The following is a 138,549-nucleotide window of genomic DNA, read 5'->3' as shown; positions in this document are numbered from 1 at the left end:
GTTTTCTGCCTCATTGTGCAACTGAGGAAATATTTATTTTTCACATGAGGAAATGTGTAGTTTGTAGAGACGGCCGATTTAAGTTACTTCTGCAGCCCCCAAGGGGCTGTCTTCAGTCTGTCCCCTCCTCCCATAAAAGAAGTGGGGCGGGGGGAATGTGAGGAAACCAGGGTCCAGGGTCCTGCCTCACCCCTCACCCTGGCCTCACCTTGCCCAACCAGCCTTCCCTAAGGGCGAGCAAGGGACTGGACCCTCCCTGTCCCCAGGAACCCCCGTCCCACCCCTGAAATGGCTTGCAATAGCCAGAAATGTGTCAACTCATTTTTCTTTCAATGCCTTCATTTTCATTGAACAAACCTCTGCTTTTGAAGAATTGGGGGTTTCTGCTTTTTCTTTTTCTTGTCCCTGCCCCCCACCCCCCGCCACCGCCACCCTCCTCCAGCAAAGAAGAGAACCCATAAGTTTTAGGGATGTTTGTGCATATAGACTCTCATCGTACGTAACTTGTTTTGAAGAGAAGTGTTTCCGTTGTGGGTGTGTCTTGCTGTAAATATTTGTTCATATTTTTGTGAATTCAATACTATGTACCATTGTATTATAGTAACTTTTATAAAGCAAACCATAAATATACTGACTTTTCTTACAGATACGCCATCTCCCTTGCTCTCCTCTCTCTTTCTTCTCCTCCTTCTTTCTTTCTGTTGGGGACACACCCTGCTCGCTAAGGAGCGGGTGCTCCGCCAGTCAGGGGTAGGGGTGGAAGGAGCTAGGTGGGGTGTGATCCATTCAGACCATCTGCTTTTTTAAAAACATTTTTTTTTTTTTAATGGAAGTTTTTTGTTGTTGTTTTTTTTTTTTTAATTAATTAATTTATTTTTGGCTGTGTTGGGTCTTCGTTTCTGTGCGAGGGCTTTCTCCAGCTGTGGCGAGCGGGGGCCACTCTTCATCGCGGTGCACGGGCCTCTCGCTGTCGCGGCCTCTCCCGTTGCGGAGCACAGGCTCCAGACGCGCAGGCTCAGTAGTTGTGGCCCACGGGCCCAGCCGCTCCGCGGCATGTGGGATCTTCCCAGACCAGGGCTCGAACCCGTGTCCCCTGCATTGGCAGGCAGACTCTCAACCACTGCGCCACCAGGGAAGCCCCAAAAACATATATTTTTTTTTCTTCCACTTTTTTTGAGCTATAATTGACATACAGCACTGTAAGACCAGCTGCTCTTAAACTCTAAGCCTGTAGGTGGATTCTTTGAACTGGGACAAGTTATAGTCAGGCTAGACCTTCCACAGCTTTCAAGTTTTCCTTCTAGAACTCTTCTTAGAACCTTAGGTATCTAACACTGCTAATGGTCTACAATTAAAGGAAACAAGATCAAATATCCTATTTCTATGACTAGAAGATGTTGGAAAGGTGGTACCTCAGAAATGATTAACACTAAGGAGACATCACTCTGGTCTGTGAGGCAGGAGGGGGCTGATAAAACAGTCACCAGTTGAGAATTAAGTGTATGCAGTGTTGTGGGTATTCCACAGGTTCTGTGCCCCATAGGTCTCAACTCTGCCTGATCCAGTGGTGGGGTAACTGAGGGACCCACAGAGAGTTTGTTAGAAGATGTCCACTTATCTTTGAGAAGGACGGGCTCAGAACCTCAGCAAAAAGCAGCGTGACTGAAAAGAAGCTCACTTCTTACTAAGGAAGCGCAAATTATACCATGATACCACTTCCCCTGTCAAGTGGCAGATACCAATGTTGGTGAGTGCGGGGTGAGGCGCACTCACGCACCGTTAGTGGAAGCATTAGTTGCTGCAACCTTTAGGAGGAAAAATTAGATATTAATGATCAATATTTAAAATGCACATAAACTCTTGGCCCAAATGTTCCACTGTCAGGAATTGAACCTGAGAGCCACGAGCAGGCAAGGATACTGTACAAGGACGTTCTTTGCAGCCTTACCTGTGAGCAAAGAAATGAAGGTAAGGGAAGTGTCTCTCATTGGTGGGCTGTTTTCTTGGAATTGTCCATCCAGACAGGTGGACACCACTAGAGTTGGATTCGTGGGAACAGAAAAAGAGTTGACAGGCACGGCCAGAAAAGAGAAGGTAGGGGCAGCTGCTGGCCATTTGCTTATTCATTCAACCAATATTTATTGAGCACCTACTATGTGCCAGGTACTCCTCTAGGCACTGGGGCTACAGGAGTGGAGAAAACCACGCTTCCTGTCTTCAAGGTGATTGTGTCCTTGTGGGTGAGTCAGGCAAACATGAAGAATAAATGCTATGATAAGGAGAAAAATAGCTATGAGAAGGGGGTGTCAGTGGGAGAGAGGCGAAATTTTAAACAGGGTGGTCAGGGAAGCCCACTTACCTGACATGTGAAGAAAACTCAAAGGAGAAAAGGGAGTCAGCCCTGTGGAGACCCGGGTCAAAGGAGATAGGGAGTTAGCCTGTGGAGACCTGGGGGAAAGGTATTCCAGGCAGAAGGAACAGTGAGTGCAAAGGTCCTGTGGCAGAAGACTGCCTGGTGTATTTGAGGACCAGCAAGGAGGCCTCTGTAGCTGCAGCCGAGTGACGGGGAAGGGTGAGTAAAGGAAATGAGCTCTGAGAGGTAGACCTGGTGGGGGAGTGGGGGAGGCAGATGCTGCAGGGCCTTGCAGGGCAGCACAGGGACAACCCAGGGCGTCCAGCCCAAGGGTCACAAAAGAAACACACATGCAAATCTGAGTTTCCTTCAGGTTTCCTCTCCAACCTGCTGCCGTATTTTCCACCTCGATCAATGGCATTTCTATTCCACGCCTCCACCCACCGCTGCTGCCGCTGGTTACCTAAGCTCAAAGGCTGGAAATCCTGGGCTTCTCCTTTCCCTCAGCTACCAAGGCTGATGGTTCTCCTTCTACGGTATTCAAATGCATCCACCTCTCCCTCTGTCCCTCAGTCCCACAGGGAAAGTCCTCTCTTCACTGCTTCTGCTGTGGGGGCCAAAGCGAAGCCTCAACTCAAGACGTCTGCGTGCACAGAGCAGATGGGGCTGTGCTGGTGAGGGGCAGGTGCCAGGTAGACTTGGGCGAGAGCCCCTCATCCAGGCCCCTCTCCAGAAATAACAAGAGCAAACACATAGCGCTGACGCTGTGCCAGCAACAGTTTTAAACATCTTTGATATCAAACTCACCGTAGTGTAGGACTCCCCTGGCGGTCCAGTGGTTAAGACCCCGTGCTTCCACTGCAGGGAGCCCGGGGTTTGATACCTGATCAGGGAACTAAGATCCTGCATGCCGCTCAGCCACAAACAAACAAACAAAACAAACAAAAAACAACAACCAAAAAACAGCGCTAGGAGGTATTATCCCTATTTAACAGACAAGGGAAACCGAGGCACTGAGAGATCAAGTAGCTTACCCAAGACCACACACAGCTAGCAAGCGGCTGACGAGGTAGTGGGGCTCCCTAGTCTGTGCTCAGCTAATGAGGGTCGGCTCTGCCCATGCCCCATCTGAAGAGGCACCTACCGCCCTGCGCCAGCTGGTTGTCACTGCACAGGAAGGCAAGGCCAGAACTGCCTGGTTGTCCCAGGTGGAACCAGAACCGTAGAGTTTGTATGTGAAATATCCTGACCTTCGGAAAGGTTGAATCGAGTTTGTTAAAACCAGGCAGACGAAATAAAATACATCTGTGAGCCAGATCTGGCCCGTGAGCCACCAGTTTGCAACCCCATGTGTTACAGAATTTCCCTTCTTTGCATGAACCATGGGAAAATAGAGGGAGGGTATCCTTGACCAGCAGCACTGGCCTGGGACCTGCCGTTGTTCCTCTGGTTTCTCACTGCTGTTCTTTTCATTTCTGAATTCATGATTCTAGAAGCCCTGATTTCTATAACCTGAGGGGGGTGGAAAAATTCCTCCCAATTCCTCCATTATACCAACTCCGATTTTTTTTTCTTACACTGAGATCCACCTGCTCCTAGTTCTGAGTTGACTCCTCCCCAGGGAGGGCTGTCAAGAATCAGAAGTAGGGAATTCCCTGGCCCTCCGGTGGTTAGGGCTCCACGCTCTCACTGCCCAGGGCCGGGGTTCGATCCCCGATCAGGGAACTAAGATCGCACAAGCTGTGTGGTGCAGCCAAAAAAAAAAAAAAAAAAAGAAAAGCAAAGAAAGAAAAAAATCAGAAGCAGAAGAGATCCTATTTGCCCCCACCTCCTCTTCTCCGGTTTTGAAGAAAATTTTCCTTCTAAGTGTTTTAGGACCAGTAGCTCCTTTCCCAACTGTGTCATTCTTTTTTGCAAGGGCCATTCACACTTGAGTATGAACTAGCCTCTCTTCAAGTGGAGTCCACGCCTGGAGCAGGGTTGGGGGGAGTAGAGCTGCATGGGGGGTGTGAGGGAGTAGGCACTGGTGTCTGTCGTGCTGCGGGCAGAGGGCAGAAGCTGACGGGCGCAGATCCCTTCTACCAGCTCTCACGCCAGGAACCATGTGCCGTGGGTGCTGAGCGAGGATGATGCCCCAGAGTCCCTGGGCTAACACTCTCCTAAGTCCAGAAGTTTGGGTTCAGGGCAGCAAAGTTGGGTACAGCTCATCCTTGGAGATCATAACGCCATCGGACAGGATGCTGCCAAGCTTTGTCCCACCTTAGGGCCTTTACCCTTGCTGTACCCTCTTCCTGGGATGCTCTTTCCCCATATTTTCCCATGGCTGGCTCCCAAATGTCACCTCCCAGAGGGGCCTTCCCTCGATCGACATTAGTCCTTCCTCCCACCTTCACCTCTACACAAGCTCATCACCTGCTTTATTTTCTTAATAGCATTTACCACTCTACAAAACGCTATTGTCTGTCTTTCCCTTTAGCGTGTAGGCCCTCTGCACCTCTTGGTTCCAGAACTCCCCGCGACCTGCGCGGTGCTACTCAGCCCAGCGCTTGCCCCCGGCGCCTCCTCGGCTCCCGCAGCCTCTCAACCCCTAACGCGGATGTCTCCTACAGTGCTGCCGCCCTGAGCTCCCCCTGGCGGCCAAAGAACCTCACTGCTCCAGCCCGTCACAAACACGTGGACACCGCCTTGGACCCCAGTCCGCTTTATTCCGGAGGGCGGGAGACTGAACGGCCCAACCGAGGGAGCGAGTTAGGAGGTAGGCGGAGTCTTGTGGGGGGCGGGGAGGTCCCGGAGCCGGCTGGTGGGCGGGGTCTAAAGGGAGCGGCCAGTAAGGAGGGCTCGCTGTTCAGGGCCTGTGGAGTGGGCGTGTTCCAGGACGAGGGGGCGTGGCCCACCGTGCGCCGGCAGGTGGGCGGGGCCTCGGTGGGTCAGGCGTGCCCAGAGCGGCCTACATTCCGGGCGCAAGCCCGTTGGTCTCCATGTCAGTGAGGTTGCCCCGCAGGTCCTGCTCCTCCTCGAAGGCCTTGAACAGTGAGTTGAAGTTGCCGGCTCCAAAACCCTGGAGCGGGAGAAAGGAGGTGAGCTGCGGGCCCAGAAAGCCAACCGCTGGGGACAGGCGGTCCTTAGTGGTACCTGGTGGTTGTAGCGCTGAATGACTTCCAGGAAGAGCGTGGGCCGGTCCTGCATGGGCTTCGTGAAAATCTGCAGGAGGTAGCCTTTCTCGTCGTAGTCTACCAGGATTTTCAGCTCCTACGTGGGAGACAGGGGACTGGGTAAGGGGGAGGCTGGCTGGCCCCTCTAGCCTGGAATGGTGGGATATTTAGAAAGGCCGTGGGGGCTCCTGCACCCGCAAAGCCAAGAAAAGACCCTTTTCTGCAGCAGTTCCAGACACCTCCAAATAGATCCCCCAATTGTCCTATTACCACCTCCCCGCCTCAGCCCCTGTGTTAGCCACCCAAGGCCGGCCTGGACCACCCAAGTAGCACCCACACAGCTCTCCCTGCTTCTGCTCTTGCCTCCTTACAGACCATCTTCCCCACATTCAGGGATCTTTCAAAAATCAGATCATCTCACTCCCCTGTTTAAAACTCTCCAGTGGAAACCAGAACCCTCATATGTGGCTGGTGGGAAGGTAAAACGATGCAGCCGCTGTGGAAAACAGTCTGGCAGTTCCTCAAAAAAGTAAAAGAGTTACCATATGACCGACCCAGCAGTTTAACTCCTAGGTATCTACCCAAGAGAATTAAAACGTATGTCCACACACACACTTGTTACCCAGATGATCATAGCATTATTCATGATAGCCAAAAAGTGGAAACAAATGTCCATCATCTGATGAGTGGGTAAGCAAAATGTGGTCTATTCATCCAATGGAATATTATTCAGCTATAAAAAGGAACAAAGTACTAACACGTGCTACAATATGGATGAACCTTGAAAACATGATGCTGAGTGAAAGAAACCAGTCACAAAAGATTATATGATTCCATTTATATGACATGTTCAGAAAAAGCTCTGTAGAGACAGAAGACCAGTGTTTGCCTAGGGCTGAGGGTGAGGAGGTGGAATGGGGAGATTGGGAGGTGGTGGCTAAGAGGTTTGAGGTCTCCTTTTAGAGTGATGGAAATGTTCCAAAATTGATTTCAATGATGGCTGCATAATATAGTGAGGAGCCAAAAGCCACTGAATTGTGTATTTTAAAAAATGATGTATGTTATGTGCCTTAAATATCAATAAAGCTGTCAAAAACAAAACCAGAAAAACCTCCAATGGTTTCTGGCCACAGAAGAACAAAATCCGAACTCCTAAATAGCCTACCAGAGGAATCGGCTCCTGCCTACCTCTTTGACCTGGGCCACTCCTCAAACACTTCCTTTCATTCACTCTGGCCCTCTTTCTGTTTCTCAGATACTCAGAGCTTGCTCTTGCCTCAGGACCTTTGCACTTGCTGTTCCCGCTGCCAGGACTGCTCTTTCTCTAGGTCTTCACACAGCCAACTCCCTTTCATCATCTCGATTTCACTGAAATGTCACCTCCTCAGAGGGGCCTTCCCTGACTGCCTCCTATGTAGCAGCCCCAGATCACTCTCTGTCATAGCCTGTTTTAAGTTTCTGCACAGCACCAACTCTCTCTCTCGCTCTCTCTCTCTCTTTCTCTCTCTCTCTGATGGTGTTTGTGTTATTTATTTGTCATCTGTCTTCTCACTAGAATGCAAGTTCCATGACGGCAGGAACCTGGTCTGCTTTCCCGGCTGCATCCCAGTGCCTGATGCAAGGTTGAGACAACATTTGTGAGGCAAGATGGAACTCAGGGCTTGTTCTCCTCGACTGACCGAGGATCCTGTTCTAGGCCTTACCTCCAGAACATCAATATTCTCCTTCACCCGGATCTTGGCCGTTTTGAGCTTCTCCCGCAGTTGTTTGTAGTATGTGGACGGAACAGCCAAAAACTCCATGCCTCTCTCTCTCAAGTGGTGAATCTGTCTCAGAGCAGGGTCAAGGTCAGTCCTTCTCTCTCCATGCTCAACACTCCCAGCCAGGGGGAAGTGCTGGGCCGGGAGGAGGCAGGGTCCCTACTGCAGCTTCCCCAAACTGCCAGGATGCAGTGTGACCTCATCCCCTTCCTCTTCTGGGCCTTGTGGGTCCCGATGGAAGAACAGCAATCACTAACATTCATGGGACCTCACTACGTGCCTCTCTCGTGCACTTTCTATGTACTGTCTGATTATGTCGATGCAGTAATCTTTTGAGACATTTGGATGATTATTCTCCCCATTTCATAGCTGGGAAAACTGAGGCATTGAGAAATTAAGTATTGATATCTATTCTCAACATAGGAGCCAGAGGGATTTTATTAAAATACAAGTCAAATCATGTCACTCCTCTGCTTACCCAACGGTGGTGTCTCAGAGTCAAATTCAAAGTCCTCACCATCTGCCCCCACTCCTACCTTCTGACCGCATCTCCTACCCTTCTCTTCCTTGTTCATTCTGTTCCAGCTGTTCCTTTAACCTTCCTCTACCCTGGCTGTCCCTTCTTCCTGGGGCGCTTTCCCCAGATTTCCACTGCTTCCTCTCTGTCTTCTGCATTCTTAAATGTCTCCTTCTTAGCACCAGGACTTTGGTGACCGCCTAATTTAAATATACAAAGTCCTGGGACTTCCCTGGTGGTCCAGTGGGTAAGACTCTGCCCTCCCAGTGCAGGGGCCTGGGTTCGATCCCTGGTCAGGGAACTAGATCCCATGTGCCGCAACTAAGAAGCCCGCGTGCCACAACAAAGATCCCGTGTGCCGCAACTAAGACCTGGCACAGCCAAAATAAATAAATTAAGTAAATTTTAAAAAAAAGAAAAGAAAAAGAAAAACTTGAAATTAAAAAAAAAGTCCTTCACCCTCCCTCGCCCGTGGCCCTGCTTTATTTTCCTCTAGAGCACTCACTGCCATCTAACAGAGCTATTTTACTAATTTTATTTTGTGCCTCCATAAGGGTGGAAACTATTGTCTTGTTGGCTAATGTATCCCAAGTACCTGAAACAGTGCCTGGCACGTAGTAGGTGCTCAATAAACATCTATTGTGTGAATGAATGAATGAAGTTGCCATGGTCATGGTGAATTCTTGGTTGGGCCGGGACTGAATGGGACAGGTCAGGCTCTTGTCCACTTGGTCATACTGCCACATTAAGAACAGGTGGGACCCAGCCTCCCCAAGGGCTGGAGCCATAGACTCAGGACATTTAATTTGGATGAAAGGACCTAGTGGATCTTGTAGCTTAATATCCTCATTTTCAAGTTGATGCAACTGAAGCCCAGAGAGGGGGTTGAATCCCCTAAAGACTCACAGTAAGTTACTGGCAGAACCAGGTCTAGAGCCCAGGCTTCTTGTTACTCTGGCACTTGCTACTTCTGTAGCAGAGAGACCAGACTCTCTAGGGTGGGAATATTCCTGCACATGCACGAGCCAGTAAGGGAGCCCTGTCAGCCGTCTGGGCTGACGAAGGGGACCCAGGACTGCCACTCGTCACCCGCATCCCCAGACTCTGACTCCGTTTTGCAGAGTTTGGCTCTGGAGCTGAATGGGAGGTGAATTAGGACCAGGAACGGGCTTCTAACCGCTGTGATGATGTCTTCAGTCTTGAGAGCGATGTGCTGGACCCCAGCGCCCCCATTATAGTCCACATATTCCTGTGGGAGGGAAGCAAGGAAACCATTGTCAGTGGCCCCGTCACCCACACCCCTGCCCCTGCGAGAGCCCTCAAACCTCTTCCCTGCTTCCTTCTTCCCCAGCCAAGGTCCCTGGGGCCCGAGGGAGGCCCCACCTGGATCTGGGACTTCTTCCTGCCCGGCGCTGGCTCGTTAATGGGCATTTTGATGGACTCCTCGTAATTGGCCACCACGATGGACCGCAGAGAGCTGTACTCCGTGTGCACCTGCGTGTCATCCACGGACCAGAAACGGTGGAACTGCAGGTTCTTCAGGTACCTGTGGGGGGTGGCCGGAAGGGCACAATGGCTCTGATGTTGGCCTGGGACCTGCCCCCTGCCCCTACTCCACCTTCCAGAATTTGTTCCCTGAGCAGGCTCCAAAAAGGGTACCACCTTTCACATCACGCACATCATAGATTTGTACCTTTATTATGACAATTTTCCTTTGGGTGGAAGTAAAGCATCTGATAACAAGATCCATGTACATGGCACCACTCCAACAGATGGAGGTGCTTTTGAGAAAGGGTACTTGCTTCTAATTTGCACACACGTGCTCTTTGGGTAGTGACAGCCTTCCTCCAAGCCTCCCTGGACTGTGACACCCCCTGTGCTGATTCCCCAAGGTTCCTCAGAGGGAGGACCAGTGGGTCACTTTGGGCCTTAAATCCTCTGGTCTCCATGGTGACGGTTTTACAGGGAACAGATGAATCAGTGACCTCAGACTAACCTCCCCCCACCTCGTGCTCTATTTCCCGACAAGACCTGGGAGTGGGCCTGTCACACATGTGGGAAGGGCTTGGGCCAGGGACTCACCATTCTGAGGCAGACACCATCTCTTGATCAGGCTGGTTTCCCACAATGTGATCAATTATCTCGAGACTGCAGTTGGGCCTGGGAGAGGGAGGCAGTTAGGGGGTGAGGAGAAGGCTACTCCCTAAATCTCTTCCTTCCCCCGGCCCCTCAATAACAGTAACTGCTCATTATTCCATAGCACTTACTATAGACACTTTATTTGCATCAACTCACGCGCTATTACTAGCCCCATTTTACAGACGAAGAAACTGAGGCTTAGAAAAATAACTTGCCAAGGTTAAATAGCTAGTAAGTGACAGAGCTGGGATTTGAACCAAGGTAGTTGGGTTCCAGACCCTAGGCTCTTGGCCTCTATGCTGCCTCTTCAAGCCATCCTGGGGGATATTCAGGGGCTCCCCAGCAGGGACCAAGATGCTCTGTCCCCTCTGCATGGAAGAGAGGGCACCCCACCCTTGCCCCAAGGGGCACTCACAGCTTGGAAAGTAGGGGGTCGACGAATGCTGGGGCCTCGAATCCAGGCAGGAACCAGCCGGTGTAGTTCATCTTCTCCACCAGGGTGTGTGTAGTATCCCCATACTGTGGGTGGCGAACAGCCTGAGCTCCCATCCCTGCTGAGGCCAGGCTGCATTTCATGGTGCCAACACAGCCCTGGGTTCCAACCCAGACCCGGCCCTAACTCCAAGTGTGATTTTGGGCAAGTCACTTCCCCTTTCCAAAATGAATTGCAGTCTGACATTTGGGAATTTGACAGTCTGTCTGCCCCACAGGACCAGAAGCTCTGTGGAGGCGGGGATGCCGCTTTGCTCATGATGCTGTCCTGGTATATAGTAGGTGCTCAATTAAAATGTGTTGCCTGCATGAAGAATGATGAGGGTGTTGGATCTAATTATATGGAAGGGCCTTTTCAATCATTCTAACAATCTTTAAGTTGTATTAAATCTTGAGGAGGAAGGACCTATGATTGTATCAGGTGCTAAACAGACTTGGTAATCTTTGCTGCGTGTCTGTGATATGCCAAGCGCTGTTGTTCTAAGTGCTATACACGAATCATCTCATTTGATCCTTTAAATGACCGTGGGAGGAGTTATAGCTGAAGAAACAGGCACAGAACGGTTAATTAGCGTGTGGCAGATCACACAGGTGGACCACGCAGGTGGTAACTTGCTCATTTAAACGGAGTCGCAGAGAGGTGAAGTGATTTGCCCAAAGTCACACAGCTTGAATGGGGCGGGGCTTCCCTCCCACCTCCTTCCCCAGACCCACCCATCTCCTTCCTTGCATCCCCATGCTATCAGCCCTCACTGGGGAGGATGGGAAGCCCAGAGGCGTGACTGTTAGCCCTCCTCAGCCTCTGCACACCAGCCAAGAATACAGGAAATCAGGGTCCAGGGAGAATGTCTGCACTTTGAGGCACAAGTGTGGGATGGTGTAATGGAGTCGGGGGTTGGGGAGGGGGGTCCTGGCATCTAAGTGGGTGCTGACAGCAGGAGGGGTGGGGCACTGAGGTTAACTCACCGTCTGCAGCACGGCAAACTTCACCTTCCCAAACTTATCTTGCTCTACCCAGGGTTCCCGCACGATCTTGGCACCTCGTTCCCGGGCTTTCTGCAGAGGAGATGGGGTGGGGAGGTGGTCAGTGCTGGACGCTTTGGCTGCCCCTGCTGGATCCCCTCTGCGTGGTCCTGCCGCAGCCTCCTCCAGTTTTTCCAGCCCCAGGCAGGAACTCCAGTGAACTTTAGCTGTTGCCCTTGACACCCATGGCTCATGCCCATTTGGCAGATAGGGAAACTGAGGTCCAGGCCCAGAGCTGGGGCTATGGAAGACAAACCAGGTGGGGGTGGGGGTCTGTCCTGCCTGTCCTGTGCTAACTCACTCTGTGGCCCTTCCCCCTCTCTAGTCCTCAGTTTCTTCATCTGTAAAAAGGGTGGTTGGATAAGACAAATACAAGCTGACATTTATTGAGCACCTACTATGTGTCACACCCTCTGCCAAGTGCCTTACATGCATGAATCATGTATCTGATATTTAGCAAAACCTTATTACTGCATGTCTATGCTTATCACATGTCAGGCACTGTTGTAAGTACTAGCCTCTTTAATCTGCACAGCAACATTACATGAAAGGCACTATTATTGTCTCTATTTTATAGATGAGGACATTGAGGCACAGAGAATTTAAGTCACTCACCTGAAGTCACACAGCTAATAAGATTGAGACCCAGCAGTCTGCCTCTGGAATCTACATTCTGAACATCTAAACTGCCTCTTGAATACAGCGTTTGGTACAGTCATGCTCAAGAAATGATAATTGTGATCTCGTTTCCTCTTTGTAACAACTCAGTGAGGTAGGTGGTTATCCCCATTTTACAGATGCAGAAACTGAGGCTCAGACAGAGGTTGCATGGCTACTAAGGGGCAGAGTGTCACTGGAACTCAGGTGTGTGTCAACCCACATCTGGGCGCATCACTCCAGCGTGGCAGTGTCTTCCAGCCCTGACTGATGGGGGTCCCTGTCGCAGACAGAGGGCAGGCCGAGCCTCACTGCTTCGTCTCCGCGCCAGCCCAGGTGCGGCCTCACCTGCACGATGTAGTCACAATCCTCCACCTCGAAGGCAATGTCCTTCACTCCGTCGCCGTGTTTCACCAGGTGATCGCCCATCTCTGTGGCCGGCAGGGGAGGCGGGTGGCGCTGGAGTCGAGGCCCCTCCCCTGTACTCTCAGCCTTCTGGGCTTCATCTCCTTCTAGGCTGAGGCCCCCTCCCTGAACCCTGATCCACCCCTGTGTCCCTAACCCCACCCACAATACCACGTCTCCACTCCCTGGCACCCCGAACCCTCTGGGGCCCCCTCACCTTTGTTCCAGGGGTTGAGGGCAGAGGAGAAGATGAACACAATCTAAGACGTAGAGGAGAAGGGAGGCGTGGCTGGTGGCTCAGGCGAGCTTCTGGAGGTGCACCTCCAGCCCCGCTCCCTGCCCACCAGCGAGATACCCCTGGTGGGACATTAGGACAAGACCTCTCTTCCCAGCCAGGCAGGACTGTTGACCCTGGGTTCCTGTCCTTTCTCAGCCTTAGCTTCCCCTCTGGTCCTGAGAGATGGGGGCTTCTCCTGTGCCAGACCCTCCTGGGGCCTTGGGATGAGCTGCCAGTCAAGCCTCCCGGTGGGGAGAGCCCCAGGGATCCATGGACCAGGGCACTGCTCAGATTTCCAGGTCTGACGTCTGAGGCCTTTGCCAACTTTTCCCGAACATCTGTGAGACCAGCGTTGGGCCAGGCCGACAAGTAGACCAAACCAAGAAGGTCCCTGTTGCGTGTCGTACAAAGGTGCCAGTGGAGGGCCCAGCGGGGGCTGACCTCAGTGCACGCTCCGCTAACCACACCGGGCAGCCTGGAAGAGCACTGGGCCACCTGGAGGAAGGGCTTCCTGGCCTCCTGCACCCAGAGGTGCCAGAGCTGTCACGGAGCTCAGAGACCAGCAGGGAGAGAGATGGCCCTCCTGGATGGGTGGGGTCCTGAGTGTAGACTCACCTTCCCTTGCTTGATCACGTGGCTGACCATCTCCCGGGAACCCGTCTCCAGGCCCTTGTAGGCTAGGGGTTCAAAGCCCATCTTGCTGCAGTAGTACGACGCAGCCTGAATCACAGAGTTGCAGACGGGCCCGTGAGGGTCGAGGGGCCAGCCCCCAGTCCCCCCAGCCTATCTGCCCTGTTGCCCCAGGTGCCGAGATCCTCCTGGGAAGAAAGCCTGCTCCCTGGCCCACGCTGATCTCAGGTAAGTTTCCCACTGGGGTCCGCGGCCCTGATTGTGTAATTAGGATCCAAAGAGTGACTGTCCGTCCTGGGACTCTCCCAGCATTGGCCCTGATCCTCCCCTCCCAGGGCCCAATCACAGACCCAGCTGGAGACCTGCCCTTGTCCTGGAGGCCCCCTTGCCTGCCCTCTATCCACTCCCAACACCTTGCCCAGCTTTTACCTGCTTCGCGTTGCCAACCCAGAAGGTCACGGAGTGAAAGTGGAGGAATTGGCCTCTCTCAGGCTGCAGAAGAAGAGAAGGGGCAAGGCTGAGTCCCTAGAAGCGGGTCTAGAAAAGTGCAAGTGGAGAGGTGTCCCCTAGCCACCTCCCTTGTCCCACCCTCAATCCCAGAACTGAGGAGAAGCCAACCCACCCCACCCCGCTGCCCTGAAGGCTTGCCAAGCCTCGAAAGAGGTTTCTCATGTAGAAATTGAGCTCCTGTGGTCTCAGGATTGGTGAGCCCTCCTCTCCCCCAGGAGGCCTGCCCAAGTTTCACAGGGGGAAACAGCCTTATGCTACAGCGACACAGATTTAAGTTAGACCTTAGAAAGAACTTCCAGACAGGATTAAGAGATTGGCAGGAATTTAAGAAGAGGTAAAAGTTTTTCTTAGGAGGGCAAGGTTGAGTCCAGCTCAGTCTAGACGTGGCGGGGGAGGGCAGAGATGAACCTGAGTGTGCATCCAGAATGTCACATAACCATTGTAGCTATTATTCCTCTTCTGCTCTTTGCTAACATTCCAGTCTCCCGGGGCCCTGACCCAACATTTCCCCTCCTGCTTACCTTCTGTCCTTTGTTGCTGTAAGTTGTCTAAGGAGAAAGAAAAGGACAGTAAGACATGGAAACTTGGACACAAGGTGCTTCTGGAAATCTCACTGCAGATCCGTGCCGTTGGCAAAGGCTGCCGTGGCTCCAGGCAGGCTCTTACCATGACTGATCTTGGTCACACTTCCTGCTGGCAAGACTGGGATGAGAGGCCAGCAGAGTGCTGGACAGAAATATTTAACACCCAGCAAGTCCCGCCCCTGGCCTCCTGGCCTTCCTGGGGGTGGGAGCTGATCCTGGAAGCTCCTAGGCCTGGAAGCCTCTGATCCAGCCACGGCCTCATTGGACAGGGTGATGCTGTCAGGCCTACAAAGGGGGAGTGACTCACCCAAGGCCACCAGCCAGATGGGGGCAGAGCCGGGGCCAGAAGCCAAGGGTGCATTCTTTCCAGGACCCTGGGCTGGGACTGCGATCTTTGCCCTCCAGAATCCAAAGCTGAGATGCCAAGGCCAGCTTAGGTGCAGAGGTGGCTCCAGAATTCTTATTCAGGGAGAATTTGAGGGGGATTAGGGACTGGTCTTGAAGCCAGCCACTTGTTTTCATAGCAAGTGTATGGTTTATATTTAGGTAAAAAGGTTGTATTCGATAGTGGTTAGAGGCATGGGTATGGGGGTTTGAATCCTGGAGCTCTACATACTATGTGACTGGGGAAAGTTACCGAACTCCTCTAAGCCTCAGTCTCCCATCTGTAAAATGGGAGCAATAGTAGTGTGGCAGGGCATTAAATGAGATAAACTAAGTTTTTGGAATAGAATCTGGTACACAGTAAGATCTCTGTTAATGCTGGTTATGATTAGTTATGTTTCTTTGGGGCTTTGGTTGGGGGGGGCTGATGGAGAATAGGGGGGCCTTGGCATTGCCACAGCCTGGGTGTTGGGAAAGAGGTTGTGGCCCTACCCCTGGCCCAGAGTGGTGGGAAGGGGGAGCTTACGGCCCTGGGAGGAGGAAGGCCTGGGTTCCGCCCCAGCATCCCCCATACCCGAATCCTCAAGGCTCACTTTCCTGGAAGATGGAGTGGTGACTGCTGGCCAGCTGTGGCGTTTACCCGAGAGCTCCAGGACAGCCCCCTGCCTCTAGCTCCACGTCAGTCCCCAGAAACTCTGTTGCTGAGACATCTTCCTGGGGAACTGACTTCATCAACTATCCTCATTGCCTGGAAACTCTTCCCAGACCCTGATGCTGGCAGTCTCAGCCAGGGACTGTGCCAACCCCACCCCACCCTCTTGCGTTTTGGCTCCCCAAATGTCCTGCATTAGCCGTTTTTGTTGTTGTTGTCTTTTGAGAGTAATATTTATTTTGTCCTAATTATAAATAATTCATAGTGTTTTTTTCCAATTTATTTAAACTAAAAAAAAAGTTTATAGGACTTCCCTGGCAGTCCACTGGTTAAGACTCTGCGCTTCCACTGCAGGGGTCGCGGGTTCGATCCCTGGTCGGGGAACTAGATGCCACATGCATGCCACAACTGAGTCCATATACTGCAGCTAAGAAGCCCGCATGCCACAACTAAAGATCCCAGGTGCTGCAACTAAAGACCCTGCGTGCCGCACCTAAGACCTGGCGCAGCCTAAATAAATAAATAAATATTAAAAAAAATATTCCACTGTGTATATATATACACACCACATTTTCTTTATCCATTCAGCCATTGATGGGCGCTTAGGTTGCTTCTATATCTTGGCTATTGTAAATAATGCTGCAGTGAACATGGGGATGCAGATATCTTTTCGAGTCAGTGTTTTTGTTTCCTTGATATATAACCAGAAGTAGAATTGCTGGATCATAGTTCTACTTTTAATTTTTTGAGGAATCTCCGTATTGTTTTCCATAGTGGCTGCACCAATTTACATTCCCACCAGCAGTGCACAAGGGTTTCCTTTTCTCCACATCCTTGCCAATGCTTATGTCTTGTCTTTTTGATGATAGCCATTCTAACAGGTGTGAGGTGATAGCTTATTGGGGTTTTGATTTGCATTTTCCTGACGATTAGTGATGTTCTGCATCTTTACATGTACCTGTTTGCCATCTGTACGTATGTCTTCTTTGGAAGAATGTCTAGATCTTCTGCCCATTTTTCAATCCGATTATTTGTTTTTTTGCTAGTGAGTTATGAGTTCTTTACATTCAATATATTTTAGATGTTATCCCCTTATCAAATATATGATTTGCAAATATTTCTTCCCACTCAGTAGGTTGCCTTTTCATTTTGTTGATGGTTTCCTTCGCTGTGCAGAAACTTTTTAGTTTGATGCTAGTCCCACTTGTTTATTTTTGCTTTTGCTTTTGGTGTGAGAAGGCTTTTTTTTTTTTTTTAATACAGAAAAACAGATAATCATGGCAAGTTATGACCTCTAGGATCATTCAATCCAACATTCTCATTTCTCAGATGAGAAAAACTGACAAACAGCAAGAAGGTGCCTGACATTACTCCCCTCTTTTCTTCCTCCCCCTCCTCCCTCCCTGCCTCCCATGTCTTTCCCTCCCAACCAGGGAGTAGAGAGGGGCTTGTACCAGGGAGGAGCCCCCCTCCCCACCCTCCTCAGCAAAACCTGCTAGGTCCCCTGGGCCACTCTCAAGTTTCCACCTCCTCCAGGAAGCCCTCTCAGAACTCCCCAGCCCCAGGTCAGAGGTTCAGCTGCTTAGTTGCCATGGGTCAGCTTTAGTCAGCAACCCCCGAGGTGGGGCCCAGGACAATCAGAGAACTTTCCTAAGCCACCCAGTTAGCAAGTGGCAGGGTAGAACTGGAATGGGAATCAGGCTCTTCTAACTCCAGAGCCCACACTTTTCATCTCTGTCTTGCCTTCTAGACAAATGGGAGATACTGATCCCCCAACTAGACAGATGGGGAAACCAAGGCTCGGAGAGGGAACATACGTCCCTAGGGTTGTGGAGCTGGTAAGAACAGAGATCCAAGCTCCGGCCTGTTTGCTTCTGAAGCTGGATCCCCTTCCACCAGTCCAGACACCTCTTTCCTTTTCTCTGTTTTCTGGGCAAATCTGGAGGCAGGCGAGGTGGCCCCACCTCCTTATCCTGTCCCTGTTGGGCCAGCCTGCCCTCTGGGTCCACCTTGGTCTCCTGGGTCTAGGTTTCCAACTGAGAAAATGGGGGTGGAGGTGGCCCAGAGTGGCGCTCACAGGCCAGAAGTTTCCACGGTGGGGAGGTGTCTCAGCGCAGCCCTCCCGTCCCGGGAGAGGAGGAGGACCTCGTCCCCTTGCTCTCGGCAGCCGACTCAAACCCCTGCTCGCGGAACCTGGCCTGGCCTGTGTCCTCGGCACAAAGTCAGTGTCTGCTGAACCAAGGAAGCATGTCAGCAGCAGCAGCCTTGGATGCCAAAGGCAAGTGTCCGGCTCAGCTGGCCAGGGCTGTTGTCTTCGTCCCTCCTACCCTCTGGACTTTGCTCCCGGAAACACTGTGGGTCGCAGTCACACTCGGGATACACCCCTAGGTGCCTCCCCCATCTGTGGGCAGGGGTGGGGGAGGGGGGACCTGCAGGACCCAGTCTTTGGAGCCCCCGCGTCCCCTCCCAGATGCTCCCTCTCAGGCTGCGCCCAGTTGGAGAAGAGGTTAGCAGCGGATGGGTATGGCTGTCTTGGCTCTTTGTTCCCGAGTGGCCAGTTTATGCCCCTCCTGAGCTAGGAGCTGGGTTCCAGAGGCCTTGCTCAAGGAGCCCACTATTCAGATGGGCTCACTGACTCGCCCTCCACTGTGCCCTGGTGTGTAGAAAAGGGTGAACACAGCAGGCTTGAGGCTGCTATTTGTAGAAAGACCTGCTTGCAAGGTTGAGCCTTGGCTGGCATCGAGGAACTTGGGTTTCAGGAAGGTTCCCACCATCCCCAGAAATGATAAGAGTCACTCACTGGGCCTAAACTGTACAAACAATGTGGCTTACACCAAACACCTGCTTGTCTCCTGGGAGCCTGGGATTTTGGTACGTGCTGTGCAGTGGGTGCCTTGGTGACCAGCCTCCAATGAAAACCCTGGAGCTTTAGGCTCAGGCACACTTCCCTGGTAAACACTTTATAACCTCTTGCTGGAGGAAATAAGTGCATCCTGTGTGACCCCACTGGGAGAAGACCCTTAGCATCTTGCCCCTGGTTTCCTCTGGACCTTACCCACACTTCTTTTCCCTGGGCTGAGTTTGCTCCTTTTGCTGTAATCCAACTTAGCCGTGAGTATGACTGTGTGCTGGGTCCTGTGATCCCTCCTCATACATCATCAAACTTGGGGGTGGTATTGGGAACCCCTGACACAGTGGTGGCAGCAGTGAGATTCGCCTGATAGACCCTCGACTCACTGAAAGATGGTAGAAATACTGTTTTGGGAAAGGAAGGATGGATTTGCAAGGGATGTCCTTCCTAAGATGTGAATGTGAGATTCCTAGCTGTGTAAATACTGTCTATCTTCTTCCTCATGACCATGACCAAAGTGGCCTTGGCCCTGAGCTCCTTTCTGAAGACCTTGCTGAGCACTCAGTACCTGCCCAGGGGCCTTGGGGTGTCCTGCGTGGCCTCCTGGAAGGGTTGACCAGCCTTTTATGCCTGGGTGGCTGTGGAGTTGCCGGCAGTGTGAGATAGCAGCTTAACTACAGCCGAATCTGCTGTGAGAGGTAAAAATTACCTTTGGGATTTGACAGCAACAGATGGAGCCCCAAGAGAGCTGACTAGCTGCATCCCCGTGGTTTCTCTAGGCTGCACAGGCTAAAACGAGGGGGAAATGCCCAGTGTGGGTGTTGCCTTTGGTTTTTTGTTCTCTCCTCTAGACAGGAGGAAGAACAGCCCAAACATTCCCAAAGGTGAGCTTTAGGTGGCCCGCCAGATGTTGAAAGTTTGCATTAGTTTTTCCTCTAAGTGGGAAGAAAAAAGTTAAATCTGTTCCCAGAGCTGGAGAAAAGCTTTAGATAAACCAGAGGGGAAAAAAGGGCAGGGGGGGGATGCTCTACCTGCTGCTGCCATAGCCTCGCCCACCCCACCCCCTGCCCGCCTCCCGCCTCCCGCCTCTGTCGTGAATGTTGAATTTATTGCTAGGGGTTTAAATAGATTTGCAATGAAAATAAAGGGGGAGGAATTTTTTTAATGGCTTTGCGTTTTATAGCTATTACATATGGATGTACGATTGAAGCAGATATAAAATGTTACATGATTATAATTTCATAAGTACGAGAGGGATCATCATTAGGGAGAGCTGCAAGAAAAAAAAAAAAGCGTCACTGGGACAAAACTTTCTTGCATTTTGCCACATGGGCAGCTTGGAATTTGAGTTCTTTGAGTATCGGAAACAGAACAATTATTACTATGATTTTTGCCTATTGGATCCTTCTGAGAATAAAAAGGAGACAATGAAAAAGAGAGGCAATCTCTAAATGGAGATACACTTTTGAGGTTTGGAAACAGTCTTTAGTTGCTAATGAGCTCCTGTGAAATCACGTCTGACTTTAGAGACAGTTTGCCATGACTTGCCTATTTTTGAGGGACTCAGCTTGTGTTCTAGGACCAACACGACAAAAAGGGCATGGGAAGGCCTCGGTTGTCTCTTGAACTTGGGTCACAGCTCTCTGGTTTTGCTGCAGCAGAAGAGAAGCTGCTGTCTCCCACCCCCGCCAGCTTTATTGAAGAGTAATTGACAATGTACTGATAAGAGAAGCTCATCAGGTCTAAACTCGACAATAAGGCTTATGCAGATCACCTGCTTGCCTCTGGGAGTCTGGAATTTTGGTACATTGTACCAGGCAGAGGCTTCGCAGGATTTCCAAAGATGTCCATGGCAAAAAAAAAAAAAAAAAAAAAGGCATAAGATCTCGCGCTATAGCTACTACCCACGTGAATCCCCACCCTCATTTATAAGGCCGCTCATTTCTCTTGGTTCATCTACCATCATTGAAAATACTGTAAACAACTTAAATGTCCATCAACAGGGGGTTGGTTAAATACAAGGAAACATTAACTATAAAACGAATGAAGAAACTTTCTATCTAGTGATGGGGAAAAACCTCCAAGATACATTGTTAAGTTAAAAAAACAAAAACAAAAACAACGCACAGAACAGTGTTTATAACTTACCATTTGTAGAAAAAAAACAGTTTATGGATCTTTTAAAATTTTGTTCTATCAGTTTATTTGAATTTTCCACAGTGTAAAACATGTCATTGATTGTCAGCCACTGAATGGAATTTATTTATTTATTTTTAAGTTTTATAAGTTTAAGTATTTGTTGATTTTAAGTGTAGTTGGAGTATAGTTGATTTACAATGTTGTGTTAGTTTCAGGTGTACAGCAAAGTGAATCAGTCCCAAATGGAATTTAAATACAGAGAACCAGTTCAGCCTTGCCGTTTGGAATCTTCTTCTTTTGGGAGCACCCCAGGCTACATATAGTTTATTTCCTTCTCTTCATGTCTAATTTCACTTCTGGTTCGGCAGCAAAAGATATTTGCATGATTTACACGATTTCAAAAGTTTTAAAATGGCTTTTTGAGGGTCATAGTTATTGAAGTGTAATTTATATAGAGTGAAATTCGCCCTTTTCAGCGTACAGTTCTATGAGTTTTGAAAACATAGTCACGTGACTATCACCACTATCAAGATATAAAACAATTCCATTGCCCAAAAACATACCCACCCACCCATTCACCGCTGTGTACCTTTATAGTCAATCCCTCCCCCACCCCAATCCCTGACAACCATTGATCTATTTTCTGTCCACATAGTTTTGCCTTTTCCAACATGTCGTATAAATGAGTCAGACAGCAAGCAGCTTTGTGAGTTTGGCTTCTTTTAGTCAACGTCATGCATTTGAGGGTCCTCCATGTTGGTGCCTCAATGTGGACTGTGTTTCTTTTCAGTGCTGAGAAGAGTTTCATTGCATTGGTCTACCAGAGTTTGTTAACACTTCTTATTAACTCTTTAAAATCAGCTGATTGACAAATCGAACAAGACTTGAGTCTTGGTTACAAGACAATATAAAAATAGGGACTGGGCTTCCCTGGTGGTTGAGAATCTGCCTCAGTGCAGGGGACGTGGGTTCGAGCCCTGGTCCGGGAAGATCCCACATGCCATGGAGCAACTAAGCCCGTGCGCCACAACTACCGAGCCTGCACTCTAGAGCCCGTGCGCCACAACTACTGAAGCCCGCACGCCTAGAGCCCGTGCTGCTCAACAAGAGAAGCCACCGGAATGAGAAGCCCGTGCACCGCAGCAAAGAGTAGCCCCCGCTGGCCGAAACTAGAGAAAAGCCCGCGCACAGCAATGAAAACCCAACGCAGCCAATTTAAATTTACTTAAATAAATTTTAATAAATTTATTTTTTAAAAAACTTGCAACTTAAAAAAAATAAAGTAGGGGCTTAGAGACACTTTCCTTCATCTTACAAAGAGAAGAATTTATGCTATGCTCTCTAAACATGTTACCTCAAGAAACAGAAGTTTCAGAATTTTATTTATTTATTTATTTATTTATTTATTGGCTGCACCACGAGGCATGCGAGATCTTAGTTCCCTGACCAGGGATCGAACCTGTGACCCCTGCAGTGGAAGCGTGGAGTCTTAACCACTGGACCTCCAGGGAAGTCCCTAGAATTTTATTTAAAGCAATAAAGAAAAGCAATTGAAACCCAACTAAAATAAGTTGTATGGAAGCAGGGAGTGGAAAGGGGCAAAGCTGGTGTGAAAAAGTCCTTTTTCTTAAAAAAAAAAATGTCTTCATCCTTCATAATGAGATGTCAGTGAGTAGGTAAGTCCAGAAAACAAAACAAGAAACTCCCAAATGAGTATGGCCTCTAAGAAGAGGAGGGAGATGTATGGGAGCAGGGAGGGAGGCCATTTCTATTTCTTAAAGTCCTTTTATTTTTATTTTTAAAAAGTTATTTATTTATTTATTTAGGCTGCGCCCAGTCTTAGTTTCGGCATCCAGGATCTTCACTGCGGCATGCGGGATCTTTAGTTGTGGCGTGTGGGATCTTCCCCAACCAGGGATCGAACCTGGGCCCCTGCATTGGGAGCATGGAGTCTTACCCACTGGACCACCACGGAAGTCCCTTAAAGCCCTTTTAGAGGACAGTGACCACAAGGGTCACAATGAGGGTTTCTGGGGTGCTGGAAATACTGATTACAGAGTGTGTTCACTTTGTGAACATTCATTGAGATCTGTGTGCCTAAGATTTGTGTACTTTCAGGATGGATATTATCTTTCAATAAAGAAAACTATTAATTTAATTTATTGTGGTGCAATACACATAATGTAAAATTTACTATAAGTGACATTTAGTATATTCACGATATTCTGCAAGCATCTATACTACCTACTTCCAGAACATTCTCCTTATCCCCAAAAAGAAATCCTATACCCCTTAGCTGTCACTCTCCAGTTTCCCTGCCCTCTAACCCTAGACAACCACTAATCAGCTTTCCATCTGTATGAATTTGTCTATTCTGGACATTTTATATAAATCGACTCATGCAATATGTGGTCCTATGTGACTGACTTCTTTCACTCAGCACAATATTTTCGAAGTGCATCCATGTTGTAGCCTGTGCCAGTTCTTCATTTCTTTTTATGGCTGACTATTCCATTGTATGCATATACCACATTTTTATTTATCCATATTCATCAGTTGGTGAGTTGATTTCCACTTTTTGGCTATCATGAATAATGCTGCTAGGACTGTTCGCATACAAGTTTTTGTGTGGACATACGTTCTCATTTCTCTTGGGGATATACCTAGGAGTGGAACTGTTGGGTCATAGAGTAAGTCTGTTGAACATTTTGAGGAGCTGCCAGATTGTTTTCTACAGCGGCTGCACCATCTTACATTCCCACCAGCAATGCACGAGAGTTCCAATTTCTCCACATCCTCTGCTAACAGTTGTTGTCATCTACCTTTTTTATTCTAGCTGTTGCATCTCTTATTGAAGTGGTCTCCCCCACCCATTACCCCCGACACTGCACGTCTTGTGAGATCTTAGTTCCCCGACCAGGGATCAAATCCATGCCCCCTGCAGTGGAAGCGCAGAGTCCTAACCACTGGACCGCCAGGGAAGTCCCCTCATTGTGGTTTTGATTTGCATTTACCTAATGGCTAATGGTGTTGATTTTTATGTGCTTATTGTTAATTTGCATACCTACTTTGGAGGAATATCTACTCATATTCTTTGCCTACATTTTAATTGTATTATTTGTCTTTTTATTACTGAGTTGTAATGGTTCCTTATGTATTCCCTTTTCAGGAATCAAGTCCCTTGTCAAATATATGATTTGCAAATATTTTTTCCCATTCTGTGGGTTGTCTTTTCACTTTCTTGCTGGAATCATGGGCAGCACAAAATTTTTTAATTTTGGTGAAGTCTGACTTATCTATTTTTTCTTTTGTCACTTGTGCTTTTGGTGTTGTATCTAAGGAGGGGGGCTGACTTTTTAACTTAAAAGATTTTCAGCTGAAGGAGTGTGATCTGTCTCAAGTTATCACCTCTGGAAGCAGAGCACTTTAAAAAAGATAATAATAAGAACAACAAAAACTCAGATTTTCTGGTCGCTTTGTTTTATGTGCCAGGCACTGGGCTAAGCATGCTAAGGGCTATGTCCTTTATTTTTATTTTATTTATTTATTTTTTTTTTTATAAATAAATTTATTTTTGGCTGCGTTGGGTCTTCGTTGCTGAGCGTGGGCTTTCTTTAGTTGTGGCGAGCAGGGGCTACTCTTTGTTGTGGTGCGTTGGCTCAGTAGTTGTGGTGCACGGGCTTAGTTGCTCCACAGCATGTGGGAATCTTCCTGGACCAGGGCTCAAACCTGTGTCCCCTGCACTGGCAGGCAGATTCTTCTTTTTTTTTTTTTATAAATTTATTTATTTATATTTGGCTGCGTTGGGTCTTCGTTGCTGTGCGCGAGCTTTCTCTAGTTGTGGCGAGCGGGGGCTACTCTTTGTTGCGGTGTGTGGGCTTCTCATTGCGGTGGCTCCTCTTGTTGTGGAGCACGGGCTCTAGGTGCGCAGGCTTCAGAGTTGTGGCACACGGGCTCAGTAGTTGTGGCTCGCGGGCTCTAGAGCGCAGGCTCGGTAGTTGTGGCGCACGGACTTAGTTGCTCCGTGGCATGTGGGGTCTTCCCGGACCAGGGCTCAAACCCATGTCCCCTGCATTGGCAGGCAGATCCTTAACCACTGCACCACCAGGGAAGTCCCTATGCCCTTTAATTATTAAATCCTCTAACAACCCTGTGAGGTAGGGGCTATCATCTCCATTTTACAGATTGGAAAATGGAGGTTTACAGGCGTGTCCTTTAGAACACAACTAAAAAGTGACAGAACTGAGAATTGAACCCAAGCCTGACTCTCTCCAAAGTCTATATGCTAGCCACTTCCCGCCATGCTGTCGTTGTTTTTGGAAAGTGCTTTGGGAATGACCCCTGAGCCCATTTTCAAGCAGCAGGAGCAAACCAGCCACCTGGACCCTGGAGAAGCTTCCTCTTCCTTTGGCTTGTGGCTGACTGGGAAGGGTTGGCTTGGCGGGGGTGCAGGGAGGGGATGTGAGAGAGGTAGGAGCACTACAGGCCTGCAGAGGGGCTCTGTGGACAGGCTAGCGGGGAGCAAAGCCCTGGTGTAGGCAGAGGTGGGGACTCCTGCTGAGCAATCTTAGGCAAGTCACTTCACCTCTCTGAGCCTCAGTTTCCTCATCTGTAAAATGGGAATTATAGTAGTACCTCCCTCATAGGGTTGTTACGAGGATCATCTGAGCTAGTGTACGTAAAGTGCTTTGCTTGATGCCTGGAACACGATAGACTCAATTAACAGTTACTGATTATGCTGCTTATTATAAGGAATGTGGGAGGGTCTCAAATATCAGGTTAGGGGGCTTGGGCTTTATCTTTGAGAGAATGAGGAGCTTTTGAAGGTTTTATAGCAGAGTTGCAACATCATCAGGACTTTAAAGGCTTCTGCTCAAGGTCAGCATAGGGAAAAGCTGTGGATAGCTGCTGTGCTTGGACCAGAGTGGCCCAGTGGCCTATTTGTGATTCTGTATTATATTTGAGGAACATAAATAAACCAAAAGGCTTTCTTTACATTTGAAAATTGGACCCCCAAACAGTCAAACAGCCCTGTGCCCTGTTTCCTAGAGTCTACAACTCCAGACCCCCAAACAGACAGAACTAATGAGGATTCAGAGGCACAGCCCGTGGATAGAGCCTCCCCTTCCTCTGTCAGGCTCCACAGAGTCCCCAACAAGGGCTGAAATAACAGTTGGGGAGCAGAGGGTGTGAGGGCTGGCCGGGGTGCCCAGCTGTTATCAGGGCTAGTGCAGCGGGGCAGGGCCAGCTGGGTGGGGCTGGTCCTTATCTCTTGGGGCACAGAGCCCACGTGCCTGAGCTTTGGGGTGACAGGCAGCTGTATCACCAGGCATCAGTGGTGGCCTGGAGGGTCCAGAGAGTTGATGGCATGGGATACGGCATCCCTGGGCTCTGGAGACGATGTGATCTTGGGCCACTTCCAGCTCCTCTGTGAGTCTCAGTGTCCCAAACTGTGTAAGCAATGGGTGCCCAGGGTCTGATGTGCCCAGGACAGAAGGCTGTCCTCTGTGCTTGGCTTTGGGGCGTTGAGCAGTGTCCTGGATTTTGTTGGTTTTGCCTCTCCAGCATCCATTCTGAGTAACACAAAGAGACTAAGACTAAGAATAATAGTAACAACGACAACACTGTCTCTGAGCACTTATCCAATATCAGGAACCAAGGTGGAGGCGGTGGCGGTTGTCTGTTCAGCCACTGGCATTGATATTGTTTAGATTTGCTGGCACAAAATGATAAAGTCAACAGACTTTTAGCAGTTTTTATTATTATTTTAAAATTCTCTACGGACAGTGCAGCCCTGGGGTAGGCATGGAGATAGATATTCTGTTCCACCTCCCTTCAAGGAAGGACTTGCTGCCCAGGTGCGGGGGTGGGGATGGGGGGAGTAGCTGGCTATCAGCTCCTATGGGATCTCCCGCAGCTGCACAGACTCTGCCCGAGGTCGCCTCTTCCCAGGGCACCCCGCACCTGGTGGCTGAACAAGGCAGGGGTGGAAAGGTGGCCCTTTCAGCCCAGTGGGGGACAACTCTGACCCACAAGTCTGTTTCCAGAGCCCCTGGTTGGGGTTGGCCAAGGCCTGTTGGGCCTCCATCATTGACTACTCCTTCTCCCCAGTCTGGCTTCCCCCCTTCGTTTCACCGGTGTTGACACCTAAAAACATCTTGTACCCCAAGCTCTGTCTCAGCCTCTGCTTCTGGAGAACCCATTCCATGACCAGCCCTGCTACCTGCACCTGGGGTGGGCAGCACCCCCTGCCTCTCCCCGCTGGGTGTGCCACTCCCAAGCACTGTGCCTATTTTATCTTCTCAACTCACTATTATTTCTCCCATTTTACAGATGAGGAAACTGAGACTCAGGAAGATGAAGACTTGCCCAAATAATAAATTGTCGGAACTTGCCTGCTGGCTCAGTGGTTAAGATTTCGCCTCCCAATGCAGGGGACATGGGTTTGAGCCCTGGTCCGGGAACATCCCACATGCCGCGGAGCAACTAAGCCTGTGCGCCACAACTACTGAGCCTGCGCTCTAGAGCCCTCGAGCCACAACTACTGAGCCTGGGTGCTGCAACTACTGAAGTCCACATGCCTAGAGCCCGTGCTCTGCAACAAGAGAAGCCACCGCAGTGAAAAACCTGCCCACCACAGCGAAGAGTAGCCCCCGCTCGCCGCAACTAGAGAAAGCCCACGGGCAGCAATGAAGACCCAACACAGCCAAAAATAAATAAATGAATAATTTTTTAAAAAATAATAAATTGTCCACTGTGATTAGAAAGTGCTGAACAAGAACTTGGATCCAGACCACGTTTATATCACTATGTGTGCTGCTGCCCAAACATAAAACCAATCCCTTTATTCCAGGTCTCAAGGAGCTTAACATCCACTGGGGAAAACTATGCGAAGGCTCTGATCCGGACTTTATCATTTTTAAAGTCTAAAGCAGGTCCTGGCCAGCATTTTCCATAAAGAACTAGATAATAAATATTTCAGGCTTTGAGGGCCATATAGCCTCTGCTGAAACTACTCAGCTCTACAATTGTAGCATGAAAGCAGCCAGAGGCAGTATGTAAATGAATTGGCATGGTTGTGTGGAATAAAACTTTATTTACAAAAACTATTTGCAAAAACATTCTGTGAGGGGCTTCCCTGGTGGCGCAGTGGTTAAGAATCCGCCTGCCAATGCAGGGGACACGGGTTCGATCCCTGGTTTGGGAAGATCCCACATGCCGCGGAGTAACTAAGCTGATGCACCACAACTACTGAGCCTGCGCTATAGAGCCCTCGAGCCACAACTACCGAAGCCCATATGCCTAGAGCCCGTGCTCCGCAACAAAGAGGAACCACCGCAATGAAAAGCCCGCACACTGCAACGAAGACTCGCCCCCGCTCACCGCAGCTAGAGAAAGCCTGCACGCAGCAATGAAGACCCAACGCAGCCAAAAATAAATAAAAAATAAATAAATTAAACAAAAAACAGGCTGTGAGCAAAAAACCAAAAAAAGCAGACAAGCATCCATATTTGGACAGAGAGCCAATAGTTTGCTCACCCCTGCCCTAGACAATCAATAAAACAATTAAGCATTAGTTTGTAGCAGTTGCTGAATTCTGTGGTATAAGTACCCCTATGGCCAGTTTCAAACTACCAATGTAAGCTAGTTTGAACTTGGAGTTGAGAACAGTATAAGTAGTAACGTATCACACAGAAAAATAGACAAAAGCCTAGGTAGTACTAAAATGTAGTGAAATAATTAGGAAATGATGAGATTTGAGCATTTATTACCTTTGTTTTCATGATAGTTTATTTAGTTGTAAGTTTATATTAAATTTTTTTCTGCTTTTTAATGTAATTTTTAATATACATAATTTAATTTTAAGTAACCTGGTATTTAAAAAAATTTTTTCGCAAACTTCTTGAAGAATTCGCAGTGGGCTCTCCTGAGCCTGTAGGAACTGCTCTGCTCTGGTTGCCTGAGGTTTAGGGGGCAGGAGGCCCCCATGACTGGGGAAAGGGCAGAGTACATCAGTGGCCCTGGAGGAGGAGCAACTGCTATGACATCAGGGCCCAGGGCACATCAAAGGGTTTTCTCTTTCCTCTCTGGCCAAACAACTATCTCATCAGTTGCTCCATTATTTGCATAAGCCCAGGGTGAGGTTACTCAAGATCAGCCATTGATCCCTTTCGAACTGAACCTGCGTCCCCACCATCCAAAGTCCCTAAACTTTTGAACATCTGACACCCTTCAGTTCAGAACACTGACTTTCATTCTTCACAAGGGCAATAGGGAAGTTAGCTTTGGCCTCCAGTTTGCTGTGTTGCCTTCAACATATTGCTTAACCTCTCTGAACTCCCTTTTTCCATTTCTGAATATTAGGGAGCGCTCTTATGAGTCTTCAGTACCTACAGGGATAGGAGTGACTATGTGTCCAATGCTTTGCATTTAATATAACAGCCCTATGAAGTAGGTGTTATTATTATACCCATTTTACAGTTAAGGAAACTGAGGCTTGGAGAAGCTAAGTGGCTTATACTATAAGTGGTAGAGTTGGGATTCATTCCCTCTACTCCCAGTCCAAGTTTCTCATTTTTTTCTGGTGTGTCTCCCTGCGTCTGGAGATCTTCAAGATTTTTACAGATGAAAGGGTTCTGAGGGCTTCCCTGGTGGCACGGTGGTTAAGAATCTGCCTCCCAATGCAGGGGACACGGGTTTAAGCCTTGGTCTGGGAAGATCCCACATGCCACGGAGCAACTAAGCCCGTGCGCCACAACTACTGAGCCTGCGCTCTAGAGCCTGCCTGCCACAACTACTGAAGCCCCCATGCCTAGAGCCCGAGCTCCGGAACAAGAGAAGCCACCGCAATGAGAAGCCCACGCATAACAACAAAGAGTAGCCCCCGCTCACCACAACTAAAGAAAGCCCGCAAACAACCTAAATGTGCATCGACAGACAAATGGATAAAGAAGATATGGTACGGGCTTCCCTGGTGGCGCAGTGGTTGAGAATCTGCCTGCCAATGCAGGGCACACGGGTTCGAGCCCTGGTCTGGGAAGATCCCGCATGCCGCGGAGCAACTAGGCCCCTGAGCCACAGTTACTGAGCCTGTGCGTCTGGAGCCTGTGCTCCGCAACAAGAGAGGCCGTGATAGTGAGAAGCCCGTGCACCGCGATGAAGAGTGGCCTCCACTTGCCACAACTAGAGAAAGCCCTCGCACAGAAACAAAGACCCAACACAGCCATAAAATAAATAAATAAATAATTAAAATAATTATTTAATAATTATTAAAATAACTAATTAAATAATTTAAAAATTAAAATAATAATTTAAAAAATTAAAAAAAATAAAAGAAGATAATTAATAAAAATAATTAAAAAAAAAAAAGAAGCTATGGTACATACATACAATGGAATATTACTCAGCCATAAAAAGGAACAAAATTGGGTCATTTGTAGAGACGTGGATGGATCTAGAGACTGTCGTACAGAGTGAAGAAGTCAGAAAGAGAAAAACAAATATCGTATATTAATGCATATATGTGGAACCTAGAAAAATGGTACAGGTGAACCGGTTTGCAGGGCAGAAATAGAGACACAGATGTAGAGAACAAACGTATGGACACCAAGGGGGGAAAGCGGCGGGGGTGGTGGTGGGATGAATTGGGAGACTGGGATTGACATATATACACAAATATGTATAAAATAGATAACTGATAAGAACCTACTGTATAAAAAAATAAATAAAATTCAAAAAAAAAAAAAGCCCGCGTGCAGCAACGAAGAACCAATGCAGCCAAAAATAAGTAAATAAATTTATTTTAAAAAAAAGGGGGGGTGTGTGTCTGAGTAGTCATTAGTCCTGGGACTTGAAACCCAAATGCCCCAGAAGCCAGGAGAGTGACGTAGAAGAGAGAAGAGCTGGGTGGAATTGTGGAGTTGTATGCTCACGCCTTGTCAACAAGGGTGATGATTACTGAGCTTCAGCCAGTTATCCCCTGTGGGGATGCGGGCTAGTTTGGCCAGATTTTGTTCAAGAGAAGCTGGAAATTTGAATTTTTATGTGAAATCCATTGATTTAAAAATTATTCTGATTTTGGGAATTCCCTGGCTGTCCAGTGGTTAGGACACCGCACTCTCACTACCAAGGGCCTGGGTTCAGTCCTTGGTTGGGGAACTAAGATCCCACAAGCCGCGCGGTGTGGCCAAAAAAAAAAATTTGTCTTAATTCCATTAATAGGAAATAACCAGAATAGGTAAGTCCATAGAGACAGAATGCAGATTGGTGGGTCAGGGGCTGGGAGGAGGGAGGACTGGGGAGTCACTGCTAACGGGCATGGGGTTTTCCATTTGGGGTGGTGAGAATGTTTTGGAGCTAGATAGAGGTGGTGGTTACATGACGTTGTGAATGTACGAAATGAATTGTTCACTTAAAAACGGTTAATTTTATGTCATGTGGCTTTCATCTCAATAAAAAAAATTGTATTCTAACATTTTTTATGACTGTGTTATTTGATATTGATAGAAAGAATTTTTATCAAAGGTTAATAATACACATAGAAAAATGCAAAAAGTATATGGCTTTCTGAATTTTCACAAACTGACCACACCTGTTTAACCAGCTCAGATATATATTTTATTTTATATTTTGTAACAGAATTAATGCAAGTTGATACAGAAAAAAATACACATAATTAAAAGTGAAAAAAAAGAGAGAAAAAAGGAAAAAGAAAGTAAAGAACACTAACCCATTCATAATCCTTCAACCACAGAAAACCACCATGGACAATTTGGGCATATCCACCCAGACCGCCTTCTAAAAATGTATAAACACATGATACTTTTCTGTTACATTTCGTGTATACTTTGTAAACACTGTTCATGCTAATAAATACCTATGTTGATCATAAGTGTGCGTGTCTTTCTTTGAAAGGCCGTGTCGTGATGATTTTAACCAACCTCTAGAACCAAATGTTTAGGTTGTTGCCAAAATCTTGCCATTAGACACAGCATCTACAATGATCTGTCTCACTTGAAGTTACAGTTTTGTGCTCCTAAACAATTATTCCTGTGTTAAATTACTCTGAATTCATATTAGCAAATATCTTATTTTCTAAATTGCTTTCTCTCCTGCCCTTTCTACTCTGCCCAGGTACTAAATATTAACGATCTCACATGTATAATCCCCTACCTTGCTTCATGCTTAGGCAATCATATACAAGCATATTACAGGCACATATAAGGGGGAAATGACTTTGTTGTATGAAAACAGTATCATGCACTTTGTGGCTCTCTGCATCTTACTTTCCCAAATGTTTAAGCATTGGCACCTGTGCTGGATATTCTTTGTGCCCCTCCAAGGCTCTTCCCTCTCTGTCTTACTCTACGCCCTAAGCCCCTTTGCTCTCCGGCAACCAGAGGCTCCAGCAAATGAGAGGAGACCGGCAGTGGGGGGATGGGGGGTGGGGGAGCCCCCTCTGCCAGATGTTTTTTTAAAAATATTTATTTATTTATTCATTTGGCTGCTCCGGGTCTTAGATGCGGCATGTGGGATCTTTAGTTGCGGCATTTGGAATATAGTTCCCTGACCAGGGATTGAACCCGGGCCCCCTGTATTGGGAGCGTGGAGTCTTAGCCACTGGACCACCAGGGAAGTCCCCAGATTTTTTTTTAACATCAGCTGTGTTCCTCTACTGAAGACCACACTCCTATGGGTGGCTACGGCCCTCTCTGGGATCCCAAACTGCTCCCTCCCCTTGCCCCTTCAGATCTGGGAGTGATAGCCCACCCCACTGTTGCCAGTCCTAGCCAGTTTCATTATCCCTTATTTGCTCCCTTAAACTTGCTGGTGACTCTAACCTTTTCATTAAACATACCTTAAATACCCTTCTGAGTATGCCCGCTATTTCATGATGGGGCCCTGAACTGACTCAGCAACTAAAATTCTTAAAACTCTCAGTGAGCCAACTCACACAAACGTGACACCAGTTAAGACCCTGGAGGGAATTCCCTGGTGGTCCAGTGGTTAGGACTCCGCACTTTCACTGCCTTGGGCCCGGGTTCGATCCCTGGTCAGGGAACTAAGATCAAGCTTCGGAGAGTGGCCCCCCCCCCAAAAAAAAGACCTTGGAGTCCAGCCTCTTGATTTATAGATGCAGGTACTGAGGGTAATTGACTTCCCAGTTTGCCTGGCTCCCAGTAGGCCAGGGCAGAGGGAAAATATGGAAGATCTGCAGGGTCCTGGAGGCGGGGAGTATGATTGTGACCGCCCAGGTCTTGTGGGTACCTCTCGGGTCTACTTCCCAATTCCCTTTCTCCTGGCCTCCTTCTTGTTCTGAAATGAAAATGAGAAAGGTATGGATGTTTGGAAGAGGCAAACAATTTAAGTTCTCCTACATCTTGGCAGCTTTGTAAAACAAAGGCTATGTTGCCTGCCTGTGGCCACTGCAGGTAAGATGAACCAGAACACATGCACCGCGATGTTCACTGCAGCACTCTTTACAATAGCCAGGACATGGAAGCCACCTAAATGCCCATCGACAGAGGAATGGATAAAGAAGATGGGGCACATATATACAACGGACTACTACTCAGCCATAAAAAAGAACAAAAGATTACCATTTGCGGCAACATGGATGGACCTAGAGATTGCCATACTGAGTGAAGTACTCTGAAGACACAGAAAGACAAATATAATATGATATTGCTTATATGTGGAATCTAAAAAAAAAGGGTACAAATGAACTTGTTTATAAAACAGAAGTAGAGTCACAGATGTAGAAAACAAATTTATGGTTACCAGGGGATAAGGTGGGGAGGGATAAATTGGGAGATTGGGATTGACATATACACACTACTATACATAAAATAGATAACTAATAAGGACCTACTGTATAGCACAGGGAACTGTACTCAATACTCTGTAATGGCCTATATGGGAAAAGAATCTAAAAAAAAGGAGTGGATATACGTATATGTATAACTGATTCACTTTGCTGTACACCTGAAACTAACACAACATTGTAAATCATCTATGCTCCAATAAAAATTAAAAAAAAAAAAGATGAACCAGAACAATCAGAATAGGGAAGGAGCAGATTATTCCCTCCGTGTGTTCCCTTAGAATCCTTGATTAAACACTCAGTCAAACATCTGAAGCTAAGCCGCAGTTCACAGGCTCTGAGTCCTCAGTGCGTGGGACACACAGGTAAACATGCATTTAGGATACCAGATGGAAAGTGCAGTAAACAGTCCAGCTTTGGAGCAGGTTAGAGGATGATTCCCAGGAGAGGTGATTTGAGCTGGATGGATCTTATTATTTTATTTTTATTTATTTATTTATTTATTTATTTATTTATTTATTTATTTATTTATTTATTTATTTGGGTCTTCGTTGCTGTGCGCGGGCTTTCTCTAGTTGCAGCGAGTGGGGGCTACTCTTCGTTGCGGTGCGCAGTCTCCTCATTGCGGTGGCTTCTCTTGTTGTGGAGCATGGGCTCTAGGTGCTTGGGCTTCAGTAGTCGTGGCACGCGGGCTTCAGTAGTTGTGACGCGCAGGCTCTAGAGTGCAGGCTTAGTAGTTGTGGCTCGCTGGCTTAGTTGCTCCGCGGCATGTGGGATCTTCCTGGACCAGGGCTCGAACCTGTATCCCCTGCATTGTCAGGCGGATTCTTAACCACTGCGCCACCAGGGAAGTCCAGAGCTGGATGGATCTTAAAGGAGGAGCTGAAACCAGACTGGCCTGAGATGATGTCCTAGAGAAGGGATGAGCAGGTGCTAAGACCCGGTGCTGAGAGAGACTGAGCGATAAATGTGCCAGAAACTGCTGGCAATTTAGTGTGGCTGGATATGTTTGTGTGTGTGTGTGTGTGTGTGTTGGGGGCGGGTGTAGGGGTCAAAAGTCAAGCAGGGATCAGAAAGGTCTTGAAGGATAAGAGAAGGTGCTGGAAAGCCATTGAAAGCTTTTAAGCAGCGGAGTGACAATGTTATTCCTTGGGTAGGTTATTCTGGCTGCTGTGTGGAGAATGGATGGAAGCGGCAGCTGGAAGCTGAGACAAATTGAGAGGCCTCGGAAATCTGGGGTGGTGGGATGAGAGCAGAGGTGGAGGTGATGGAAAGGCTTTGAGAGCTATGAAAGCATATGAAGGGACAGGATCTAGGTCCATTATAATAATAACAACTTAATATAGTGACTTAAACAATAGCTCTGGTTTCCGACTGTATAGGAAAACAATTTTTTTTGGAAAAAAAAATTTCAAACCTCAGAATAGTTGCAAGATAGTTTCCATGAACAACTATATACCCTCACTGAGACTTACCTATTGTTACATTTTGCCTCTTTTTCTCTCTCTCATTTTATACATACATACATACATACATACACACATATGTGTGTGTATAGCTTTTTTTCCTGAACAACTTGCAAATTTGTTTCAGAAATCATGACACTGAACCTCTAAACACTTCAGCATTCATCTCCTTTTTTTTAAAATAAATTTATTTATTTATTTTTGGCTGTGTTGGGTCTTCGTTTCTGTGTGCGGGCTTTCTCTAGTTGCGGCGAGCGGGGGATACTCTTCATCGCGGTGCGTGGGCTTCTCATTGTCGTGGCTTCCCTTGTTGCAGAGCACAGGCTCTAGATGCGCAGGCTCAGTAGTTGTGGCTCACGGGCTTAGTTGCTCCGAGGCATGTGGGATCTTCCCAGACCAGGGCTCGAACCTGCGTCGCTTGCACCGGCAGGCAGGCTCCCAACCACTAAGCCACCAGGGAAGCCCAGCATTCATCTCCTTTGAATAAGATTTTCTAATATAATCACAATACCATTATCCTACTAAGGAAAATTAATATCCATACACTATAATGTGAAGTCCATATTCAAATTTCACCAATTGTCTTTTTTTTTTTTTTAATTTATTTGGCTGCACCAGGTCTTAGTTACAGCATGCGGGATTTCTTAGTTGTGGCATGCATGTGGGATCTAGTTCCCTGACCAGGGATGGAACCTGGGCCCCCCTGAATTGGGAGCATGGAGTCTTAGCCACTGGACCACGAGGGAAGTCCCCTAATAATGTCTTTTATAGCTGCTGTTTTTTATTTTTAAAATTCAAAGATTGTGTGTTGCAGCTAGTTATTGTGTCTCTCTCTTTTTTCTTTTCTTGCATCAATGTTAGAAATGTTTATTTAAGAGATAATTGAGGCAGGAGTTCCCTGGTGTTCTGGTGGTTCAGTGGTTAGGACTTGGAGCTTTCACTGCTGTGGCTGGCGTTCAGTTCCTGGCTGGGGAACTGAGATCTCGCAAGCCATGGTGCAGCTAGGAAAAAAAAGAAAGAGATAGTTGAACAAAATGTAGGGGGCCTAATGTAATCGGTTTTACTTTTTTCTGTATAAAGGTTATTTTAGCAACTTTTTATTTTGAAATAATTTCAAAGTTACATAAAAGTTGCAGTGATAGTACAAAGAATGTTCCTATATGTTTCACCCAGAGTCACCGATGATTTACACTTTGTCACTTTTACCTTTTCATTCTCTTGTCTACAAATCTATCTACATACATATATACAGATTTTTTTCTGAACCATTTGAAAGTAAGTTGCTTCTCCTGCCTCTAAATACTACAGGGTGCATTTTCTAAGGACATTGTCTTAAATAACCCAATACAAGTATCAAAATCAGGGAATTTAACATTGGTACTATATTAAAGTTTCCCCAATTGTCCCAAGGATGTTCTTTATAGTTGTTTTTTTTTTTTCTTTTTTTTTTTTGAGGGAACCAGGATCCAATCAAGGATCACATATTGCATTTAATTGTTGTGTCTCTTTAGTCCTTAATCTAGGTGATTGCCTAGCTTCTGTGTGGATATTTCACAATAATGACCTTTTTGAAGGGTTCAGGACAGTTGTTCTGAAGAATGTCCCTCAATTTGGGTTTGTCTGCTTGTTTTTCATGACTGGATTCAGGGCAAACATGTTTGACTACTACATAGGTGATGGTGTATCCTTTTCAGTGCAAAATATTAGGGGGGACATGTTAAGATGTTAAATGTCACCGTTTGGTTAAGCTGGGTTCAAATTTGGGCTGTTTATTTTGCTAGTTGGGCAAGTGGGTTATTGAGATGGTTTTCTCAGCTGTCAAATGAGGGTAATAATAATCCTCGTTTATGAGGTTGTTGAATTCATACACATAGGGCCCTTAGAACAGTGTGATGCATTGTAAGTATTTGATAAATTATTAGTATTACTATTATTGTCATCATCAATACTATTTTTACTAAAATTTATAGAGACCTTAATATGAGACAGGCACTGAGTTCAGTGCTCAATACTTTACCCCTCCAGCACCTAGGACAGTGTATGGTACAAAGGAGGCATTCAATAAATATTTGTTGGCAAAATGTTAGCACTATGAGATAGATTGCTATCAATACCCAACCAACTCACAGATGAGGAAACTGAGGCTCAGAGGAGTGAAGTAGTTTACCTAGGTCACTACTGGCAGTAAGAGGCAAGAGCCCAGATTTGAACCCAAGCTTGTAGGCTTTGTGAAACAGGGCATGAGGAATCTGACTATTTTGTAAACCCTCAAGCGCTGTGTAGATGCAGAGCTGAAATGGAGCGCCATGCACAGGGCGCTGGTACATACATGCAGTAGGCGCTCAATACATAGCTGAATGAATGAGAAAAGAAAATGAATTAACTAGGAAGAGTTCATCATGTCCCGGTCGGGGCCAGCGCTTGGGTGGGACCGGGAATCCTTCCGTCCTTAAACCTCCCCTCCATGAGTCACCACAGGACTGCGTGTTCTCGCAGTGTGTGGCTTCCGGTGACCACGCCCCACCGACAAACCCCGCCCCTCGCTTTTCCAGGCGCCCGCGAAAGGCCGCGGTGTTTTGGCCCGCGGGCGGAGCCGTAGGCACAGTCTCCTCGGGCGTCCGCGGTCGGGAAACCGGCCGTCCGGGCTCCCGGGCCGAGGTTCGTGATGTCGGAGAAGGAAACGAGGCAGAGCGGAGGCTCCCCGGAGGCCAGCGGGGTGACTGTCAGCGACATACAGGAACTGATACAGCGCAAGGAGGAGATCGAGGCGCAAATCAAAGCCAATTATGAAGTGCTGGAGAGCGTGAGTGTGGGCACGGGGCTCCCGGGCGGGCGTGGGAGGCGCCCCGAGGCCTTCTCGACCCGGCGCCCAGACCCGGGGCGGGGACTGAGAGACCCGGGCGGCCTCCGCTTGAGCTCTCTCAGCTGTGAATCTCTCCCTCCCTGGGAGGCCCAAGGCGCCGCAATTGCGGCCTCTGTGGGCAGCAGGCAGTGAGGCAAATAACGTGAATAACTAGGAACAATTAGAATTGATGTTCTAGCAAGTATTTGTGGAGTTCTTGTTGGGTGCTGGGCGCAGTTGTTAAGCGCTTGACATTGGTTAACTCGTTTAATCCTCCCAACAACCCTTTGAGGTGAGTTCTGTCATTTCCCCCATTTTAGGGATGGAAAACAGAGGCATTACTTAAACCTGCCTCAAGTCACAGGGCCAATAAATTTGCAGAGGCAGGGTGATAATCACCGCTATCATCAGCCCTTGTTGAACGGTTACCAGATGTCCTGTGCTTTACTAACCACTTTGCCTTAGAGCTCCTTAAGCTTTAGTGTGTATGCGAATCACCTGGGGAGCTTGTTAAAATTCAGATTCTGTTGGCGGACAGATGTGTGGGAGCAGCTACTGCATTTCTAGCAAATTCCCAGCGATGCTGATGGCACTGGCCTAAGAACCCAGCTTTGAGTGACAGGAAAGGCTCGTTATCCTTATGGTATAAGGAGGAAACTGAGGCCCAGAGTGGGGCAAATCCTTGCCTAGGGTCAGGTAGGTCGGAAGTGGCAGTGGTGGGTCTAGTTCTTAGGTCTCTCTGGCTCCAAAACGGATACAGTTTTTCTTAAGCCACCTAGTGTAAAACCACAAATCAATTTGCCGGGGAAGAGTAAATGAATTACATTCTATGTAGGGTGGATGGAATGCATTTTAGGTGATGGGAGTAAGATGAAGTATCATATGGAGGTCAGGGTACCATTTTACTGGGCGCTGACTATGTGCCTGAAGGGGGCCGGTTTATGTATGTGTTATATCGTGGACTCCTCTGAACTACTCTGTGAAGTTGGTTTGTTATCCTGAGGTTCAGAAAGGGGAAGTCACTTGTTCAGAGTCACAAAGTGGGATTCAGATCTTATGCCTGTTGAAGCCAGAATCTGTGTTTTCAAGTGTTGTGCCAGCAATTTCTCACACCTTAATTACTTTGCTACTGCAGGCAGGATATGCTCTATCTGTGTACCTCATGTACTGTTACTCCCTTGATATTTTTCTTTAAGTTGCCTCACTTTTTTACTTAGTTTTATTTTTAAAGGAAATCTTATAACTTCACAGCATATGAAAAAATGAGACTCTCTTTCCTTAAATATAAGATAAAAGTGTATATCAAGGTGATCCATCCAACTCTCTGTCACCTGATAAATGGATAACTGAAATGTGGTCTATCCATACAATGGGATATTAGCCAATAAAAAGGAATGAAGTGCTGGCACATGGCTACAAAAAGTGCATGAATCTTGAAAACATTATGCTAAGTGAAAGAAGTGCATCACAAAAAACCACACATTTTATAATTCCATTTATATAAAATATCCAGAATAGGTAAATCCGTAGACAGAAGGTAGATTAGTAGTTGCCAGGGGCTGAGGGGAGGGGGGAATGGGAGTGACTGCTAGTGGGTCTTGGGTTTCTTTTTGGAGGGTGATGGAAATGTTCTAAAATTGATTGTGGTGATGGTTTCATAACTGTGAATATTCTAAAAACCATTGAATTGTACACTTTAAATGGGTGGATTGTATGGTGTGTGAATTATATCTTGATAAAGCTGTTAAAAACAAAATGGAGAGGCCCAGAGATAACAAGTGATCTGGAGGCGATATAAAGACCAGCACCAAATGGAGACTTTCTCCCTGATTATTGAAGGGTTGAAGATAATTAGAAAGGGAATGGGTTATTTAATGCCCTGTGTGTGAGTTGCCAGTGGTGTGGGTCCCAACTTTGGAAAGCAGTGTCTGATGTGGTATTGACTTGGAGAGGCCAGTCAACTCTTAGTCATTGTGGGCAGGCAGGAGGCAGATACAGATATTTAGCCCCTGGCACATTTATACTGTATCTATAGAGAGTCCTGCACTAAGAGAGTATATGAGACCCCCTTCCCCGCGAACAGGAAACAGTAGGTGTAACCCAGAGGCTTTCAGAGAGAAAGGGACAGACATGAATGGAATCCTTCCCCCATGTACACTTTCAGAGAGAAAGGTACAGACACGAATGGAATCCCTCCCGCTAGCACGTGAGTACACTAGGCAGCTGGTCTCCGTGCTGATAATTACAGCCATCATTTATTACTTTCTATGTATATTAATTTCCTAGGGCCATCATAACGAATTACCACAGCTTGGTGGCTTAAAACAACAGAAACTTATTCTCTCATAGTTGTGGAGTCCAGAAGTGTGACATCAAGGTGTTGGCAGGTTTGATTTTTTCTGGGCGCTCTGAGGGAGAATCCGTTCCATGCCTTGCTCCTAGATTCTGGTGGCTGCTGGCCATCCTTGGCTTGTAGCTGCATCACTCCAGTCCCTGCCTCTGTCTTCACGTGGCCTTCTCTCTGTGTCTCTGTGTCCCAAATCTCCCCCTCTCTTTTATCAGGATACCCATCATTGGATTTAGGGCCCACCTTAAATCTAGGATGATCTCTTCTTGCTGATCCTTCACTTAATTATATCTGCAAAGATCCTTTTTCCAAATAAGGTCACATTCACAGGTTCTGGGGTTTAGGACTTGGACATATCTTTTGGGGGCCGCTGTTCACCACTGTGTGACTGTGCCTGGCACTGTGCTAAGCACCCTACATATGTCAGCTCGTTAATTCTCAGAACAGGTGGGAAGGGAGGTGAGTGCCGTTATTCCCATTTTATAATTGAAGAAGCTGAGGCCCAGAGAGGTGAACCTCTTAACCAAGGTCACCCAGATTGTGGCAGAATTGAGCTTGAAATCAAAGTCTGACTGAAAATCCCTGCTGTATGTCATGTAACATGTATCATTGCTTTTGTGCACCATGCTCTGACTTATGTAGGACAAGACTTTAAAACATTAAAACAAGGGAATTCCCTGGCGGTCCAGTGGTTAGGACTCCACGCTTTCACTGCCAAGGGCCCAGGTTCAATCCCTGATCAGGGAACTAAGATTCCACAAGGTGCGCAGCACAGCCGAAAAAACAAACAAACAAACATTAAAACAAATGTATTGTTTTCCATAGGGAATACATTGCCATGGTCAAAATTCAAAATCTACAGAAAGGATACATAATAGAAAGTCTCTCTCCCTCCGCTGTCCCCTAGCCACCCCATTCCTCTCCCTAGACGGCAGCTGGGGTTCCAGTTCAGTGTTCCTTCCAGGGATGAAAAGCCTGTTTGAAGTCCCCTTTACATCTCTTTTTATTTTCAGAAGAACCAAAGTCCTGCCTCAGCTGGGTGCTCTTTGGGGTTTTTCCTCCCCTCCAGCTTCCAAGGCCACCAGCCAGGTGTCAGCTGCCCGTAGGAAGGAGGGTTTGGAGGAGCGGAGGAAGAGGCCGGCCTTGGGGCTGATGCTCAAAGGAGTCCTTAGTTTTATCTGCGCTGCTCTAACTTCAAAAAAGGATAGTGGATTCACGCATTACTGGCGTTATTAAAAGTCAGTTAAAAAATGGTGCCCACCACAGAGGGCAGTCGTGAGAGGATGTGGGAAGGGACCTGGTCTGTGCCAAGTGATCAATATATGGCCGCTGTCGTTACTGTCACCTTTATTATGACTGCAGAGGAAGAGAGTCTGGGGAAAGAGGCCCGAGGACTTCATACCTGTGAGATCTTTTTGACCTCATTTCTTCCCTCCAGCAAAAAGGCATCGGGATGAACGAGCCACTGGTGGACTGCGAGGGCTACCCCCGGGCAGACGTGGACCTGTACCGAGTCCGAACTGCAAGGCACAACATCGTCTGTGAGTGACCCTCTCTGGGGACGTTCCCCCACCTTGCAGCAGGGGATGTTTAAGGCACACAGAGGAACCGCCAGTATTCTGTATCATCTGCTTCCCTCGCTTCTGCCTTGATGGGATCATCTCATTGTCTCCATCAAGGGACTGAGAACTAAGGGAATGGGTTAGATAGACTCTAGGGGGTCTGTCTTTATGGTTTCATTTTTCATTTTATTTTTAGGGACTTTGCTTCATTGCGGAAACTTTTACTGCAATAACAGCAGAAACCCAAGTCAGATATTGCTTATGGTCCCAATCAAATCAATTACGTCTTAGGAAATACGTTTAGCTATTAATGATAATGGCCTGACTATGGTCACTCAAACAGAAAATAGCTCAGTTCCTCAGTAAAGACATTCGGAGGTAGGCAGCGCAGGGCTGGTCATCAGAAACCCAGGCTCTGCCATCCTTAGGAAATTCATCCATCTTCGGGGTCACCATGTCCATGTTCCAGGCAGGAAGAAAGGGAAGGAAGAAGGTAGGAAGGGCACAAGCTCCTGTGCCAGCTGGCACCCCTCCTGTTAAAGATCTGTCCTGCAAGTCCCCCTCCCCCCGCCACTGCATCAATTTCTGCTTTCCTCTCATAGGCTCCTCTGCCTGCAAGAAATGTTCCCGACAATGGGCATGTTGCTATCCTAAATAAAATCTCTTATTTATGTGTGTGTATATGTATTGCATGTATGTATATACGTATGTATTTATTGTCAAGGAACAGAGAGAGTAGAGGTTGGGTAGTTTATTAGTCTTCTGTTTCTGCTGTAACAAATCATCACAGACTTAGTGGTTTAAAACGTCACAGGGGCTTCCCTGGTGGCGCAGTGGTTGAGAATCTGCCTGCTAATGCAGGGCACACGGGTTCGAGCCCTGGTCTGGGAAGATCCCACATGCCGCAGAGCGGCTAGGCCCGTGAGCCACGACTACTGAGCCTGCGCGTCTGGAGCCTGTGCTCCGCAACAAGAGAGGCCACGATAGTGAGAGGCCCGCGCACAGCAATGAAGAGCGGCCCCCACTTGCCGCAACTAGAGAAAGCCCTCGCACAGAAACGAAGACCCAACACAGACAAAAAAAATAAATATGAATAAAAATAAATTAAAAAAAAAAGTCACAAATTTATTATAGTTCTGGAAATGAGACATCCAAGTGGGTCTCACTGGGCTAAAATCAAGATGTCAGCAGGGCTGTGTTCCTTCTGGAGGCTCTAGGGAGAATCCATTTCCTTGTCTTTTCCAGCTTCTAGAAGCTGCCCACACTCCTTGACCCACAGCCCCTTCCATCTTCAAAGCCAGCAGTCACATCTCTCCAGCTTCTGGGTTTGGCATCACGTCTCTTTCTCTCCCTCTCCTGCCTCCCTCTTTCACTTACAAAGACCCTTGTGATTACATTGGGCCCACCACCTGGATAATCCAGGCCAGTCTCCCCATCTCAGGGCCCTTAACTTAATCACACCTGCAAAGCCCCCTTTGCCTTGTAAAGTAGCAAATTCACAGGTTCCAGGGATTTGGATGGGAACCTCTTTGGGGCCACTTTTCACGCTGCCACAGGTAGGCAACCAGCAGTCTCTACCACAAAGTCATATTAGAAGGGAATTTATCATCCACCTTTCTGCCTTAATGACTTCTGTTTTACCTGTGAATCTTGACTCTATATACAGCGTGCTTTGGTCTAAGGCCAGGTTTCTCAGTGAGAGTACAGGTAGCCCTGGGGTGAGACACAGCTGAAGATGCCAAAGTTTCCTCAAAGCCACACTACGATCATAGGACTTCTTAGAGCGTCACTTTTCCTTGAAGATGTTGGGAAAAGAAGCATGCCATTTTAATACTGAAACAAATAGGAAGATACAGAGTAGGGAAAAACCATGTTAAGACAGTCAGACTGGAGGGAAATTTGGGGCTTTTGGCTAAACCCTTGGACGCCCCAGGGAAGCAGTCCACTCGCTCCCCAGTTAGGAGGATTCTGGGAGAAATTTGAGAAGCCCTAGCCCACAGTGTGAGGGCGGGCACCGACTTATTTTTTTCCAAATGGTTGGCCTGATGTTGCAACACCATTTAGTCTGTTCTTTCTCCGTTAATTTGAAACACTAACAATATTGCGTATTAAATCTTTAGATGTGCTTATGTCTCTTTCTGGGCTTTTTGCTCTGTTCCGTTGATCTCTCTTTTTGGGTGCTAATATCATGCCATCTTAATGACTTTAATATACGTAAGAGTCTGTTTGAGCGATTCCTTATTGGTCTTCTTTTGAAAAACTATTCTCACAAGTTTATTTTATTTAAAAATAGACTTTTTAAAAAAAAATTTATTATTTATTTTTGTCTGCATTGGGTCTTTGTTGCTGCGTGTGGCTTTCTCTAGTTGCGCTGAGCGGGGGCTACTCTTTCGTTGTGGTGTGCAGGCTTCCCATTGCAGTGGCTTCTCTTGTTGCGGAGCTTGGGGTCTAGGCGTGCAGGCTTCAGTAGTTGTGGCTCTCGGGCTCCAGAGCACAGACTCAGTAGTTGTGGTGCACAGGCTTAGTTGCTCCACGGCATGTGGGATCTTCCCGGACCAGGGCTCAAACCCCTGTCCCCTGCATTGGCAGGCGGGTTCTTAACCACTGCGCCACCAGGGAAGCCCTAAAAAATAAACTTTATTTTTTAGAACAGTTTTAGATTTACAGAAAAATTGCGAAAATAACACAGAGAGGTCCCGTATACTCTGTACCTAGTTTTCCCTGTTACTAGCATCTTCCCTTAATATGTTGCATTTGTTATAATTGCAAGTTTGTTTTTTGAAATGTACTTTGGAAACATTTTGTTCAAGGAAAAAATTTTTTTGATTCTGATTAGAATTGCAGTATATGGTATATACAGTCATTCATTCCTTCACCCAGCAGCAGTAGCTTGAGACTTACTGTGTGCCAGGCCTCTCTGAAGGCTCTGGGGTCCTCGTGGAGCTTATCACCTGGGGGACCTTTTCTAGTCTGAGTGACCGTGTATTATACACTGACACCATTTTAAGTCTTCCTGCCCAGGTTTATGTCTTCATTTATTCAAGTCTGGGCTCCTTCTCGTGTCTGCCCCAGTGGGTTGAGTGCTGGAGGCTCGTAATGCCTGAGGGCCTCACCTGTGCTCCAAAGTGACAGGAGCAGAGGAACAAGGTCAGGTGGCCTTGCGTGCCCACAGTCCAAGGTGCCTGGAAAGTCTGAAAGTCTGTGGCCTAAGGATGCTAGACGTGGATTGGCAGGCAGTGCTGGTTTGTTCAGGCCTCTGGAGCTCTTCACAGGGAACTGGCTTTTTTTTTTTTTTTTTTAAGTTTTTTTTTTTTTGATGTGGACCATTTTTTAAAAGTCTTTATTTAATTTGTTACAATATTGCTTCTGTTTTATGTTTTGGTTTTTTGGCCACGAGGCATGTGGGATCTTAGCTCCCTGAGCAGGGATCGAACCTGCACCCCCTGCGTTGGAAGGTGAAGTCTTAACTACTGGACCGCCAGGGATGTCCTAGGGAACTGGCTTGAATGAGGTGCCGAATCCAGAGCCGTAGAGGAAGTTGTCTTTAGGTTAAAAAAAAAAGTTAACCCAAATCCCAGCCACTCTGACGGACTGGCCTGCAAAGATGACTTACTTGACCCACACAGTCGTTCCCAACACTTGAGTTAACCGTCAGTACTGAAAAAAATCAGAAGGTTTCATCCCTGAACTCCTAATTTCCAGCTTTTCTCCCTGTTGCCTCTCCCAGACTGAATATCACCAGTCATGTGTTGGTAGACTTGGCATCATTTTTTCTTCTAGAGGCATTAAGAGAAAAGCGAAATCCTTCTTAGCCCCAGCCTGCTCTACTTGTGTTTGCCCCTTGTGAGCGTTTGAGTTTGTGGCCGTGGATTCAGCTGGTCAGTTCCCTCCTACTGCTCGCCTTTCAGGTCTCAGCTGAAACAGTGCTGCTTTTGGGAGCCTTCCCTGATCTCCTAGTCATCGAAGTCATCAGGTGTCATTGTAATCACTTGTCCCACAGCTGCTTTCCTTGCAGGACCGTAAGCTTCATGAGGGCAGCCCCTCTGTCGTGTTCACAGATAGGTCCTCAGCTTCTAGCACAATGTCTGGCATATAGTAAGTGCTCGTTAAATAGTCAGTGAATGAACGTGTGGGTCTTGTGTCCTCAGCTGTCTTCTCGGCCCCTGACACGGTGCTCTCCTCCAGGCTTGCAGAACGATCACAAGGCGTTGATGAAGCAGGTGGAGGAGGCCCTGCACCAGCTGCATGCTCACGACAAGGAGAAGCAGGCCCGGGACCTGGCCGAGGCCCGCAGGGAGGCCATGAGCCATGGCCTGGGCCAGAGCCAGGACCTCAGCCCCGCTCAGGCCTTCGCCATAGTGAACAGCATCAGCCCCGGCTCGCCTGCCAGCATCGCAGTAAGCCAGGGCCTGGCCCGCTAAATCCACACCCCGAGGGCGCCTTGGGGCAGGGTTGGGGATGGGAGGCTGTGGACAGACAGACCCACGCTGTCACCAGTGCAGCAGACGCCGGTGAAGGCCCGCTGCAGCCCAGCAGGAGTCGGCCCCTGCTGCCCCCTCAACTAGCTGCAGAGAGACCCTGGGACACAGGGTGAAGGTGGTAGATGTCCCCGGAGAGGGAAAGAGGCTCTCTTCTTGGGGCCGATTTTAGCTGGGCGCTGAGTAATGGACATGAGAATGACAACAATAGCTGCCACTTGCTGAGCCCTCGCTTTGCACCACGTGTCCTGCCAAGTGAGTTATAGCTTACCTGGTGTGTTTAGAAAAGTTTTAACAGCTTTATTGGGATATAATTCACATACCATAACTTTAACCCGTTTAAGGTACATATATGATTCAGTAGCTTTTAGTGTATTAACAATCAATTTTAGAATATTTTCATTATCCCAAAAAGAAACCCAGTGTCAATTCGCCATTACGCCTCAACCCCCCCATCCCCCCAGGCCCTGGCAACCACCAGTCTGCTTTCTGTCTCTATGAATTTGCTTATTTTGGACATCTCATATATATGTAAATGGAATCATACAATATGTGGTCCTCTGTGACTGGCTTCTTCCTCTTAGTATCATGTTCTCAAGGTCCAGCCATGTTGGAGCATGTATCTCAACTTCATTCCTTTTTTAATTTTTTTTTAAATTTTATTTTTTATTTAAAAAAATTTTTTTATTGGAGTATAGTTGATTTACAATGTTGTGTTAGTTTCAGGTGTGCAGCAAAGGGAATCAGTTATACATATACACATGTACATATATCCACTCTTTTTTTCTTTTTTTTAAGATTCTTTTCCCATGTAGGCCATTACGGAGTATTGAGTACAGTTCCCTGTGCTATATAGAAGGTTATTATTAGTTATCTATTTTATATATAGTAGTGTGTATATGTCAGTCCCAATGTCCCAATTTATCCCTCCCTCAACTTCATTCCTTTTTACTGCTGAGTTTAATGTGCTGTCTGGATAGACCACGCTTTGTTTATCCATTCCTCAGTTTCCATTTTTTGGCCATTATGAATAATGCTACCGTGAACATGATGTACAAATTTTTATGTGTACCTGCATTTTGTTGTTGTTATTGTTCAGCCTTAGTCTAGTCTTTTTTTGAATTTTATTTTGTTTATTTATTATTTATACAGCAGGTTCTTCTTAGTTCTCCATTTTATACTTACTAGTGGATACATGTCAGTCCCAGTCTCCCAGTTCATCCCACCATCCCCCACCACTTTCCCCCCTTGGTGTATGTGCACCTGCATGTAATATTTAATCCCACAGCCGTTCTCTGGGGTAGGTACTAATCTACCCCATTTCACCCATGAGGAAAAGCCTCGAAGACCTGGAGTACCTCGTGCCAGGACGCACAGCTTCTAGAAGGTGGACCTGGGTCCTGCCAGTCGTCTTTAGTGATCACAAGACTGCAGGTTACACACAAGCTCTGTTTTATTCACCACTGTGTGCACAGCATCTGGCACAGGGCTGTCGTCAGCCTGTGACGAGTATTTGTTGAAGGCATGGGTGAATTTTGAGCTGTGTTCTTAGAGTGACAGGATCACTCTAGTCCTGGGTCAGTGTTGTGCCCGTGGCTGCTTGCCTGGGGGCCTTTAGGGCCAATGCATCTAAATTCTGACCCCTGAACAAAATAGGCCAGATGGGCCTGCGTCTTCTTGCCCCCAGACCTGGGTCAGGACCCCAGAGAGCTTTTCCCCATTTTCCTCCAGGCCTTTACAACTGCCAGCTTTTCTCAGACACTGGGCAGACCTGGCCACCTTTTATTAGATCTGCCCCTGGAGGAACCCCCAGAGGAGGTGGCCCAGTTATCCACCGCCCCTCCCTGCCCGAGGTGTCTAAATCCCAGCCTCTTTGCGTCGCGCCTGCCGTTCTCCCCTGTAGAAAACACGCTTATTAAATTGGGAACGCATGGGAGGGTAAAGAACACCAGAAGAACATTTAACCTCTAGCCTGATCTTCTGTTTGCCCTTCTCTCTTTAGGGTCTGCAAGTGGATGACGAGATAGTGGAGTTTGGCTCTGTGAACACCCAAAACTTCCAGTCGCTGCAGAACATTGGCAGTGTGGTCCAGCACAGTGAGGGGGTGAGTTGGAGGTATTATGTGGCATCTGACCAGTAACCCTGGAATTGCCGGGGCCAGGAAATGTGGCCGGGGCCTTTGACGGCTGCCCTCAGAGTGCTGTTTCTCAGGCACAGTCCCTGCTCGGGGCCTTCACATTTGCTGTTCCCTCTGCCTAGAATGCTAATCTTCTTCCCTTACCCCCCACCTTCCTTCCTTCCCTCCCTCCTCTTGTACAAATGCCACCTTCTCAGTGAGGCCTTTCCAGCCACCCTGTCTAAAATACCCCTCTCCTGCTTCCTATCCCCGTTTTCATTTAACAAGGTTTCTTAGAGATCTTTTCATCTCGGCGCACACCTCACTCTTTTTCACTGCTGCATAGCACTCCATGGTATGAATGGATAGAAGTTTGTCCACCCACTGCCTTATCAGTGGACGTCTTGTTCATTTCCAGTTTTATGCCAGTGTGAATAGTCGTGCATACTTGTTCACAACTGTGCACACCTAGAAATAGGATTACAAGCTCTCAGCAAATGCACACTTAAGATTTTAATAGGTAATTTGAAAAAGTTTTACGAATTTGTACCCTGACCAACAGTATGTGAGTCCAGTCGTCCCTCAGTATCTACGGGGCATTGGTTTCAGGACCAGTGCAGATACCAGAATCTGTAGATGCTCAAGTCCCGTGGTTGGCCCTCTGTATCCACGGATTGTGCAGTACTGTATTTATTGAAAAAAATTCACATGTAAGCGAACCTAAGCAGTTCAAACCCGTGTTGTTCAAGGGTCAACTGTGTATCATATCATTAGCAGTACTCTATTATTGATCTTTTAATAACTTTGCTAAAATGCCATCTTGTTTTAATTTGTATTTTCCTGATTACCAGTGAGATTGAGTACCATTTCTATGAATTGTCTGTTAGTCTTTTTTCCCACCTATTTTCTATTGGGTTATTTGTCCTTTTTAAAAATTGATTTGTAGGAACTCTTTCTATATTCTATATATTAAATCTTTGCCTGTTTACACATTGCATATGTCTCTCCTGATTAGCTCCTTTTCTTTTAACTTTCTTTATGGTAACTTTGATTACTTGAAAGTTTTTTTTTTTAATTCACTTAGATATCCATTTTGTTAAACTTATCAATATTACAGGGCTCTTTGCTGCCAAAACCATACCTGAGGATTAAAATAAAGAAATACAGTACAGTGCATAATAGTGTAGTACTGTTCAAACAGCAGTATATTAGAACTTGATTTGTGGGCCTTTTGATAATTTCATTCCTTAAAGATATAATAAAAGTTGAAATTCAAAATAGGCTGCAGCCTTCTAGTTTCTGGCAGAATATGCCGTTAAAAAACACTTCCACGTAACCATCTCATCCTGTTTCTCAGTAATGTAACCCCAACAAAACTTTTCTTGGCAAAGATCAATACTTTGCAGGAGAAATATGGGGCTCAAAGTCCAGAGAAGTTACTAAAGTTTTTGGTTCCCAAATGAAATCTTCAGTTCAACCGACAATTCTTGGTTTGTCTTGCACCCACTCAGCCCCCGCTTGGCCACACTGCTCATCCACGTGTAACTCATCAGAAGGCAGGCATCGGGCCAAGAAACAGCTGGCCAGTGTTGGCGCCCTGCTAGAGGTCGGGCCCTCATTTCTGCACTGATTGACACCTTCATCAAGTCTGTACTTACGTGGAAGTTTAGAATTTAGATTTTGTCAAATTCATCAGGTTTTTGCTTTATGGCTTTGGCATTTTGTGTCTTCTTAAAGAAATTCTTCTAGTACTTTTATTGTTTTGTCTTTAGCTTTTCTTTAATCCATCTGGAATGTATCTTTTATTATTATTATTATTATTATTTATTTATTATTTTATTTTTGGCTACACAGTGCAGCTTGCAGGATCTTGGTTCCCTGACCAGGGATCAAACCTGGGCCCCCTACAGTGGAAGCTCGGAGTCCTAACAACTGGACTGCCAGAGAATTCCCTATTATTGTTTTTTATAACAGTTTAATTGATGTACAATTCACATAACTTATAGGTCATCCATTTAAAGTGCATAATCCAGTCGTTTTTAGTCTATTTATAGAGTTGTGCAACCATCACCACAATCAATTTTAGAACATTTTCATTACCTCAAAAAGCCTTGTACCTATTAGCAGTCACTCCCTATTCCCCCCATATATACCAACCCCTGGCAACCACTAAACTACTTTCTGCCTCTATGGACTTGCTTATTCTGGACATTTCATATAAATGGGATCATACAATATGTGATATTTTATGACTGCTTTCACTTAGCATAGTGTTTTCAGGGTTCATCCACGTTGTAGCATGTGTCAGGAACTCATTCCTTTTTTTTTTTTTTAATAAATTTATTTATGTATTTATTTTTGGCTGCATTGTGTCTTCCTTGCTGCACGCAGGCTTTCTCTAGTTGCGGTGAGCGAGGGCTACTCTTCGTTGCGGTGTGCGGGCTTCTTATTGCGGTGGCTTCTCTTGTTGCAGAGCATGGGCTCTAGGCGTGAAGGCTAAAGTAGTTGTGGCATGCAGGCTCAGTAGTTGTGGCTCGCGGGCTGTAGAATGCAGGCTCAGTAGTTGGGGCGCACAGGCTTAGTTGCTCTGCGGCATGTGGGATCTTCCCAGACCAGGGCTCGAACCCGTGTCCCCTGCGTTGGCAGGCAGATTCTCAACCACTGCGCCACCAGGGAAGCCTGTTATATAATTCTTATGTGTGTGATTCTTTATTCTGTTTCTTTGGTCTGTTTGTTCAGAGCCTTTCTGGGTTCCCTGGAACAAATCCATTTGTTTCTGCTCTGCTTCCCTTTAACCCCTGGCCATAAAGGGTGTATTATTTGTCTATTGGTGAGTGAGAAATCACCCCAGAGCTTTAGCAGCTTGAAGCATCAAGCATTTATTATCTCATACAGTTTGGGGGGTCAGGCAGTGTCCAGGAGCCGTGTAGCTGGGTGGTTTTGGCTCGGGATCTCTCATGAGGTTGTGGTCAAGATATAAGCAAAGGCCGCAGTCATCTGAGGGCTTGACTGAGGTTAGAGAATCTGTTTCCAAGATCCCTCACTCACATGGCTGTCGGCAGGAGGCTTCAGTTCCTCATCACAAGGGCCTCTCCACAGTGCTGCTTGAGTGCCCTCACAGCGTGGTGGCTGACCTCCCCAAGAATGGGCGGTCCAGGTGAGAGCAGAGAGGAGTCAGCAGCACCTGCTCTGACTCAGTCTCTGAGGATTCACACTCTCACTGCCACTTTATTCGTTAGAAGCGACGAAGTCCAGCCTACACTCAAAGGGAGGGGAATTAGGCTTTAGCTCTAGAAGGAAGGAATTTCAAAGAATTTATCCTTGTGGCATGGTACCTTTGTTACCTCTTTACTGTCCCATCATCATTTTAGTGAGATTTCTAGAGATGATGCAGATGTAGGTTCATTCTGTTATGTTTACCCAAAGTCTCTTTTTCACTCCTTCCTCCCCACCCCACCCCCAGCTTGCTAGTGTGTCATAGTTTACTCACATCTCTTGGGTACCTTGCTGCACATACTTTTAAACTTTGTAGTTGTCTGGGCTCATTGTTACTGGTTTGTTTTGTAAATATGTCTTTTTTTTTTTTTCCTGGTAGAGGTAATACATACACATGGTAAAAACAGAACCAAAGAACATGTAATGAAAAACCTCCCTCTCCTCCAGGTGCATTTCCTGTCCTCCAAAGGCAGCCACTTTCCAACTGTGTGTCCTTCATACATCACACAGAGCTACTGGTTGCTTTCATTAAGGTCTAATTGACCCACAGCAACATTCCCCCTTTTCAGTGTCCAGTACTGTGAACTTTGTCAACTGTATGTAGTTATGTAAATGTCACCACACGAAGATACAGAGCAGTTCTACAGCCCAAAATGACCTCATGCTTTTGTAGTTAAGCCCTCCCTGCACCCCCATCCCCCGGAAATCACTGATCTGTGCTCCATCCCTGTAGCTTTACCTTTTCCAGGATGTCATATAAGTGAAACTGCAAACTATAAAGCCCTTTAAGTCTGGCTACTTTCACCCAGCGTCATGAATCTGCGGTTCTTCCACGTTGTCACGTGCATCTGTAGTTCATCCCTTTTCACTGCTGAGTAATGCTCCACTGTGTAATGAGCCCCAGACTCTTCATCCATTTCCCAGTGTGGGGCATTTAGGTTGTTTTCCAGTTTTTGGTGATTACTCATAATAGCTACTGGTTTTTAATTTGTCTTTTCCAGTTAAATATATTCTTAGGCTCTTTATAGGCCTATAAATCCTTTTTTTAAAAAAATTGAGGTATAACTGACAAATAACACAATATTAGTTTCAGGTGTACAACATAGTAATTCAATATTTGCATATATTGGGAAACGATTGCCACAGTAAGGCTAGTTAACATCTGTCACTGTACATAGTTACACATTTTTTTCTTGTGAGGAAGACTTTGAAGATTTACTCTCTAGCCACTGTCAGATATGCATAGAGTATTACTGTATACCCGAATGCACAGCGTGGTGACTATAGTTAATAATACTGTATAAGACCTTCTTTACAAAAGTAGTCATTGAATGTTTTCTAACAACAGAACCTTTTCTTCAAGTGAAATTTCCTGGGGAATTCCAACATATCAAACAGATAAAAGCTGAGCTGCTGGGATAGGCTAGAGGGGGTGGGGGGACCTCACGCCCTCAGGGCCTGGGGTTCTCCTGGAACCAGAGCCCAGCTTGAGAATCAAGGATCTGGGTTTCCATGGTCTCTGCTCTGTGAATTAAAAAAAAGTTTTTTAAAACCCAGCAGCATTCTATTGTTAGACTTTTAGGTACTTTCCAATTTTATGGGAACCTGAAAATTAACACTCTTGTAGACAAAGCTCTGTTTCTTTAGATAATTTTCTAAAGGTGAGTTTCTGGAATGCATATATTTTCAAAGGAAAATAACCTTGAATTAAAATAATTTTTCTTTATTATAAAAATAATGTGTATTTTATTCAGCCATAAAAAGGATTGGTGTACCGATATGCTATAACATTAATGAACCTTCAAAGGATTTCTGGTAAGTGAAAGAAGCCAAACAGAAAGGGCCACATATTTTATTTATTTATTTATTTAAATTTATTTATTTTATTTATTTATTTTTGGCTGCGTTGGGTCTTCATTGCCGCACGCGGGCTTTCTCTAGTTGTGGCGAGCAGGGGCTACTCTTCGTTGCGGTGCACGGGCTTCTCATTGCGGTGGCTCCTCTTGTTGCGGAGCACGTATGGGCTTCAGTAGTGTGGCATGCGGGCTCAGTAGTTGTGGCTCACGGGCTCTAGAGCGCAGGCTCAGTAATTGTGGCGCACGGGCTTAGTTGCTCCACGGCATGTGAGATCTTCACTGACCAGGGATCGAACCCGTGTCCCCTGCATTGGCAGGTGGATTCTTAACCACTGTGCCACCAGGGAAGTCCCAGAAAGGGCCACATATTTTAGAATTCCGAAATGTCCAGAATAGGCAAATGCACAGAGACAGAAAGCAGATAGGTGGTTGCCAGGGGCTGGGGGAGGAGGGAATGGGGAGTGATTGCTAATGGGTATGGGGTTTCTTTTTGGGTGATGGAAATGCTCTGAAATTAGTTAGTGGTGATGGTTGGACAAGTCTCTGAATTATATACTTTAAAATGGTGAATTTATTGTATATGAATTATATTTCAGTAATAAAAATAATGTGTTTTTATTGTGAAAAAAATATTACACAATGTGAACATATTTCAAGTAAGGATAAAAGTCCTGGATTTCTCCTTGCCTTGTAGTACCTTCCCTGCTCTGAGTCCTGGGCAAGGTGCAGGCGCTACAACAGGGAACAAAACAGGTCAACCGAGGGTCCGTGGGAACATTTTGGTTGGGGAGATGAGCATTAATCAAATAATCACAGATATGTAATTGTACACTCCAACGAGTGCTATGAAGGGACAGTTCAAGGGGGCTAGGAGAGCAAATAGTGGGGTTCTGATGTAGTTTGGGGTTGAAGGAGAGTGTTCCTGAAGACGTGGCCTGTAAGTGTATTGAAGTTTATCAAGACCGGCAGGGAGAGGAGCCCACCAGCAGGGTCAAGGCCCTGAGGTGAGAGGATCAGAGAAGGCTGATTGGAACCCAGAGCAAGGAAGAGAGGGAGAGGGGAGGAGGCAGGGCCCTTCTTCATTGTTCCTGAGCAGCAGTAGAGAGCCGTGCACTCTTCCAAGCTGGAGAATAACAGCTGTAAGCAGCTTCGTGCCTTGAAAAGATTTCTCCAGAGGCCAGGTAGAGAGCTGATTGGAGGGCTGACAGAGTTTTAGCAGCCAGGTCAAGAGATGGTGGTGTCTTTGACGAATGGGCTGGAGGTGCAAGTGGGCAAATCAGAAAGACATTTAGGATGTGCCATAGGTAGAAACCTTCTGGATTTCTAGCTCTCCCAGGGCCATCATTTCCAGAACTGGAAGCACATCAGTGAAGCTCTCACACGTTTTCTGGGTGTGGGTGTGTATGTCTACAGTGATTGCTTTTTGAAAAAGAAGTCATAAACAAGGCCTACTCTATGTACTGTTCTGGATGTTTCCCCCTTTGAAAACCTCGGTACACATGTACCATATTCCCTGGCTTGGTTTCTCATCGTTCGTTTAACCAGCCCCCCATCCTGGACATTTAAGCCGTTGCCAATATTTGGTCACCACAAATAGTGGTGTCATGAATATTCTTGTCTTGTGTGAGGGTTTCTGTCAGAGAGATTTCTAGAAGTGGAATTACTGGGTTAAAGGCAATGCACATTTACCGATTTGATAGGTGTCATCAAGGTGTCCTCCCAGAAGCTTGCGTTAGTTCATGTTCTCTCCAGTAGTGTATGTGAGTGCTTATTTCTTGACCCCTCCCCAACTGTGTTATTGTCAGTCTTTTATTCTGTGACAATTGAGGTGAAAAATGGCGTCTTTTTTTGTTTTTCTTCATGCTTTATTTTTTCTGATTCAGAGATCCCATTGATAGATCTGCCTTAATATTTTAAAATTATGGTAAAATATACATAACATAGAATTTACCATTTTTAAGTGGCATTAAGTACATTCACATTGTTCGGCAACCATCTCCACCACCGTCTCTAGAACTTTTTCATCTTCCCAAACTGAAACTCTACCCATTAAACACTAACTAGTCATTCCCATCTCCCCAAGGTTCTGGCAACCACTGATCTACTTTCTGTCTCTATGAATGTGACTGCTCTGTATACAGCCCTCTAAGTGGAATCATACTATATTTGTCCTTTTGTGACTCATGTGTTTCACTTAGCATAACGTCTTTGTGGTCCATCCAGGTTGTTACATGTGTCAGAATTTCCTTTTTAAGGCTGAATAATAGGGCCTTCCCTGGTGGCGCAGTGGTTGGGCATCCGCCTGCCAATGCAGGGGACACGGGTTCGAGCCCTGGTCCAGGAGGATCCCACATGCCGCGGAGCAACTAAGCCCGTGTGCCATGACTACTGAGCCCGCGGGCCACAACTACTGAAGCCCGCATGCCTAGAGCCCGTGCTCCACAACAAGAGAAGCCACTGCAATGAGAAGCCCGCGCACCGCAACAAAGAGCAGCCCCCGCGCACCGCAACTGGAGAAAACCCGCGTGCAGCAACGAAGACTCAATGCAGCCAAAAATAAATAAATTTATATTAAAAAAAAAAAAAGGCTGAATAATATTCTGCTGTGTGTATATACTACATTTTGTTTATCCTGTAATCCATTGATGGCCACTTGGGTTGCTTCTACCTTTTGGCTATAATGCTATTCACCATTTTGGCGAATAATGCTACTATGAAATGGTTATACAAATATCTGTTCGAGTCCCTGCTTTCAGTTCTTTGGGTATATACCAATATGTTTAACTGCAGGTTGATATGGTTATTCTATTTTCAATTTTTTAAAATATTTATGTATTTATTTTGGCTGTGCTGGGTCTTTGTTGCCGTGCGCGGGCTTTCTCTAGTTGCAGCACCCGGGCTTCTCATTGCGGTGGCTTCTCTTGTTGCGGAGCACAGGCTCTAGGCGCGCGGGCTTCAGTAGTTGTGGCTCGTGGGCTCTAGAGCGTTGGCTCAGTAGTTGTGGCACATGGGCTTAGTTGCTCCACGGCATGTGGGATCTTCCTGGACCAGGGCTTGGGAATGGCAGGCGGATTCTTAACCACTGTGCCACCAGGGAAGCCCTATTTTCAGTTTTTTAAGGAATAGTCATGCTGTTTTCCATAGTGGCTGCACCATTTCACACTCCCACCAGCGGTGTACAAGGGTTACGATTTCTCCACATCCTCACTAACTCTTGTTATTTTGTTTTTGTTTTTTGTTTTTTTTTGATAATAGCCATCCTAATGGGTATAAGGTGATATCTCATTGTGGTTTTAATTTGCATTTCTCTAATGATGAGTGATGTAGGCCATCTATTCATGTGCTTATTGGCCATTTGTATATCTTTTTTGGAGAAATGTTTAAGTTCTTTGCTCATTTTTTAATTGGGTTGTTTGTTGTTGCTGTTGAATTCTTTATATATTCTGGATATTAATCCCTTATCAGATATATGATTTGCAGATATTTTCTCCCATTCTGTGGGTTGCTTTTTCACTATGTTGACAGTGTCCTTTGATGTACAGAAGTTTTTAAATTTGATGAATCTTGTTTTAATTTGTAATTTTCTTTGGTGTGTATTGTGCCTGCTTTAATTTTTTTGTTAAGGTAATACATACGCATAGTAAAGAAGAAATAATGGTACAGAAAGATATAAAAGTAAATGTCTTCTTCTCTTACTCCAAAATGCTAGTGCTTCTTTCTGGAAGTAACCACTGTTAACAGTTTATCTTCCAGAAAACTTTGTATGCACCAAGCAACACATATGTCTATTTATTTTATATTAATTAATTAATTAACATTATTATTTTTGGCTGCGTTGGGTCTTTGTTGCTTCGCGCAGGCTTCCTCTAGTTGCGGTGAATGGGGGCTACTCTTTGTTGCAGTGCGCGGGCTTCTCATTGAGTTGGCTTCTCTTGTTGTGGAGCATGGGCTCTAGGTGTGCGGGCTTCAGTAGTTGTAGCACGCGGGCTCAGTAGCTCCGCGGCATGTGGGATGTTCCCGGACCAGGGCTCGAACCCATGTCCCCTGCATTGGCGGGAGGATTCTTAACCACTGTGCCAGCAGGGTAGTCCTATGTCTATTTATTTATTTATTGAATTTTTAGAGCTTTTATTTTTTTATTATTATTTATTTTTAAATTATTATTTTTAAATTGAAGTATACTTGTTTTACAACACATATGACCTTTTAGGACATATATTCAAATGGATTCATACTTTGCTGGTTTTGTTTTGTTTTTACTAAACAAACTGCTATTCACTATACTGTATTTGAACAATACCTTATTGAGGGATATTTTGGGTGTTTTCAGTGTTTGAAATTTATAAACAGTCCTGGGATAAATGCTTTGTTCATATATCATCTTGTACTTTTGCAGAATATATCTTATATGCACCTTTTAAAGATGCTTTGTTGTTGCTGGGGGCAGTTGTGTTCTTCCAGGAAGACGGAACCAAATCTGTAGCCCCACTGCCTGCCCCCAGAGTGCCGCGTCCTCCACATTCTCAGCAGTTGTAGGAATTACGCCTAAAATAAGCATCCTTACTACCAGTCTGGTGGGTGGGACTTCCTTGGAGGTCCAGTGGTTAAGACTCCACGCCTCCACTGCAGGGGGTGTGGGTTTGATCCCTGGTGGGGGAACTAAGATCCCACATGCCGCGCGGCCAAAAAAAAAAAGGACAGTATCTCAGCATTCTAGCCTGAATCTCTTTGAGTACTAAGGAGGTTGAACATAAAATGAGCTCATTTTCCTTTCAGAAGCCCCTGAATGTGACAGTGATCCGCAGAGGGGAGAAATACCAGCTTAGACTCGTGCCAACACGCTGGGCGGGAAAAGGACTGCTGGGGTAAAGTATCCGTGTCCGTTCATTCACACTGCAGCGCGCACTGAATGTTTGCTAGACACAAAGCTGCGGGCAGGAGGTGGGGTCGTTGGGAAATGAAGGGAATTTCCAGACTGCCTGTAGCAACTCATGATAAATCCTTGTGGCGGGAATGAGATTCCAGGTATGGAGGTGGAGGGAGCCCTGGGCGCTCTGGTTCTTTTATTAACTGGACGTTTGCTTTGAAAGAATGAAAGCATGTAGGTGAAAAGCTCAGGACGGCTCACCTCTGATCTTCTTGAATGGAGCCACCAAACTTACACTGTTCCTTTTTTTTTCCTTCCAGCTGCAACATTATTCCTTTGCAAAGATGATTGTCCCTGGGGAACAGAAACAGGAAAGCATATTCCCTTGACCCAGACTTGGGTCTAGTGGGCATTTCCTCCTTCTCTCCCTGAAGCTCAAGGATCTGGAAGAGGCTGGGAGCCTGAACTTCTAGGTGGTGGAAATGCTGTGGCCTCCCAGTGTGATCTCTTGGGATTCACACATTGTAAAAAACTTGATTTGTGTTCAGCATCTTTTGCAAATTAGGCCATGGTCCTAAATGGGAATCCTCTGGATTGTGAGCAGGTGGGCGGGAGTTATTCTGGTAGGTGCTGATGTGACTTTATTCTTCTAGAAATTTTGTTTTTTCCCCCCAAATAAACAGTTTTACAGTGTTGATATGACCATGTTATCACCTCAACTGAATTTCCTGTGAACTTCTCAAACCAAAGCTCAGATGGGAGTTAGATCAGCCTCACAGAAAGTTGGGCAGAACAAACTAACAATTGTACTGAAGTCAAGATTTGACCAACAACATCTCTGGGCCATCATCCTTTAGTGAATGGGGGTTCCAGACGCTCAGGCTGCACCTGCGTTTGCACTGCAGCAGTGCTGCTCTGGATGCAGGATAATTGAATCACCTGGCCCTGCCCTCGGATCAGCACTTTTGTAGACTGCTAAGGTGTGTTGACATTGCTGATGGGAACCAGCAGTGTGTGCAGAGCTGTCTTCTTGCAAATGCTGATTCCTCCTTCCTTCCTTTTATTTTCTCTCTTTAACATGGCAAAGTGAGTTTCAGTGATTCCTAGTGCCTCCGTGTTTTACTTTTTTTCTCTCTTCACTGTATCACAGTGTTTTATTTCCACAGTTCTTGCAGACCACTTTCTGTTTCACAGGGCATCTGGCACATTCTACTGAGGCATGCTTGGGTTCCTCAGGACTGGATTTGCTTGGCTTAGATACAGATACCAGCTCGCCCTGACGGGAGGCAGTACTGGGTGTGTTTCCAGCCATGGGTGCTCATGCTTGACTGGAAAGCCTTCCTGTTGAGTGTCTGCCCCCAAACACCATGTACTCTAGCCGAATATCCACGTGGATTTCCCCCCTTGTAGCCACAGATGTGCTGTGTTTACCAGTGTTTGCTGTTTAAATTGTTTTTCTAATTCCACGTGTTTTCCAATCTTTTATAAGCCCTAGGCTATAATAAACACAGCTTGTCCCATCCAGCAGTCCCTTTTATTTTCCTGAGATGTATGCAAATGCATCAACCAGCATTGGGGTATGAGTGTGGGGTGGGGATGGAGAGACTCATTCACATCCTCCTAAAATGATAGCAGCAGAGAGTCTTCTGCATCAGTGCCTTTGGCCGGTTTTCTGCAAGTCCCCCCTTCAGAAACCTCAAGATGGCCACGCAGGTGGGCTGTCTTTTGTGAGATTGTAATGGAGAGACACTTTGAGGTGGAATCATCCTAATAGACTTAACAAACTGGTTTGGCAGAAACGTTATGTGATAAGATAACGTAACCTATGAAACATTTAATCCCAGCTGGCTAAAATTTTCTGCACAACATGCAGTGCCCGGGCGAGGAGGTGGGGAGGAGCTGTGTGCTGCACCAATGAGGCCGGGAAATTTAGTTTGCTTTTGACAGAATTTTATCAAACCGTTCGTACTTCTTCACATAACTTTGTCAAGTCTTCAGAAAGTCAGAGTTGCTAGGATTGGCCGCTGCAGCTTCTCAGGGGATGGCACCAGGGGAAAACATGGGGGAGAGTGGGAGGGGAGGAGAGGAGAGGTGAGAGGAAAGCCGATTTCACCTCCCGAGTCGCGGCGGCAGGGGGCGAGCTCGACCAGCTCCCTGCTCCCCGCTCTCGCTCCCGCCGCTTTCTGGGCACGTGACCGCCGTCCGGCCTTCTCGCTTTACGGCCCCGTCGCCTGCAGCGGCAGCGATTACCATGGAGACGGGGCTTGGGTGGCGACCGTAACTAGGGAGCCCTTGGAGGAGAAAGCGGCGGCAGCTGGAGGCCGGGAGGTGGACGAGGGGTTCACGCGGCGGGAAGACCCCGGTCTTTGAGGACCAGGGTGGGCGCGCTCTGTGAGTCAGGGGCGGGGGCCCCGGCAAGGAGGGGCCTGGTTCCTCTTGGGGGGCGCTCACCCCACCTGGGCTCGGCCTGGGGCAGCTCCAGGGAGACCTGAGCTGCAGGAAGGGGCCGCGCCTGGGCTTTGTGCCCCCACGGACGCACACACCTGCTCCCCGCACCCCCCATGAAGAATTTGGCAAAGTTTGGCAGTCGGAAGAGGCTCTGTACTAAGGGCCCTAGACTTTAAGTCTTAGCAATAATTTTTCAGATGGTGGAACTGAACATTGAGAGGTCTGCTTCTTACTCGCTGTATGATCTTGAATAAGTCACTTCACCTCTCAGAGCTTCAGACTCTTAAGTTTGCTGTAAGGAATGAACGAGAGAATATGTTAGGCTTTTTAACTTTCTAGACTGCTACCATTTCTCAAGCACTCTGTGCTGCAACTCGAGCATTTTACGTAGGTCATTTCATCTAATCTTCACAACACCCCCAGAATTTAGGGTTATCATTTTAACTTTGCCTGTGAGCAGATTTAGACTCCGAGGGGTAAAGTGACTTGCCCAAGGTCACAGAGCAACTGAGTGGTGGAACTGGGATTCAATGCCAGGAGAGGCTGACTGGAAAGCCAATACTTAACCGCTAAGGTACCTGCTTCTTCCCTTATTCGTATTATTAGAATTGTTGCTAATACCTGGGTTATCATTTTGCTGCCTGTGGGAATATGAATATACATAAACTGAGTTAGAGGGCTCTAAAATTATTCTCAGAAAGATGAGGCCCGGGATCAATATTTTTAAAGATTTGAGACAGGCTTTCCCAGCAGTATGGCATTCTTTTTATTCCCATGGAAAGGAGCAGAGCTGGTATTGCACATTTCATTGATAGGTTTGTGGACCAGGAAATCAAAATGGAAAACAGAGGGCCCTGCTGATTATTATGCTCAAAATTTCTCTAGAGACATCTCCAAAGAGAAGAATGTCAGATGCAGAGGAAAACCCACTGGAAGAGACAGAAGAATATGGAGAAATAGAAATGGAAGAAGGAGAAGATGAAGAAGAAGAAGAAAAATATCCAAATGATGAAGGGCTAGAAAATATGCAACAGGAATTAAAAGAAGATAACACATTAGCATGGAGAGGGTCTCAGGAGGAGGGGGAAGAGGAGGGGGAGGAAGGGGAGGAGGAAGAGGAAGAAGGGGAAGGGGAGAAGAGAGTGGGGGAGCAAGAGGAGGAAGAGGAAAGGGAGGGAGAGGAAGAGGGGGAAGAATTTGGGAAGGAGGAGGAGGCTGTCAGAGAAGAAGTGGAGGAGGAGGTTGCAGGAGCACAGGAAGAAACCACAGTGAAGCCCCAAGAAATCACCAAGTCCATGATCAGTTTGGAGAGACTTACACCAACTGATTCCCAATCAGTCTTGTCAGGAACACTCCCAGTAAGTAGGAATTTTCATTCATTCAGTCATTCGTGTGTTCATTCATTCATTCCTAATCATTAATTGAATGCTTGTTACCCACTTACCTGCCAGGCTCTGCGGATATAAAACCAAGTAAGACACAGTCCATTCTCTTAAGGAGCTCTAGGGTATGTAGGGAGGCAAACATTGTAAAACTAAGTGCAGTGATTGAGAGGTACCTAGGAGATATGTATCTATATAAAGGCCGACTTGACCCAGCTTAAAGGATGATCAGGGAAAGCTTCCTGGAGGAGGTGTGTACCAGAGCTGACTTAAAGGACAGGGGTTAGCTGGAGTGTGCTTGTCTAAACAGCCTGTAGAAATCACCTCTGGTCCAAGGAGAAGTGACTCTCTGTGGCTCTGTGGTGGTTTTGGAGGCCACCAGTGCCGCTTAGAAGAATAATTTTGCTGTTGTGGGTCTACTAGTAGGCAAAGGATAAACCTGACACACCCACGATTCATGTTATTTGAGTACAGAATGTCCCAGGCTCTTTTTAAAAAGTGCTTCATAATTCCGATGTGAGGCTAACACTAAGACTGGCTGATTAGGAAGAGAAAGGAAACTAAATGAGGGCACGTAGCAGCGTGTACTGTATTTGAAATCACAATCTCCTTTATATTTCTTTTTTAAGAAAACCTATAGTGGTAGAGAGTCAAAGCATTCATTACAATCAGAGCTTTTGGAAACACTCGAACTTCCAAGAAGCATGGTCTCACAATTAGAGTTTCTTGATTTGGATCTAACCATTTCTGCGGAACAACAGCTTAGTTCCCCTGAAAAGCAGCCTTCAGGCGACCTTGCAGAGAGAACCGACCAGAGGCCCCAAGATGAATTGGGACAAGAAAGGAGAGACTTGGAACCAGAAAGGGGAGACTTGGAGCCAGAAAAGAGAGAAGGGAGAAAAGAAAAAAGAGTATTATACGTAAATGAGAAAAAAGAAAAAGAATTCCAGCCCAAAGCAAGGATCCCTAAGGTGTCACTGGTCTCCACTGCCACTGAGGACATTTTGTTCCAAAAGGATGACGGTGCCAACGTGTATCCCTTGGTAAGTGCAACATGCTTTTAAAGTTCCCCCAGTGTTTTGAGAGTATTGTGAAATAGGGGAATTTTATGCATATGGAAAATAATACCACCAGAAAGCTCCTTTTTAAGCTAATCACAGACCTGTGTCATTTTAAAGTTCAGTTTGGAGCTGTGGGTGGACATGTGTGACAGCATGTGGACACGAACGCTGCATCTGGGTTCAGCAGCGTTGCTCTGCAGGCAGGAAATTCCGCACGTGGTTTGTCCATTGTATAGGACGCTGTTTTCTTGGGGGAGACTCCAAATCGACCTCTCCCCTCTCCCCTCTCTCTTCTCGCTCCATCTCTCTCTCTCCCTCCCTTTCCCTCTCTCTCTCCCACATCATAATACTCCTCCTCCATACCACCAGTTCCTTCCCTTTCCCTCCTCTCCTCGCCTCTTCTGCTGTAACTGGCTTGATCCCTTTACCAGCTCCTAAAACCACCACAGGTTCCTAAAACTATCCATCCCAAGATAGATCAGTAAGTCAAAGGTCTGGAAAAAGTGAAAGCCACCGGGAAAAGCACCAGGCGGTCCCAAGGAGTCTGCCTTTGCTGCCGCTGACAGTGTTCCAGGGAGGCGCCATCTGCGAGGGTAAAAATATTATCATTTGCCAAGAGAAGGAAGAGGAGGTTTTTTTTTTTTTTTCCTTCTCCTTCTTTCTTCCTCCATCTGCTACTTTCTGAAAATTGTTTCCTAGGATTCATCTTTTTTCTCCCCCCACTGTAGATTCATGCCTTTGGAAGATTCGTAAGTGATGGACTGTGTGTACTTAATGCAGTTCCTAACACAGAGTGAGCACTTGACAAGTGTTAACAACTAGGTGATGGTGGTGACGGTTGTGCTGGTGGTGGTGACGGAAGGGTGCCGAGGGGGAAGTGCAGAGAACTGACAGCCTCCTTTCTGTAGATTTGGCCGACTTTGAGCAATGGAGTTAAAGGTTCAAGCTTGCAATTGCTCAGTCTGAAAGAAAGAATAATTGAGTTTATTTATTTATTTATTTGGCCGCACTGAGCGGCATGTTGGATCTTAGTTCCCCAATCAGAAATTGAACCCTCGCCCCCTGCAGTGGAAGCTCGGAGTCCTAATCACTGGACCGCCAGGGAAGTCCCAAGAATAATTGAGTTTTAGAGCCCATGAAGACATTTGTCTTGTTTAGCCAACTAACCAGAAATCAGGTAACGTCCCTAATAAGAGCAAGCGATCTTTTTATCCAGGCCCCAGCTACCTGGACTTGACAAAAGCCACTGCACAGGTCTGGGCCCCCTGTTAGCCTTGGGCTCACTGCAGAACCAAACTTTCCTAGGCCTTCTCTCTTTGCAGGTTTGCTTAGCTCTTTGGGTGCGCCATCTTTCTTTTTCCTTTCCTTTCGCCTTTATTGTTTCTTCTTTTTGTTAAAATGAATAAGTGCTCTTTATAAAAAAAAATAGACAAAGGCAAAGATTCCTCTTCTCGAACACACTCCCATCCCAATCCCGTTTTCCTGAGGTGGCTACTTTTGCAGTTTGGTATAACTATCTCTCCAGACCTTTTTTGGTACACATATAAACATGTATCTGCGTGCGCACACACACACGATTTGTGTTTTTAGATGTTTGTTTGTTTGTTTGTTTTTTATCCAGTGAGATATTCTGCATTTCTGCATAAATGTTTTTGCACTTAATATGTCTTAGAGGATTTTTTATATCAGTGCATGTATATCCACTTCCTCATTTTTTTTTTTTTTTTTTAAAACACTGATTATTATTATTATTTTTTATTATTACTATTTTTGGCTGTGTTGGGTCTTCGTTTCTGTGCGAGGGCTCTCTCCAGCTGCGGCAAGCGGGGGCCACTCTTCATCGCGGTGCGCGGGCCTGTCACCATGCGGCCTCTCTTGTTGCGGAGCACAGGCTCCAGACGCGCAGGCTCAGCAACTGTGGCTCACGGGCCCAGTCGCTCCGCGGCACGTGGGATCCTCCCAGACCAGGGCTCGAACCCATGTCCCCTGCACTGGCAGGCAGACTCTCAACCACTGCGCCACCAGGGAAGCCCTCCACTTCCTCATTTTAAATTCGGCTGTTTCCTTATTTTTAAATAATGTGAGTTGTTTTTTTGTTTGTTTTTTTAATTTTATTTATTTATTTATTTATTTATTTATTTATTTATTTATTTATTTATTTATTTATTTATTTATTTATTTATTTATTTATTTATTTATTTATGCCTGTGTTGGGTCTTCGTTTCTGTGCGAGGGCTTTCTCTAGTCGTGGCAAGCGGGGGCCACTCTTCATCGCGGTGCGCGGGCCTTTCACCGTCGCGGCCTCTCTTGTTGCGGAGCACAGGCTCCAGACGCGCAGGCTCAGTAGTTGTGGCTCACGGGCCTAGTTGCTCCGCGGCATGTGGGATCTTCCCAGACCAGGGCTCGAACCCGTGTGCCCTGCATTGGCAGGCAGACTCCCAACCACTGCGCCACCAGGGAAGCCCCTGTTTCCTTATTGATGGCCATTTATGCTGTTTCTGATTTCTTGCTCTCACCAAAGGTGCTTCAGTGCGTGTGTGCCTCTCCATCTCTGTGCTCGCAGCATATCCTCCTTCTCCTTTGGGCTCCCCCGGCTTATCCCAAAGGCCTGTAATAACTCGCAGCGCTCATGGTAAATAGACCTAACCGTGAATACCATCTCCGGCCGAGTAACAAGGTATCATGTGTTTATGAGAAGGAATCATATAACTATCAAATACAGTGAAATCTGATTTTGACAATAAAGTTTTGTTTTCCAGATGACCATGTTTTAGAAGAAGATTGATGTGAGAGGCGGCTGTCTCCATCATCATTCGCCATGAGTGTTAAAACTAGTGCAAAATGCGATGAGTGTTAGTACTTACTGTGTGATTTCGGTTAACGTGAGGGCTGCTCAAGCAAGGAAGTTCTGTTACTACTGAGTGAGGTCAGCCTAGTTTTGACCTTGCAAGAGTTGTTTTACCTGGAGACAGGAGTCTAGTTAAGAGTGTTTTCTTTTTGTAACTAATTTGTTAAATCTCAAAATAAATTTCCAGGACGACTATCAGGCCTTTTAGAATTAGCAGGTTTCCAAAAGAACCATCTCACTTGAAGAAATTGGCTCTTAAGAACCAGCCAGATATGAAATAGTTCCGTTCCTAGAAGTTGCAGCTTGAGGCAATTATGATTCCGTAATTCTACCACTCACGCCCACGCAATAAAAGACCTAAATGTAAATATAAGTTACAGCGAATGAGCAGATAGAATCAGGAGAGAACGGGGAATGAAGCGTGTAGGAGAGAAATCGGCCACGGTCGCCCACTCTGTCTTGGGAGAAATATACGGTACATCAATTTAACCTTAAGTATCATTCAAAGATCAGAAAGGAAACTCACCAGATTTCATTTCTTTATTTATTTTTCTTTTGGCCGTGAGGCATGCAGTATCTTAGTTCCCTGACCAGGGATGGAACCCGCACCCCCTGCAGTGGCAGCTTGGGGTCTTAACCACTGGAGTGCCAGGGAAATCCCATCACCAGATTTCATTTCTATGCTCCAATATAACCCACTGATTTTTGGTAACTAATCACTTAGCCATCACTTTAAACACTCTACCACATCAGCCTTGGTTAATTTTTTAAATAGACTTTATTATTTGGGGGCAGTTTTAGGTTTATAGAAAAATTGAATGAAAAGCACAGAGAATTCCCACATACTCCCTTGTGCCTCCTTCCCCCCTCGTCTCCTCTATTACTACCATCTTGCATTAGTGCAGTGCATTTGTCGCAATTGATGAGCCAATACGGATGAATTAGAATTACCTTAAGTCCATAGTTTACCTTAGGGTTCACTCTGTGTTGTACATTCTCTGGGCTTTGACAAATGCATAATGACATGTATCTACCATTGTTGTTTGATACAGAGTAGTTTCACTGCCCTAAAAATGTCCTGTGCCCTACCTGTTCATCTCTCCCTCCCCCTCATCCCCCCAACCCAAACCCCTGACAACCATTGATTTTTATTGTCTCCATAGTTTTGCCTTTTCCACAGTGTCATGTGGTTGGAATCATACAGTTTGTAGCCTTTTCAGGCTGGCTTCTTTCACTTAGCAACATGCATTTAAGGTTCCTCCACATCTTTTCATGGCTTGCAAGCTCATTTCTTTTTATTGCTGAATAATATTCCGTTGTATGAACGTACCACAGTTTATCCGTAATTTTTGTAAGAGGCGTTGAATACAAAAATATACATAAACAAACTACTATTGAATTGGAAGCAGTAGTCAGATTTATAATACCTATTATTTTTCATTTCATGAAATTTTTATTTTGGACTTGTTCCTGGCAGTGTGGAATTTTTAATCCTCCTAAGGGAGTTTTGTCTCTTTTATACTTTATCCTTCCAGGGAAAATCGTGTATAAGGAACAGATACCCAGGCTGAATAATTGCCTTTCTTATGAAGTTACTTAGTGACTTTATTATAACTTGTCCATTCTACGTACTCTCATTCAGTAAATTGAATTTCACAACGTTAAGTGCTCACTGTGTGTCTGGTACTGAGCTGGGTCTAGGTCCTGGGGAGAAGATGAATAGGAAGTTGTTTCTATTTACTGTTGAAGACTTTCTTTTTTTAAAGGAAACGTCTTTATTGAAATATAACATATAAACAGAAAGAGCACACGCAAGTGTAGAACTCGTTGAATTCTTACACAGTAAACACGCCTGTGTAAGCACCACGTAGCTTTTCTTTTCTTTTTAAATCGAGGTAGAATTCACATCCATAAAATCCACCCTCTTAACTTTTTCTTAAAAGATTGTGGTAAAAGGCACATATAACATAAAATTTACCACCTTAACCATTTTTAGGTGTAAAAGCTCAGTGGTATTGAATACATTCACATGGTTGCGCAGCCACTATCATCACCCATCCCCATAACTCTCTTCATCTTGTGAAACACACACTGTACCCACAAACACCGGCTCCCCATCCCCACCCCGGTCCCTGGCTACTGCCCTTCTACTTCCTGTCTCTATGAATTTGACTACTCTATGGACCTCATATAAGTGGAACCATTCAGTTCATATTTGTCTTTTTGTGACTGATGTATTTTACTTATATAATGTCCTCAAGGGTCATCCGTGTCGGAGCATGTGTCAGAATCTCCATCCCTTTGGAGGCTGCATAATACTCACCTTTTGTTTATCCATTCATCTGTCGATGGACACTGGCTTGTTTTCCACCTTTTGGCTACTGTGAAACATGCTGCTATGAACATGGGTGTACACATATCTCTTTGAGACCCTGTTTCCTGTTCTTTTGGGTAGATACCCGGAGTGTAATGGCTGGGTTATATGGTAATTGTATTTTCAGTTTTTTGCGGAACCTCCATACTGTTTTCCACAGCAGCCGCACCATTTCACACTCCCACCAGTAATGCCCAAGGGTCCCAGTTTCTCCACATCCTTGTAAAGTTCACCCTTTAAAATTAAAAAAAGTTTTTAAAATTTATTTTTGTTGAAATATAGTTGATTTACAATGTTGTGTTAGTTTCAGGTGTACAGCAAAGTGATTCATATGTATGTGTGTGTGTATATATATATATATTTTTTTTTTTTTTCTTTTTCAGATTCTTTTCCCTTATAGGTTATTACAAGATATTGAGTATAGTTCCCTGTGCTATACAGTAGGTCCTTGTTGGTTATCTATTTTATATATAGTAGTGTGTATCTGTTAATCCCAAGCTCCTAATTCATCCCTCCCACCCCCCCTTCCCCACTTTCGTAACCATAAGTTTGTTTTCTATGTCTGAAAATTTACCCTTTTAAAGTGTACAGTTGATTGGTTTTTTGTTTGTTTGTTTGTTTTTAAAATTTATTTATTTATTTTATTTTATTTTTGGCTGTGTTGGGTCTTCGTTTCTGTGCGAGGGCTTTCTCTAGTTGCGGCAAGCGGGGGCCACTCTTCATCGCGGTGCGCGGGCCTCTCACTATCGCGGCCTCTCTTGTTGCTGAGCACAGGCTCCAGACGCGCAGGCTCAGTAGTTGTGGCTCACGGGCCTAGTTGCTCCGCGGCATGTGGGATCTTCCCAGACCAGGGCTCGAACCCGTGTCCCCTGCATTGGCAGGCAGATTCTCAACCACTGCGCCACCAGGGAAGCCCCAGTTGATTGGTTTTTAGCCTGTTCCCTAGGTTATGCAACCATTGCCAGTATCTAATTTCAGAACATTTCCGTCCCTCCAAAAAGAAACCCATACGCAGTAAGCAGTCGCTCCCCATTCCCCCTCCCCTCACCCCCTGGCAACCACTGATCTGCTTCCTGTCTCTATGGATCTGCCTATTCTGGACATTTTATGTAGATGGGGTCACACAGTATGTGGTCCTTTGCATTTGGCTCCTAGCATCACGTTTCAGGGGTCGTCCGTCCGCGGTGTAGCGTGCTCTTGAGGACTTCTCAAGGTGATGTCTCTTCATTGGCTGATGATGTGAATCCTTCTGCTCCAGGATTCAGGCCGGGAGTACCCCGCGTCACAGCTCTGGGTTCGTGCACCGTGGTGTCTTCCCGCTTTTGCCTTTGTCTTCCAGACCATGACCTGGTCGTTCGGATGGAACAGTTCCCTTCCTGTTTACTACATTCAAGACGAAAACCAGAGAGTTCTTCTGTATGCCAGTGCTCACACTGCGGTCATCTACAATGTCTTCAAGAATAACCAGCACCATCTTCAGGTTTGCAGGTTTTCTTACTTCAAGTGAAAGAGGTTGTCTTTAACCTGAATATAGCACTTTGGTTGTTATTGTTGTTGCTTTTTAATTAATTAATTGATTGATTTTTGGCTGTGTTGGGTCTTTGTTGCTGTGTGCAGGCTTTCTCTAGTTGCGGCGAGCAGGGGCTACTTTTTGTTGTGGTGCGCAGGCTTCTCGTTGCGGTGGCTTCTCTTGTTGCGGAGCATGGGCTCTAGGTGCACGGGCTGCAGTAGTTGTGGCATGCGGGCTCAGTAGTTGTGGCTCACGGGCTCTAGAGCGCAGGCTCAGCAGTTGTGGCGCATGGGCTTAGTTGCTCCGTGGCATGTGGGATCTTCCCGGACCAGGGCTCGAACCAGTGTCCCCTGCATTGGCAGGCGGATTCTTAACCACTGTGCCACCAGGGAAGTCCAGCACTTTGTTTTTTATTTCAGGGGTCAACTTCATTCCATCTCATTCACGTTTTCCTTCCTCTCTTCTGAACCATAGCAAATTCTGTTTTTAGGAACACATTTTATTGTTCGTTTTCTCTCTGATTCTAATCAGAATCAATTGACAAATAGCAGTTGACTTTAATTTTATAGTAACTAGAATCTAAAGCATCTGTATTTTTTACATTTCTGTGAAAATGTGGTCAGGAGAGACCATGTTGTCTCCACAGGACTATGGTGAGATGCAAAGGGCAGGGATTCGGACCTAATAAACACTCAGACTCCTTTCCAGGGCTCAGAGGGCTTTGATCCTCCTACTCATGCTGAGAAGTGAGTGTTAATATTCCCATTTCACAGGAGAGGAAACTGAGGTTCAGAGGGATTTAGCTGACTTGCCCAAGGCTGTGCTAGCAGATGTTGAAGCCAGGTCTTACATCCAGGTCTCCTGACTTGAAAGTATTAAGTAGGTCAGTCTTTCCTCCTGTCTCCTCCCTCCAGCACTTGGCTTTATTTACACCCTGCTCCGTGCCTCCCCGAATGCCCCACATGCCTGCCTTCCCCTCACCGCTCTGCCTCCTCTGTTCCGGATGTTTTTGACCTCTTTCGTTTTCATCATTTACCTGTCCAAATGTCACGTTTTCCTGGTGTCCGACTTTCTACTAGTTAACCCGGTAAACAGTTCCATGTTACCCTTTTCAGTTGACATATAAGGACCTTCCTTAGTCAATGCCTAGATCAGAAACTTCACAAAGTATTTTCCAAGAGCTCAGCCAGTACTCAGCATCGTGCCAGGGATCCAAGACACGTGGGTGTAACTTAAGGAATTTGCTTTCTAGAAGTCCTGAAATACACACACAGTCAGCAAGCAGCCCTTCTCAGAGCTGAGTTGAACGTGTAGCACTGAGCACAGAGGTGGCAGCAGGGGGAGAAAGCACAGTGTGGTGGGCAGGCTCAGAGTCGGGGGCGGGCGGGGCAGAGGGGCTGAGAAGCAGGGAGCAGCCAGGCGGGCGTCCAGCCTCCGCAGGGTTGGATGGCTGGGGGTGGCCTTGGCCATTCGTTCGTTCATTCATACATCCCACATGTATTTATCATAACCACTGTGTTTCAGGTGAAGGGTCTGTAGTCATGACCAAAATAGATCTAGTCCCCCCTCATGGAGAGACAGTCGTTAAACAAGTGAACACATAAGCATATACCTAAAGATTTTAACAGTTGCTCGAAAGGAAATGTGAAAATGCTCTAAGAGGGAAGAATCAGGGTGAGAGGAGACTTCCTCTGGATTGAGTGGGCAGGGAATAAAAAAGTGCCGTTTGGGCTTCCCTGGTGGCGCAGTGGTTGAGAATCTGCCTGCCAGTGCGGGGGACACGGGTTCGAGCCCTGGTCTGGGAAGATCCCACATGCCGCGGAGCAACTAGGCCCGTGAGCCACAACTACTGAGCCTGCGTGTCTGGAGCTTGTGCTCCACAACAAGAGAGGCCGCGACAGTGAGAGGCCCGCGCACCGCGATGAAGAGTGGCCCCCACTTGCCGCAACAGGAGAAAGCCCTCGCACAGAAACGAAGACCCAACACAGCCAAAAATAAGTAAATAAATAACTTAATTAATTAAAAAAAAAAAAAAAAAGTGCTGTTTGTGCTAAGACCTGAAGGCTGAGCATGAACCAACCCAGGGCCATTTTGCAGGGAAGAGCATCCCAGACAGACAGAGAGAGCTCTGAGTTTTCAGGCGTCGTGTGTGAGGCCCAGAGAGGAGGCCAGAGTGAGTGAGGGGTGACATGGAAGGAGGGAAACAGGGGCTGTTTCCCGGCTGCCATCTTGTTTGTGTTTCCAGAAGATTCCTCTGTTGTGTGGGGAAGACTGTAGGAGGATACGAATGAAAGCAGAGGCCTGTGTGGAGGCTTTGGTTCCAGAGCTGCTCAGTGGCCTGAGTGAGCAGTTCTGGGGTAGATGAGGCTGGTAGGGAGGTTTGGGGGAGCTGGAGGTGGGGGGACCTGGACATTTATTCTCCACGTGGGTTCAGAGTCGGGTATACGCCTCGACCCCTAGGAAGCCACTGTTCTTGCAGGGAGCGCAGCTTACCCTGCGAGTGTTTTGAGGGGAAGTTTGAAAACCTCTGGCTGTAGAGAAACACCAGGGAAGGCGGGTGGGAGTAGGATTTTCAGCCAGCGGCATCTGGAAAGGGAGCTCAGGTGTGCCTCCGGGGCCCTGCCTTTCCTGCTGGTGCCAGGGCTGGGCACCCCCCCCCCAACCCCTGTCTCAGAGCGACTTCTCTCCACGTCTGCAGGCCCACCCCAACGTCATCTCGTGCCTCTGCATCAGCGAAGACAGGCGCTGGGTCGCCACGGCCGACAAAGGGCCCGACTGCCTGATAATCATATGGGACTGCTTCTCGGGGTAGGCATGTCGCAGCCGCTTCCCCCCGCGTTTTTGTGCAGCGTCTGCCACCGTGACCCGCAAAAAAAGGAGTCATGCCGGTCCGGGGGTACAGAAGCCGGTGCTGGGAGGCAGGGCGAGGGGCGAGGTTCTCAGGGAGGTTGTCTTATTGCCTCAAGGCCTGTTGGGATGACATTACTTTGGTGAATTTCCCATGGGTGATTCTTGGCTCTTTAAGTCCAGAAACTTGGTTTGTCGGTGGCCCCCAGGCAGACTGGGTTGAGGGAGGCCAACTCACGCTCACCCAGCTGGGAGACCCAGAGAAATCATGTGACTTTCACCATCTGCCAAAAAAAAAAAAAAGACTAATCGTACTTACTGTCTTCATTTCCCTGGGCTGCTGTAAGAAATTACCCCAATCTGGGTGGCTTAAAATCACAGAAATTTATTTTCTCACTGTTCATGAGGCCAAATGTCTGAAACCGGGGAGTCTGCAGGGAGCTCCTGGGGCCCTGAGAGAGAATCTGTCCCATGCTCCCCTCTTGCTTCGGGTGGTTCCTGGCATCCTTGGTGGTCCTTGACCTGTAGACACGTCGCTCCAGCCTCTGCTTCCATCTTCATGTGGCGTCTCCCGCTCTGCGTCTCTCTGCAAGGTCTTCTCTTTTATAAGGACTCCAGTCATTGGGTTTAGGGTCCACCCTAACCAGTATGACCTCATCTTAACTAATTACATCCGCAGAGACTCTCTTTCCGTATAAGCTCGCATTCTGAGGTTCTGGGTGGAATGAATTTCGAGGGGGCGCTCTTTGATCTACTCTACTTACCCTACGGGATTGTGAGGAAGATCCAGAGCACAGCACCCGGCCCAGGATAGATGCTCACAGATGTGTGTCCTTTTGTAATTCCTGGTCCTAGAGGCAGAGAGCAGTGCTAGATTCACTGACAAGATTGTAAGGCCTTGGTTGGGTGTGTAGGGGGGTGGGAGGGGGTGAGGTGGGGGGTGGACGAGTCCAGGTGGAGAAGAAGGTTAGGAGGAAGGTATGTTGAATGTCCTATGACACAGGAGCTGCTCTCCCCCGGGTGACCGCTGGCCTCCCTGGGGCCGTATTACCTCATCATTTCCCTTGGCCCCTCTGACAGCGTGTCCCCCTGGCCCTCGTCCTGCTCGCTGTCTGTTCCCTCTCAGACTCTTTTCGTCCTCCTCTGGCCCTTCCTTAGCTGTGGCCTGAGGGCGTGAGGCTGCTGTGGTGATGCCCTCCAGCCAGGCAGGAGCAGAGCCAGGGTTTGAAACCGCGCCATCTTACTCTCAACAGCCGTCTCAGTGTTTCCTGTGTGCTGATGGGGGAGCTGCTGGAGGACACTCCACCTGCACGTCTCACGGGCATCTCCTGCTAAAACGTCCGAAAGTCCTGCGCCTCCACCTCCAAATAACTTCTGAACCCACATCCACCGCCTCTGCCCGCCCTCTCCTGCGTGGGCCCTTGCAGTAGCCTCCTGACCGATCTCCCCCACTGCAGTTTCACTCGTCAACCCAGCCTCCGTGACACTGAACCGCTTTTAAATGTATATACAATTCACTGGCATTAATTACATTCACAGTGTTGTGCAGCCATCGCCACTCTTTCCAGAACACTCGCAGCACCCAACCAGAAAATCTGAACTAAGGAATTCCTCATTCTCCCTCCCCGCAACCTCTAATCTACTTTCTGTCTCTAAAGATTTGCCTATTCTGGACATCTCATGTCCGTGGAATCATACAATAAGTGGCTTTTGTGTCTGGCTTCTTTTACTTAGCATAATATTTTCAAAATTCTTCCATGTTGTAGCATGAATCAGTACTCCATTCCTTTTTATAGCTGTTTAAGATTCCATTGCATGGCTATACCACATTTTGTTTATCCATTCATCTGCTGATTTTTTAAAAATCACTTTAATACATTTTAATTGGAAGCTAAAGTCTCCTTTGGCCACCATTTCCAATCCTAGTCCTCTAGGTAGTCGATTTGGGGTGTTTCCTTCCAGAACATTTGCTGTTGTTTTAAATGCACATGTGTAAGGGGACTTCCCTGGCGGTCCAGTGGTTAAGACTCTGTGCTTCCACTGCAGGGGCCACGGGTTCGATCCCTGGTCAGGGAACTATGATCCTGCCTGCCTCGAGGCCAAAAAAAAATACACATGTGTGGCCATCATCATCTATCATCATGTGGTTTTTCTCTACAACATTTTGAGCGTGATCTTTTCCCATGTGCAAAATCCTAATGGGCTCCCCTGCTGCCTGTTGCCAGCTCAGCCCTTGTTACAGGGAGTACACGCACACATCCTAGCCACGCAAACACTTCCCCCACGAAATCAAATTCCCGTCTGCTCGCCTAGTGGTCATCTCTAGCGATTACATGCTTTTCAGCTGCAAGAAATGGTACATCCACCTGACACACACGAGGGAAAGTCATCTCCTGCATCAGGAAGTCCTGAGGCAGGAAGGATGGGCCCCTCTGGTGCCTCTCTTCTCTCAAGCCTTTGCTGACAGCTCCCCTGCCCCAGGCAGAGCTGGCCTCCATTCAAACAGTGTTTATCCTTTGCTTTTTTCTTGTTTATAGAGCTGTCTCCCCCACTAGACCGGGGGTGACTCTGGCAGTCATTTTTTAAAATTACAAAGTGAAGTGTATCTGTGGTTAACAATTAAAATGATATGTCGATATGAGTTTTATGATATTGCAAATGATGACTCTGGGAACCCAGAAAGGATTATCTAGTTTTAGAATTAATATTCACCTTATTAAAGTGATAAATGGTACTTCTTCCTTGAGATATTAATTCAACTTAAATCTTACTGTGTAAATCTAGCGTATTTTTGCAATTGCCTATAAGGGGGCTTTGATTAATGTTTAGTCTCACAAATTTTATTAACTCCTTTTAAACATTTTAAACTGCATTTAGAAATTGAATATATTCAGTTTCATCTTTAAGTTCTTTAGTAGTCTGATTAACAAATAAATCCTTCACCAGTACTTAAGTAATTCTTGTAAATCTAATAAATTAGACATAAATATGGCAAGTCCTAAGTTCTCTTAAGTGTTCTAGTATTGTTTGTAAACCTAATACAATTTGAATTTAAAATCACAAGTCTAAATCAACTACAGACTTTCAATTAGAATCACAAATTAATCTGTTAGAGACTCTAATATGTTAAATTCTCTTAAACATGACCCATTCTTAAAAAAAGGAACAAATTCTCTTGTCACAAATATGTTAAGAGTACAGGTCCAACTGACTTCATCTTCTCTGCATTTAATTCTAAATATCCCCGGGGATGAGATACACGTTCCCACGAAGAACGTCATTATGTCATTCCCAACAACTTTAGGACTGCCTTCCCAAGGGAATTTTTGGGGTCACGTCTCAGTGGGATAAAATTTCTCAAGTGACAGAGAGCCAGACAGGTCCTCAGCTAGGGCACAGACTTGGTTCCAGCCAATTGGGACACCGATGTGACATACTGAGGCCTGTGCATATTCTCTGTAACAAGGTCTCCATAATGAAAAACCAACGGGGGGTCTGCATAGCCCGCGTTCCGGGATTAAGTCTTCCTACCACCCACTCTTCCAGTGGAAGTCAGGGACCCCCACCACATCACAGCTTACTTCCATCATTGCTTCAGCTGTTTCTTGCATTTCTTTGGCTCTCTCAGATATTCAGATATCATCTAATTAAATTCTGCGTGTGTTAAGGCTTTGTCTGCATCTTACAGTTCTAAAGTCTTGCCAGTGACACAATACAGATGTGTAGGGAAAAAAAAAAAAAAAGAAAGTCCCCCTTCACCCAAACCTATATCCAGAGTCACCATGTAGTTTGGAGTTCATTCCTCCAGACTTTTTTCTATACATATAAATACACACACACACACACACACACACACACACACACACACACTCTCTCTCTCTCTCTCTCTCTCTCTCTCTCAGGATGATGCTACGTCTACTGTTTTGCTATTTGCTTTTTTCCACAAAATTTTGGTCACTTTCCCAAATCTACCTCATTCTTTTTGAAGGTGGCATACTTTTTCATTATATGGTTTACCATGATATTTTTAAAACAAATCCCATATTAATGGATATTTGTGTTGTTTCCAGATTTTTGCTATTAAAGCAGTGCCACAATAAGCATGAATTGGCATTTATCTCTGTTTACTTTTGCTATTATTTCTCTAGGAAAAAAAAATTTGTAGAAGTGGAATTGGCGGGTCTTAGGGTGTGTGCATTGAGGATTTTGACAGATGCAGGGAAGTTGCTGTCGAGAAAGCCTGTGCTTGTTTACACTCCCCCTTCTGGAGGAGGACGCCGGCTTTCCTGAAAGCTAGGATAGTGTCCTAGACATCTTGTTTCGTGTTCTCATCCTTCACGCCTGGCACAGAATCAGCACTCGATAATGAAGGAGAGACTAGAACTCCGGGAGAGAACAAATAGCACGTTTACATGCTGCCCTGAGTTTTTGTTTTAAATTTGAGGTAAAATTCACATAACATAAAAGTAACCATTTTAAAGTGAACAACTCAGTGGCATTTAGTATATTCACAGTGTGGTGCAACTGCCGCCTCTATCTGGTTCCAAAACATTTTCTTCGCTGCAGAAGCAAACCCTGAAACCATTAGCCTTCACATCCCGCTCCCCTACCCTCTGGAAAACACGCATCTGCTTTCCGCCTCTATGGATTTGCCTATCTTGGAGGTTTGATACGAATGGAATCATACAATATGTATCCTTTGGTGTCTGGCTTCTTTCACTCAGCACCATGGTTTCAAGGTTCATCCGTGTTGTCGCCTGTGTCAGTGCTTCACTCCTTTTTTATGGCGGAGCAACTTTCCATCATGTGGGTGGACCACGTTTGTTTCTCTGTAGCTGTTCTGTTCCTGACCTGGGTGTCCCCCGTCCTGTTTTGCAGCATTCCTGTGCACACGATATTCGACAGCTGCCCAGAAGGTGACGGCATCAGGGCCATGGCCATCACCCGCGATGCCAAGTACCTGGCGACCATCTCAGACGCTGAGATCCAGGTACAGGGCCTGTCACGGCAGCTTCAGCGGCTGGCCCGCCCGTCACAAGTGTCCCCGCGAGCAGCTCTGCTCAGGCCGTGTGGCGTCTGTGGTTCTCTGGGTGGAGGGGGGTGACCGGTCAGGGGCTCCCTGCCTGCGGCTTAGCTCACTGTGCTTTGCTTAGTTAGCGGAAGTCACTGGCTTACCACAAGGGGTGTAGGTTCCTCCAGTAGCCTTCAGGAACCTTCTCACTCTCCTCTGTCTGCCATCACTTACAGAAAGTTTGCATCTGGAGGTGGACTTTAGCGGTGGAAACACCGGCCTGCACTCTTAACCTTCCCAAAGAGTATGGTTTTCAGGTGAGTTCATTTCGAGCCTGTAAAGATCCACCTAAAGGTACACTGAAGCCAGTTCAAAACTACTTTTTGTTTTACTGGAGTTTTGTTATGGTGCACTAGAGCTTTTTAAAAACTCCTGTCCATGATCTCATTTTATTTTTGATGATAATAGCTAAGTTTTTTGATCACTTCTTATGTGCCAGATTCTGCTAAGTTCTTTGCATACAGTATCTCATGTAATCCACGCAAACATGCTGAGAAGATGTTACTGTGGGATTCACATTACTACTATTAACTATCAAATAATTGGTCTGAAGTCACCCAGCTAGCAGCCTTTCTTATTCTAGAAGCATGTTCTGAACTGCTCTTCATATAGGGGAGTTATTATTCTCGATTTGCGTGAGGTGACTTGCCGAGGGCACCCAGACCATTGACTGTGCTGCTCTGCATCGTCTCATTCATGCTCGCAGCCGTCATTCACCTGCATTTATTGAGTACCTACTGTGTACCAGACACTGTGGTAAGGATGTACGTGGCTTGTGTGAACCAGAACCCAAGCAGGGGGTCTGGGTGACTGGCCTCAGCGAGGCACACATCATCATAAGCTTTACGTCCCTCTTCTCTCCTGCTCTCCCTCCGCCAACATTCCTTGTGCTCCCTCAAAAAAATTTCCTTCCTTTTTTTTTTTTTTTGGCCACACCGCATGGCTTGCGGGACCTTAGTTCCCCGACCAGGGATCAAACCTGCACCCTTGGCAGTGAAAGCGCGGAGTCCTAACCACTGGACCGCCAGGGAAGTGCCCCCCCCAAATTTCCTTACTTCTCAAAGCTACCAGCCATACCTGGGTATTTAGGATGGGTTTTTCTGTTGCTACCAAAAATGCGTTGGGGATGTTGATAGAGGTTGCATTGAATCTATAGATTGCTTTGGGTAGTCTTGTCATCTATTTTTTTTTTTTTTATTTATTTATTTATTTATTTATTTATTTTTGGCTGTGTTGGGTCTTTGTTTCTGTGCGAGGGCTTTCTCCAGTTGCAGCAAGCGGGGGCCACTCTTCATCGTGGTGCGTGGGCCTCTCACTATCGCGGCCTCTCTTGTTGCGGAGCACAGGCTCCAGACGCGCAGGCTCAGTAATTGTGGCTCACGGGCCTAGTTGCTCCGCGGCATGTGGGATCTTCCCAGACCAGGGCTCGAACCCGTGTCCCCTGCATTGGCAGGCGGATTCTCAACCACTGCACCACCAGGGAAGCCCAGTCTTGTCATCTTAACAACGTTCTCTTCCAGTCCACGAGCATGGATGTCTTTCTGTTTATTTTTTTTTAATAGATTTATTTTACTTATTTATTTATTTATTTATGGCCGCGTTGGGTCTTCGTTGCTGCACGCGGGCTTTCTCTAGTTGTGGTGAGCGGTGGCTACTCTTCATTGCAGTGCGTGGGCTTCTCATTGCGGCGGCTTCTCTTGTTGCGGAGCACCGGCTCTAGGAACGCGGGCTTCAGTAGTTGTGGCACGTGGGCTCAGTAGTTGTGGCACACGGGCTCAGTAGTTGTGGCTCACGGGCTCTAGAGCGCAGGCTCAGTAGTTGTGGCGCACGGGCTTAGTTGCTCCGTGGCATGTGGGGTCTTCCCGGACCAGGGCTTGAACCCGTGTCCCCTGCATTGGCAGGCGGATTTTTGACAACTGCTCCACCAGGGAAGCCCCTGTCTTTCTGTTTATTTACATCTTCTTTAATTTCTTTCAGCAGCGTTTTGTAGTTTTCAGCGTACAAATCTTTCACCTCCTCAGCTAAATTTATTCCTAAGTATTTTTTTTGATGCTATTATTAAGTGGAATTGTTTTCTTAATTCTCTTCTCAGAATGTTCACTGTTAGTGTATAGAATGTCAGTTGATTTCTATATTGCAGCTTTGCTAAATACACATGGCTATTGAAATTTCGAGAATTCCCTGGCGGTCCAGTGGTTGGGACTCCGCATTTACAGTGCAGGGAGCTCAGGTTCAATACCTGGTCAGGGAACTAAGATCCCCACAAGCCACATGGTGTGACCCAAACAAACAAAAACGTAAATTGATTAAAATTAAAGTACAAATTCATTTCCTCGGTTTCACGAGCCACATTTCAGCTACTCATTATCCATGTGTGGCTGGTGGCTACCATTGTTGACAGCACAGGTGATAGAACATCTCCACCCCAACGGGAAGTGCTGCTGGACAGCACCACACAAGCCCCCCCAGCTCTGGGTGAGCCCCACCCTCAGCCTCCTCTGGACCCGGACCCCAGCGGGCTGAATGTAGCTGGGGAGAAGCACCCAACCCAGCGGATTCATCTTACTTGGAATTCAGTCACGAATTTCAGGACGGCTCTGGGCCTGGCTTGGCCGCTCTGGTCAGCTGTCCTTTTCATTTCTAGAGACGACAGTTCCACACCTGCTCCTCCCACCTGCCCCCGCCCTGCTTCCCATGCTCAGCGGATGACCGCCCCCAACCCCGTGTTTCATTGAGAAAATGGAAGCCATCAGATACAAACACGGGCCTGTTCTCCCTCCCCAGCCTGCAACACACCTTCAACCCCGCCATCTTCTCTTTTCCCCTCTGACTGCAGCGAAGGGCCAGCGCACTAGATCCCCCCGCTGGCTGCCTCAGGGCCCTTCTCCTGCAGCTGTCAACTCTCCCTCTACTGCGAATAAACATGCTTTCGGACCACCGGTCCTGAGAGAACTCCTCCGACCCCACGTCTCCTTCCAGCTACGCCCTCTGTGCCTCTTCCCCGGGAAACGTCTCAGAAGCGCTGTCCACGCTTGCTTTCTCTACTTCCTCGTCTCACTTACTTTTTTTTTTGCAAGAAATAGTTGACCTCTTTACATTTTATTGCTAAATCAGGCATACATGCAAAATGTGTACATTTTAAGGAAGAAAATAAAATGTACCTGTGTGCTCACCACTGGATCATGAAATAGAACGTTACCTAAACCCTAGAAACCCCTGTGTGCCCCTCCCCGGTCTCATCCCAAGCTTTGCTCCCCGGAGTTAACCATTATCCCAAATTTTGTGTTATACCTGCCTGTGCTTTTCTTTATACTTTTCCCCAGTGATGTATGTATCCTTCAATACGGTCTTCTTTCATTTTGCCTGTTTTTGACCTTTCTGTGTTTGGAATCAGACTAATCGCTTCATATGCTCAGTGTTGTTTCTGAGATTCACTCATGTTGATTCTTGAGCTGTAACTCCTATTCACTTTCACTGCTGTACAGTTTTTTGTTCTTTGAGTGTCACACAACTTATTTATCCATCCTCTGTTGATGGACATTTCTGTTCTTTTCATCTGTCCTCCACCCACCCACAGCTCTACCAGAACTATGCTTATCACGGTCACTGGTGTTCCCAAATCAAACGGACGTTGTTGAACCCTCATCACACCCTCCCCAGTGGGCTCACAAGACACTTTTCCTGCTGTCTCCCCGGCCGTTCTTCCTCAGGTTCCTTTGTGGCTTCTTCTCCTCTCATTTTACACCTTCTAAATCTTGGCGTTCCTCAGGGTTTGGTTCTGGGAGCTCTTCTTTTGCCTCCTCCTCTTCTTGCCACGCTTGCTTCTTGGGTATCTCATCCCAATGGCTGTAAGTACCGTTTATTTCCAAGGTCGATGCTGGACTCCTTCCTCGCCGCCCCGTCTGCACTGCCACCATCTAGTCCAGACCACAGTCACCTCCGCCTGCATGACCTCCGCGTCCTCCCAGCTGATCTCTGCTGCACCCCGCTGCACCCTTGCCAATCTCCCCACAGCAGTCAGAGTGATATTTTTGAAATAAGCAAAACAGATTATATCACTCCCTGACTCAGAATCCTTCAATGCCTTCCCTTGTCCTTAGAATAAAACCCAGACTCCTCACTATGGCCTTCAAGGTATGATCTCTTCCCTCTATCCATCTCCCAACATCGACTCTCCTGTTTATTAATGTTACTTTGCATATTTTAATGAGTTTTATGAAATAGACTCTTTGTGGAGGGCTCTGGTTTCTTTCACCCAACTTAATTTTTTTTTAAAGATGTATTATTTATTTTATTTATTTTTTAAAATTTTATTTATTTTTATTTTTGGCTGTGTTAGGTCTTTGTTGCTGCGCGTGGGCTTTCTCTACTTGCGGAGAGCGGGGGCTACTCTTCGTTGCGGTGCACGGCCTTCTCATTGCGGTGGCTTCTCTTGTTGCGGAGCACGGGCTCTAGGCGCGCAGGCTTCAGTAGTTGTGGCTCATGGACTCTAGAGTGAAGTCTCAGTAGTTGTGACGCACGGGCTTAGTTGCTCTGCGGCATGTGGGATCTTCCTGGACCAAGGCTCGAACCCGTGCCCTCTGCATTGGCAGGCAATCCTTAACCACTGCGCCACCAGGGAACCCCTATTTTTATTTATTTTTGGCTGCGTTGGGTCTTACTTGCAGCATGCCGGATCTTCGTTGAGGGACGCAGGATCTTTCGTTGTGGCCCGCGGGCTTGTCTCTAGTTGTGGTGTGCGGCTTTTCTCTTCTCTAGTTGTGGCGTGCAGGCTCCAGGGCATGTGGGCTCTGTTGTTTGCGGCAGGTGGGCTCTAGTTGAGGCATGAGAGCTCAGTAGTTGCGGCACGCGGGCTTAGTTGCCCCACGGCATGTGGGATCTTAGTTCCCTGACCAGGGATTGAACCCGTGTCCCCTGCATTGCAAGGCAGATTCTTTGCCACTGGACCACCAGGGAAGTCCCCCAACTTAATTTTTGAAGTTCATCCATGTTGTTGCATGTATCAAAAGTTTGTTCCTTTTTATTGCTGAATAGTAGTGCATTGAATGGATATGGCACAATTTATCCCTTCACCGAATAGATAACTGAAGGACATTCGAGATTTTTCCTGTTTGTGGCTATTGAAAATAGAGCTGAATGAACGTTTATGTACAGGTCTTTGTAGGGGTATATGCTCTTATCTCTCTTGGTCATTATCTTTGTTTTTGAAGGATATTTTTCCCTACGTAGAGAATTCTAGGTTGGTGGTTATCTTCTTTTAGTACCTTGAAGATATAGGTATCATTCCATTGTCTTCAGACTCACATCATTTCTATTGAGAAGTCAACTGTCAATCTTACTGCTACCTTTTTGAAAGTTATGTCTCCCCTCCCAACCCCACCTTCCCCAGCCATTGTCTCTCTCTCTCTCTTTTCTTTGGGGGGGGGGCTGTGCCTCATGGCTTGTGGGATCTTAGTTCCCTGAACAGGATTGAACCTGGGCCTCGGCAGTGAAAGCACTGAGTCCTAACCACCAGGGAATCCCTAGCTATTGTTTCTTTAAACATTATTTCTGCCACATTCTTTCTTTCCTCTCCTTCTGGGACTCCAATTACATGTAAGTTAGACCTTTTCAGCTTGTCCCATAGGTCTTTTATTCTTTTTTCTATTCTTTTGTGTCTTTATGCTTCAGTCTGGATATTTTCTCCTATAATTTATCTTCCTTTTCTATTAACTATTTCTTTGGCTATATTTAATTTTCTGTTAAACCATATTTTGTGTTTTTTATTTTTTATTTATTTTTTTAAAAAAATTATTTATTTATCTATTTATGGCTGTGTTGGGTCTTAGTTTCTGTGCGAGGGCTTTCTCCAGTTGCGGCAAGCGGGGGCCACTCTTCATCGCGGTGCGCGGGCCTCTCACTATCGCGGCCTCTCCCGTTGCGGAGCACAGGCTCCAGACGCGCAGGCTCAGCAGTTGTGGCTCACGGGCCTAGTTGCTCCGCGGCATGTGGGATCTTCCCAGACCAGGGCCCGAACCCGTGTCCCCTGCATTGGCAGGCAGATTCTCAACCACTGAGCCACCAGGGAAGCCCACTTATTTTTAAAAAATTAATTAATTTATTTTTATTATTATTTTTGGGCTGCCATGGGACTTCGTTGCTGCGTGCAGGCTTTCTCTAGTTGCAGTGAGTGGATGCTAGTCTTCATTGTGGTGTGTGGGCTTCTCATTGCTGTGGCTTCTCTTGTTGCGGAGCATGGGCTCTAGGCGCGCGGACTTCAGTAGTTGTGGCACACGGGCTCAGTAGCTGTGGCTCGTGGGCTCTAGAGCGCAGGCTCAGTAGTTGTGGTGCATGGGCTTAGTTGCTCCACGGCATGTGGGATCTTCCCGGACCAGGGCTTGAACCCGTGTCCCCTGCATTGGCAGGCAGATTCTTAACCACTGTGCCACCAGGGAAGTCCCGTGTTTCTTATTTTTTATTTTTATTTTTATTTTTCTCCCACCCTATGCTTTAGTCACTTTTTTTTTAATACACCTGTATTGGAGTATAATTGCTTTACAATGTTGTGTTAGTGTCCCCCATCCCCTCCCTGTTGAGCCTCCCTCCCACCCTCCCTATCCCACCCCTCTAGGTCGTCGCAAAGCACTGAGCTGATCTCCCTGTGCTATGTGGCTGCTTCCCACTAGCTATCTATTTTACATTTGGTAGTGTATATACGTCCATGCTACTCTCTCACTACGTCCCAGCCTCCCCTTCCCCCTCTGTGTTGTCAAGTCCGTTGTCTACGTCTGTGTCTTTATTCCTGTGTTGCCACTAGGTCCATCAGTACCATTTTTCTAGATTCCATATATATGTGTTAGCATATGGTATTTGTTTTTCTCTTTCTGACTTACTTCACTCTGTATGACAGACTCTAGGTCCATCCACCTCACTAAAAATAACTCAATTTCCATTTTGTGTTTTTTAAACCATTTCTTTTTTCAGATCTAGAAGTTCCATTTGATTTTTTTTTAAAATAGAGTTATCTGATTGCTGATCATCAGGGAAATGCAAATTAATACCACAGTGAGATATCACCTCACACCTGTCAGAATGACCACAATATAACAAATATTGGAGAGGATGTGGAGAAAAGGGAACCCTCGTGCACTGTTGGTGGGAATGTAAATTGGTGCAGCCATTGTGGAAAACAATATGGAGGTTTCCCAAAAAACTAAAAATAGAACTTCCATATGACCCAGCATTTCCACTCCTGGATATATATCTGAAAAAAACCAAAAACACTAATTCAAAAAGATACATGCACCCCAGTGTTCGTAGCAGCATTATTTACAATTACCAAGATATGGAAGCAACCTAAGTGTTCGTCAACAGATGAATGGATAAAGAAGATGTGGTACATATATATAATGGAATACTACTCAGCCATAAAAAATACCTGGATCTCCTGGGGGTCTCTTTCTGTAGATTACTTTTCTCCCTTGTTTTCCAGTTATTTGGACATGTCTTTTTCCTATGCCTGGTTATTTTTCATTGAATGCTAGATGTTGTGCTTTAAAAAGAATAGGAATAATTTGAGGCTCAGGTTGATAATAACTTCCTCCAAGGAAGACTTACTTTTGCTTCTTAGAGGCCTTTGGCAAAGTGGTCACCTCGATCTAATCAGAGATTGAGGTGATTTGAGGCTGATTTTCAGCCTTTGTGAGGCCTCATCCATGCACTTGCTTTCACCAGTTCTTCACCCCACCCAGGCCTTTGTGTTGTCCTGAAATTGATCATCTGGCATTGGCATTGGTAGTTTACATTCTTGAAATGAGGCAGCAATCAGCAGGCAAGGAATAAGAGATGGGGTGGGAGAGGCAGGAATGGAACTTAAAAAGCATTTCTCGGAAAGCAAATACCATATGCTAACACATATATATGGAATTAAAAAAAATGGTTCTGATGAACCTAGGGGCAGGACAGGAATAAAGATGCAGATGTAGAGAATGGACTTGAGGACATGGGGAGTGGGAAGGGTAAGCTGGGCCGAAGTGAGAGAGTGGCATGGACATATATACACTACCAAATGTAAAATAGATAGCTAGTGGGAAGCAGCTGCATAGCACAGGGAGATCAGCTCGGTGCTTTGTGACCACCTAGAGGGGTGGGATAGGGAGGGTGGGAGGGAGACGCAAGAGGGAGGGGATATGGGGATATACGTATATGTATAGCTGATTCACTTTGTTATACAGCAGAAACTAACAAACATTGTAAAGCAATTATACTCCAATAAAGATAAAAAAATCAAAGAAAAAAAAAAAAGTATTTCTTGGGACTTACCTGGCAGTCCAGTGGTTAAGACTTCACCTTCCAATGCAGGGGGTGCGGGTTTGATCCCTGGTTGGGGAGCTAAGATCCCTCATGCCTTAGCGCCAAAAAACCAGAACGTAAAACAGAAGCAATATTGTAAGAAATTCAATTAAGACTTTAAAAATGGTCCACATCCAAAAAAATCTTTGAAAAACAAACAAAAAAAGCATTTCTCCAACCCATCTCTTATCCGTCTCCTGCAGCCCTCCATGTCAGGCTGCAGCTGCCCGCCTCCCATGCGTATATCATTTCAAGACTTACGCCTTGTCTCCCCAGGGATTTCTCACTTGTTGTTACTTAGTTTCTGCATTTCAGGTTTCCTTCACTTCTATAGTGTCTGCAGGGTTGATTTTTGGGGAGGGAGCCAGGCAACCCATGCTACACACCATCTTGGCAGGAATCAGAACCCCCTTCCAATATTTTGCATTCGTTCCAAGTTACCTTGTGGCCCTGTTAAATTTAGAAATGAATACACAGCAGTCTTTGTCCAAAAGGACACAGAATAAAGGTTATTGGTGAATACTAGTTTACTTTTGCTTGCTCCAATTTATAGATGATGAATTATAATAAATAAGACTAAATAAGAAAGGAAACACGTTTGAGACCATTAATTTTAACATTCAGTATTTAAATTATATTCCTATTGCTTACAAAATGCCATGTCTTTTTTTCTTGTTTTTTTGTTTTGTTTGTTTTTGTTATTTTGGCCATGCCACGAGGCATGTGGGATCTTACTTCCCTGACCAGGGACCGAACCCATGCTCCCTGCAGTGGAAGCGTGGAGTCTTAACCACTGGACCACCAGGGAAATCCCCCATGTCTTTTCTGTTTTATATTCCTACTCAGTTATTTATTTTAATTAAAAATATTATTTAACTTTAACATTCAGCTTAACCAGAGAGAAACAGAAAATGTATTATAATGTAACATATTTTCATACTTTATATTTCAGAGCTACCTTACTTTTAATCCAACAAATAATAAAGAATTGGTGAGCAATAGTAAAACACAAGCAATATACTATATGTGGGTAAGTAGAAATATTTTCTTCATTTGTTTTAAATGTATAAACAAGTATGTGTTTATTCTTTGAGTACAGATCTTTTGGTAATGTAACAATATAGTATCTACTTAGAAAACAATAAACATATATTAAAATGTTTTGATTTAATTATAGCATTTATTTTAGTCCCATTGGAAATTAGCATATTAAATCAGAACCAGATAATTTAAATTTCATTTAATTTTTTAAAGTAATGTGGCAAATATTTATTTGAATATATTTAAGGTCTAAAATATATTCAAGATCAAGGGTTTTTCAAGATCTTGGACTTTATTCCCTTTCAAAAAGGAATTAGCAAACAGATTGGTCATATATATACTGACACAGGGCAAAATCATGAGATTAAAAAAACATCAAAAGTTAAACATAAAATTACCATATGACCCACCAGTTTCTAGGTGTATACCCCAAAGAATTGAAAACAGGCGTTCAAACAAATGCTTATGCACAAATGTTCCTAGCAGGAGCATTATTCACAATAATCAAAAGGTAGAAACAAATCAAATGCCCATCAACTAATGAATGGATAAACCAAATGTGGTCTATCCATATATGGAATATTATTGAGCCATTAAAAGCAATGAAGTACAGACGCCTGCCACACCATGGATGAACCTTTAGAACATTATGCTGAACGAAAGAAACCAGACACAAAAAGCCACATACTCTATGATTCCATTGATATGAACTGTCCAGAATAGGTAAATTCATAGAGACGGAAATCAGAATGGTGGTTGTCAGGGGCTGGGGGGGATGGGAAGTGACTGCTTAATGGATAGAGGGCTTCCTTTTGGGGTGACGAAAGTGTCCTGGAACTAGAGGGAATGATGGTTGCACAGTATTGTTAATGTACTAAATGGCACTAAATTTTACACTTTAAAATGGTTAATGGTTAATTTTATATTAAGTGAATTTTCCTCAATAAGAAAAATGCTAAACAAAAACACATTGAATTGCTGATTTTCAGTGATATTCATTCCTTCAGGTATTAATTATAGCTTCAAAGCCTTATAAATGTAGAATTCAGATTTGCATTAACTACCACTTAGTCACAATCATTTGTGGCATTTTTTATGTATTTACTTTTCTTTCAGAATGTTTCTAGATGTCCCTAGAGACAGCAGGTTATCCTACCTGTAGAAATTGCAAAGCTCTGACCCTGTTCAGATGCATTTGTTTTGATTTTTGCTGTTATGTAGCTCTTCTTTTGGAAACCAAGTCTTTTTTTAGTAGTGATTTTTTTTTTCTGTGCTTATCAGTATGAAGAGGGAGATATACTTGTTCACAGTGCCCCACTTTTAACAGAAAAAGTGAGTATGCCTGTTGTGCTTTTTTTTACGTCTGACTTTGTGGAGAATAAATATGTGTGTGTCAGCTTAGTCATTTTGGACTACTCTTTGTATGTCTTTATATTGCAAAATAATTTGAAATTTTTACTTAGGTCCTTTACCATACTGAATGGCCAGTTAAAAATAATGGAAGGATTGTTCAAAATAATATGGAATAAAAATAAATGGCAGGGACTTCCCTGGTGGTCCAGTGGTTAAGACTCCGCACTCCCAATTCAGGGGGCCTGGGTTCGATCCCTGGTCAGGGAACTAGATCCTGCATGCCGCAACTGAGTCCGCATGCCGCAACTGAAGATCCTACACGCGGCAACAAAGATCCCTCGGGCCGCAACTAAGAACCAGCACAGGGCTTCCCTGGTGGCGCAGTGGTTGAGAATCTGCCTGCCAGTGCAGGGGACACGGGTTCGAGCCCTGGTCTGGGAAGATCCCACATGCCGCGGAGCAACTGGGCCCGTGAGCCACAACTACTGAGCCTGCGCGTCTGGAGCCCGTGCTCCGCAACAAGAGAGGCCGCGATAATGAGAGGCCCGCGCACCGCGATGAAGAGTGGCCCCCACTTGCCGCAACTAGAGAAAGCCCTCGCACAGAAACGAAGACCCGACACAGCCATAAATAAATAAAAATAAATAAATAAAAAAAATTTAAAAGAACCAGCACAGCCAGATAAGTATTTAAAAAAACAATAAATAAATAAATAAATGGCAAAGAACGTTTACTACCATGAGAAAATACCCAAGAAAGTGATGATTTTTATAATGTATGTGTGCACATGACAAAAGATGAAAGTTAATTTGGGGTGAAATAAGTAAAGTAGTTGAACATGAGTGGATCCCTTTAAGCTGCTCAGTTTTCAGAGCAATAAAAATGATACTGGGTGCACTTCCCTGGCGGTCCAGTGGTTAAGACTCGGTGCTCCCAATGCAGGCAGCGCCGGGTTCCATCCCTGGTGGGGGAACTAAGATCCTGAAAGACGCAGGGCCAAAAATAAGACAATAGATGGATGGATAGACAGATAGATAGATAGGACCATTTTTTAAAAATGATGTTGGGTATTTAGATGTTTAAGAGCCAGTAGAAAGGTGGTGAGCCAGGTGCTGGCGGGAACGTTTTATCATTCCTGCTTTCCTTGAGTGATTGCACCTGAGGTGGACCTCGAGTCCTGTCTCCTGCAGCAGTTTCTGCTTTTGATACTCACATAACCTACTCTCACTGTGCACCTGACAGTGATTTTTCTGCTTCCCTTCTTCACTTTTGGTTTGACCAATAAAACTTTATTTTTCAAGAGGGCATGCCAAAAGACGATGGACACAAGGCAAGATTATTCTGTCTGCAAACTTTGCTTTTCATACATCAAAGTATCAAAAAAAAAAAAAATACAGTCAGTTCTCATTATTTGCAGCAGTTACGTTCTGTAAGGTCTCTGTAGACCTGAATTAGCGGATGCTGAATCATTGCTCCTAGGAGAGATACAGGAATAGGCTCCTGCCAGTCTAGGGTCACAGTACTTTCTCCGACTGACAGATGCGTGACCTTGTTTGATGTATGTTTCTGTTTAAAGACACCATATTTAATATATAATGTTGGTTCCTTAATGTTGGACTCACTAGATAGAACTCCTTCCGGAATGAGGCTTATCTAACACAGGTGTATTCTCTGTAAGGCACGTCCCAGCCTTCTTGGGCTTAGGAGCACTAGACAGCATTTCAGTACCATATTCAGGAGCCAATTTAAATACCAAAATCACCAACAAAAAGCACCAAAAAAAATTTCGAACATCACATTAAACAGGCTAGGAAAAGGACACTTGTCTCTCGTTTGAGAGGTGAAACAAGAAGGCACGGAGTTGCCTGGTTTGACCTCAGCTGGGAATGTCACGTTTTTCACCACTCGGCCCATGCACACATCTGCAAATGATTGTGAAAGTGCCACGAGGATTGATTTGGGGGTTACAAATAAATATCAGAAAGTAAGTAAATTCACAAATACCGAATCCACGAAGAATGAGGATCGGCTGCAGTTTGAAATGATAAAAATGCCTCGTGTTGAAACAGGGCTGTTCTTAGAAAGAACGTGACGTCCTTGCTTGACCAACTGTGCTTCCCCTGACCCTCCTGTGTTCAAGTCAAAGAGGTCCACCTTAGGATCTTCTCTGCCTCAGTAGAGAGTCAGGCAGCAGACTTACTGTATCGTATGACGGATCGCCGAGTTTCCTTCATGTATTCACTCAGTAAACATTCGCTGAGGGTTCACTCCCTGCTCTGGGTTCTTTCTATGCTTCATCTCTAAGCCACTCTCTAAGAAAGATGGCCTAGTGCCTTATCCTACGTAGCACACATTTAATAAGAAGTCTTGGGGCATTTCTATGTACAGCACTTAAGTTTCCGCTGATGGGAAAATAATTTATGATCAAAAATAAACTGAGAGAATTGTTTTATAATATTTTACAGCTGGAGCATGCTTTGTCCACCAGAGACATTAGTTTCTTTATCAGTCTCTGAAACCTCAGTAAGAGAAGTTGAACAGATATAAACGATGATTAATCACTCCTTCATTTGCTTTAAGCAAACAGTTTAATTAAGCCAGTACATAACCCTTCACTTGCTCTTAGCAAACCTTCAGAGGTACAGAACTGCCTGGATCATGGCAATCCATGGGGGAGGGTGTTTTTAAATGATTTTTTTTTTTTTTACTTTATTTTTTTCCTACTATATTTAGGTAAAACATTATAAAACGTCGTGTTGATAAATGTTTTGCTTTATATTTACTCCCAAAGGTAACTCATAACCTGTCTCTTGAAATGCAGACATTCAACAAGCTCGTGGGAAAATTTAGCCAGTCAGTCTTTCATCTGAATTTAACCCAAATACTGTCGGCGACACTGGAAGGGAAGCTGGTTGTCTGGGACATTTACCGCCCACCGCCATCTGCCTCCACCTCTTCGGGCTTTCCCCACATCACACCTTGTAAACTGGTTCATTTGCAGAAGGAGGGTATCACTGTGCTTACTACAGTTGACAGGTACTTAATTAATTAAAAAGTAGCTATAGATGATTATAAAATTATTTTAAAACCCTTTTGGAGGTATACACGTATGTTGTACATGCATAGATCGTTTCTTGGGAGAGCCAATTAACTGGGAACATTGGCTGCCTCTGAGGAAAAGAACTGAGATCTAGGATCAAGGATGGGGGTGGATTTACTTCTTTTTATAGTCTCATTTGTACTGATTGGTTTGCTTTTTTTAAAAAAAAATCATGGGCATGTATTCCTTCTTTTTTAAAGTAATTTAATATTTTATTTATTTATTTTATTTTTGGCTGCGTTGGGTCTTCGTTGCTGCGCAGGCTTTCTCTAGTTGCGGCGAGCGGGGGCTACTCTTCATTGCGGTGCACGGGCTTCTCATTGCGGTGGCTTCTCTTGTTGCAGAGCATGGGCTCCAGAGCACGTGGCCTTCAGTAGTTGTGGCACGCGGGCTTCAGTAGTTGTGGCTCGCGGGCTGTAGAGCACAGGCTCAGTAGTTGTGGTGCACGGGCTTAGTTGCTCTGCGGCATGTGGGATCTTCCCGGACCAGGGCTCGAACCCGTGTCCCCTGCACTGGCAGTTGGCTTCTTAACTGCTGCACCACCAGGGAAGTCCCAGGCATGTATTACTTTTAACAGTCCTTTTGTGTTGGTGAAACAAAAAGTAACTAATTTTTTTTTCCTCTGCCCCAATTAGACTTATTTTGCCCATACTTTAAATTTAAGAAGAGGACATAAATAGCTATATATTTCTTTCTGATTACAGAATAACATTTACCCATCGTGAAAAGATGAACTACAACATAACTTTATAAAGTTCCCTAACGCTTTGATTTTGAGAGACTGCGGGAGCACATAGATGATCTAAGCCTTATGCCTTAGCCTCAGACATAAAGGGGTTCACATTGCCAGATGCATCCCTTCCTTGCCAAGTGACCTTGGACAAGGGGCTTAAATGTGCTGAGCCTCCATTCTTCCATCTGTAAAGTAGGCATAACAATACTGTCTCGCCAGAGTGATTTTGTGAGGATGGCTTGCGGAATCTTAGTTCCCTGACCAGGGATTGAACCCTGGCCCAGGCAGTGAAAGCTCTCAGTCCTAACCACTGGACCGCCGGGGAATTCCCAAGCCTTGTAAAACTCTTAGCATGCCATCTGGTACAGGGGAGCTCTAGGTACAACAGCCATTATCAGTGCTGGAGACGATTGCCTCGTGACAAGAACCCTGCCCGCATGGCTGGAGTCACTGTGCCATCTGCTTCCCAGAAGCCCATTGCTTTCTTGACCCTTTCTTTTAATACAGAGGAACAGTGAGGTCCTGGCGTGGCTTTACAAAGACAAATGCAAATCGTCATCTTCACTCACTTGATGCGAAAAGACAGTAGTAGAATTGCAGCTGATGATGCAATCAACTTTTAATTGTTGGGGGTTAGGACCCAGGGAAGACCAGGCCTGGGTTTCCTTTTCTCCATGTTAAATAAAACCCAGCCAGGACCCCAGAGCCCTTGCAGGAAAAGGTCTCAGAAAACACTTGGCTTGTTTTGCCGTTTCTGTCCAGCAGAGGGCTGTGAATGACATTCTAGCCAATTACTCGGCCCACCTGCCTTGCTTATTAATCAGAAACCTCATTTAATCACTTTGCCTATATAAGAGAAAACTCATCCCACACCTCCCCCCGCCCCCCGTGATTAGAATTATGTCAGAGGCTTTAGAAAAAACAAGCCCATTTGGGATGGCTCTGAGGACTGGAAATAAAAGCTGTTTTGTCACGCAGCACTGCCTTTGGCTGTGGTGACTGGACAGGGTTTTACCATCGATCGCTCTCACAGCAGTGTCTTCCTGTATCCCGTTGCCAGCCTGCGTGATTTCAGAGGAATGGTTGATGGACTCTGTTGTCATCTGTAGTCTTACGGCAGAGGGTGTAAATCACTGCCCACTGCCATGGCGTGGGGCTGATCTTGGGCGGCAGGGAAGAGGAGAGCAGAGAGCATGGACTTTGCATAAGATACACCTGGATCCCGGCATAGTCTAGCCACGTGGCCCTGATAGGGTTGCCAGGTTTATGTACGTCCCAAATGTTGCATGGGGCAACTGCATTTGGGACCATGCAATATATGGGATGTACTTATTCTAAAAATTTACTCATTGTTCATCTGAAATTCAAATTTAACTGGGTATCCTGAATTTTTATTTGCTAAATCTGGCAATCCGAGGCCTTGAGCCTTAGTTTCCTAGATGTGAACTGGGATGACAGTAAAATCAGCCACATAGGGCAATAGTTTTTTAAAAAATAAATTTATTTATTTATTTGTTTTTATTTTTGGCTGTGTTGGGTCTTCGCTGCTGCGTGCGGGCTTTCTCTAGCTGCGGCGAGTGGGGGCTACTCTTCATTGTGGTGCGCAGACCTCTCACTGCAGTGGCTTCTCTTGTTGTGGAGCACAGGCTCCAGGCACGCGGGCTTTAGTAGTTGTGGCTCGCGGACTCAGTAGTTGTGGCTTGCGGCCTCTCTAGAGCGCAGGCTCAGTAGTTGTGGCACATGGGCCTAGTTTCTCAGCGGCATGTGGGATCTTCCCAGACCAGGGCTTGAACCCGTGTCCCCTGCATTGGTAGGCGGATTCTTAACCACTGCACCACCAGGGAAGCCCAGGGCAGTACTAAGTGAAAGTTTTTACAATGCCCGGAGTCCAGGGGCTGACATATAATTAGGTGTTCAATAGATGGTACTCATTACCATTATTTAACAAGCCGATGTTATTCTCCATTTCAGCTATATTGTCACAGGTGACATTCGGGGTAACATCAAGTTCTACGATCACAGCCTGTCCATTGTGAACTGGTACAGCCACTTCAAACTGAGCTCCATAAGAAGCCTGTCCTTCTCAAAGACCCCGGCAACTCCTCCGACCGAAAATACAAACTATCCTCCAGACTGCACTTTAAAAGGTGACCTTTTTATTGTTAGGTGAGTTGTTAATGAATCTCATCATTTGCATGGTCAAAAAGTGATATCTTCTTTTAGTTTGTGTACAGTGGGGTCTTCTTCCTGTTCCTGGGATGTGAACTCGAGGGAGCTGGCCTCCCTAGTCAGTCCTTTATCTGGCTTGCAGATGGATCTCCTTGGCTGATTACAATCACTATTTAATCGATTTTTTAAGTGAAACATCATTCTCCTGTTAAGAACGTCTAGTGATGGGAAGCCGGAAAGGGCTCTAATCTCTGTTGCCTCTGGAGTCCTTCGCTGTAGGTTGGTCTCCTTTCTCGAAGCTGAGTTTGTCCTAGCACTACAGTTAAAGGGATTTGATAGTTAATAGCCATAACATTTCAAGACAGAATTATCTGTGAGTCTGCTTAATTACCCTTGTGGTATTTGCAGGCACATCTGTATGTGTGCACCAAACTCCATATTTGCATACACAAATGAATATTTGCATGTGCAGATTAGCTAATTGTACAACTGACTGTCCATCTGCATACTTAATGACTCAATTTACATGTAGAAATGTGGGCTTTTTCACTTGCAAATGGAGGCTGTTGGGTATTGGTGGTATATTTTTGGAGATGTTGGGTTAATAATGTCACTAAATTACAGACGACAGAGGCGTTTCATGTGCAATTAGAAGCAGAATAGCTGGCGTGCCCCATTCCCTGCAAACACTGATGCTGTTGGGTCTCTCCTTGGCAAACAGGAATTTTATCATTGGAACGTCGGATGCGTCAGTGTACCACTTAACAGCAGATGGGACCAAACTTGAGAAGTTATTTGTAGAGCCCAAGGATGCCATTTGTGCCATCTCCTGCCACCCGTACCAACCCCTCATTGCCATCGGGAGTTTCTGTGGGATGATCAAAGTGTGGGATTATGAACAGAAAAAATACCTCTTCAGCAGGATCTTTGAGAAGGGGCTTGGAGTCCAGAGTCTGACCTACAACCCCGAAGGTATTTTCATTTTGTCAGCCTGTCTAAGGTTCTAAACTGAAAACAGACCCAAATGGCTAATCCCTTGGCTGTCACAGCTCCAGGAAGGTTACCTTGACCCTCTCCCCACACCAGGCCAGATGGGACGCCTCCTCCCCCTGGACCCTGCAGAGCTCCGTACCGCCTGGTCTCATCCCACGATGCCATGCCTTCCAGTTTACTTCTCCTTCTCAGGACCTTGTCTGTCGTGTTCGCTGCTGTCTCCTCGGCACCTAGAACAAGGCCTGGCGTGGAGTCGATGTTTCTTGAGTGAATGAAGTCCTTTTCGATCATTGTTCTCTGGCTTGTGATTTCAGGAGCTCTCCTCGGAGCTGGCTTCACAGAAGGGACTGTTTACATTCTTGATGCAATGTCCTTAGAAAGTGAAATCCCAGAACCTTTCAAATATTCCAGAACCAGTGTGACTCACGTCAGCTTCTCCCATGACTCCCAGTATATGGCGACCGCTGTGAGTATTTTCACTCAGTGCCATCCAGGGGCTCAGCAACCTTATTTAAAGCCGCAAGGGGGAGGGGCTGGGAGGTGGGGGGGCTGGGGAGTAGCTGCTAGAGGGTACAGGTTTCTTTTGGGGGTGATGAAAGTGTTCTAAAACTGTGATGATGGATGCACAACTCTGTGAATATACTAAAGCCCATTGAACTGTACACTTCCAGTGGGTGAATTGTGTAGGAGGTGAATTATATCTCAATAAAGCTGTTACGAAAGGAGAAAGGGGTGGGGGAAGTGGGGGTACTTCTGCCTGAAAACAAGACCAGGGCCTCAGAACTTCCAGACTTGGATTCTGCTACTCTGACAGCTCGTTTTGGTTTGTTAGTTTTTCGGAACCCTTTCTCTGCATCCAGGGTTTTATCTTTCCCTTTGATTTTTCACGAGATGACATTCTCATTTAAGCAGAGTCTTCCACCGAGCATTTTGGATTCTGGTCCTTCCCTCTGTGAATAGGGCTCTTAATCTCAGTAAAGATTTTTCTGGGACCCCCCCCCAACCTCTCCCTTCATTCCAGTTCTCTTGGGGGATGGGGTGGGCTGCAGGGAAGCAGCCGGCTTCACTTGAACCTCTGTCCCTTACACGCTTCCCAGCAATACACTGACTCAGGCGCCCCAGGTTCCTTCAGGCTGCTCCCGCCCACTCCCCGACCCATGTCACTCTCAGCCATCATGTATATATTTTTTAATCGTACCTTTTAAAATTTTGTGTAGCCGGATAAAGAGAAGGGAGGACAAAGGCAGAAAGAGTCAGGGTTTCAGTTTCCAACAGAGAATGAGGTGGGGACCAGCAAGGAGAGTAAGACCATAGTGTCAGACAAATACCGTCTCTCCCTGCCCCCACCTACCTACTTTGAACCTTGATTTTCTCATCTGCAAAACGGGCATGATTTTACTACTTGCTCCAATAGACTAAGGTTTTCTTTTTGCATAAAATTTCTAAAAGCAAAGTTAGTATGAAAAACATAGTGATGATTCTTAAGTTACAAAATCTAAAAAGGAGCAACTTCTGCTCTTTTGCTCATACTCAGGATGTAAGTTTCACCGTGGCCGTTTACGTGGTGAGGGTCAAAAATGGACGAAGGGTCTGGGAGTATTTGGCAAGACTTCGTTCTCATCGCAAGAGCATTCGAAGTGTCCTGTTCGGGGTTCATCTGGACAGCGATGAGCCGAGACTGCTGAGCCTCGGGAGAGACAGACTCTTGGTGAGCTGTTTCATTTTCCTTTGCCTGGTCACCAGGGACATGTCTCGTTCTCGTTACCTCCCTGGCATCTGGCACAGAACCAGACCCACAGTATGGGTGCGTGTGTTTGTTTGAGAAAATGAATGTACGACAAAGCAGCGAAAACCTTTCCGAGTTGGCTCTTGGCCTTCACACGGCTCTGACACCACACAGAGACTCGTGTCCTGAGTGAGAAGGCTCCTGGGAAGTGGCATGTTGACGGTGGCGGGGGGAGCGTGCTCCCCACAGCACGGACAGCTCAGCCACCCTCGCCTCTCAGTGTGCGTCTGGAAGCCAACACTTACACTTTCTGTGTGTCTAGGGGACAGGGCCAGGCTTTTACCTCAATGTGACAACTCAGAGAATATCAGAGGGAAAGGTAGAGACAGTGGCAAAAGCAGTATTACATGATCGAGCCAAAAGGATTCAAAATCAATCAATCTATCTGTGCATCCATCTTAACTTCCTTCCCTCCCCCCCTTACTTCCTTTATTCTATCCATCCTTCCTTCTGTCCACCCATGCTGGTCTGGCCACCAAAGCCTACATATGTGTGAAATTCAGCAGGCTGCTAATTTATGACTGTCAAGTGCTGAGATTTAGATATGAATTAGCTCCTACCCTCAAAAAGTTCCCAAAATAATGGTAAGTGAAGCAGTACAACGTAACTGTAAGAGTTCAGGTTTTGGAGTTAGTTGGACCTAGATTTGAATTCTCACCCTCCCACTTCTTAGCTGTGTGACCTTGGGAAAACCACTGAACCTCTCTGAACATCTGTTTTCTCATCTGCAAAATGGGCACAACAGTACTGCTTTGCTGGGGAGTCGTGAGTACTAAATGGCATCATCTTGCTCATAATGGATACTCCGTATTGGTAGCTTATTAGGTGTAGAAGTTTAGGCAGTTCTCCTCCTAGAAGACCTGATGCTGTCTCTCCCCAGAAAAGGACTGTTGACTGACTTCATTCACCTCAGTCCTCATGTGTGTTCATCTGGGCTTCTCTGTAGATCGAGTATAATCTACTCAAGAGCTACAAAGACCACCTGGAAGTCCTGGACATTCACCGAACCGACCAGGGCAACTACCCCACCTGTATGGTCTGGTACCCGCCACTTACCAAGGAGCTCTTCCTGCTCATTTGCAACAGTGGCTACAAAGTGAAGCTTTTTAATTCAACCACAAAAATGTGCAGGTAAGCATGGGAGCTTCCCGCTAATGGCACGTAGATCCGTTTCTCAGCGCCCGGCTTATTTCAAGTCCCACCTTAAGGACCTGCAAGCAGCTTGGCTACCATCACAACCCTCCTCACTTTGCAGAGGAGGAAACTGAGGCACAGATAAGGGAGGTCGTTCTCACCAAAGGTCACATGGTTAGGAAGTGCCAGAGTCAGGATTCAAACCCAGAGCCCTCGTTTCTGAGCCCAGCACTGCACGGGGATAAGGCACCCAGAGCTCAGTGCCTGAGGCTCAACGAAGGAACTGGACCCTGGGATCCCGGAGAAGTTGCTGATGTGCGATGAAATCTTCTGTTCTTCCCTCGTGGATAAAAACAGATAGTTTCAGAATGGACTTGAAGACACGGGGAGGGGGAAGGGTAAGCTGGGACGAAGTGAGAAAGTGGCATGGACATACATACATACACTATCAAATGTAAAACAGATAGCTAGTGGGAAGCAGCCGCATAGCACAGGGAGATCAGCTCGGTGTTTTGCGACCACCTAGAGGGGTGGGGTAGGGAGGGTGGGAGGGAGACGCAAGAGGGAGGAGATATGGGGTATATGTATATGTATAGCTGACTCACTTTGTTATAAAGCAGAAACTAACACACCATTGTAAAGCAATTATACTCCAATAAAGATGTTAAAGAAAAAACAAGAGATAGTTTCACCTGAATACCACCAGTTGTTTAATTTTTCTTATTCTTCGTTCTTAAAGGAGTTTTAAGTTCAACTGATAGTATTCTTTGTTCTCTCAGTAGCTATTTACTGGGCCCCTACCTGAGCCAGGTGCTGTTCCAGGTGCTGAAGATGGAGATGAAAGCAAAACAATGTTGCTGTCACCATGAAATTTGCATTTTGTTGGGGAAGTGGAGTTCATGTTAGAAGCCGGGCTGGAGACCCATGTCTGAGGTCAGCGCACCTGGTGGTTTAAAGCCATGAGATGAGAGAAGATTCCAGAGGGGAAGGGTAGATGGAGAAGCGGTCAAAGGACCAAGCCCAGGGCATCCAAAGCTTAGCATCTTAGAGCAGTGGTTCCTCCATCCCGAAGTAGGTCTGCATCCGTGGCTGGCCTCCTGTGCTGCTAGGCCTGTGGGTCCAGGCTTTGCCTCTCGTGATCAGCGCTGGTCGCGGTGCATGATCCCTGTGCCGGGGCCCTGCATCTGTCATCCCGTTTCATCTGCAATAACCCTGCAAAGGATTGTGCCACTGGGGATCAGAGAGGTGATAAAACTTGCCCCAGGTCAAGCAGCTGGTCAGGGCAGAACTTGACCCTTGAACCAAGCTGTGACTTTGTCCTCTCCTTGGCATCACAGGGCCCTGTTGCAGCCCTGGCTTTGGAAGCCTAGCTAGTCAGCCCTGGCAGGCAGCCTCTTTCTGCCTGTGGTTTGGCTGCCTCGTGGGTATGGCCGGGAAGAGCAGAGTCAGGAGAAACTGGAGGTGAGAATGCTTTAGTGACCCCACGCAGGAGGAGGAAGTTGGAAAACACCAACAGCAGCTGGCCCCATGCTTGAGGAAGACCTTCTTTTGGAAATGTATCTCAGATAAGATAGGTCCTCAAAAGGCCAGGATCACCCAGGATCTTTTTTTTTTTTTTCTTTTCCCCCCGGTAACCCTTTTTAGAAGGGTCCAAGGAAAAATGACTGAAAAATGCCGTTTCATGTGTCAGGGACAGGAGAGAAATCCAGCACAATTTTTTTTAAACTATTAAAACACTGGGAAGGAGACATTTGAAAGAAATATGTAAAAAGGAGTTTTAGGAAGATTTCAGAATCTTTGTACAGCATCTTTAACGGACAAAAACTTTTTGGACAAAGAATATCCCATAGATGTGCCCGGTCCTGAGAACCTCTGAGCTGGCTGAGCAGGTGGCTGGGGGATGCGGGATGGAGCGGCCCAGGCTTGGAGTTGCCGCTAACACTTAGTAACAGACACAGAGCCAAGCGGTCAGGAGCTTCTGCCATTGAAGATCAATGGGAAATTAGCATAAAGCAAATTTCTTTTTTTTTTTTTTTTTTAAGTGTTTCCATCCATTGCATTTTTTGTTGCTATTATTTTTTTCTTCCAGTTTTATTGAGATATAATTGACATACAGCACTATATAAGTTGAAGGTATACAGCGTAATGATTTGACTTACATACGTCGTGAAGTGATACCACGGTACGTTTAGTGAACATCCCTCAGCTCCTATGGGTACAAAATTAAAGAAATAGAAAAACTTTTTTTTGTATAACTTTTTATAACAGTTTTTTAAAAAATTTATTATTTACTTATCTTATTTTTTTGGCTGCGTCGGGTCTTAGTTGCGGCACGCGGGCTCCTCTCTAGTTCTGGTGCGTGGACTTAGTTGCCCCGTGCGGCATGTGGGATGTTAGTTCCCTGACTAGGGCTCGAACCCGCATCCCTTGCCTTGCAAGACGGGTTCTCAACCACTGGACCACCGGGGAGGTCCCTAGAAAAACATTTTTTTCTGTGAGATGAGAATTCTTAGGATTTACTCTCTTAACAGTTTTCATGTGTGACACACAGCAGGGCTCGCTCCGTTTACCATGTGGTACATCACATCCCGAGGACTTATTTATCCTGTAACTGGAAGTTTGTGCCTTTTGCCTGCCTTCATCCGGTTCCCCCTTCCCCCAACCCCTCCCTTCTGGTAACCACAAATCTGATCTCTTTTTCTATGAGTTTCTTTGTTTCCGAAGTATAATTGACCTATGACACTGTATTAGTTCTTGTTACACAACATAGTGATTCTATACATTTATACATACTTCCATTCATTTCAACATGATCACTACAATATGTCACTGTACAAAGATATTACATAGTTATTGACTATATTCTCCATGCTGTACATTTCATACCTGTGACTCATTTCTTTTGTAACTGAAAGTTTGTACCCCTTAATCTCCCTCACCTATTTCTTTCCTTCCCCCATCCCTCCTCCCCTCAGGCAACCACCAGTTTGTTCTCTGTATCTGTAATTCTGTTTCTATTTTGTTACATTTGTTCAGTTGTTTTGTTTTTTAGTTTCCACATGTAAGTGAAATCATACAGTATTTGTCTTTCTCTGTCTGACTCATTTCACTTAGCATAATACCCTCTAGGTCCATCCATGTTGTCACAAATGACAAGATTTTTATTCCATTGTGTATCTTCTTTATCCATTCATCTTTTGATGGACATGTAGGTTGCTTCTATATCTTAGCCATTGTAAGTAAAGCTGCAATGAGCATAGGGATGTGTATATCTTTTCTAATTAGTGCTTTCATTTAGAGCCATGAAGTTAGGAGTTTCTGCCATTGAAGATCAATTGGAAATTAGTATAAAGCATCTTTTTAAAAAATATTTTATTGAGGTGAAATTCACATAACATAAAACCAACCGTTTTAAAGTGAACAAATCACTGGTAGTTAGTCCATTCACAGTGTTGTGCAACTACCACCTCTATCTAGTTAAAACATTCTCATCGCTCCAAAGTAAAAACACCTTGCATAAAGCATCTTTTAAGTTGTAGGAGTAATAAAGCCCTGTAACCACAACTTAATTGGGAAGGAATTGCCTTTTGATGGTAAATCCAAAATAATTAAAAAATGCATTTAAAAGCATTTGGAAGAACGTGAAGAGGCAGTTCACAGACAAAGGCCAATAAAACCTATGAGCAGATGCTCACCAGTACATCAAAGATGCAAATGAAAACAAGACATCATTTTTCACAAATCAGATTAGCAAAGATAAAAATGATGGATAGCGCCCGGCGTTGGCAAGGGTGTAAGGGAACCAACCGGCTGTTGGCGGGCGGGGGTGGGAGGTGTGGGGACAGCAGTGTGTTACCCTCTATTAAATTATAGCCTGTCTTCTGACTTCTAGGAATGTAGCCCACAGAAGTACTCACACAGGATGCCAAGACATAAGTAAAAGGATGTCTTGTTTGAAAATATTTTTAAAAATGGAAACAATCCAAACGTCCATTAATAGGGAATTAGTTAAATGATGGCTTGTCAGTACACTGAAACATGATGCTGCTTTTAGAAAAGGAAAAAAAAGAAAAAAGAGACGATAGCTCTCTGCATAGTAACACGGAAATATCTCCAAGGCATAATATGAGATAAAGCAAATTGCCAAATATGCATGAATATATTTTCATCTAAAATTATATTTATGTAACTTATATATTTTCATCTAAAATTATAATTATATGGGCTAGAATATATATAAAAGAAGTTCTCGAGTCGTATACACCAAGCTATTACCCATGATTATCTTGGGATAAAGGGTGCAGCCATGTAGAGTTACGGGTAGATTTTCTACTTTATGTCTCAATATTTGAAAATTTTCACAATGAATATGTAAAATGTTTTCAATCAGAAGAAAAAGATATTAATTTTATGAAATTGTTAGAAATTTTGGCAGTACTAGGTAGCATTTATATAGCTCCTACTATGTGCCAGGAACTGTTCTGAGTGCTTTGTATATATTAACTTATTTAGTGCTCACTACAGTCTTATGGGGTAAATACTGTCATTATCCCTATTTTACCAGTGAGGAACCTGAGGCCCAGAGGGGTTGACTAACTTGACTTTTTTTTCTTTTGCTTATTTATAATTTAAATTAAGGTATAATTCATATACCATAACATTTACCATTTTCAGTGGCTTTTTACTGTATTCACAAAGTTGTATAACCATCATCACTATTTAATTCAAGAACATTTTCATTACCCCCCAGAAGATATCCCAAACCCGTTAGCAGTCACTCCCCATTCACGTCCTTTCCCCCCTGATCCCCCACTGCTCCACCCCTGGCAACACCAGTCTACTTTCTGTCTGTATGGATTTGTCTATTCTGGACATTTCATGTAAATGGAATCATATAATATGTGACTTCTGGTGTCTTGATTCTTAGCATCATGTTTTCAAGGTTCATCCATGGTGTAGCCTGTGTCAGTTCTTCATTCCTTTTAATGGCTGAATAGTATTCCATTGTATCCACAGACCACATTTTGTCTATTCATCCATCCGTTGTCAGTTGGGTTGTCTCTACTTTTTGGCTATTATGAACATTTGTGTATCAGTTTCTGTGTAGACATCTGTTTCATTTCTCTTGGATGTAGACCTAGGGGTAGAATTGCTGGATCATATGGTAACTATATTTAACCGTTTGAGGAACCGCCAGACTGTTTTCCAAAGTAGCTGCACCACTTTACATTCCTGCCAGCAATATATGAAGGTTCCAGTTTCTCCACAACTTGCCCCTAATTTTTAAGGGTCAGAGCTGGGATTCAAACCAGAGTCTGTTCTCTTAACCATCCTCTTCCCTGCCTCTACCCACTCAATGATATTTGAGGAAAGTCCTTAAACATTTCTACTCAAATGACTAGATAAGGGTGACTTACAATTAGCTGATGCATTGTCTACCAGCTGGTCATTTTAGTGTCTTTAACATTTCACCTAATTCTCTGTGCACGTAAACCTGATCCTGGATCATCCAGCCTGATACTCTCCTGCATCCTGCAGCCCAGTGGTCACGGTCAAGTCTGCCTTCAGAGCTCGCCCCTGCTCACCTCTTCGGTTTTACCTCCCTCCACCACCAGCCTTCTTTCTGCTTTACTCTTTCTGCAGTTTTCAAGCCATAGTCCACGTCCCATACCATTGACCTCCTGTGCCCACTGCCTGTTTTTCCGTTACCTCCATATTTCCTCTGCCTTTCCAATTCACCTTCCCAAACTCAGCTCAGATGTCTCCTGATAGAGGTACCATCACTCCTTCCGCAGCGCAGGCTCCGTGCCGGGAATTTGCCTGTCACCTCACTTCTCCCCTCATGGTGCTTCCATGTCCGTTGTTCCCGCAAGGCTGTGAGGTTAGCAACCACATCTCACTCATTTCTGAGTCCCGACCCCCCGTCACGGTGCCTGGCACAGAGAGGTGGTCAAGAAAGACATACAAGGAGCGTCTCCTGTTCCCACCAGACACGGGCTGGGTGCAGGGGACACAGGGAGAAAACACGTCCAAACGATGAGGGGCTTAAAATATAATAAGATGAAATAGCTACTGTCCTTACCCTGGGGCAGACCCAAGTTTTGTGGGGTGTGAAGTGTATTTGGCTTTGTGGGTCCTCTTTTTTTAAAAAAGATATATAATTAAGAATAAAAAGTGGGGACTTCCCTGGTGGCACAGTGGTTAAGAATCCACCTGCCAATACAGGCGACACGGGTTTGATCCCTGGTCCGGGAAGATCCCACATGCTGCAGAGCAATTAAGCCCGTGCGCCACAACTATTTAGCCTGCACTGTAGAGCCCGCGAGCCACAACTACTGAGCCCGCGTGCCACAGCTACTGAAGCCCGCGCGCCTAGAGCCCGAGCTTCTCAACAAGAGAAGCCACCGCAATGAGAAGCCTGCGCACCGCTACGAAGAGTAGCCCCTGCTCGCGGCAACTAGAGAAAGACCACGTGCGGCAGCAAAGACTCAACACAGCCAAAAATAAACAAACAAACAAACAAACAAATAAATAAAATAAGCTACAAGGATATACTGTAAAAAATATATATATTAAAAAAAAAGTGGAAAAAGTGGCTAGTGCCCCTCCCAGGCCTCAGGAGGTGTGTGTGCAAGGAAGGGGTCCTGATGCGCAGGTCTGGCCAGCTTCAGGGGAAATCCACCTCTGGGCTTGAGGTCCTGTCCGGGAGCCTCCCCTCAGATCAGATTCCTAATTAGCGTAAGAGTGTCTGAATTCAGAAGTCGGACTGCTGTGAGGGTGCGATTCATTACAGTTTGATGTGCAGATGGATTTTTGGAATCCGCGCGTTGCCTTTAGACCTGCCGTCAGCTGTCTGGACACCAGGCTGAGGTCTTGGCCCCGCCGTGGGGATGGGGGTGTTTCCTCGCATCCTGCTGACGTTCCTCCCTTCCTTGCAGCATTTTTCCCATCCCTTGTTCGCGTGCACGTTCTCGAGGCATAATGTTCCCTTCACTCAGCTGTCAAGGAGGAAAGTCAGAGCCGTGGCTGTGAAAAGCATCCTTCACAAGCAGAGTTTCCCCAGAGCGTTCGCCGTTTGGAGCTGTTGCCCCTTATTTACGGCCGCTGTTGGCGGTTGAGGGAGAGGTTCTTACAATGGGCTTAGCTGAGCAACAAGACAGGAAATTCAGAATTTAAAATGTATAGGGCAACGTGAAAGGGAGCAAGTCATAAAACCTGCCTTGGGATTTGTGGAATTTAGAAAGCGTTCCTTTTTTTCTCTTGCAGAAAGACACTCCTCGGGCCAGTTTACGGATCTCCCATTGAGCAGATACAAATCCTCCCAGTGAAAACCCCTCTGGAACTTCAGAAATGCTACATGGTGTTTGTTAACAGGGACAAGGTACCAGCCCTTTTGCTCTCTGCCCCGTGAGGTGACCGTGTACTTGGAGCCGGAGGCAGTCTCAGGTATTTCAAGACTCAAGAACGCCGGCTTTCACAGCCAAGCCCGCGACTCCCGTCCTGCTCCACAGTGAAAATGGCCATAAATGAGCGGGAATGACTCTCAGGAGAGTTACCTCATTTTCTCTACTCCCAAAAGTACAAGACACATGGTCCACCAAAGGGTTTTTCTTTTCTGATTTCTTTACAAGGAAAAATCTTATAAAGACATACAAGTTAGTTACACTTAGTTGTATATTTGATGACTAATCTATATGGGAAGGCATAAAATCATAAGATGCCAGAATTGTCCTGGAAAAGCCTGGACATGTGACCATGAAGATAGGAGGAAAGCTTCCTTTCTGTGTCCCTGGTGGAACCTGCATCTCTCTCCCAAGGGACCACCGTGCACGGCACAGTGTGTGCGAAGCCCCAGCCATGTGAAATGCAGCTCTCACACACTGAGATGGCTGGTTCTGGACACACAGGTCCTTCCCGTAAACAGATCTGGAGGTGACAGGTGACCCTGCCAGGCCCGGCCTGGGGCCCGGTTATCTGAGTCTGAATATCTAGTTACATCTTCCTTTCTAGGTTGGACTTCAGATCTTACCAGTTGATGGCAACCCACATAAGACGTCTGCTCTTATATGCCACCCCAGCGGGGTGGCTGGAATGGACGTTTCCTATGACGGCCGCTATGCCTTCACAGCAGGAGGGCAGGACCGGACGGTGGTGCAGTGGGAAATCAATTTAAGGTGCGTGATGCGACGAGAAGCTTGGCCCCATAAGAAGGGTGCCGAGTGGAGACCCCTTCTTTTCACTCAGGAACAGCAGACAGGTATTAAACCCCTATGACATGCCAGGCACTGTGCTAGGCCTGCGGGTCCAAAGACAGCCAAGACTCAGGCGTTGCCTTTGGGGTGCTCCCTGCGACACCCGCTCGTATTAATGTGCAGACAAAAGGTTACTGTTCTGTCCCAGGGGCCCATGGTATTTGCAGGTGAGGCCGTGTGATTCCACCTTGTTCACCCGGGCCCCATGAGATACTTCTCACCCTGTCGCCGCCTGCAAATTCACACCAGTTAGAGAGATCTAGCCTGAATCTCCAAAGAGTGTGTTACAGAAATAGTAAGAGTATCATTTGAAATGTGTATTTTCAGTCTACTCTTCTCACCCCCCTGCCCTGAGCTGAGAATCTCTGCCTAGGGCGAGGCTGGAGAATTGCATGGTTGAGCATCAGAGAGACACGGACTTTGAAGTCAAAGAGACAAGGGTTCAAATCTGAAGCCTACTCTCTGCTAGCTGTGGGACCTAGGGCAGGTTTCTTAGCAGCTCTGATCTTTGGATTCCTTGTCTGTGAAATGGGGGTACATGGGGGTAAAAATAGGGACTTTTACAGGATCCTTGTAAGGATCAGGTAGGCTGATACATGTAAAGCACACAGCACAGAGATAAGGACTCAGTAAATTAATCATTTCCTTTTGTCTCTTCTTCCTTATAAAGGCATTTGCTTATGAGCTCAGGATCTTTGTTACTAAAAAAGGGGGCAACCACTATGGTGATCCTCTCATCTCCCCAAATTCAGCGAGCAGCCCCGGGGCAGAGCCAGTTCCTTGCCTGGCCACCTTCTCCAAGCCCCTGCCTCTCAGGTGGCCCCCTGCCTGGCAGGGTCCCATTGAGGAGCTGGGTAAAAGCAGCTCGGAGGCGCCGAGCTTCCTAAAAGAACAAACCTGCTTCATGGCTCCCAGTAAAAGCACACCCCTTACTGTCTGCCACGTGCACATCTTTCTTCTGTGCAGACATCGAAGCTTCGCCCCTTAACCTGAATAGGAGCAAGAACAGCGAGGTTAATCCGCGTTGGAACCGCGGGGGTTTCAGTTTGCAGTTGCAGCTCTGACCTTCACCTCTGCCTTCACCTAAGAGGGCAGATCTTGGGAATTGAGAAGCTGGAGGTGAGCTCTCCCCTTGAAAAGAACCTCCTGATCAGGGCCCCAGAATGAGCTGCTTAATTCCTGGACACCTAGCCTGTTACCTGGACCAATGGGGCAAGCAACACCCTGGTGGGAGAACAGTCTTCCTTCTTTCGTTTTTGTCCTCTTCTCAATCATCTTGGGATCTGCACTAGTAGAGATTTTAAAAAAAAAAAAGCACCCACTTTCCAGTAGCTTTCCTGTGCATGGCCAAAGTCCAGGCTTCTGAGAATTTCAATTTAATCTGTTGCAGGGACAAAAGATCATTATAAACTAATTAGCACTTCATTGCTGCTTCTGGTGTTTTAATATGTTCAGTGCTTCACTAATGGGAAGAAATATAAAAACCCTAAACAAGTAAACAAACAAGATTCCCTACCAGATCTACTGATGGCGAGTCGTCGGGTGAAATGAAGACGATAAATCCTCTCACGTTCACATTATTTTAACCAGCGCACTCCTAGGGCCCCAAACTATCATTGCAGCATCTCAGACTTCCCCTGGGAGACCCCTTCCCTCATCTTTCCCCCTGTCTTGGCTGGCAGGCCACCCTCTTTCTCTCCTTGTCTGGCATCTGTTTTAAAATCCCCGATTTTTGTGCTCAACCTCACACCCCCCTGTAATCCTGCTGCCTTGCTCAGACAAGAGCAGAAAGACCTGGATTCAAATCCCACCTCCCCTACTACTTGCTGTATGACCTGAGGCAAGTCCCTTCCCTTCCCTGAGTCTCAGTTTCTCTGTCTGTTAAATGGGGATATTATCACCATGTTCAGAGCTGTTTTGAGGGTGGTGATTCCTACCATTGCTGTTCCCCCTCCTCCCTCCCCCCACCCCGTCCCCTCCTCTTCCCCCTCCCCCTCCTCTCCCACCTCCCCTCCCCCCCCCTTTTTTTTGTTGTTGTTGTTGCTAACATGAAAGCCTTTGTTTTTAATTTGGTTGATACACAGTTGACAAAATATTTTAGAATAAAATAATCCATGAACAGGCACAAGGTATTTACAGTAACAACTGTGAAAAACATAAAACTGACGTATTCTTAAACAGTAATGTTTATTTATAAAATTTTTTGTTGTGAATCCGGAAGACTTTCAGTTCTGCTCATTACCCTGGTCTGAAGCCCCGACAGATGGTGTGTAAGGCCCAGGAGTAGGAGGTGCAACTCTAACACATTTGGCAAGTAAGGATAATCTGTTGGTTTGAGCTCACAGGGAAGTGAAGGGCCAGATCTTGGGGTAAGGTCCCCTTTCTCTTCCCCCTCCTCCCTCTCCTCTCCCTCCTCTCCCTCCCCTCCCCTCCCCTCCCCCTCCCCCACCCCCTCCCCTCCCCCTTCTCCCCTAGAGAGCGTTTACTGAGCTCTTGCTATATGCTGGTTGCAGTGCTCACTGTTTCTTGGGCTTTAGCTCTTTCCCAAAAGCACTGAGTATATTTCTGGGCACACACACAGTAGGTTTTCAATAAATGTACCTCCATCTTGTGCCCCAATGACCTCTTTTTTTGTGGCAAGCATTAGAACCCAACTTAGGCAGAAAGGGGAAGTTACGAGCGGGTCCTGGGGTCTCGGGTCACCGCACCGCAGGGAGAGCAGACCAGCCCGCCCTCAGCGTTTGCTCTCCGCTCGCCTCTGCTGTTGCTGTCACTCTCTGCAGAGCTGGATTTCGTCACTCAGCGGGAACTCGGCCACTGACAGTCCCCAGATTTCACACCAGAGAGAGGGAGTCTCTTGCCCCAGCTCTGGTGGGACAAGCCCAGCCCCGTCCCTCTGGCTCTCAGGTCAGCTGAGCTGACGGTGGCCAGGAAGCAGGGGACGTGGGGTAGTCCTGACGGCTGGAGGGCTGTTCCCAGAGAATCCGGAGCTCTGTGCGCCTGTCCCCTGGGGCCTTCCTGGTGGCGACTGGCTCCTCCATGTCACCTGGGCCTTTACCTGGCCCTGCTTCAGAATCAAATGGCCAAATAGTGGCCTCACTGCCCACAGAGCCTGTCGGGATTGGGCCTGGGCCTGGCCTGGAGGCCACAGAGCGGGAGCCCTCTCAGCCGGACACCTGCCTCGATGCCCGCCAAGAGCGGGGTGAATATCAGAGCCAAGAGCCGGGTGAAAACTGGGCCCTACTGGAGACGGTCCTCAGGCCCACCTGGACCCCAGGCCCACCTGGAGAGTACACCAGCTCCATGGACCTCACGCAGCCTGCTTGGGTGGGGCTTGTGCGGGGCCGTGACAAGAGGACCGAGGACTGTTTTGTGGCTGACTCTTGCAGGAGAGCCGTAGGTGCACCTCAACACCCAGTTCCACAGTAATAATAGTCCTGAGCCAGGCCCGGGGCCGAGTGCTTTCCGTGTATTGTCTGATGTGTCCTCACAGCCATCCTGTGGCGTAGGCACTGTTGGTATCCCTGTTGTACAGATCTGGAAACTAGCTCCGAGGGGTTCAGTGATCTGCCCAAGCAATGGAGTAACGTGCTGGGGCTGGGATTCACATCAACCCCACACCTCAACAAAGATTCATCACAGGAGAAAAATAAAGGGCTTCATGTCGAATCCTTTCTGTGCATTCACTTTAATTTTCACAACAATCCCCTGAGGCAGACCCTGTAATTATTTCCATTTTACAGAATAGGAAACTGAGGCCCTGAGTGGTTAAGTCACTTGCCCATGATCACACTGCTTGCAAGTGGCGGAGCCGGGGCTCACAGGCACGTCCCTTTGACTCCAGCTTCTGTATACATAACCACTTCCCCGCCATGGTCTGCACAAAGTGTGTCTTAATAACCCTACAAAGAGGCTAATGGTCTGATTAGCAGAAATCCAGTTAGTGGATTATTAAGATGATTTCATATTATTATTAGCATTTTGTATGAGGCAAAGTCAGCCTCATACAAAAAGTAGGTTTTCTTACCACTTAAAGGGGCTATTTTTGGAAAAATCTGACCCTGTGTTAGAGAGCAGAGGTTATTTTTATCTGACCAGCGTGGGTCCCTTGCGGCCTCCAGAGTTTTTATGGAAGCAATTAGCGACGGCCATCCACCTGTGCCACATCCCATTCTTCTGGCTCTGGTCACATGCAGATCTAAAGTTACAGGAGGGCCGCTTGGCTCGGGGGACTGTGGACTCACCACCCTCCCTCCCTCCCCCCCACCGCCCCCCCCCCAAGAGATTGCAGACAAATTGCCAGGCGTCTGCCCTGTCATCCACGAGAGAATATCATCGTCATTAAGGCGGGTGCCCTGTACCACCGGGTTCCCCACTTGAGATTGAATTTTCCATTTGCAGCTTCATTTTGGAGGGAATTTGCTTAACAAGTTTACAGAGACCCTAATCGTATCCTCGCTGTAATACCCTTCGGAGGTCCGCAGCTGGGCAGCCTTGCGGTGCATTGCTTTCCCGACTGACTGCTGGCTAATAACGATGTTTCTCTCATTGTTCTAGTGCCCTGGAGGCAGCAGTTTCTCTTGGGGGCGAAGACCTGACCCCATTCTATGGTCTGGTGTCTGGTGGCAGGGAAGGAAAATTCTACAGGGTAATTGTCCTCAGAGTAAACACTTCCTGGTAACATCTAGTTAAGTCTGTAAAACAGATGTGCCCAGGGTTAACCTTCTTGCTTTTTGCCAAAGCTGTTTTCCCCACTGAGCTTAAAATGTACTTTCTAGAAAATGTCCTTGAAGTCTAAATGGCTGCTTCAGACTTAAGCCAAAAATGCATGTTGTGTTTCCACTTTATTTCCACATAGGAGCTGGAAGACTATTTTTACTATTCTCAGCTCCGTAGTCAAGGTATTGATACAATGCAGACCAGAAAGGTGTCGGAACACATCTGCCTGTCGGAGCTTCCTTTTGTCATGAGAGCAATTGGCTTTTACCCATCGGAAGAGAAGGTAGGTAGAATGAAAACAAGAACAGCCGTGGGATGTGTTATTTATAAAAACGACCTCAGGGAGCAATCATTATAGGTCAAAGTAAAAATTTAACACTGTTCTTACATAAATGGATCAGAAAGGAGGTCCTGGGCATAGCAGATGCACTGCTTAGAAACAGACTTGCCGTAAAGATATTCCTGTAAGGCGGATTCCTTACCAGAGTTTGGGCATGGGCTTTGGAATTAGACAGAAGGCCCCTAGCTGCAGGAGGACCAGCCTCATCCAGTTCAAAGAGTTGGTGCCCGCACAGCACTTGGCACAGAGTAGGCGACGTAGGAAGAGCTCAGTAAATGCTCGCTGTTGTGATCCTGTCCCTGTAGCTGCCATTCACCTGGCCTGTGTGAATGGGCTGCTCCTGCGAGCTGGGTGCTCACCCTGGGCTGCGGATGGAGCTCAGGAGATGCAGCCGCTCCTCAGAACCTCGTAGCACACCCCAGCTGTAAGGGGCTCCCAGCGGGGACCAGAGGAAATGGTCCTCGTGGAAACTGTGGCTTCAAATGCAACTGATTGGGTACTCTCACTTGAAATGCTAACACATTCTCATTGTAGAAAGTTTGGAAAAGATACACAAGTGGAATGAAGAAAATAATTACCTATAATCCCAGTACACAGAGACAACAGTTATTGGTATCTTCCTGGATTGATTTATATATAATACATACATATATATATATATATATATATAATTTTAAAAAACTAATGGGTACCATATTGAATATATATTTTTATCCTATATTTTCACTTGATATGATGTAATACGCATTTCCCATTTCATTAACAATTCTCTGAAAACTTGATTTATAAAGGATATAGCTTAATTTTAAAACTTTGTCTGATTTAGAAAATAGACCTGTAAAGAAGAAAATAGAAATGACTCAGAGGTAATCATTATTAACATTTGGGTGGACTTCCCTCTATTGTTTTATATTTAGACATAGATAAACAAAGAATTGTCATTATGTGGTGTATATAGGTGTATATCTCAACATTTTACAGAGCACGTGTGTATGTATATGTATACGTGTATAGCAACATTCTCAGTAACTGTTGTTTTGTGAGCATGTGGCGAAAACTCCTCGATAATATGCTTTTTACCCCTGGCTTTATTAAGATATAATTGACATATAACATTGTGTGCATTTAAGATATTCAATATAGTGATTTTATATACGTACATATTAAAAATGATTACCACGGTATGGTTAGTTAACACATCCATCCCCTTGCATGGTTACAGTTTTTTGTGTGTGATGAGAACTTGAAAAATCTACTATGTTAACGACTTTCAAGTATTCTGTACTGTATTGTTAACTAGAGTCCCCATGCTGTACCTTACACCCCCAGGACATGTTTATCTTATAATTGGGAGTTTGTACCCTTTGACCACTTTTCACCCATTTCTCCCACTCCCCACCCCCTGCCCCTGGCAACCACCAATCTGTTTCTGTTTCTATGAGTTTGGTTTTTTTTTAAGATTCCACATACAAGTGAGATTGGACAGTATTTGTCTTTCCCTGTCTGACTTGTTCCACTTAGAGCAATGCCCTCAGGTTTCATCCATGTTGTCATACATGGCAGGATTTCCTTCTTTTTTATGGCTAAATAATATTCCAATAATATTCTATCATGCACACAGACACAATCCACATTTTCTTTATCCATCCCTACCAACAATGCACAAGAATTCCCTTTTCTCCACATCCTTGTGAACACTTGTTTTCTCTTGGTTTTTTTGATGAAAGCCATTCTGACAGGTGTGAGGTGATAGCTCATTGTGGTTTTGATTTGCATTTCCCTGATGGTTAGTGATGTGAGCACCTTTTCATGTACTTATTGATCATTTGAATATCTTCTTTAGAAAAATGTCTATTCAGGTCTTCTGCCCATTTTTTAAGTGGGTTATTTGGCTTTTTTTTTTTTTTAATTATTAGCACCTTTAATTATTATTTATTTATTTATCCTTTTTTGTTTTTTTTTTTTTTTGGCTGTGTTGGGTCTTCGTTTCTGTGCGAGGGTTTCCTCTAGTTGCGGCAAGCGGGGGCCACTCTTCATTGCGGTGCGCAGGCCTCTCACCATCGTGGCCTCTCTTGTTGCGGAGCACAGGCTCCAGACGCGCAGGCTCAGTAGTTGTGGCTCACGGGCCCAGTTGCTCCGCGGCATGTGGGATCCTCCCAGACCAGGGCTCAAACCCATGTCCCCTGCATTAGCAGGCAGACTCTCACCCACTGCGCCACCAGGGAAGCCCGGTTATTCGGCTTTTTGTTATTGGTTGTGAGTCCCTTATGTATTTTGGATATCAACCCCTTATCAGACATGTGGTTTGCAAATATTTCCTCCCATTCCGTAGGTTGCTTTTTCATTTTGTCAATCGTTTCTTTTGCTGTGCAGAAGCTTTTTGGTTTGCTGTAGAGAACATGCTTTCGAAAGGCTGTATACTCAGTTGATCCATTCCCCAGTTGACAGACACATAGGTTGTCTGAAGTATTTCGGCTGTCAGAGACATGGTTGTGATGCACATCTCTGCGTATGGTTTTTGCATACTTCTCTGATTATTTTCCTGGGTCAGAGTCCTAGAAATAGAATTACTGGGTCAGAGAATATGAACTTTAAGGCCCGTTGCCAAATAGTTTTCCAGCAATGTAGCATTTTGCAGCTCACCATCAAGCATACATAACTCCTGAAACCCAGCTAAGACTCAACGTTCACATTAGGTGTCTGAGCACATTTCAGTGATGTGAGCTGTGGTCCCAGTCATTTCCCTTGGCTTCAGTGGCCTACCCAGAATCACCATTTTTTGGGTGCTCCAAGTATGACTGGAAGGTGACTTTTATTCTCCAAGTAGCGTCTGGAGAAATGAGTTTTCAGAGCCCATAAACCCAGCTGAGTCTTGAATGAGTACCTTAAAAACATCAGGGGGACTTCCCTGGTGGCACAGTGTTTAAGAATCCACCTGCCAGTGCAGGGGACACGGGTTCGAGCCCTGGTCCGGGAAGATCCCACATGCCGCGGAGCAACTAAGCCCGTGCGCCACAACTACCGAGCCTGCGCTCTAGAGCCCGCGAGCCACAACTGTTGAGCCTGTGTGCCACAACTACTGAAGGCCACGCGCTCTAGAGCCCGTGGTCTGCAACAAGAGAAGCCACAGCAATGAGAAGCCCGCGCACCGCAACGAAGAGTAACCCCCGCTCACTGCAACTAGAGAAAGCCTGCGTGCAGCAACAAAGACCCAGCGCAGCCAAAAAAAAAAAAAAGTCAGGGATTCTTTAAGCTCCTCAAAAGGTCTTTTGACCAGTGTTCATTTTGTAAAAGTACATGGTCAGAAACAGAAGCAACTACCCGGAAAGTTTGTGCAACCCACATAAAAGTGTTCCCTAGAGCTGTGTTTCTAAAGCATGTTCCTTAGAACATTGTTTCCCAAACTGGCAACCTGCAACAGAATTACCTGGAGCATTTACTAAAAAATCAGATTCCTGGGCCCCATCCCAGATCTAGCCAATCAGAATCTCGAAGTATGGGGCCTGGGAGTCTGCATTTTCCACTTTGCCCCTTACCTGGTAGTCCATCCGGGAAGAGGCCCTCCTCCACAGTGCCGCACAGACTCAGTTGCTACCTGCAGTGTCTAAGGATCATATTCATATGAAACTCACCAAAATGCCATCATGGGCCATATGTCTCACATTTCCTGTAAGCACTCAGGAGCCTCTCTCTGATGGCTGCAGATCCAAGCCATCCTACTAGGGAAGCAGCACCGGGTAGCAGCTGGGAGCACAGGCTCCTGGGTCAGGTGGCTCTGGGTTTGACTCCTGACTATAAGCACTCGCTAGCTGTGAGACTTGGTCAAGTTTCTGAACCTCTTTAAGCCTCAGTTTCCTCATCTATAGCATGGGGCTAATAGTAGTACCCAGCCCCTGGAATTAATGTGACGATTAAATGAGTATCTGTTTAGTACAGAACAGGGCACATGTTAAATGTTTGAGAAAACACCGTCGAGTGTTATTACCTCCACCATCCATCCTATCCTCGTCTCTGGATGTGTGATTATAAAAGGCCTTTAGATGAATGTCTCTCTGGCCCTGTGGATCTTTGTTTACAATACCCTTTCTAAAATCAGTTTTTTATTTTCTTGATTTGTCTGGTAAGGAGACTTTATGTAAATGGCCGAAAGTCATCAAACTGATGGCAGCCTTCTCACCCAGGATTCTTGGTTTTAAACCCTGGGCTCATGTAAATGTGTCCTCTGCAGTCCTGCTTTGTCGATAAGGGAATTCTGGGTGTTTATCCTTTGTGACTGTCACCCACCTGCCACATGGATCACTGAAGGAGGAGGGTGGCACAGAGTGGCTGTGGTTTTTCTGCTTCCTCTAGAAGTAAGAAGTGTAATTACCAAAGGCTCACTCCGTTGTCCTATCATTGGCCAAAAATAATAAAGCTTAACAACCTATCGAAATCTTGCTGATGAGTAAAAAGTACCCAGAGGGACTTCCCTGGTGGTCCAGTGGTTAGGTCTCGCTGCTTTCACTGCCAAGGGCCCGGGTTCAATCCCTGGTTGGGGAACTAAGATCCCACAAGCCACGCAGTGTGGCAAAAAAAAAAAAAAAGTACCCAGAAAAAAAGCTTAGTCTGCGACAAATGTTATAAAGTGACATTGAATGTTATTTTACCCACATTAAAACGGTCATTGCAAGGTTGTCACTGACTGTTATGTCACCCCCCCCTGCCAGCTGCTAAAAAGGGGTTTCAGTGCCCCACTCAGTGTCTTCATAAATCCCCTGGACTCCAGGGTTTTTAATCCACTTAAAAAATAAATTTACTCTTTGGAGATGTTTTCTGAAGTCCCCCGATCCAGATGTGGCCACATCCGAGTGCAAACACTGTTCGCTGATGAATTAGTTTATATCTGAAGCTCCGAGGGGAGAACTTTTTGATCTCTAGTTTCCATCAGATTTATAGCGATTTTAATAAAAATATTTTCGGGGCTTTGAAACTTTTAAACCCAGGCTTTGTCATGGTTAATGAAACATTTCCTATTAAGATGCAGCTGTTCCCCCTCCCCTGAGAAGTTGCATGAAGAAGTATGTGCCGCTGATAAGAGTATTTTCACACTTGGTTACTTGAAAGACTTAGAAACTTAGACTCAAGCCAGCCCCCCAAGGCTCTACATTATTTATATTTTTCTTACGTCATTTTAACTGCCTTGGGGATTTGAATCTAGTCAGTGTGGTAGATTGAAGCCAAATTATACAAGAATGTAACCCTCCCCAAAGAATCCCTAACCATTCCCATCTTCTGCAGAACACAGCCAAAGAGGTGAGGTGGGCTGCTCTTACAAATCTTCATTTTTTTTTTTTTTAAATTTTTATTTATTTATTTATTTTTGGCTGCGTTGGGTCTTTGTTGCTGCGTGTGGGCTTTCTCTAGTTGCAGTGAGCGGGGGCTACTCTTCGTTGTGGTGCACGGGCTTCTCATTGCAGTGGCTTCTCTTGTCGCGGAGCACGGGCTCTAGGTGCGCGGGCTTCAGTAGTTGTGGCACGCAGGCTCCGTAGTTGTGGCGCACGGGCTTAGTTGCTCCGCGGCATGTGGGATCTTCCCGGACCAGGGCTTGAACCCGTGTCCCCTGCATTGGCAGGCGGATTCTGAACCACTGCGCCACCAGGGAAGCCCACAAATCTTCATTTTTTTTAAAAGAAAGATCTGCAATGTTTATAATGTTATAAACCCTAAGTTTGGGTTCCTAAGTTAGGGCTCTTCACAGTTTGTATAGCTGATTTCACATACAAGAAAGTTTCATCTTCCATCTTTATATATATATTTTTCCCTCCGGGACTTTGGAATATCATGTCGGGGCCAGGCCTGTGCGTCACATGTGTTCCCTGGTCACTTGTGGCTATGTTTCTATTTAGCTTGCAGAGCGTTTTAGATTCTTGGTAAGTTTTTGCAATGAATTAGCAGCAGTTCAAGCACTTAGTTCTATAAATTAAGGCCAATCCTGACAGAGAGGCGTGCGCCCAGCACGAGCTCACATCGTGGAGACTCAGCAGATCTTGGTCGGATGAGTAAACGAATGAATGATACGCTCACCAGTCATGTCTGACTGCAAAAACAATAAGGACGATAGAATCCCTGACATTATTGTTTGATCTCAGAGTAATTAATAGTAGCCCTAACTATTTGGTCTATTCAGCAGCTTTAGCCTTGTTTAGGAGGGTTTGGAGAGGAAATAATCACTTAACTTTTTAAACGTGCTGACCTTTGGACCCAGCAATTCTGCTTTTAGGAGTATATCCTACAGGAAAACTCAGGCAAGTGTAACAGTGACGTACTGCAGGATAGTTTATAATAGTGAAAAATTAAAACAACCTTAAGGTCCGTTGATAGGAGATAGGGTAAATCAAGTAAGGCACACCTACACTTAGTAGTTATTAAACAGTGAAATTGACCTATGATTCTTTTTTTTCTGTTCTCTTCTTTTTTTTAATTCTTTAATTTTATTTATTTGGCTGCGTCGGGTCTTAGCTGCAGCGCACGGGCTCTTTGTTGCAGTGCGCGGGCTTCTCTCTAGCTGCGGCACGCGGGCTCCAGAGCACGTGGGCTCAGTAGTTGCGGCGCATAGACTTAGCTGTCCCGTAGCGTGTGGGATCTTAGTTCCCCAACCAGGGATCGAACCCATGTCCCCTGTATTGGGAGGCGGATTCTTAACCACTGGACCACCAGGGAAGTCCCTGACCTATGATTCTTGCTTGACTCAGAAAGAATGTGCTGGTTTTATTGTTAAAGGACAAAAGGCAAGTTGCAAAACAGTATGTAAAGCATGACCTCACTTCATTAACAATAATATATAGATCTCATATATGCCTAGCAAAACTGAAAGAACTTCTTCCAAACCCTTAACAACACTGACTTCTGAGGCACGGGATCTGTGAGAGCTTTTACTGTCTACTTTCTGCCTATCACCTCCATCAGCTGGGGCCTCTGGTACCAGCTGGAACCCAGCCCTGGTTGCCACCCGTAGTCGGAGTTCGGGGCTGCCCTGGGGGCTCGCGCTCTCCTGGCCTCGGGGCTCCCCCGTGTGCATGTGCACGCTCCAGGTCATTCCAGACGTGACGCTCAGCGTCTTCCTCCTTTTCCACAAAAACAGAAAGCCCATCCACACAAGACAACTTCCCTGAAAAACTGGGAATCACCAGACAGATTCATGCATAACCACATTCCACAGCAGTTTACCTAAAACTTCTCATTAGACCTTCTTCCCAGTCCCGATGACCACCCCCAGGGGGGCTTCCTTGCTGGTCTTGACCCCCACCGAGCTCTGCTCCCCCTCTTCCTTCCCTGAGGAGCACCCCATTCTGTCCCTCCGCTGGCCATGCCAGCTCAGCTCTTAGCTTCTGTTTCCAAATATGCAGTATAAGCCCATCTCTAGGGTTTACAAATGAAAAAACTTCCCATTTAGTCGCATCCACTCTCCTTAGAAGACCATCGTGGCTGTAAATTGCCGGGGAGAGGGGAGGCTCATACATACATTTCTGTAGAATTTAATTTTTCTTAACTACAAGCGGTAGCTTGTATTGCTTTTGTTTTCAGAACAAAACCCAGAAAGATAAACGAACAAATCCTCCCCAAGCCTTGTGTGCTAATCTTTGTGGCTAAACCTCGGTCCCAGCTGGGGTGGAGGGAGCGTAGCCAAGTGGCACAGCCGCCCACCATGCGAGGAGGAGAAATTTGAGCCAACGGTCATGGGCACAGCTTCTGCTCTGATGAAGACCCTATGGGAATTTGGAAATTCGCACTTTGAAGAAAGGTCCTCAGTGGGTTGGATTTGTTCTGAAGCATAAATATCAGGAGGTGTTTCCATCCTGAAAGTGAGAGAAATGGCCCACTACTGTCGGGAGGCCTTCCTGGTCCACTGAGAACCCTACGCCAGGGAGCGCTGCTGTTGCCACACTTACAGCATCTAAAGAAAGAAATCCTAAAATGCTGCATGGCCACTAAAAAAGAATGCAGCTGATAATACCAATAACACCAACAGCGGCAACAGCGGACCAGCCCTTCTCACCTGAGCGCTCGCTGAGAGCCAAGGACCGTGCCAGCCCCCCTGGCGTTTAGTCCTCACAGCAAGCAGATGCTTTTATCATCTCCATTTTACCAGCCAGGGCAGTGAGGCTTAGGGGGATGAGGAAGCTTGCTCGGCCACTCGGGGCCGCGGTCTGTATCCCAGCTGGCTGGTCTTAGTGCAAACAAAAGTCAGGACGTCGAACACTGGCCATTGCTGAGGGATGATAGAGCACTTTACTTCTATTCTTACATCTCCAGTGTTTGCATGTTTTATAACAAGCACATATTCATCTTTACTGGTTTTATGATGATAAAAGAATAGATCATAGTCATGGTGAAAATTACATTTTTAAAAACTGATGTTATTTGCTTTGTTACTTGCCTTTGCCATTGCTTCACCTCTGTATTATATTTCTTTTTTTTTTTTTTTTGGCCTCACTGTGAAGCATGTGGGATCTTAGTTCCCCGACCAAGGATCAAACCTGCACCCCCTCCATTGGAAGTGCGGAGTCTTAACCGCTGGACCGCCAGGGAAGTCCCTATTTTTCTTCCTTTTATGATTTTTTTTTTTTTTTGGCCGCGCCTCATGGCTTGCGGGATCTCCCCTGACCATGGCAGTGAAAACGCAGAATCCTAGCCACTAGGCCACCGGGGAACTCCCTATTTTTCTCCCTTTTAATCAACTTTATTGAGATATATCACATATCATACAATTCACCTATTTAAAGTGGGTCAATGGCTTTTAGTATGTTCACAGAGTTGTGCAACCATCACCACTATAGAATCCTAGAACATGTTTATCACCCTAAAAAGAAACTCTGTATCCATAAGCCGTCACTTCCCATCCCCCCTCCTCAGCCCCTGGCATCCACTAGTCTACTTCCCATCTCCAGATTTGCCTCTTCTGGACATTTCATATAGATGGAATCATGTGATGTGCGATCGTTTGTGTCTGGCTCCTTTCACTGTTTTCAAGGTGCATCCATGTTGTAGCATAATCAGTACTTCACTCCTTTTTCTAGAGGAGTAAAGAAAAGAGAAGTCACTGCGGTGGCTTCTCTTGTTGCAGAGCACAGGCTCTAGGCGCATGGGCTTCAGTAGTTGTGGCTTGCGGGCTCCAGAGCGCAGGCTCAGTAGTTGTGGCGCACAGGCTTAGCTGTTCCGCGGCATGTGGGATCTTCCTGGACGAGGCCTCTAACCCATGTCCCCTGCATTGGCAGGCAGATTTTTAACCACTGCGCCACCAGGGAAATCTGTCATTCAGGTTTTAAAACCTTTAAAAACGTTCACCTGGGGTGGGGAAGAATCCCCGGAAGTGCTTGCAGCCTGGGCCCCGTGAGGGGCTGGGCGGAGGTCACCATAAAGGGCGCTGGGAATGGTGGTGTTGTCATCTCTGAGTCTCCCCCCAGCCGGCAGACAGCAGGGAGAGAGCGCTGTGGCCCAGCACCGAGGGCTGGCCTTCTCCTGGGTCGGCGTCCAGTGGGCAGGACCTGACGGGGGGCAGCTGTTGTGCAGATAGTTACTGGAGAGGGGGGCAGCTGTGAGTGACAGAGCGATGCGCCAACAGCAGAGGCATCTCCAGCCCTGGAAGCTGCTGCCCAGCCCCTCCTTCCCTGCCCCAGGTCAGTGCGAAACGCCGCCGCGATGGGCCACACGGAGGGGGTGTGAGGCGAAGAGGACGCTGTGAGGAAAGACTGTCTCCTCATTTGCCGGGAACGGTCTAGAGAGCACTAGGTGTGTGTAAGGAGGAGGGAGAGTCCTTCCAGCCTGCGAGTCTATGAAACTATCACAGAAGAAACCGACCCACACCAGGAGCCCATTTATAAAGACGAGGAATGGCCCCAGTTCAAGTGTATCATGTTCCTCTCTGTTTAACAGGGAGGTTATAAAACTTAATTATAAGACACAATTCTAAGGCCATCAGTGGCTTCCTGCGGCTAACAACAGGATCGCAAACCCAAAGGCCTATGGGGAGAATGACAGCGGCAGGAGTAAAGCAGTCCTGGGCCAGGGGACCCCGGCCCTCCAAGGACAGGCCACCCTCACGTCTCGGGGCCTGGGCAGCGGTACCAGCAGAGGCCCAGGGGCCAACTGTGTAAATGTTTAAAAGTTATAAATCAGGAATTCCCTGGTTGGGTCCAGTGGTTAGGACTCTGCGTTTTCACTGCTGAGGGCCCGGGTTCAATCCTGGTTGGGGACCTAAGATCCTACAAGCTGCATGGCGCGTGGCCAAAAAAAAAAAAAGTTATAACTCAAACGACAAGCTGTTGAATAGATACTTGACCTTGACAGTTCTACCTTTTTAAAAATTTTTAATTAATTAATTTATTTATTTTTGGCTGCGTTGGGTCTTTGTTGTTGCGCACAGGCTTTCTCTAGTTGCGGTGAGCGGGGGCTACTCTTCATTGCGGTTCACGGGCTTCTCGCTGCGGTGGCTTCTCTTGTTGCAGAGCACAGGCTCTAGGCGTGCGCGGGCTTCAGTAGTTGTGGCTCGCGGGCTCAGTAGTTGTGGCTCGCGGGCTCAGTAGTTGTGGCTCTCGGACTCTAGAGCGCAGGCTCAGTAGTTGTGTCGCCCAGGCTTAGTTGCTCCGCGGCATGTGGGATCTTCCTGGACCAGGGCTCGAACCCGTGTCCCCTGCCTTGGCAGGAGGATTCTTAACCACTGCGCCACCAGGGAAGCCCCCCTTTTTTGAGTTTTAAGAGAACTTCTTCCACGGCCTCATTGTGCCCACGGTGTTTCATTCATTCATTCATTCAGTAAACGTTTCTCTGGGCCCCCACGATGTGCCGGGCTCTGAACAAAGCTGCTGTGGAAATAGAGATGAACGCTACTGCTACAGCTTAATGGAGGAGACAGATGTGGGCCTGAAGAATTAGAATATGCCTTACAGCTGCCACCCACCATTACTCTCTGATGAAAATCACGAGCCGGGTGCTGATTCTTTCTGGCATGAGCATCACCTCCGCTAGCCGCTGTGGGGTAAGAGCTGGTTCTCAAAGCTGTGGCGCCCAGACCAGCAGCACAGGCCTCACCTGGGGATTTGTCAGCAAAGCAGATTCTCGGCCCAGATCCCAGACTCACGGAATCAGAAACTCTGGGGGTGGGACCAGCCATCTGTGTTTTATCGGGCCCTCCTGCTCATGTTGATGCCTGATAAAGTTTGAGATCCCCTGCCTTAAAGCCATACTTCACAACCTTGGCCACACATTCATATCCCCTGGGGAGCTTTTAAAAACTATGACCGCTCATACTCCACCCCAGAACAATTAAATCAGGATCTCTGGGAATGGGGCCGAGGCCTTAGAATGTTTAAAGCTCCCTGGGTGAATCAAATGAACCACTGCCTTAGTGGATGACAGGCCAGCGTGAGAATGCCAATAAAAGGCCGGGCTGAAGCCAGCCAGAGCGCTCTGGGCGACCACGGGGCCTCCCACTCCTCCCACCGGGGCCTTGGGAAGGCTCTGGGCATTCCATTCGGGCTCCGAGGTTCCTCTCCCAAGCATGACCCTCGTTTAGACACGTAGCAGCACCTGCCTCTTCAACTAACACAGAGCAGGCTCGGGAAAGAAATGTTGTGATGCTGAAACTGCCAGCTCTCTGCTTGTTGAGCAGGGATTTTTGGTCAGTCATCTGGGGAAAGAGAGTGAGAGGTGAATCACCTACAGAGTGGTTTGTGCCAAGAATGTTCTCTGAGATCTTTGGAATGCTCCGGGTATGAGTAACTCCAGGCACTTTTGGATTCCTTTTTTGTCCTCTTTGGGTTAGTCTCCTATTTCTGAATTGAGTTTGAATCGTATATTGCGTTTGTAAAGTACACATATCATTTACATTATAATTTATGTATTTATAAATTATAATTTATGTTATAATTACATGCATTGTAATTAGCAAGGGCATAGGAAGTGTAATAATCACAAGAACAATTACTGCCAGTTGAGTGCTGACCGTGTTAGGCACTGTCAGCACTTTAGATACATTGTCACGGTAAGCGTCAGATCAGCCCACTGCAAATGGTTTACCATATTACTCCCTTTTTCAAGACAGGAAACTGAGGATAAGGAATGTTAAGTTACTCACCCAAAGTCATATAGAAAATGGAAGAACCAGGTTTTGAACCTAGGTCTGCCATCAAAGGTCATAGTGTTAGCCCCAGTCTCCTTTGGCTCATAGTAAGTGGTAGCACATGCATATACTAATAGTATTAAAATCATATAGTAGAATCTGTAAATAATATATGCTACTGGATAGTTTTATTTATACACAAAATTGTACATAATTTAACATCCAGTTGTACATAATATAAACTCAATAAATGCTGTATATGAAAATGTTACCAATTAGAGCTACTTGCATAGTACCAATTATGGTTCATTTGTATCCATAACCAATGATGTTATATCTAAAGACCATTCCTGGAATGTTGCATTGAGGATATATGACTTCTTTGAAAATATTAGGCGATTACTAAGATACAGTGTAAAAAGGGGAAAAGCAGGATACAAAAGCAGGATACAGATATACACATACCAGTTTTGCAAAAAAAATAGACACATGTATTTTATATGCATGGGAAAAAGTGGAAGGAAGGTACCCCAGATCTTTCACAGAAATGATGGTTGGACTGCAAGAGGTTTGTATTTTCTTCCTGTTACTTGGGGCAAGACCAAGACACTAGGGTGTTCCAGACAGGCTAATATTTGGCGTTGCTTCAAACTGGTGCTCTTTCAATTTTTGCTCTACATTTATTTAGTAGACAGGGAGAAATTGGCTATCTATTGATAAATATTGTGTACAAATATAGATTCTCTTCCTGATTCATTCCTACAGACCAAAAGAGTTCATGTTCTGGGGAAAAAAAATTATTTCCCACTTTTCTGTGGCTCTTATTCTCTCTCTCTCTCTCTTTCTCTCTCTCTCTGTAAAATTCAAAACCCTGCAATTTGGAGGGACACATATTAGTTTCAAATGTAGACACTAAAATAAATTACTCATTTCTAGCCCTTTGTCAGGCACAGTTCAGGTTTCTGAATTTTAGCCGATTGCAGTGTGCGTGGTACAAAACTACTGCACAGAGAAGGCTGATGGGAGTGAGGAGTGGTTTTGTTTGTTTCTGTGTTCTATTTCTCTCCTCCTGGCGTTTTGCCAGTTACGCATGGAGCCCTGTGTGGAGACCTGCATTAACTGGCACCACATTTCCATTTGAATCCACAGACATGTCAGCACTCTGCTCATTCTAGGAAATTTGGAAAATACGCAAAGAATGACTTTCCAAATCAGAAAGCAGCCCTCACAGGATGAGTTGGGAATTGTTCCCTTTTCTTATGTTTTTGGGAGAGTTTGTGGAGGATTGGTATTCTTTAAATATTTGGTGGAATTCACCAATGAAGCCATTTGGTCCTTGGTTTTTCTTTGCTGAAGCTGTAAAGTTACTAATTCAATCTATATACTTGTTATAGGTCTGTTTAGATTTTCTCTTTCTTCTTGAGTCAGTTTTGGTCATTTGTATCTTTCTAGCAATTTGTCCATTTCACCTAAGTTATCTGATGTGTTGGCATATAATTGCTCATACTCCTTTTAATCTCTGTAAGATTGGTACTGGTTGGTATTCCCTCTTTCATTCCTGATTTTAATAATTTGAGTCTTTTCTCTTTTTTTTCTTGGTTAGTCTCGCTTAAGATTTGTCAACTGTGTTGATATTTTCAATGAATGATGGCTTCTTAGGTCTTCATTTGAAAAATTATATCACCTAAGTTGTATGTATGCTACATAGAATCTTTTGAGTATATAAAACATTGCAGGATAAAGATGGAAAAGAAAGAAAGGAAAAAAGAATCATGGTGCAGTTAGTTGTCTTAAGAAACTTACCACAGCCTTAGGTCCTATATTTGAGTTTCACACTGAATTATTTGCTTATTCATCTAAACTAATTTCTAAATTCTTCAGGATTCCATCTTTTAAATGAAACTAATATCTTCTTCACAAAGCAAGGATGTAGTAGATACACTGTGAGATACTTAGGTGAAAAGTGAAGAAATGAAACACTGTTCATGCCAATGCTAATAGTATTGACCAGTTGGACAGTGGATCGAGGCTGCTGTAAAATTTAGTACCACGAAGTGGGTTGCTTCACACAACAGGAATTTATTCCCTCATGGAAGTCTGAAATCAAGGTGTCAGCAGGGTCATGCTCTCTATGAAACATGTAGGGGATAATGTGTCCTCGCCTCTTCTAGCTTCTGCAGTTACCATCAATCCTTGATGTTCCTTGGCTTAAGCTGTATCCCTCCAACCACTGCCTCGGCCATCACATGTCCATCTTGGCCCTGAGTGTCTCTTCCCTCTCTTTATGAGGACACTGGTCATATTGTTTGAAAGGCACACCCTCCTCCAGTACAACCTCATCTTAACTAATGACATCTGCCATGAGGGACTGAGGGACTGGGGGTTAGGACTTCAACCTATCTTTCTTTGGCAGGGGGTGGGGTGGGGCGTGGATACAGTCAACTCATAACAGACATGTTCTAAGCTAACGGCTATCAAAGTGTCTTTCCTGCTTACCATGGTCTTTTTTTTTTTTTTCCTAAACCTCTTCCCTAGATTGAAGATATGTTTAACGAAATCAGATTTAGTGAGTATGTGGACACTGGAAAACTAATTGACAAAATCAACCTACCGGATTTCTTCAGAGTTTACCTTAATCACAGGCCACCCTTCGGTAACACCATGAGTGGCATCCAGCAGAGCTTTGACATTCTTGGTTTTACCAACTCAAAGGGAAAGAAAGCTATTCGAAGAGAGGATTTTCTGAAACTGCTTCAAACCAAAGGTAAATACCTAAATAGGTATATCTCGTAACACCCTTGAGCCATTCCCACTGGAGAGAACTGAGCTGGGAGACAGACCACCCCCCGGCATCTCTGATTTGACTGGACTTCAGCCGCGAGGATGCCGCTTACTGACCCACGTGGCTGGCAAACACGGGGTAAAGGGAAGGATGCCAGGAACCAGAAAGATGCAGTTTATGTTCCAACTTCCTGGAACTGCAAGATTCAGGACCCTCACTCATAAAGCAGGAATACAAGTGCCAGCCATCAACCTCACAGAGCTACTACGAGATTGGGTTGCATTTGTGAAATAAAACCACACCAAAGTAAAACTTTTCATTTTTACCTATTCTTTTCCTAATCGTATTTTTTTTTAATACATTTATTTATTTATTTATTTATTTATGGCTGCGTTGGGTCTTTGGTGCTGTGCGCGGGCTTTCTCTAGTTGCGGCGAGCGGGGGCTACTCTTCGTTGCGGTGCGCGGGCTTCTCACTTCAGTGGCTTCTCTTGTTGAGCAGCATGGGCTCTAGTCGTGTGGGCTTCTGTAGTTGTGGCACGTGGGCTCAGTAGTTGTGGCTTATGGCCTCTAGAGCGCAGGCTCAGTAGTTGTGGCGCACGGGCTTAGTTGCTCTGCAGCATGTGGGATCTTCCCGGATCAGGGCTCGAACCCGTGTCCTCTGCGTTGGCAGGCAGATTCTTAACCACTGCACCACCAGGGTAGTCCTTCCTCACTGTTTTATGTGAGGAAGTCAAGTAGCCCTTTTCTCTGGGCGATCATTTCATCTTAGCCAAACTGGTGCTTCTAATGTGAGGGAATTAGAAATGAAGCTAAGCACAGTCTTTGTCAGAATGCTGTCTTCTTTCTCTGCACAAGCCCCAACACAGTCCCCTGGGTTGGAGTCCCATTTGTAGTGCTATATAAGGAAGTCTATGTGACAGTAACATGGGACTCCCTAGACTGTTTTTGTGTCTCAAGAAAACAGTGGAATCATCCTCTTGAAGACCTCAGAATGATGATGCTGAACTCTGACGTGAGGCTCAGTCCCACGAGCTGAACAGCCTGCTTTTCCCTTTGTGACGCCCAGGTGAGCACATGACGGAAGAGGAGATGTCTGACTGCTTCGCTACACTGTTCGGACTGAATCCTGAGGGCTGGAAATCCGAGCCCGCAGCCTCTTCTGTCAAAGGTACTACAGTGGGCTCTGTCTGGACACGTAGCTGAGGTGCACTAATTTGTTGGCGCCTTAAGTGCATTTATGTCTTCTAACTGGTGCAAGCCACTCTCCTTCATACCATGCACACAACAAAGCAAGTCTGTTGGGAACCCAACATGAATAAGTTATAAAAAGACCAGGGAGTGGTGGTCATGTCTAAGAGATGAAAACTTTTGTTCTTGTGCTCCGTCCTTCCTTTGTGTCTCCCAGCCTTGTTTCTTCCCTTTATTCCCCCGATCCAGTCCTCATCTGTCCAGCTTGGGTAGGCGAATCCTGGCCACTAGTAGAGGATACAGTTCGGAAGCTGTTTCAGAAGAGGTATTGTCAGGAGAGTCTTGGATGAGGAGAGGGCAGGGACTCGGCAGGCAGGCTCGAGCCCGACTTCAAGCTGTCAGAGCTTGAACATCTTTAAAGATCATCCTGGGACTTCCCTGGCTGCCCAGTGGTTAGGACTCTGTGCTTCCACTGCAGGGGGCATGGGTTCGATCCCTGGTCCGGGAACTAAGATCCCACATGCTGTGCAGTTTGGCCAAAAAAAGAAAAATCCTCCTCTCCTTTCCTGTCTGAGGATTTCCCACCTCCTTCTTTTAGCTCACTGACCCCCTTGTGCTGGAACGTGTCCGTGGACAACCTCGAGTGAGGCCCTGCTGCCCCCATGGGGTCGGGAGCAAAGACTCCTCACCAGGCTTCCTTCTCCCTCTCCTTCTATTGTCTGTTCCCAATTTCAAATTGAACAGAGTTCCTAACACAGACAGTTCTAGACTCCAGGATCTGATTGGTCATTTCCAACCTGCAAGCTCCTCTACACCATTCCTTGTGTACCTGGGATCTCAGAATGTAACTTTCCCAATTGTTTTATATACACACACATGTATACAGTGTTCCTAAGTGTCTCAAAACAGTAAAATCAATGATGCCTTGTAGCTGAGGCTTTCCAGTGAAGTGTGCAGAGACTTGGGTAATGGTGCTTCAAACCCAAACCACAAAGGAGGGATTTTAACCAGTTTCCACCCAAAGGGTTTTCACGGAATCAGAGCCAAATCCCAGCACAAAGCTCCTCTCACTTTTGTTTAGTATCATTTCCTCATATTTTTGGAAAATGCTTCTGAGTTAGAAACCTAATTGTTATGAAGGCATTTGCTTTCTTTTCTTGTTTGGTTAGGTTCAGAAATTTGCTTTGAAGAAGAACTTCCAGACGAAATCACTGCAGAAATATTCACGACTCAAATTCTTGGCCTAACCATTTCCCAAGATTCTGGACAAGATCCTACGGTCAGTGAGGTTGAAAGGAGTGCCTGAAGCACAAAGGACTTTGTGTGTGTGTGTTTTTTCCAAGAGGCACTGCTTTTCCCGCATTTCCCTACCCCTACTCTAATCTTCAGAACGTTTAGACATTAAAAGCAAATTTCTGTTAAGCAATGGAATTCACAAAGTTGGACATTCCACTGTTTCTGAAATAGAAAAGTGGGTGGAGGCCAGAAACACACTGGCAGCTGGATGGAAAGGGTGGCTGGAGACCCCGGCCGCCATTCTCATGCCTAATCCACGGCAGTGCTGCCTGGAGGGGGTTTGGACAGGACGAGAAGGTGGCGTGGTCCCCGGGGGCAGAGGGGGCCTCAGCCAGCAGCAGGCCTTCCTCGTGGCAAGTGTGGCCTTATTTCTATCCCCTCAAGCGGCACCTGGACCCTTAGCCTAATGTGGCCTGATATGGATCATTCCAGCCTGCTCTTAGGCTGGGGCGGGGGCGTTGGGTGCTTGGGGCTCCCGAGAGCCCCGGCTTGTGGCTTCTTACCAGCAAAACCCCTGAGCAGTTGTGTGCGGCCGTTATGAAGAGCATCACTGGCCATGCTTAACGCCGGTGGCACCTGCCAGCGAGAATGCAGAAGAGCAGCCCCGGAGCCCCGGAGCCCCGGCCGGCCTCCCCGGGGCAGAGCTCAGCGGACGGGAGCCGCCCCCTCACACAGCGCACGCGCTGCACAGGCCCGTGTGGTTGATCCGCAGCCTTGAACTCCGCTGGGCTGCAGAACGCGTAGCAGGTGAAAGCGGTTCCCCGGCTCGGGATGTGGAGGGAACGTGACTAAGGCTTCAGCAGCATTCTGACCTTGAAGATAGGGCACCCTCGTCATATAAACAGATGGAAGTTATGGTCTGATTTTGAGAGTTTTGTCCTCAGTTATGAGGTCTCGCTCAGGCAAATGGGCCGAAGGTTATTCTCCACACGTGCTTAGTCCGACACACCCGCCCGCCACTACCAGCTCCTTCCCCGGGGAAACCAGCCTTTGAGATGATGTTTCTGACCCCCGGAGCAGGGGTCCGTGTGAGGGAAGCAGAGCGGCCGCCGCGCCCTCCTCCAGGCCCGGAGCCCCCTGCGTGGCGGCCATTTGGAAACCTGGCTCTGTGGGTCCTTGGGACAGCCCGGAGCACAGAAGGGAGCCGTATCCCCGACCCAGGCTGTGTCACCGCAGCCTTGGGACAGCCGGCGCCCGCTCGTCACGCTGTATATACCTCCAGCGCTTTGCAACCTGGTTTACATTTGGTTCGTTTTGAAAAACACAAAAAGGAAAACAAGCTTTGTGAATCAGCTTTGCAGCTGCTAAGGGCTTAAGAGAGACAGACTACCAAGCCAGTTACAAAGTTCCCGGGGACATTTTAGGGAACAGGAAACTCTCAAGTGACTTGTTCTCTTCAAAAAATAACTCAGAATTGGATGCACTCTGGACACCCACCAGGGGCTTCTTTCATCAGGTCCGGCTCCCTCTTTTTGGTTCTTGTTGACGACATGTATTGGAGTCATTGTCTGGAGCAGAACCGGCCCGTGACCAGTTGGACCCGCGGTGGCGGGGCTGGGGAGCAGGAACCGCCCTCAGGCCCGGGCTGAGCCGCTCCCTCTGCGCTGAGTCCGTCCGGGGAGGGGGAGGGGGAGGGGGAGGGCGGCCGCTCACCGGGAAGGGGGAGGGTCAGGGCGGCCGCTCACCGGGAAGGCCCAAATAGCAGGGGACTGCGGCATCCATGTCAGCGGCGTTCCCACCCTGCTCCCAGCCCAGCCAGGCCACGGGCGCCCCTTCTCTCCCTCTTTGCTGGTGCTTTTCTCGGGGTATCTCTCAGCTTGTCCGACCAGGGTGAAGAGCAGCTTATGTGCACCTTCCAGCCCCGGCGGGGCGTCTTCACCTGCTGGCCACGCAGGCGGTGGAGAGGCCGGGCCCCAGCACCCGGGTCCAGGGGAGGAGGAGGAGGGCTGCCTTCCTGCCAAGAGAGCAGAGAGCTCAGACTCTCCCAGCCATGTGGGTAGCAGAGCAGCGACACCAGAAATGGAGGGAGCAGAGACCGAAGACGGTCTCGCTGGGCTTGTACATCAGACGTAGGGACGAGACGCTGGACACCAAAAAGCACCATGTGATGTTCTTTTGAAAAAACAATACTGTTTCAGATGGGGCCTCTGGCTACCGACCTCTGCATCCTGGCCTGTTGCTTCCAGGGTTCAGGAGCCCGTGGAAAAGCCATGGTCGTCCAGGAACCACCCAAAGCCTCCCCCGCCCTCGACTCTCTCCTCCAGACCCCCAGGCCCCTCCTGGGCAGGACGAGTGTCTTGTTTGCACAGCACCAGCCCACGGGCCGGGGCGGCCTGGGCTTGCGTCCTGCCTCTGCCATTTAGCAGCACCCTGTGTGCCCTTGGGTGTGGCTAATCTCTTAAACCTCAGTTTCCCCGTGGAACAACTCCTGGGCTGGTGGTGAGGATTAAAAGAGATATTGCAAATAAAAGTGTTCCTGGCATAACGTAGTGCTCAAAGTAGGACAGCAGCTATTATCACTGCAGGCAGAAACTGTGCCTGAGACTGGGGAAGACGTTTGATGAGAATTAATCTCTCCCGACTCCAGGGTTTTAGCATCTGTTAACACTTGCTCAAATAGGGGTCTCTGCAAGCTTTGACAAAGGACCCTTGATAAATATTTGTGGAACGACTGAATGAATGAACGTGAAGCTCCAGTGCTCTTTTAATAGCTGACTTAGCTTTTGAATCAAAGTGAATCCGGCCCCCACAGGCCGTCGCATCAGGGTCAGCAGACTCTCTGGAAAGGGCCAGAGGGTAAACAGTGGGGATCTGTGGGCCGAGTGGGCTGTTGGACGCCTCACCTCGGCCGCTGGAGCACGAACGCAGCCACACAGACTCCGGTCCAGAAAAGAACAAACGTGGCCCCATTCCAATCAAACTTTACTTGTGGACGCTGAAACTAATTTGGATTTCGTGAGAATTTCCACATACCGTGAAATCTTCTTCTTCTGAGATTTTTTTCAAACACTCAAAAATGTGAAAACCATTCTTAGCTTGCGGACCACACAGACACGGCAGCCCGGATCTGTCCCGCAGGTTGCAGTTTGCTCCACCTCCTAGGCCAGGATGTCTTTCCAACAGATTTTTACAAATGCGACGAATGTGTAAAACACCTGACTAGTACTCTTCAAAAAGGCCCAGGTCATGACAAACAAGAAAAGACTGAGAAACTGTCCCAGGTCGGAGGAGACTAAGGGGACACGATGACTAAATGTGAAGCAGGATCCTGGGTTTCTGGAACGGAAAAAGGACATTAGGAAGAACCCGGTGCAACCCAGAGGAAGTCTGTGGTTCAGTTGATAGCATTGGGCCGAACTTAATTTCTTAGTTTCGATCAGTGTATCTTGGTTGCCTAAAAGTGAACACGAGGGAAGCTGGGCGAAGGGTCTGTGTTAACTCTCCATACTACCTTTGCAAATCTAAAATATTTCAAAATCAAAACTATATTTAAAAATGAGGGAATTCCCTGGCAGTCCAGTGGTTAAGACTCCGTGCTTTCACTGCCGGGGCCCGGATTTGATCCCTGGTCCGGAAACTAGGATCCCGCATGCCTCGCAGAGCAGCCAAAAAAAAAAAAAAAAAAAGTCCTGTACCACCTTTCTGCCTCAGCCACCCCTGAATTGTTTCCACGAGCTGCCCTGTGTTTCCACGAGCTCTCAAGCCAATGCTCCTGAAGCCAGTCCGGGCCCCTGCTCCTGGGTTATCTCATGTGCCAACTGTCCTCTGTGAAGCCGATGTGCTTCACGATAGTGCAGACAAAAAGGGGCTTTTTTTTTTTTTTTTTTTTTCCCAAAAAGATCTGTGTCCTAAAGCCATGGCTGCCCTAGACCCTGGGGTTTTTGGCCTGACCATGTTCTTGAGAGATCTGGATGACAGTGGTTCCCCTGCAGGCGGTGGCTCAAAACTGACTGTAATAAATAGACACACGACACTGGGACTCAACAGTAAGTTGCCACCCTATTCATATGTCATATAACATCCTCTGCTAACTTAGCGTAAAGGAATATCACACACACACACACGCACACACACACACACACACACAGAGGCACACAACCCGAGTTGATGCAACATTCTTCCAGGGCAGTGTAATGCTGAGTGTAGGGACCAAGCTCGTGGGACAGTAAACCCGTCGCGGGGTTCTTTACCGTATTTCCTGAGCTGCTGATGCCCGAGGCAGGCCTCTCGCCCCCGCCGATAACCATGGGTATTTATCAGTGCCCAGGCGAGAGGCATCGGGCCCCGAAGATCACTCTCCACTGTTGGCACTCCTGCCTTTTTCTCCATAGTTTGAAATCACCAGCTGTGAGTGGGGAAGTTCAATACCAAGGTCGCCCCCATGGAAGGGACTGAGCCATTGTGTTCGGCCCTGCACCCCCTCTTGTTCTCTCCTTTTTTGTTGATGGGAAGTCAGAAAACACTTCAATGTAAACATGGTATTTATTTTTTTAGATCTTAGTCTTTAAAGCAAGTGGGTTTTTTCCTTTGGGCGGGGGCGAGTTTAGTTCCAACCACCACTATAAACTCTTTGCCAGCACTTCAGACAACACAGAAGCGTGTGCTGTGAAGGATAGTCCCCACAGCGTGTCTGTCCTGGCAGAGGGAGCCGTGGGCGGTATTGTGACCCTGGGTCTGATGCAGAGAGAGCGCATCAGGTGTAGGCGCTGTCTAAAGTGCTGGCCGCCACCCAGCTTCTCCTCCGTGTGCATCTGATTGCTTCGGAGATGGACTTCATCCATCCATTCATTCACGAATTCAGCAAAGAGTGAGTGTGCGCGAGCACTGTGGTAGGGCTGGGGGTACAGTGGTGGACAAGACGGGCATGGCCCTTGTCTTCGGGGATCTCTCATTAAACAAACACATAACTATGTCGTTGCAAACTGCGGTCATAGAGTAAGAGCCAGGGGCCTATGAGATAGAATATCATGAGGGAAATGTGCTTTAGTTAAGTGATCAGGGCCGGTCTCTCCAAAGATGAGGCTTGTAAGTTAAGAGACAGTCATGGAAAGAGTGGGGAGAACCTTCCAGAATGAGGGGACAGTGCCACCAAGGCCAGAAGCATTCAGTGAACCAGAGGTTTGTGTGGTCAGACCCTAGAGAGAGATTTAGGCTCAAGGTGAGGTCCTCAGGAGTCTAGAACGATCTCTGGCATTTCTTCAGCACTGCCGTTGCATGATGCTTCCTCATGAGTCCGAACAGGAATGTTTTCATGTAGGCAATGGGCAGGAGGAATGGAGGGAGGCCAAGTCTTCAAGAAGATGATCTGGCCTTTCTCATTCCTTCACTTTCAAAGAGTCTTGATATGGGACTTCCCTGGTGGCGCAGTGGTTAAGAATCCACCTGCCAATGCAGGGGACACGGGTTCGAGCCCTGGTCTGGGAAGATCCCACATGCCGCAGAGCAACTAAGCCCGTGCACCACAACTACTGAAGCCCGCATGCCTAGAGCCCATGCTCCGCAACAAGAGAAGCCACCGCAATGAGAAGTCCACGCAGCACAACAAAGAGTAGCCCCTGCTCTCCGCAACTAGAAGGCAGCAACAAAGACCCAATGCAGCCAAAAATAAATACATAAATAAAATTTTAAAAAATTTAATTACAAAACCTTGGAGAAGCTTTTAAAAACAAAACAAAACAGAGTCTTGATATGGGGTATGCTGCCGCTCAGAGGATCCCAGGAAAGACCGTAGATAAGTCTTGTGAGGAGCCAGCCCTGAAGCTGGTGTGTTCTCTCACGTGACGCTGGACAAACGTGGGGAAGCTCACTGTGGGTTTCAGCCCCATAAACCTTAAACCCTGAGTCGGCATCAATACATCCTTCTTAGTTTTCCAGGGATTTCAACATTTTAAAAAGATGTAACCACAATTTTCCCCGTGATCTTGTTGTCCCTTTGTGCACAACCATGTTTAACTACACAGTCCCCTGAGTCGCTGGCGGTATCCCAAAGGCAGCCAGGTGTACAGCGAAGCTTCAGCAGAGCTCGCCACTTACCCCTTCCTCAGTGTGCTGTCAGTCACCTGTGCCTTTCACTAGGATAGAGGAGAGAATAGCAGTAACTTGTGCCAGATCCTCTAATAGTGACCTCAGTTGAACTGTGTGTGCCCTGGTGCTAAGGCCTAAGATAAAATGTGGCGGGAAGCATGTTTCTTTCCCTTTAGAAGGTTATATTGTAGCGAGGGAAACAGACATGTCAATACAGTATTTTGTGATATGACATAGGGGCGTCCAGAGCAGGTGGGGTGGGAAGGAGGAGGTGATCAGGGCAGGTGGAGGAGAAATTACATAAATGAGGCACTCTAAGCCCATCTGAGCAGTGCCTGGGGGCAGTGGCAGGAGAGCAACCCAGAGAAGATAGTGATCACATTATGAATGGCCTTGTGTGCTGAATCAAGGAGGTTAGACTTGATATTAAAGGGAAGGGGGAGAAGTGGATCAAACTTGGATCTCAGAGGCGTAGGGCTGGGTGATGGGCAAGAGGGGTTGGCTGGGGAAAGGGCCCACAGCGAGGAGATTATTATAGTAGTTTGGGGAGAAGTGAAAGTTTGCAACAAGAGAAAAGGCATTCAGGAAGGATAAATAAGTATACAGACTAAGAGGCAGCTTAAATAGGGTATCAGCCATGATCTTTGGTTTGGAGTAATAGAAATTGGCTCTGGTTAGCTTCAGTGGAAAGGGACTTTATGTGAAGGCTATCAGGTAACTCATAGGCTCAATGGAGCGACTGAATAAGCAAGCTCTGAAAATGACCAGGAACCAACGGCAGCCAGGATGCCAGTGGCGCTGCCACCACTGGGAGCTCAGTGCCTCCAACACTTAGGCTCTCCAATGGCCACTTCTGCTGGAAGTCATTTCTCCGCTGCCCCTACACACCCTCGAACATCAAAGTCAAAATCAAAACCACAGTGAGATACGCCTTCACCGCCACAAGACTAATATGAAAAAGACAGACAATAACAAGTGTGGGTGAGCATGTGGAGAAATTGGAACCCTCATACATTGCTGGTGGGAATGTAAAATGGTACAGCTGCTTTGGAAAACAGTCTGGCAGTTTTTCAACATGTTAAATACAGAGTCACCATATGACCCAGCAATTCCCCTGCTGGGTATGTAGCCAAGAGAAATGAAAATATACATCTGCACAAAAACCTGTATACTTATCTTCATAGCAACATTATTCATAATAGCCAAAAAGTGGAAACAACCCAATGTCCATCAATGAATGAATGGACGAACAAAATGTGGTAAATCCATGTAATGGAATATCATTCAGCCATAAAAAGAATGAAGTATTAATACATGGGATGAACCTTGAAAATATGCTAAATAAAAGAAGCTAGGCACAAAAGGACACATATTGTATGATTCCATTTATGTGAAATGTCCAGAACAGGCAAATCCATCGAAACAGGAAATAGACTCTTGGTTGCCTAAGGCTGGGGGGAGAAAGAATGACAGCAAATGGGTAGAGGGTTTCTTTTTCGGATGACAAGAATGTTCTAAAATTGATTGTGGTGATGGTTTCACAACTCTGTGACTATACTAAAAAACACCTTAAAAGGGTGAATTTGGGGACTTACCTGGCAGTCCAGTGGTTGGGACTTCGCCTTCCAATGCAGGAGGTGCGGGTTCAGTCCCTGGTTGGGGAGCTGGGATCCCACATACCTTGGGGCCAAAAAAAAAAGGCCAAGACATAAAACAGAAGCAATATTGTGGCGGGTTCAGTGGAGACGTTAGAAATGGTCCACATCAAAAAAAAAAAAAAAAAAGAACAACCAAAAAAGGGTGAATTTTATGGTATGTTAATTATATCTCAATAAAGCTATTATTTAAAAATAATCAACTGGCAACCCAATTAAAAAAATGGGCAGAAGACCTGAATAGACATTTTTCTAAAGAAGACGTACAGGTGGCCAACAGGCACGTGAAAAGATGCTCAACATCGCTAATCATCAGGGAAATGCAAATCAAAACCACAAAGAGATATCACCTCACATCTGTCAGAATGGCTATCATCAAAAAGACCACAAATAACAAATGTTGGCGAGGATGTGGAGAAAAAGGAACCAGTCACTATGTTATATTCCTCAAACATATTATATTGTAAATCAACTATACCTCAATAAAAAAGAAAATCAACCTACTAGACCATCCACCTGGGTAAGGTTGGCACCCATGCCCAGGACCTAACCCCCTGGGAAAAAGAGGGACAAGCCCCCTCTAGCTCCTGTAGTGGGGGGCAGCCTCCACCCACAAAGGCTCACCCAGAACTAGGAAGGGTATTCAGATGCTGGGCGGCCAAAATGACTGCACACGTGGGAGCGAGAGAAGACATTTGGGCAGCCTTCTGGATTCCTGACCTAAGAGCTCACCAAGCACGTTGGTAGATGCATTCCAACTCTGCTCCAGGTCACTGGGTCATGACCGGACTTCTGTGTTTAATCATTCATTGTTGGAAGAGCCTGCGTTACAGCGTCTCACCTCTGAACACATCTGTCTCTTGAAGCACTTTATATCTACTATCTCTTTGTTTCTATATGGCCTCAAGTGGCCCAACTTTTAGGCAAGCCAGTGGCTGCATGGATGGATATACAACTTGCCAGTCTATTAGTATTTGAGCTGGTGACCATTTTTAGAGCTGTAATTATAGGCAAGAAAAAGTAGGCAGAGAAGCAAATTGAAGTATTTGATTTATCAAAGAAAATTTTTTTAATGGCTCCCCAGTCTATCTGAAATTCATCATCAGGCCCACATTATGGGGGAGACCTTCCCTACGATAATTTGGGACCCTGTTGGGCTCCACCAGTGGCGTGCTGGTATATATTTACTTGTCCTCTCTGGGTGGGGGAGGGACAGGAGGGTCCTGAGAGCACTCCCACAGGGCTGATTTGCAACTGTCCACATCCTGATGACTGTGGAGTGGGGAGCACCGGTCCAGAGACACAGTCAGGAGAACAGGGCTCTGGCCAGAACTCTGCTAACTGGCTGTGTGACTGGACGGTAGCGTCCCTTTTTTAAAAAAATATTTTATTTATTTATGTAGGCTGCACAGGGTCTTAGTTGCAGCACGTGGTATCTTCGTTGCAGCATGCGGCATCTTTGTTGCGGCATGCGGACTTCTTAGTTGCGGCATGCATGCAGGATCTAGTTCCCTGAACAGGGATCGAACCCGGGCCCCCTGCACTGGGGGCGCAGAGTCTTAACCCACTGGACCACCAGGGAAGTCCCAGTAGCATCCTCTTCTGTGAAAGGAGGGAGGCTTCAGCCTCCTCAGCTCATCCTTTCTGTTCCTGTCTCCGAGGAAGGGACTGTATTTCATTCTGTGGTTGGAGTGTTCCCTTCAGAGTTTTCCCTCTTGGCTGGGCCTTGCTAACGACCTGCTCCCCAAACACCAAAGCACCTCTGTTTATGAAAACAGCGCTCGGTTGCAAGTTGCTAGGCGAGGACCAAGGTGCCCAGAAGCACCAGGGCCAGGCCTGCATTTTCCTCACAATCACCCAGCTCCATCTCTGTTCCAGAGTTATTCTTCCCCTCCCCACACCTCCCACCCCATGG

The 138,549-nt window shown here is 46.4% G+C and overlaps 3 protein-coding genes and 1 long non-coding RNA gene across 7 annotated transcripts; 3 read left to right on the top strand and 1 right to left on the bottom strand.

Moving 5' to 3' along the window:
- Positions 1-5,038: 5,038 nt before the first annotated feature.
- On the bottom strand, positions 5,039-14,681 carry HPD (4-hydroxyphenylpyruvate dioxygenase). The gene is made up of 14 exons (XM_068562560.1): positions 14,582-14,681; positions 14,437-14,463; positions 13,835-13,897; positions 13,391-13,495; positions 12,716-12,758; positions 12,442-12,524; positions 11,380-11,469; positions 10,337-10,440; positions 9,865-9,942; positions 9,166-9,328; positions 8,960-9,031; positions 7,209-7,331; positions 5,486-5,602; positions 5,039-5,411 (listed from the first exon to the last, which is right to left on the bottom strand). Exons 1-14 carry the CDS (start codon positions 14,582-14,584, stop codon positions 5,301-5,303), a joined length of 1,182 nt encoding a protein of 393 aa, XP_068418661.1. The 5' UTR covers positions 14,585-14,681; the 3' UTR covers positions 5,039-5,300.
- Positions 11,963-15,973, top strand: LOC137776278 (uncharacterized). The gene is made up of 3 exons (XR_011076193.1): positions 11,963-12,145; positions 12,234-13,633; positions 15,890-15,973. It is a non-coding gene; the product is annotated as an uncharacterized lncRNA (long non-coding RNA).
- A 21,415-nt stretch (positions 15,974-37,388) lies between these two features.
- PSMD9 (proteasome 26S subunit, non-ATPase 9) lies at positions 37,389-58,793 on the top strand. Of its 2 annotated transcripts, none has more exons than XM_068563537.1 (6): positions 37,389-37,617; positions 41,442-41,544; positions 45,751-45,962; positions 48,046-48,147; positions 58,011-58,096; positions 58,419-58,793. In XM_068563537.1, the coding sequence occupies exons 1-6, from the start codon at positions 37,480-37,482 to the stop codon at positions 58,444-58,446; spliced, it is 669 nt and encodes a 222-aa protein (XP_068419638.1). In that variant the 5' UTR covers positions 37,389-37,479; the 3' UTR covers positions 58,447-58,793. The 2 variants fall into 2 exon arrangements, with proteins under 2 accessions (XP_068419638.1, XP_068419637.1); XM_068563536.1 differs by having other exon boundaries at positions 58,008-58,096.
- Positions 58,794-60,388: 1,595 nt separating this feature from the next.
- On the top strand, positions 60,389-129,068 carry CFAP251 (cilia and flagella associated protein 251). 3 transcript variants are annotated; one of them, XM_068563569.1, is made up of 23 exons: positions 60,389-60,489; positions 61,007-61,120; positions 61,432-61,904; positions 62,558-62,971; positions 69,551-69,691; positions 72,420-72,529; positions 77,447-77,558; positions 77,816-77,896; positions 86,923-87,000; positions 88,293-88,343; positions 91,186-91,400; positions 94,169-94,363; positions 95,088-95,338; positions 95,674-95,825; positions 96,894-97,067; positions 98,092-98,276; positions 105,546-105,660; positions 106,290-106,453; positions 111,089-111,179; positions 111,390-111,533; positions 126,223-126,451; positions 127,538-127,639; positions 128,829-129,068. In XM_068563569.1, the coding sequence occupies exons 3-23, from the start codon at positions 61,452-61,454 to the stop codon at positions 128,963-128,965; spliced, it is 3,594 nt and encodes a 1,197-aa protein (XP_068419670.1). In that variant the 5' UTR covers positions 60,389-60,489; positions 61,007-61,120; positions 61,432-61,451; the 3' UTR covers positions 128,966-129,068. The 3 variants fall into 3 exon arrangements, with proteins under 3 accessions (XP_068419670.1, XP_068419669.1, XP_068419671.1); XM_068563568.1 differs by lacking the exon at positions 61,007-61,120; XM_068563570.1 differs by lacking the exons at positions 61,007-61,120; positions 111,089-111,179; positions 111,390-111,533; ... (1 more) ...; positions 127,538-127,639; positions 128,829-129,068 and adding an exon at positions 107,498-108,252.
- Positions 129,069-138,549: the final 9,481 nt, after the last annotated feature.

This window comes from Eschrichtius robustus, chromosome 14, assembly GCF_028021215.1.
Source record: "Eschrichtius robustus isolate mEscRob2 chromosome 14, mEscRob2.pri, whole genome shotgun sequence".
Lineage (NCBI taxonomy): Eukaryota > Metazoa > Chordata > Mammalia > Artiodactyla > Eschrichtiidae > Eschrichtius > Eschrichtius robustus.
This window is presented reverse-complemented; position numbering and strand designations above follow the sequence as displayed.

Coding starts and splice junctions, on each gene's coding strand:
- HPD (XM_068562560.1), bottom strand. Junction 13,898..14,436: donor ACAGCAACAAAGGACAGAAG/GTAAGCAGGAGG, acceptor CTTCTTCTGCAG/CCTGAGAGAGGCCAATTCCT. Junction 5,412..5,485: donor TTCAGCGCTACAACCACCAG/GTACCACTAAGG, acceptor CTCCCGCTCCAG/GGTTTTGGAGCCGGCAACTT.
- PSMD9 (XM_068563536.1), top strand. CDS start 37,480: ATGTCGGAGAAGGAAACGAGGCAGAGCGGAGGCTCCCCGGAGGCCAGC. Junction 41,545..45,750: donor TGCAAGGCACAACATCGTCT/GTGAGTGACCCT, acceptor GCTCTCCTCCAG/GCTTGCAGAACGATCACAAG. Junction 48,148..58,007: donor TGGTCCAGCACAGTGAGGGG/GTGAGTTGGAGG, acceptor TTTTCCTTTCAG/AAGCCCCTGAATGTGACAGT.
- CFAP251 (XM_068563568.1), top strand. CDS start 61,452: ATGTCAGATGCAGAGGAAAACCCACTGGAAGAGACAGAAGAATATGGA. Junction 61,905..62,557: donor TCTTGTCAGGAACACTCCCA/GTAAGTAGGAAT, acceptor TTCTTTTTTAAG/AAAACCTATAGTGGTAGAGA. Junction 111,534..126,222: donor TTTACCCATCGGAAGAGAAG/GTAGGTAGAATG, acceptor CCTCTTCCCTAG/ATTGAAGATATGTTTAACGA.